The sequence below is a fragment of the Channa argus genome, chromosome 1, assembly GCF_033026475.1.
Source record: "Channa argus isolate prfri chromosome 1, Channa argus male v1.0, whole genome shotgun sequence".
Lineage (NCBI taxonomy): Eukaryota > Metazoa > Chordata > Actinopteri > Anabantiformes > Channidae > Channa > Channa argus.
The window spans coordinates 20850343-20961150 of NC_090197.1; the positions used below are offsets into that span (position 1 = coordinate 20850343).

General features: G+C 39.4%; 7 protein-coding genes and 1 long non-coding RNA gene across 21 annotated transcripts; 3 read left to right on the top strand and 5 right to left on the bottom strand.

Moving 5' to 3' along the window:
• Positions 1 to 709: 709 nt before the first annotated feature.
• fam49al (family with sequence similarity 49 member A, like) lies at positions 710 to 35977 on the bottom strand. Of its 6 annotated transcripts, XM_067506397.1 has the most exons (13): positions 35662 to 35977; positions 20075 to 20165; positions 15938 to 16017; positions 14797 to 14876; positions 11826 to 11947; positions 10504 to 10609; positions 6186 to 6322; positions 6010 to 6087; positions 5596 to 5712; positions 4655 to 4734; positions 4102 to 4228; positions 2773 to 2843; positions 710 to 2685 (listed from the first exon to the last, which is right to left on the bottom strand). In XM_067506397.1, the coding sequence occupies exons 4-13, from the start codon at positions 14867 to 14869 to the stop codon at positions 2622 to 2624; spliced, it is 975 nt and encodes a 324-aa protein (XP_067362498.1). In that variant the 5' UTR covers positions 14870 to 14876; positions 15938 to 16017; positions 20075 to 20165; positions 35662 to 35977; the 3' UTR covers positions 710 to 2621. The 6 variants fall into 6 exon arrangements, with proteins under 6 accessions (XP_067362498.1, XP_067362506.1, XP_067362523.1 ...); XM_067506405.1 differs by lacking the exon at positions 15938 to 16017; XM_067506422.1 differs by lacking the exon at positions 14797 to 14876 and having other exon boundaries at positions 35662 to 35975.
• On the top strand, positions 18373 to 35648 carry LOC137128432 (uncharacterized). 3 transcript variants are annotated; one of them, XR_010914568.1, is made up of 4 exons: positions 18373 to 18458; positions 28159 to 28317; positions 28414 to 28573; positions 28671 to 35648. It is a non-coding gene; the product is annotated as an uncharacterized lncRNA (long non-coding RNA). The 3 variants fall into 3 exon arrangements; XR_010914566.1 differs by having other exon boundaries at positions 28159 to 28573; XR_010914567.1 differs by lacking the exon at positions 18373 to 18458 and adding an exon at positions 26099 to 26985 and having other exon boundaries at positions 28159 to 28573.
• Positions 35978 to 48145: 12168 nt separating the features above from the next.
• Positions 48146 to 52345, bottom strand: txnl4a (thioredoxin-like 4A). Its single transcript, XM_067506482.1, has 4 exons — positions 52204 to 52345; positions 51742 to 51921; positions 49730 to 49833; positions 48146 to 49594 (listed from the first exon to the last, which is right to left on the bottom strand). The coding sequence occupies exons 2-4, from the start codon at positions 51892 to 51894 to the stop codon at positions 49423 to 49425; spliced, it is 429 nt and encodes a 142-aa protein (XP_067362583.1). The 5' UTR covers positions 51895 to 51921; positions 52204 to 52345; the 3' UTR covers positions 48146 to 49422.
• Positions 52346 to 52485: 140 nt separating this feature from the next.
• LOC137128442 (E3 ubiquitin-protein ligase ZNRF2-like) lies at positions 52486 to 59168 on the bottom strand. Of its 2 annotated transcripts, XM_067506460.1 has the most exons (4): positions 58383 to 59163; positions 56679 to 56774; positions 55175 to 55280; positions 52486 to 53994 (listed from the first exon to the last, which is right to left on the bottom strand). In XM_067506460.1, the coding sequence occupies exons 1-4, from the start codon at positions 58708 to 58710 to the stop codon at positions 53937 to 53939; spliced, it is 588 nt and encodes a 195-aa protein (XP_067362561.1). In that variant the 5' UTR covers positions 58711 to 59163; the 3' UTR covers positions 52486 to 53936. The 2 variants fall into 2 exon arrangements, with proteins under 2 accessions (XP_067362561.1, XP_067362571.1); XM_067506470.1 differs by lacking the exon at positions 56679 to 56774 and having other exon boundaries at positions 58383 to 59168.
• A 778-nt stretch (positions 59169 to 59946) lies between these two features.
• Positions 59947 to 66537, bottom strand: mturn (maturin, neural progenitor differentiation regulator homolog (Xenopus)). The gene is made up of 3 exons (XM_067506494.1): positions 66091 to 66537; positions 62480 to 62602; positions 59947 to 61443 (listed from the first exon to the last, which is right to left on the bottom strand). Exons 1-3 carry the CDS (start codon positions 66247 to 66249, stop codon positions 61336 to 61338), a joined length of 390 nt encoding a protein of 129 aa, XP_067362595.1. The 5' UTR covers positions 66250 to 66537; the 3' UTR covers positions 59947 to 61335.
• Positions 66538 to 69109: 2572 nt separating this feature from the next.
• LOC137128466 (SH3 domain-binding protein 5-like) lies at positions 69110 to 79521 on the top strand. Of its 2 annotated transcripts, XM_067506506.1 has the most exons (9): positions 69110 to 69481; positions 69732 to 69794; positions 72096 to 72224; positions 75954 to 76118; positions 76204 to 76334; positions 76630 to 76672; positions 77137 to 77353; positions 77489 to 77869; positions 78381 to 79521. In XM_067506506.1, exons 1-9 carry the CDS (start codon positions 69398 to 69400, stop codon positions 78551 to 78553), a joined length of 1386 nt encoding a protein of 461 aa, XP_067362607.1. In that variant the 5' UTR covers positions 69110 to 69397; the 3' UTR covers positions 78554 to 79521. The 2 variants fall into 2 exon arrangements, with proteins under 2 accessions (XP_067362607.1, XP_067362617.1); XM_067506516.1 differs by lacking the exons at positions 69110 to 69481; positions 69732 to 69794 and adding an exon at positions 70148 to 70318.
• Positions 79522 to 81781: 2260 nt separating this feature from the next.
• Positions 81782 to 88025, top strand: zgc:110239 (uncharacterized protein LOC550326 homolog). The gene is made up of 11 exons (XM_067506531.1): positions 81782 to 81950; positions 82654 to 82713; positions 82807 to 82899; positions 83346 to 83518; positions 84227 to 84488; positions 84576 to 84771; positions 84872 to 85065; positions 85149 to 85240; positions 86740 to 86901; positions 87262 to 87451; positions 87549 to 88025. Exons 1-11 carry the CDS (start codon positions 81905 to 81907, stop codon positions 87734 to 87736), a joined length of 1656 nt encoding a protein of 551 aa, XP_067362632.1. The 5' UTR covers positions 81782 to 81904; the 3' UTR covers positions 87737 to 88025.
• Positions 88026 to 88108: 83 nt separating this feature from the next.
• On the bottom strand, positions 88109 to 104807 carry LOC137128480 (solute carrier family 22 member 13-like). 5 transcript variants are annotated; one of them, XM_067506557.1, is made up of 15 exons: positions 101007 to 104807; positions 99235 to 99370; positions 97722 to 97934; positions 96532 to 97603; positions 96198 to 96366; positions 94079 to 95996; positions 92468 to 92571; positions 91850 to 92004; positions 91312 to 91480; positions 91066 to 91180; positions 90181 to 90287; positions 89859 to 90070; positions 89617 to 89725; positions 89307 to 89519; positions 88109 to 89088 (listed from the first exon to the last, which is right to left on the bottom strand). In XM_067506557.1, exons 6-15 carry the CDS (start codon positions 94415 to 94417, stop codon positions 88986 to 88988), a joined length of 1626 nt encoding a protein of 541 aa, XP_067362658.1. In that variant the 5' UTR covers positions 94418 to 95996; positions 96198 to 96366; positions 96532 to 97603; positions 97722 to 97934; positions 99235 to 99370; positions 101007 to 104807; the 3' UTR covers positions 88109 to 88985. The 5 variants fall into 5 exon arrangements, with proteins under 5 accessions (XP_067362658.1, XP_067362666.1, XP_067362675.1 ...); XM_067506565.1 differs by having other exon boundaries at positions 96198 to 97603; positions 99235 to 99309; XM_067506574.1 differs by lacking the exon at positions 96198 to 96366.
• Positions 104808 to 110808: the final 6001 nt, after the last annotated feature.

Here is a 110808-nt window from a genome sequence, read left to right on the forward strand (position 1 = left end):
TCTTGTGAGGTCTTTAATTAGATTTGGTTAACCTGCTAAACAATTAAAATCCCATTTAAAGCACCTTTTTCAAATTTAAAAATGGCATCGAGTTCTATTTACATTCTTTACACCAGTGGTTGCAAAATGTTTTGTGAGTGCAAAATGTTAACTTGCAAAATGTTTTGTCAGTTATTCTTATGAACAGTTTTCACTTCAATAAAGAGTTGATAGAGGCCAGATAAAGTATTTTGTTATATTATGCAGTTTCTAAAAAGTAAGAAAAGGGCAACTGAAGTCTGAAAAACAAGCCTAGTTTACATGAGTGAAATTTTTTTTTTTTTCTACTACCTTCTTTCTTAAGTCTGGAGACCTAAGTTAGTCCAAGACTATATACCCTCATTAGGCTCCCCCATTTATAATACAACATCCCTTTTGCCACATAAAATTTTAGCTTTGTCATTTTTTTCTTTATCCAAGAGGCCCAGCACAATTAGCTTTAATATACAAAAGCTTTTGATTTAGTAATTGTTAAGACTTTTGTTAAAGACAGTATTTTGTCTGTCCAAAGATGTTGCTTATTGATGAGTTATGCTAAAGATGTTTGAGTGATAATCTTTGAGGTTAAATGTTGCTCATTTGTTAAAATTACATTTGCTCATCTACTGCATTAACTTATGTTTTGCGAGGAGACTACGGAGCATCCAAACAGATACAGAACTCCAAAGGGTTGAATGTAATAAATGACAAGTTTATTGTTGCACAAAATGTACAAAATAACAAGCGAATGGACAGCCCCGACCCTCCCTTTAGCGTATCCCCCACCTCTTCCCTCTGGTTCATTTATCATAATGAAGCTGAAGTTCTGAAACCTATGACTATACGGCAAGTCCGATGGTCCAAGCCAAATGCATGGTAATTCTGAGACAACACATACCCAATTTCAGCATCACTGAACAATTAAAAATGAATAAAAACACCTTATTTACACATTTCTGTCAGAACTTTTACAACATGCCATCTATATATTTATACAGAATATGCTTGTGCACATACCCCTGTATAGAAAATATATTATAAGATCAAATTAAAATTCGACTAAGGGCTATGAACATCCAAAGAACAGCACTGCTTTTTAATCTCCTTTAAAATCTTTTTTTTATGTTCCTTTTCCACTTATTCAATGACTTTATCAACCATGTACTAAAAGAAAGAATTTTAGTTGTATGCAGATGTTGATGATTGTTGTGTTTTCATTTGAAGAACCAAGCTGACCGTGCCTCACATAATTAAACTGGCATGCTCGCATCTCCCCCTTAAAATGCATGGTGTACATTTAACCGCTTGTGTCTAATTTCACACCGTCACAGCTCATTCTAATCCTCATTTGTATCTCAAATCATGATCAGAGATGTTTTACATGACTACAAGACTCAATCTACCCACCTTGGGTCCAGTTTGATGATATATAAAGAGTGTAAACCAATCAGCTTTGGCACTGGGTGAAGAAGCAAGTGTGATGTGGTTTCCGTAAATCCCTTTCTTGAATCTTTCAAGTCATGTAAAACCTGATTCGTCCCTGTTTGTGCACTAATGTGAAACCAGGGAACAGATGAAGGCAGATCTTCTGTGAGAGTTTCAACATTGGTGAAAAGCAAGGAGGAAGAAACCCTTTATCGTCCAGCCAAATGATTTCTAACAAGCTAGCACTGTGATATCTAAACCACATTAGCACCATGAAGAGAAAGAGACCAAGTGATTGATGTTGTTCAAGTAAAGCCAGACAACTCACAAGATGTTTTGTGCTGGGACATGTACAGCTTTAAGAGTGCACACATGTTAAGGGGATGAAACTTTCTTGTGTCAGAGGGTAAAAAAAAAACCTCACATATCCCATGGATGGATAGATGAGTTAGGTTAATGGGCACTAAGGAAGAAACAAGGGTAAAAACTGAGGAATCCTAAAAAAATGATGTTGCCTCCTTTTCCTCAGCTGCACCAATAGGGGAAAGAAACAAAATAATTGGAAGCAAATCTCCGGAGTGTGTCCATCACATTGCTTCATAATTCACCCGCAGGTGGAGATCAGTGCAGCTGAAGGAGACAGAGTGGTTTCAATCAAGAGATTTAAACCCTTTTGAGAAAGCTAAGCATGTGTGGGGGGTGGGGCACCAGTTTGGGATCAGATTTCAGGGTAAAAGGAGATTTTTTTTTCAAGTTGTTTGCAAAAATACTTGTCAGACTACTGCTGGAACATGAAGTTTTTTTGTACATTTTCAGTTTGCCTCTGTTCTGACTTTACATTTTCCAGTATAACGTCCTCTTTAATCCCACCTACTTTTCATCTTCACCTTGTGTTTCACTTGTTTTAATATATATCTATATTTTATTTTCTGGCTTTTTTTCTCTTTTCTTACTTTACAAAATGAGAGACAGAATGATGGACAGCTGACAATATATATAATTATTTTTCCTCTGCTTATTACCATCAGGTTGCTCTTAACCTATAGATGATTTTCCTTGTTCCTTGTAATCAAACAGGTTTATCAGCCATGGGTGTTTGAATCCTCTTCTTTGTTTCCCCCCTCTTTCAAGTGCACTCCTCTTCTCCTTCCTCTCTCTCCACCAGCATCCTCTTTTTTTCATTGCAGGAGGGCCCTAATTTGTTTGGAGGTGCTGTCATCATTTAGATGCCGTGTTGTATACCTGGAAAAAAAAAGGTGACAGAGAAATGGTAAAAACATAATGCTTTTGTCATGTTCCCTCGTGACACACTCATGCATCGATACACACCTCAGTGCGTTCAGAAGTCCCTCCACACTGTTTGATGGTTGCTCTTTCAGCACCTTGATGCAGCCCTTCATCTAGTCAGCACAGAGACAACACAGGGTGTTAGAGAAAGGTCAGCCGCCTCAGATCCACCTCACCTCCTGCTGATGCAGCCAAACACTGACTCATATAAACACATTTATAGAAGAACTGACTTCATCAAGTGACTTCATCTATCAATGTTATGTTGAATATGTGCCATACGTAAGCCAATATGTGTCTTTCTAAGGTTAGACATGTGGATTCTAACCTTTTTGGCTTTTACTTATGAGTTTAATTAACAGGTTTTAGTCTGAATGTAGATATGTGTTTTTTTGACTTTCATTGTATTTGAGAAGGTTTTTTTTTAGGTTGAGGTAAAAGTATTTAGAGTGCCTTGTTACCATTATGAACTATTTTAACTAATACCACACACATCACTGCATTTTCTAGTTCCTCACTGAATACATACTAATAAATATTAATAAATAAATAATCACAGCTTCTGCTGATGTCAACCATGCCATGCGAAAAATAAATGCTACAAAATTGAATTTGAAAAAAGATGGAAAGATTTACAAAGTAATGCTTAAAGAGTTTAAATGTTCATAAATCCAGATTAAGAAAATACAATAGAAGATGATCCCCAGAAGTTCAGAGTAGGAACAAAAAGTTGAAAGGAATCATTGGAGGTGCTTAACTGCGTGTGTTGTTTCCATGACAGGATACCAAGGAGGGAACTGCTGCTCTCCAAAAACAACACTGTGCACCCAAAATTTGCCAAAGAGCAGCCAGACTTGACAAATGTATTGTGGGCTGATGAAACTAAGATTGAATCTTATTGAGAAGAACATGGCATATGTTGTATGCTATAAAAAAGGCACAGTATAATTAAGTAATCAGCAATCAGCTGATACTGTAGAGCCTCAATGTATCAAGGGCGATGTATTTTGGCGACTTCTACTAAAGCAGTTGCATACTGAAATATATACAGCAAGGAAATCTGAAACAGAATGACTTCCAAGAAAAGAAAATCTGGTTATTCAATTATAACGATGCTGTGGAATGAGATCAAAAGAGCTGTTCACAGCAGAGATCCTGAGAATATGACTGCAGCAGCTCTTTAATAAACTTTTTATAATGTTGGGTGCATCTGATCCACGGCTACAGGGAAACAAAATTAGGCTCAGCCAGTTGTTAAATCACTTTCTTTAACATAACCATAATTGTTTGCATATTTGCGTGTAGTCTGCCTCACAAAGAAAATGCTCAGCACGTGTGTGTGTTGAACACTGATTATCTGTGTGTACTCACATCAATTTTGGAGGTCTTGGCGAAAGCTCCGACCGGATGAACATGATCATAGAGGATGATGACACCCACCATCACCCTCATACAGAACAGCATGGTGTCTGTGTTGGTGAAGCGACACCGGTACTCCCTGGGATGAAGACAGTGAGGGAAAATTAAGTTTAGCAATAAAAAGCATTAAGAAAACTGTCAAATGGAAATCAGAACAAGATGGGACACAGGATCAGGGTGACCACCAAATGACTGCTGATGTTATTTGAAGCATTTGCCTAATTGCTAATGACATTTTTATTGCAATAAAGTTATGCAGCCAAAAAAGATTAAACATGTTATATTTAGCATGAAGGACGAGGATCATGTCTTTATTCAGTAAATTAGTGAATCAGTCTTTGAAACAGATATTAATGGAGAACTTCACAAGGCATCTTTTGTGTTCATTCTGGAGTTTGTTAATAAAAATGTAGGCTTCTGGCATTTGGAGAGTAGAACAAGAGAAAAAAAGAGATGAAAGTGAGAAAAGACTGTGGAGCAAACTGAAAGTGATGAGATTACTCACGGAGTCTCCAGCATGACACGACACACACAGGCCATGGTGCTCAGACAGTCTGTGGTGTCCTCTATGGGCAAAGTCTTATTCTGAAGAAAGAAAAGAAAAGAGAAGTTAGCTCACAAAAAAAGAACTTCAGTCTAAAACATTTAAATTCTCAAGTGACTGTGAGTGAACAATTTGTGTTGTTGGTGATAAACAATGTTTAGCTTTAGGCTGTGGTGGTGTACCATTTGAAATACTGTCTTTAAATACCGATCTGAGTTGCTTGCACTTTTCTATTTAATGCTACTTTACACGTTTGATTCAACAGTTCAGAAGAAGTGTTGAATACTCCAGGACACTTATTTGCCAACCCTATTTGTAATTTGTAGTATAAAACACGTATAAAATATAAAGCACAGTAAAAGATTCAGTTTATTAAGTTTATAACATAGCTCAAATTACTTCAACCCTTTCTGACTACAGCCCATTCTGACTACATTTTATTTATACATAAATAATAATAATTTACAAATATACAATTACTGTTTATAACACTAAAAGTGAATGTTGCAGTGACATGGTATGCATCTTTACAACTTTTCCTTGGTATGTAGCATTATGTATTGTAGTTTTTTTTGCTACTGTTAATCGAAATGAGTCTAGTCTGCTCTGCCACACTCTGCCTGGCATTTCAGGTATTCATATGTTAAAATAAATAAGAATGCTCCAAAATCTGCTAATCAAGCAGAAATAATCAAAATTGCTCTTTGAAAGAAGAACCTTGCTTAAAAACATTTAGAAGCCGGCATCTTGGTGCTGCTATCAGTGCTGTTCAGTGAGTCTGGATCAAAGGAGACTTCAAACAACATGTCTTCACATTAAGGTCATTTTGGAGCATATTTCTAGTGAAAAATATTCAAACAAAATTACAATTTAATTAAATGGTCTAAATGTGGGTAATGTACCTCTGAAACAAACTTAGTGGTGGCGTTACTCAGAGTCTTCAGCATGGGTGTTGCTTCAGCATAGAACAAAGACATGCGATTGGCCATCTCATTGTTGACCTCGTTCTCTGCCTCAAGCTACAAGCCAATACAAAAACAAAACTTTAAAAGAACATTGATTATCAGCCACACACAGTCCAATAATCATGTCATCCAGGTGGTAAAATGAGAGTGATAATGGAGCCAGACCTGGCTCTAATTTGTGTAACTCAAACAGCAAATGAAGTATTGATTGTACATCTCCTGATGTTGTTTGGAGGAAAGGCATGCTTCCACTTCAGTCATTAATAATTAAAGAGAGTAAGTGAAGTCATGCGGGTTGGGCTGAACATTTGATCATGTGCTCAACATAAACAGCCTGAGCAAGATCCTCACCTGCTGGTTGTTCAGCCTGTTCCTACTTATGGTCCTCCTGTAGTAACTGAAGTCATTCTGAATGGCTGGATTTGTCATCTGCACAGTGAGAGAAGTGGTGATTCATATGCTTTTAAGAAATATTGATATGTCAGTAAAAGTTCTTCTGTAAGGGCTGTAAACGTGATTCCTCTCACCTTTAGTTCATCAAAGCTCAGTGTAAAATGAAGAATCTCAGCGAACTGCTTGGCCAGGGCCTGCTCTCTCTCAAGGTGCTGCATGGGAGCATACGGAGGGCTCGTCAGCGCCTCCAGCAGGCTGCGCAAGGCGTTTTCTGTAGATGTAAACACATTCAGGGATGTCAAACTCAAATTCACAGTGAGCCAAAATTAAAAACTGGGAGGACGTCGTGAGCCGAACTCAATATTTATTGAAAAATTGTCTGCAACTGTGCATGTTTTCCCTTCTTTCCAGATTTGTAATGTTGAACCTTTTCATATGGAAACAAACTTTAGTTTTGCGTAAAAATTGAATCTGGAACAACCAAAGCTTAATATTATAAACACGAGAAAGTAAAATTGAAGTGAAACACACATCAGTGGTATTCATTTCTTATTTTGTCTCTCTCTATCTGTAGCCTTTCGAGTTCCTTTTTAATCTGTTTTCATAGGCCAACAACAAAACCACCAAAAAATAATAATAATTTTTTCAATGAAAATGCAATCTTTCAACTATTAACAGTCCATTCATTGGAGTAGGAAAAGTGCATAAAGACAACATTCATTCAAGCTCAGTTTGCTACACTGATTTAATCTGATGCACACTGGTTCAAGCCAGATACCTGCCATTTCTTCTTAGATGCAAGTGCATCGATTTCTGGGGTTAGGCTCTGAGCTGAGGAAATCCTCAGGATTGAGTGAAGGTGTTCATCAGTGAGACGACTCCTGAGTGGTGTTTTGTTCATCTTCGTCAAAGAAAACAGTTGCTCACATAGATATGTGCTGCCGAACATACCATTTGAGCAGCTTGGGCACGGAGTTGGGGCAGTGTGTCTGGGAGGAAACATGGCAACTGTGCAGCTCCATTTGGAGGTTGGTTGGTGCGCTTTCCACATCAATCACAAACAGATTACTGAGCAGTTCAAAACTGCATTTCTGGGCTTCAAAGTTGGCAAATCGCTGAATACGCTGATTTTTTTTAGCAAACTGTGCACTGGGCAACAAGGCGGGAGAGATCTGCTCCTTCATGGTTTGGCAGCACGGAAAATTACTCATGTTTCCTTGAAGCATCTGAGTCTAACACACGGGCACAACGTGGTTTTAAAAGCCCTCACCGCAGCGTACAAGTCAGATGACTTGGCCCAGCCCCTGAAGCTGCAGGTTGAGCACATCGAGATGGCTCAGGATTAAATTTGTCCAAGATGATTGGTAGCATGGATGCTGATGATTATCAACAGAAAAGGAGGGGGGCACTTGGCGTTCTCGACTAATGTGCCAATGCACGAACAAAGCATTCTGGGATTTGAATTATTAGCGGTGTATGCGCTATATACCGGCGGGCAGCTCTAATACACACTTGATATGATCTCGCGGGCTAAAGGTCATCTACTTAAGCTGGAATATGCATGTCATACTGTAACACTTAAACCATCAGGTGCTGTAGCAGACCGCTGTAATTCTCTTTGGATCTCTCTGGATCTGGTGTCGCTCGCATGTCACCAGGTTGAAAAACAAAATGTAGCAAGTGCAGCAGGTTTGAAACCTGGACAAACAGATCAAATCACTTCACCTAAAATTCTATAAGCTCTTCATTAGATTTCACTGTTGGGCTTATACTATAGGGTCCAGCACATTTAAACCACAGTGGGATCAGGCTTCAGGCAGAACAGCAGACCTTTGGATCCCACTGAGCACAGTGCTCTTACATGCATTCTACTTCTTTGTTCTAGCCTGGTGCCTACATTAATCACAATACAATTTGGCCACAAACAATTTGATTGGAGATTTGTGCATGTGATGAGTTAGTGGCAACCAATGTAGCCTCAAGCTGCTAACCTAATGTAGAGATGATGAGTGACAGAGCAGAGGTTTGGTAACTTCATATCTTTATGACTCTACAACTCAATTTTTTTTTTCATTTTCAAACTTATAGTCTTCAACTACCTATGGAGCCAAAACATGATTTATACAACTTTTTTTCACATAAGCATTAGATTCAAGCAAGGGATCAGAATATTTTTATTTATCAAATGTACACAGGAATTTGAGTTAGTGTTACAGCGGAGTGAGAAATAGATATAAGAGAGGGGGGGAATATAAAAGTGAAATGTAACACAAATTATTAGTAAAACATTATCTCGAGATATAAATTAGAAATGTATTCCATGCACTACATTGTAGTAGTAGTTTTCACATTTCCTTTGTGTCTCTTTCTCTACATTAATGTAACTATCTCACAAATAGTTCATCCCACAGCATCACAGAGCTGCCACCTTGGCTGGAGACATTAGTCTCATTATGCAGCAGTGGGATTTATGTTCTAAAGTTCACTCTATTTGCCCTCTCTGACCACAAACAGTAAATTTCACTCTACAAGACAAATGAATCTAAATGAACATATACAGTAAGTGGTACTCCACCGAGATTACACGGAGGCTGAGTAACCTTGCAGCTACTGTATCATGCATAGGCATATTGTGCACATCCCCTGTGTCACATACTTTATGCTATTGAACCTAAGCTGTTTCTCTGCTTTGCTGTCTCTACCAAATCAGACACCAGTGCCGGACCTCAGAGGCTGTATATATTAATAGTGCCTTAAAAGCAAAGTCTCCTGAGGCCCCGTCCCTTCCTCTGCATTAAAAATGCATAAGGATCTTCTATAAATACAGCACTGAAGTGTTTCATCTAAAGGGCCTGGGCAGAAATCCCACTCCTGCTGTTAGCACAGAGTACACAGTCCCTTTCCTGAGCACTGATTCCTCCGGGAGGACAATTGGGTTATAGAGAGACAATGCAGCTGTTTGTTTACTGTACATGAGACCTCTAAACTTCTTACTGTCCCCTTTGATCAAATGGATAACTCAAAGAAGGTGGTGTTATGGGGCAATCATAAACCATTAATATTTGATCCATTCCTCTCCATGAAGATGTTTAGAAGATATTTGTTGTACTCTGTCTCATAGAGAGATTAGTGCTGAAATAATATCATCAATTATTAGTTAGCCCTCATTGTATGGTAAGATTAGAACACAATGTCCATGAGATTGAAGTCTTATTGAAAGGCAGAGCAGAGGCAGCAGCCAAACTCCGTTTCTCTCTCTATACACACTCTGCCTCTCTCAGTAGTAGACGACCATGTACCACTGTTTCCGTAGCAACGGCTGCCTGGCTGCTAGGTCAGGATGCTGCAGAGATGGCTGAGAGGACATTACAGTATACGTGTGAATTTATGTATGCGTTAAGAAATGCTGCTGGACAGACTCTGCTTGTAAAATCATGGTCGTGAGAAATTCAGTGGTGCTATGAAACAAAAGTGTCAGGACTCTCTAAAATGTGCTCACTCTGCTGTGGTGAGAACAGCTTTCAACTGTACTCGTTTGGGGGTCATAAGTTCTGTCTGACAACACATAGTTCATGTCACATGTCTAATATACTGTGACTGTTGATTAGGTTTTAAAGACAGAGACAAAACAATTGCTAGTGTTGGTGTGATACTGTGAGGCAAGTGCTGAAAATGTCAGTATTTCTGGGACCTGATGGAACAACATGTGCTTAATACAAAACAGACCTGTTTTTACACTGTAAATTCTCATTAAGGAATTGTGTGGGGTCCGTTTTTTTATTAACTTTTTAATTAAATTTGCAAGTTAGTTTTTTCAACTTAAAAAGTCTGTAGTGTCAAAAGTTAGAACCAAGACTTGTTATCACTTAAAGTTTTTAACTTAAAAAGATGAGTTAAATCAATTTCTGAGATTTCACTTAAATTATTTAATTCAGTTGTTACAAAATACAACTAGCATATTGGTATAATTCCCAGCTGCAATGTTTGACAATAAAAGCTCTTTAAATATTGTTCTACTTTCTACTTTAAAGAAATTTTAGTAGTGAAAACATGCCGTGTCTTTAAGTCTTCAATTAGGTCATTGTTGCTTGTTTTCATACAATAACAACAGTGACAACAAAAACAACGTGAACCATGATGAAGTTAAAAAGGACTATACAGCTTTTTCTGAATGCAAGAAAAGCCCACAGCAGCCTGAATGTGAGTGATGCTCTTCATCTGTTGTATGCCCTCCACCTCATCTTCTACTGCTGCTACTTTTCTTGTAATCCCTCCTTACTTCTGGCTCTAAACCCACAAACATCATCATTTACTAAGGTTCAGTAATGCACAAGCTTATGATTAAGGTGCTTGCAGCTATGATTTCAGCTCTTATTGGACCATTGCATTTCTGCCAGAGAGTTTTACGTCAGCTGAAATGGCTTCAGGAGAGTTTTTAAAACCAGTGCTCACCCAGTCGGAGAGAGAACTCATAGAACCTCTTCAGCTTGGCCACCAGGGGGCAGACTGCATTCCACGCCTTCTCCTGCAGAGCAAGGTCGCCTGGGTTCTGAATGGCCTGCAGGTAAGGAACACAGGCAGAAGCACAGATGTTACTTTGCAAAAAATGATTTAAAAACCGTCTCATCTCTCCAATCCTCTCTTCCTTAAGGTGATACTCTACTTCACTTTGAAAAAAAATTTTTACTTTGAAGTTCGACACTAGATCCTTACTAGTGATTTCAGTTTAGCAAACAAATCCGGGATTCTATCAGCTGGATTTGAACATTTTTTTTTTTAATTCTATACACTAAAATTTTGTTTCATTGTATCTACTGAGTGACATGGTAATACATTAATAAACACAGTTGACCTATCCTGCAGGCACACACAACAATATTGGAACATCACGTCTTGATTTCTGAAGCTATTAAGTGTCATATACATTTTTCTTGTCAACAAATGCAAAGAAAAAACAACTCCCAAACCTTATCTGATGAACTAGCCCAAAGCACATTCTTATCAATTTATATTCATATTAAAGTAGTTCTGAAACACACTATTATTAGTTTAATTTATAAAAAGACTCAATAATTATTTTTTAAAACAGTTAAGTACTATTTAGGCCAATCTCACTCAAAAAAGACTAAATTGTGGATTTGTTGGGGACTATTTTCAGTTGTGGATTAATACTAATGTGCTAGTTTTTAGCGAGTTCTAGATTGAATCACATTAACCAACTACGGTTTAACACTGACTTTGGCATCATGTACTGCACTGATTTATATGGTAAAAGAAAAAAGCTAGATAAAATAAAGTAAAGCGGATGAGGCATGCAAAGTGTCTGTTATTAAATGCATCCAAGGCCTCAAGGTTTGGAAGCAAGGGGAGGAAAGGATTCAGCACTATTTGTTAACAAGTAGAGCAATGCCAACAGCTGAGCAGTCAGCAGCAACTGTTGATGCTGCAGAAGAAACCAGTTTGCAGTAAGTGGAAACTCAACACACTACACTGTAGCTGCTGTTCATCAAGTCCAGTGCACCAGATTTCTACAGGATGATATTTGTGCCCCTATCATGACATTGCCACCAAAAACAACATATTGGATGAAATGTTTGTTTGAAAAAAATACTTTCACACATTTCTGTCTCTGTATTTAGTGCGTTACTGCGTGTCAACATTTTAGCCTGGCAGGCCACGTGACTCATACACAAGTGTTATTTTTCTATACTGTGCTGTGGCTCGCCAGCTTTTTGACGTTCAGCACTTTCAACATCAACTGCTTTTGTGCTCACTTCTCGGATCTCCTGGCCCGCGCCATTATAGGACTGCAGCTCGGCTAGTATCCCATGAGCCTCCTCCAGCACAGCGCTGACCTGGTTCCATACGGCTGTCTCTGCCTCTGTGGGCTGGGCATCTGGGAGGGGAGGAAAGAAAGAAAGAAATGGGGAGGGAAAGAGACAGGGAAGTGAAAATGTTGTGTAAGGTATGGGTAAGGATGGAAAAATAAATAAATACAGGAAAGTGGCAGAGAACAGGGAAGGAAAGATGGATGATGAAAATAGGAAGGTAAAAAGAGAAAAGATTAGAGAAGAGAAAAGGGTTAGTAATGAAGGGAGACCTAAAAAGATGATACGCTAGAAGGCCAGATGTAGAAAGTACCCCATTTCATCATGTTGCTGGGCATTTACATGTATCAAACGTCAACATCTGAAACACCTGTAAGCCATGCTCTGTCAACCAGTGAGGTTTGATTACAGCTTGTATTCAGTTAAATAAGGACCAGAAGATGAAGTTAGCTTTACCTCGGGGAATCATTTGGATGAGATTCCCACAGCTGATAGTTTAAGATTTTGATGTCTTGCAGACTCAGTAAACGGGCCTGCAGTGCACCACTTGAACAATGAGTATGACTCCTGAACTTTAATCGTCTCTGCTGTCCATTCAGCACAGATTTATAAAGGCCTTGATCGACCCATCAGGTTCATCTAACAGTTATATCCATCTTTTTCTCGCTATTTCCCTCTCCACTTCTAAGAATAGGTAGAGACATTATTTTGCCTATGAGGTTTAATAGTGAGAGATGTAAAAAACCAACAAGCAGCAGGGAGGACAACCTCTGGGCATGCACACTCTTTCTCTTTCTCTGTTTCAGGCAAACACACGTACTTTAAACTAAGTGTTTTGCCACAGGGCAACTCCCAGTTACAGTTCTGCTTTGTTTGCCCATGTGGCATCCTGCACACATACAGGAGGAATTAGGTGTTTGAGGGAGACAATTTAGGATGTGTCCGCATGAGTCATCACTGTGCTTGGTTTGCTTGGAGCTTCTGTCTCGATGTGTGACTCAGGTATAAAGTGAGAGTGGGAGTGTACCCAGGCAGCTTGCTACATGTGGTAACACTGCTGATTATTTTTGCACCCTGGGGCACTGCCTCCCTGCAGAGAAATAATAATCATAGAATATTTGCTATCCTACATGCACACTGGCTGCCATAATACGCACAGCAAGTGTTGCTATTTTATTGCTATTACTTCTCAAAAATGTGCTTCTGCATTTCTGTAGTAAACAAGAATATATTGACTTTACTAGTGTAAGTAATAATTAATGAGCACTGCATATACTCCCAGCTATAAAGGTATAGTTTGCTATCCCGTCTCACGGATGAGTGAGGACACAGGGTTGTCTGACTCCTTCTACGGGTTTTACTTAATTTTTACAGCGCTTGAATGGTGGCGATGCTAAACTCTGGAGGACTCCAGGCACTCAGCTTTATTGATATGACTCAAGTATACATGTACTTTGCAGAATTTCAAACTATAAGGCAGATTTATTTAGCACATAAGTGTGAACTTATTTTTAATGTTGGACATGGTGGATGTTGTTACTTCTAAAAGGTAATCCCTTGCCTCATGATAGAGACAGAAACTATAAATTAAATTTAGCCACATTTTTGTTATTTGTAGTCAGATTTGCTCCTGGTCCTTCTGTAGGTGTTGGTTAAGCCTAATGATTAGCTGTCGGCTAAAATAAATAGTTTCATTAGAGCCAAATGTGGAGATTAAACCAAACTTTGCTGTGTGACAGAGGTGACCATGTCTCTAGCTTGGTGAAGGAGAGCTCACAGATGGCACAGGGCTGGGCAAGAAGTTGGAGGGGGGGTCTGACTCACTCCACTTGGTTCTGAAGTAAAGTGAATCACAGGCACAATAAATGAAGGGGAAATTCAACCTATTTGAAAGCTAATGTTGCTTGCCAGCAGTGAGCCCTCCCACTCCCACTGCAACACAGAGTCAACAGAGGAGGAGGAAGCCAGCTGTTAGAGGGGAAAGTGGCTGAGAAGGGGTAGAATATGTTGAGATACACAGCAAAGTATCTCCATCTTAACAGTTCATTTAGCCTCAGTCTCAAAATCTAAACTTCAATAAGCAAATGCAATTGCAACACCATTAAACACAGATGGTGAACATTTTAACCATTATATCTGCCAAACCTGTATCAAAGGATGATACAGTAGCACAATTATGCTACCATGATGCTAAATGCGCCCTGAAGTACAGCCTCAGGTCTGCTAGCATTGCTCTTGTTAATCATTCTAAAAAAATGATTTGTCACAAAAAAAACACAGAAGATTTTAATACTGAGTAGCAGTTAAATGACTTGTTAAGATGGACATTTTCAAGCATCCTCTGACTGGGTAAATAAGAAGAGGGATAGTAGAAGTTGTTTTATTCACCAACCTCTTTCACAGTCTTTGTCTCTCTTAGACACATTATTTACTACAATAAACACACGCAAGGGCGCACACACACTCAGAAATTGGTCAGACACGCATTAAGTCACACAATAGGGGATGGGAAGATGAGGAGGTGAAGGGATGATGCTGGACTTTATCAGCCATTGTCATCCCTGCGCAGCAGAAACCCAAGCAGGACTGGCATTCTCGGTTTTCTCCTCCGTTTTTTTAATTTTGGGGGCTGAGATCAAAGCAGCGTTGTCATTTTGCTACAGCGTGGTCCATCTATATGCATCTAATGAGATGTGGTGCTTGTCAATAAGACCATTTAGAAGGAGGCCCAGTGACATTCAAATGCCAGTCCCTGGGAAGAAATCCAAATATAAAGAAGAGGGTGCGAAGGAGAGAATAAATGGTAAATAGGGTAAAAAATTATGATTCGGCTAAGATCAATGGAATAAGGGAAAGAAAAGCAAAGGCAACATAGAGAAAGGGATAACTCAAAAAAATAAGAAGCGGATGATCTCACGTTCAAAGTCAAGGAAAACTATTGGGCCATGCTCAAGTTCGGCGCAAGCCAGCACTTTCAGGAGGTTTCCCATGAGCCCCCTGGAACAGAAAGAGGGGAGAAGTCTGTGGGTGATGAGGGGATGGGTGTCGGGGCTGTGCCCATGTTTGTGTGTGTAATGTGAGTGAGCTAGATGTGTATGTGTGTGTGTGTATGGGGGGGTGTCTGTGTGAGAGGTAAAAGTGTCGGAGTGGGGGACTGGATATAAGAGAGGTTGTTGCACTGGCATTTTGGAAATATGTCCTGGGTGAAGCATGGCAACATGGACACAGAGCATCTTTAATCCCACTCCTATTTAGACATTGCTTTAAATAAAAATCATCTTTTAGTTGATTGTAGTCCACAAGTTCAAATGTTAGAAATGTTGGAAATAGAGGACAAAAATTGTATATGGAGTATGTAGTTCTGATTTTTGGACTAAAATCCTTTTCAAAAAATGTATAAAAAATAAATGATTGTTTTAATGTAAACTGAGCAGAATCTCAGAATCAAGCAAGGAAAACAAAATTATCTGGGAGAAAATAAATCGAGGTAAACATAAAGGATAACAATCAACATTTTCAGGTGAGAAACAACATCTTCAGAAACTTTAACTGCAAGAAAAAAAGGATTAAACTCAAAAACAAGCCTGTAATAAAACTGCACAGGCAACAATTCATTTCAGTGCCCCCATTTGTGGTCAGGTGCAAACCCGGTGTTAAGACCTTTGTGCCACTGAAAACTGGAGCAGTGAATATGAAACAGATAGTGGTCATGACTTAAAAGCAGCAATACCATGATGAAACTCAACTTGGTTACATTTTGTAGGCGTTTGCCTTTAAGGCCATTTTGTTTAACTTTATTTATTAATAGAATAGATTTTGGCACCTTAAATCACTATGAGTGGGACTAGAGAGCATCTGATAATGACAAACCACACCCACAATGCTCCATCACACCATCAACAACTCAGCAGCTCACATCCAAATACACCTTCCCTGACCCCTACTTGCCAACATCCCACTCAACACCTCTGCTCCTCACACATACACACACACAAACACACGTGTGCACTCACATTTCAAGCACACTGACACGTGCAAACACCCCGACGCTCACTTACTTTCAAAGTCCAGGAAAAAATGTGGACAGTTCTCTAAATCCTTGCCAAGGACCTTAATGAGGTTCCCCATGGCTGGCGACCTAGACAGGAGGAAACAACAAAATGCATACAGTACGCAGAACCTGGCAACCCGCATGAAAATAGCCAACATGCACATGGAGAACACAGCAGGTTGTGACTGTTTTAGTTTTTTTACCCATCTGCACTTGTCTAATTATCCCTTCTTTCTCTGCTCCTTCATCCTTCTGCCTAAGCAATATGTCCAGAGCCAAGTCAGACATTCTAGTCAGAAATGACACTGATCACTGTTCGCGTCCTGTACGCAGCGTATGCTGTACTCAATTTAGGGGGTCTAAATCCAGTAGCAGATAATTTAGCTCACTCACTGGGAGTCACTAGTGGTTTAAATCCATTTACATTATTATAGTAACCTAATAAAAGACTGCTTTGTAGGGGCTACTCTTGTCTAATGGTCTTCATGTACAGCAGTCTATAGATACTTTATGACAAGCTCTTTAAACCAAAAGCCAGATGCCAGTGCTCTATGAAACCCATCATGCAAGGTTCATTAGATTATACCACAGGTCAGAAAAGCAGGACATACAGGTCTACATGCTCATATGTTCAAATACAGCAGCAGACAAGGTATAGGACAGAGGTCCCTGGCTACAACTTCCTTCACCCCAGTGATGGGCCAGTCAGTGAAAACCCATGCTGTGGACCCAAATGTTGTTCAAACTCAGGATGAGCCATAGCACAAAATTCCGGTTTCAGTCAAACCATGTAACATTACTACATGACCAGAATCACCAATAGCAATACTGCTGCTTTTTGAAAACACCTTCCACATTGAGGAGCACTGTAAAGACGTTAATGTATTATTAATATGCTTATTTTACATGTATTTTCATTATCACTGGATAATCAAAAATTCTCCTAATTCTAAATTAGGAGATTGTTAAACGCCGAGTGAACTCTTTAAAAAGGGTTCACGATCTATACTATCTATACTATTGGCGCTATGTATATAAATATACTCAGTAGTACAGTAGCATCCCTTTTGATACTACTACTGATTTGATTGTGCTTATAGTTCAAATCCACTAAACATGTTTTTTTTTAAATGTGGAGATCCCACAGTTTTCAAAATGTAAATATACAGTCATATTTCCATTCCATTATCCTGTCAAAGATCACAGGGATGTTGAAGCTGTGCCCAGCTGTCATTGTGCAAGAGGCACAGAACACATGTAGGACCAACCATCCACACTCACACTGGGCAAATTATTGTCACCAATTAACGCAACATACATGACTTGTAGTGTAGGAGGGTAGGAGGAAACCCCCACAAGCACGAGGGACATGTGCAAACTCCACACAGCAGGTGGCTTGACTCTGGACCTTCTACCAGCAAAAAACACTCCACCTCCATGTTGTCTGTATTTCACTCAGTGGTGTAGTAATTATACATCTTCAATAAAGTGCCACAAGATGCCGATAGACTATATATGTATATTTATACCATGTCAGACAATGTAGAAGCAATTATTTTAACCACCTTCACTACCTAAAGGGGAAATTTAAGGAAAATGGATGTTAAAGGTTCACAGAGGGAGTAGATTGAGAAGCCATAAAGCACGTGCAGTAAACAAAAAACTAAGTGGAATTGAAAATGTCTCTCAGCTGTGAATCATCTCCCGGCTTTATCCATCATAGAGGGACTTGGTTTGCAGAAAGTCCGTAGCTGCCAAGTTTCACTTCCTATACCATACCGTCTGTGTTTCTGTGGTTTTTTAGCACGCATCAGTTTTCCCCTGCTAGAGTGATTAATGGCCAGTATTCACATGTTTACTAGGAGCCGCCATCCTGTAAAAAAAAGGAAAGAAAAAAAGCCTGGTCTTTTCACTGTTACTCAGCAAGAATGGGCGTTGCAATGCAGCACACAGGTAGAGATTGTCAAGGAATAGAGTTTCAGTGTCCAGTCGCTGACACAGCTTGCTGACATTCTCTAAAGTAGCAATTTCAGCTTTAGATGACACTGTATCTCCTGTAGTATAAGTCTACAAAAACCCAACAAAGAAAGAGAGCTGTGTGCTGAGTCACTGCTGTAACCTATGAGCATCAGTCCAAACATGTTAAACACAGCCCATCTCCTCCTGACTTTTAAACCACCTGCTCCAAGATGCACACTGATCTGACGCTATGAATAAATGAATAACAGAATCATATATACAGCCTGACAAGGTGATTGCAAAGGCGAAGTCAACTGAGATCCATATCGGAGCCTACTATGAAGTTCTCTGACATGTGCGAATGTGTGTTAGAGGCAGCAGCACACCGGCCGCACTCACATTAATGCACGTACATTGAGTCTGGAGCAGCATGTGGTCCTTCCCGAGAGTAGAGCTCGGCTCATGGTTGCCAGGATACTGTTGGCCTGGTAATATTGTCTGCTCGTCTCAGCAGAAGAAGTAGAGAGAGAGAGAGAAAAAACCCTGCATCCAGCTTGCTCACACACTGGGTGAGTTACTTACAACACAGAGCTGATGCATCAGCTTTTTTACTTGAACAGCAATGAGTCTTTAACAACACATGTTTAACCACAGGGTGACATTTATAGAAGCTTATAAACCAGGAAATCAAGAATCAAACAGTTTCTCACACCTCTCACTTCTTACCCTCTTCTCTTCCACTTTAACCTCAGTTTCTCTTCCCTGTCCTCTTGTGAAATCGTTGCTGTGCATATATTCCAGGTTAGTCCGGCTCTGGGTTTTCTCTCTGGTTGCCACTCTTAGACTGATGTAGTTTCTGCTCTTGCTTGTTCTCCCTCTATCTATCTCTGTGTATCTCTGACCACTTCACACTTCTCATTTTCAGCCATCTATTTAAAGACCTGTGGTTTTCTCTATTCACAGTGTGTGCTCGACGCAGCTTTTTTTTTTAAAAGCACAGTTTATAAAAGTGGATATTCAGCTGGGCGAGGTATAAAGATCATCATATTATATGTTGATGTTATTTGGATTTATCTTTTCCCTCTGGCTATATTGTCATTGTTTGTGTGTGTGTCTGCAGCTTTTTAATTCATAAGCAAATATAAAAGTCCCCTTCTCTCGCTTAGTTATTGACGTCAGAATGGGTTCCTCAAAAACATCCCTCCAGCTTTCTTCTCTGCCTCACTTTTATATTTTAACCACTCAGCAGCCCCCTCTCATCTCCACTGCCCTTGTCTTGTCACAGCACATCTTTATCATGGTGTCATTCAATCTCACTGGTGACCCTTGGGTGCAAACAAGTCTCGTAAAGTGCCAGGATGGTGATCACGCTGTGTAATGACACATTCATTGGCTTTTAACCTTTTAGACTGGCATCCATATTTTAACTTATATTAAAACCATTGCATTTAATGGTCCGGTGTAATTATTCAGACATGGCACTGAAGGGGGTTTTGGTGGCCAGCAGTTTCAGTTTCTATTACATACAAACACACACAATGTTTGCAGCCAGCAGGCATGAAAGTGGAGCAAAGTGCTTCTCTTATGCAACTGCACAACACACAGCTCTCATCTGTAGTCCAGCAGGGGGAAACCAAACCGAGGGCCTCCTCGAGTCCTAATAAAGACACGGCTCTCCTCCCACATGGTGGCTGGAAAGCAAACCTTCCCTAGACTAAAAGCCAGGGCTCCCAGCCTCTGTTCAGCTCTCAGTGAAAGATTCCTCCTGTTACAGCCCAGGTGCTTCATCGGTGTGGATTTAGCGAGCAAAGAAACAGCACTGCTTTTACTTGCCAAGTCTAACCTCTATTAACTCACTGAGAATACCAACGGAACTCCCTTTCTCCATCTGTGCCTCTATTCCTCTGCTTTTAACCACAATGATCTCTCTTTCTGTCACACGCTGACTTGGTATTCATTGGCCTGTAAATTGGACCCATTCAGGAGCTGTACTGTACACAAAGCCTGCAGAAGCTGCACTCTCCCAGCTCACATCTTTTCTCGCTACCCATCACTGTTTCCTCACTCTCTACTCTCTCTGACTCGCCCATATGGCATTTCTCTGGCGTGCCCCTACTTTTCTGCTGTTTTCGAGCAGATTTAGTTTTTCTCCATATTTATACCACTCCTCATCTTACATTCCTACCTTCGCTTGTGTTTATCCCTCTGGAACACTTCACTGCATCAACCAGGGCTTGTCAGCTCCACACGGTGGTTACAGCATCAGCACCCACCACCTGACAAAGAGACAGACAGAGAGAATGAGAAATTAACATAAAAATTCAACATCACGTACCCTACAGTGCAGTGTTTGGAAAGCAGAAGATGTTTTCAGCTTGGTTTTGAGATGCACAGAGGCAGCAAGCACAAAGACAGTCATACTTGGACAGAAAAGGACCGTGAAAGGCAAAAGAGCAAAAACTAATATAGTTAATGTACCTATTGGTTGCACTAAAGTAAGAAAATAGGGTTTAAAGATCTGTTTTGTCACAGCTAATTCCTCACAAAGATTTTGGTTTGTTAGCTGCTTAAACGTTGACTAGCCACTAACTGTGTCAACGTAACGCTGGGAATGGAGTTTATAATGTTTTCACAAAGATTTGCTTCCTGCTTGGGCTGATAACTATGCTGTATAAGTGGTTAAAACAAAGGACCTTATTGTTGGCCAAAAAAACAAAACAACAAGCTGAAACAAGCTAAAAAGCTCAGCAGCACTGAGAGGAAATTGTGGAGATTGGTGAAAACTTTTTCATGTTATATATATATCCATTAGGGTTGCAGGGGGCTGAAGCCTTTCCCAGCTGTCATTGTCGAAAGGTGGGTTACACCCTGGACAGGTCTATGTCAAGGCCAACAAAGACAGACATACACAGACAGACAACCATTCACACTCAAATCTATGGAAAATTTAGAGTTACCAATTAATGCAACATGCATGTCTTTGGATTGTTGGAGGGAAGCAGAGCACCAGGTGGGAACCCACGCCAGAATGGAGAGAACATGCAAACTCCACACAGAAGGCCGTAGTTGGCCACGGAATCATACCGGGGACATTTTAGCATGGAAGCCATGGCACCATCCCCTCTTACAACATGCTGGGCTTGCTCTTCAACGACGATGGTCTTGATTACACAACAGTATAAGTACAGTACTTACAGCTTATAGTCAGGAACACTGTCCTACCCACATTTACATTTCAATGACTAACTGATCTCATTAAGCATTTCTTTTTCATGGAGCTTCTCTAATCATTCCTGTGCTGTCTTCTCCGCTGACTGGTGTAACTATTAGCACTACTGCTGCTGCCCTTGCATCATCGAATCTCATCAGGAGAAAGTGCAGACAGGAGAGAGGCGGGGGACTTTGAAGAATAGTTGCCAGGGAAACACAGCCTCTTATTCTCATGGCAACGTGCAGTCGAGCAGTGTTCTGTTCTATCAATCAGGTGAATTGGATGGATAGATGAACTATACTTTTCTTAACCTCTTGAGTATTTGGGACATGAAAACTGATTCCCTAATTGTAGCAGTTGAAACCATGTTGTCTACTCTTGGAATTATGCACCCTTCAACTAAATTGCCTAATGCAAATTGATCTTCGTCTCTAAGGAGGGGCAAAGGTCAACCATTCCACGGGACATAGTGAGTTCCAGAGAGAGCTCAACTTAGTAAATACATCTTAGAGGTGAGATTGCTCTTTCTGAACATTTTCTGACTGGTTTTTACGCTTTTAAACCTTCTGCTCCTCCTTTTGAACAAATAAAAATTCAGAAAAACTGAAAGACCATCACATCACACTTTCAGGTAGGCTACAGCCTGCTTCTACAATTTCTTCACAGCTGTTGCCACACCTGTTCCAATCCAAAAAAAAATCCAATTGAGAGGAGAGATTTGATTTTCCTGCTTTATTAGCTTCAGCTGACTACACATTTTGATGGATTACTATTTTTAGCTCTGCTAAGGGGCCTGGTGACTCAGTGGTAGAGCATTGGGATGGGACACATTGGTGCTGGTCCTGATCCCGAATCAAATGGGAGGGTTGAAGCAGGGAGGGCATCCTGAGTAAAAACTCATGCCAAATGTGTGAAACATTTTCTGCTGTGGTGACCCCTGAAGGGACAAGTCGAAATCCGTTAATCTTTGACTATTTTCAATTTTGCCAATTACTTGTGCTTCCATTTGTATCCCTGTATTTGCTCTGCATATCAAATGCGGTTTAGGATAAATCTACAAATGCTTTCATTTTGAAATACAGGATTCTTACTAATATTAAATGTTCTTTATTGTGTAGCAATGGTAAGGTGTTTGTCCATTTCCATAACATAGTAAATGAACCCTTTTCCTCATATTATATTTGTGATGATGGTGTAAGAGATCACCAATACATCAAACCAAAATCACCTAAAGCTGTTACTCTGGGGTGAAAAATAATGGCTCAAATCATTCACACTCATTTTCAAACATACGACTGCAGTAAACCCCTGTGCCTGCTTTGGGGGATTTAGAATTATTTGTTTCTCCAAAATTTGTCAAATGTTTTCTTTCTCAGGGCATTCCAAGTGCTTTAAAGTTAAAGCGAATCAATCTGATTCCAATTCTGGGAAGACTTTTGTCCTGGCACTGACACTTGATGAGTCCCATCATGAATCAGTGGCAAGCTAATCAAATGAGACTACCCTGCAGTCTCCAGAGAGCGAACGCTGTTAGAGAAGTCTGCAGGGGACAGTCTTTAAATGTAGCTGTTTGTTTAGAGTCGCTTTGTATTTCAGACAGAGATGGCCAGAGAGTCACAGGAAGGAAACAGATAAAAGCTAGAAATCACAAAGTCATTGTGTGCAGAAATCTGACTGTTTTGTTGAGAGTCTGAGGTACTCAGCTCGTGTTAGTTCTGCTCACTGAACAGGTCCTCCTTTAAAAGAAAATGCCACCGGTAATTCTTCCCATTCTCACTTCCTCTCTGTCTCTTTCATTCCTTCTCAACCTTTTGCCCACACTCTCAACACACCCCTCTCCCTACCTCCAGTTCTATCTGAGACCTTCTTTTGTGCAGCTGTGGATTCATACATTTTCTCACTGCAAACCCCTCTGACCCCTTCCTCTGTTTTTGTGTCTTTTATATCTTCTTTTTATCCTTTCATTCTTTGTTCTTAGCATATTGTCCCTAAAGACAGAGACAAGTGCGAAGGCTTACACGCGTGTTTTAAGAAGATGGAGAGGACAAGATGAGAGAAATGGAACTGTTCACATGCAGCAGCATGTTGTTAATAATTTACATATAATGTAAAATGAGACTTAACATGTTTGTAAGTACAAAATAGAAAGAAAATTGTTGATAATGGGAATCAGTTTTTAAGGGGGAGAGAACATTTTTAGGACAGGAGAGTAAAGAAAGAGTAGGCTAGGAGAGAAGAGGAGAGGGAACAAGATAGAAAAGTGAGAAGAAATAAGAGAAAAAAGAGAATAAGAGAAAAAAGGGGAAGTGTGTTAAAGGGAAACAGAGATAAGTGAGGAGAGAAATGACTAAGAAACAAAAAAAGAAAAAAAAAGAAAAGTAAAAGATTGGGTTATAGGGAAGGAGAAGAGAAAAAAAGATCTCAGAAAAAGACAGGAGGAAGGAGGAGGCTAGGACATAACGGGTATATAGAAAGGGAGAGGACAGATTAGATAGAACATAGGATAAAAGTAATAGGACAAAAGGAAAGGAAAAGAAGGGTGGAGAGGAGAGGAGGGTACACTGACAAAAGAGCCAGTTTGACGAGTAAAATGACAATGTCAGAACCAGCCAGACCATCGCTAAAGATTGACTGCCAATGGAATACTGCACCCTATTTGCCTCAGTAATACAATACAATAGCAAAGATACAATAATAAACAAATTTCTATCCTTTGCTGAGGTGAAGTACAGTAAATCAAAGGTATGTTCATAGAGTAAAGAGGGTTGGAAATGGTAGGAGGTTACGATTCTTCGACGTCACCCCTCCCCCCTTCTTTCTCTTACTCTCGCACATACACAAACACATACACACACACCGGCTGAGTCTGGGTCCAGAGCAGTGCACGAAGCCTCATGAAAAGGGCGATTGCAAATGAGCATTGTGATTCTGTGCTGCCTTGCTGACAAAAGAAGGAGGAACAGACAGAAAGAGAAATGACAGAGAGAGAGAGAGAGAGAGAGAGAGAGAGAGAGAGAGATGCTACGACATATTGAAGCTGTAGAATCCATTTCCATTGTTTTCAAGTTGAAAAAAGAAGTGGGGTGACAACCGAGGGATTTATTGGCTTATTTATTCAGAAGTGGATCAAAAAACAAGCTTTTTATTTATTGTGTAGATATTATGAATGTTTACAGTATATGAATTAGTGCATTTACATTTATTACATGCAGTTCCTTATTTGTCAACGTGTCTAACATGACAGATTCTTAATAATATATTTGATTTCAATAGTCTTGTTTAGTTCACTTCACCACCACATAGATTAATATATGCATTATAGTATTTAATGTAGCCATTTATATTCGAATATCACAGTTTGGCTCTGAGGTGTTTTGAACGGCATGGTTAGGAAAAGAATCTTTTACTACCTTTATTTAGGGAAAATTTGGTCTCTGTACTTCAATTGTCAGAATGTGGATGGACCTACAGTAAGCTCTTGTTTTTTCTATTTGTCATGTGGAATGCCAATTAGTGCTAGATGTATAGGATTTTCCATGTGTTGACAGGGGGCTTGTGTGTATTTCCAGATTTTGCACCTAGTCCTTTCCTGACCCTCTGGTATCTCTAAACAAAGAGAGAAGAAATATACTGTCCTTTTTTGTGTGTCAGGGCAGTTTGGAGTGTGTGTTTGTTTACAGTAGAGTTACTTTAGTTGTAATTAAATTAAATTGAGTTTAACTGATTTAAAAAGATTTAGTTTGTAGTGTGTCCTGCAGATGCCAGTACATATAGCACATTTGTGTTCATATTCACCTGAAAATGAATTCAATTAACCTAAGTTCCACTGAGCAGATTTGGGATTATATGGCTATATATAAAACGGAATAACTATGTTTGTGTGTCTGTGTGTGTGTCTGTGTGTGTGTGTGTGTGTTTGAGTGTGTGTGTAAAACAAGCAGTGAGTAACAAGGACTGCTATAAAACAGCACATAAAGGCAGTTTGAACCCAACTCCCTGGCGTCTTGCTGTCTTGTAATTCTCCTCTCTCCTTCAACTCTCCTTCAGTCTTTCAGGCTATTTACTGTCTGTCTGCCTGTCTGTCTTTCCATTTGTACCACAGATGGTCTTTATTGTTATTTGCCGGTGTGAAGATGCACATATGCCTCTATACACAATCATACATTGTGCCAGCAATTATAAAGCAGAATCCTTCATATTACTTGCCATATTACTCAGTGTCTTTCATTTAGTCCCCTTCTGTCTCTGTGTAGTTTATTTATGTTCCCATTGTGCTCGGACATGGTACAAGGAAATTGTGTCTAGTTTGAGTACAATTTTTAAGTTGAAATGAGGTCTCAAAAGCACCAGATCATCATGAGGACATGTATTTATGTTCACTGTGCCACACATGCACACACTTTCTTTCTACGTTCTGCTCTTTGTTTTTATTTCACTGACTCTCCTCTCGATCCAGACTCTGCCCGGTTTCACCAGTTTGACCCTCCCGTCAGTCACGCGACCTGACCAAGCCCCACCTCCAGCTCACCTGTGCTGTATTTTCCAATCAAGCTTGGTTGGTTGGCAGTGGTTTATACTCGCCAGCCTCCTCAATTCCTTGCTAAATTGTCTAGTGTGCCCTGTACCCTAGTACTCCAGCCCCGTTACCATTGATACCTTTTCTACGCATTTTCTCCTTACCTTGACTCTTTTGACTAGATCGTCTTACCATTTTAGCCTCCAAACCTTTTGCTTCCCTTGTCACTCCCTGTCCTTGCCTGTCGTTGAACACTATTGTGTATCACCCATTTCACCTGGACTCGTGCGTTTGAGTCTTAACCCAGACATGACTGAACAATCTGACCATCAAATGGACAAAGCGATATCAAAGCAGGAGATCACCTCTCTGACAAAAGTTATTCAGCATCCTGAGCGCAACGATCGCATCCTTGGGGCCATCAGCGAGCGTCTCCAGCGGCTCCACCTGCTCAACCCGATCGCCTCTGAGCCACGCCTTCCACCACCGGAGAGGTTCTCGGGCAGGGCCGAAGAATGTAGACCATTCCTCCTGCAGTGCTCCTTGGTTTTTGAACTTCAGCCTTCTTCTTTCCCCACCGAACGAGCCAAAGTAGCGTACATCCTATGCCTCCTCACCGGCCGAGCCAGGCAATGGGCGACGGCCGAATGGGACCGAGCCTCCAACATCTGCTCCTCCGCCAAGCTCTTTGCTGAGGAATTATGCAAGGTTTTTGATCACCCCGCCACTGCCCGGGAGGTGGCCCGCAAATTGCTGCAGCTGACACAAGGGGGCAGTAGTGTCGCAGACTACTCTATTCAGTTTAAAATCCTGGCAGCCAAAACCCAGTGGAATCCCGAAGCCCTTTATGAAGCCTATTACCATGGCCTGGCTGATTACATAAAAGATATACTGGCTACCAGAGAACTCCCTAAGAGCTTAGATGACTTAGTTTCTCTGACCATCAAGATTGACCAACGCCTCTGGCAAAGATGTCGTGAGCGGAAGGCAGCTAGCAGGGCTGCCCATCTCTGCGGTAAAACTCCTTGTCTGCCTGTACAACCTACACTGGCCCCATCCCAGCTTTCTATGGATGTGAGAGATGATGAGCCCATGCACCTGGAGCGAGAAAAACTGACAGCAGAGGAGAAGAAATGGCGTCGGCAAAACAATCTCTGCTTGTATTGTGGCCAAGGAGGTCACTTTGTTGCCACCTGCATGTTAAAATGCAAGGCTCACCAGTAGGAAAGGGAGTGCTGGTGAGCCAAGCTCTAAAGACTGAGATACCTCCCTCTGTCCCAGACATCGCGAACAAGGGATTAGCCGGTCAACTGAAAACCGCCCAACTCCTGTGAGGGTCATCTCCTTAGATGGCCACCTACTGGGAAAGGTAATACACCTCACACAGACCATTAAATCGTGCATGTCTAGCAACTATAAGCTTTAACATAATAGATTCCCCTCAGATGCCTCTCATTTTAGGCTACCCTTGGCTGTGTTGACACAAACCCTACATTAAATGGGTTACAGGAGAATTCATGAGCTGGAGCTCCTGTTGCTTGGCTTCTTGTCTATCAGCCAAATCTCCTGTCCACTCATTGTCTGTGCCTTACCCCTCACCTCATCTCCAACTTTATATAGGAATATTGTGACCTGAAGCAAGTCTTCAGCACTATAGCTATATCTTTATCATCTGTACGACTGCACTATAGATCTTCTTTCTGGCACGTCTCCACCTCATGGTCATGTGTATTCTTGATGCTGGCCATTGAAAGATACATCGGTGAGTCTCTGGCTGCAGGCACCATCCAGCCTTCTTAATCACCAGCAGGAGAAGGATTCTTCTTTGTTGAGGAAAAGGGCCAAGATGCTGCAATCCTGCATTGATTACCCCCTCCCTTCTAGTTTTTTTAAGCATTTGCATTGTTAAAAGGGGGCCAAAATTTAAACTAAACTAGACCTTTGCAATGTTTGTTGTCAAGTCATATCAGTTCTCATAAGCAGGTACAGCACTTCAAGGGTTTGCCAAGTTCAATTGTTTTTTAATCAGGGGATATGCTACCATTGCTCATCCTCGCATGTGCCTACACCTTTATACTTAAACAGTTTACCTATGGTCACAGGTGCTCCAATGAAGACCTTCATCTCAACTGGCATGCCTTCCTGGTATAACTCATATGGCCTTTGCCCATCATAGATTGTGGTGGCCACTGATGAGAAAAGACGTGGGAGAGTTTGGCAACCTGCCTTGACTGCCCAGAATATAATGTGTCATCAACTTCCTCCATCCCTGCTAAGCCCCTGCCTATCCCACACTATGCGTGGTCACACATCTCCCTAGACTTTGTTAATGAACTTTCATGTGCTGATGGTACAGTAATACCACGATGTTCACTGTTGTAGACAGATTCTCTAAGATGGCTTATTTCATATCTCTGCCCAAATTACCCTCAGCAAAAGAAAACTGAACTGATGCGCAAACATTCATTGGCCTCCCTGGAGACGTAGTAGTCTCAGACCGGAGCCATCAGTTTAACTCTTTGTTCTGGTCTGTGTTTTGCAGACTCCCGGGATTCCATCCACAGACCAATGGCCAATCTGAACACCTTTTAATCAGCAGCTAGAAACCACTCAACAATGGATCACTTCTTAAAACCATGCAGCATGGGCTAAACGCCTCCTAGAATATGCCCATAACTCTATCTCCCCTGCTCCTCTACTGGTACTGGCCTCTCTCCTTTTCAGTGCGCATATGGATTTCACCCCACCAAAGCTACCTACCTGCAATATGCTAAGTGCCACTGTTCTCCATCTCCAGTCTAGGCTGTTCCTTTCCAGTCTCCAAGGTGATCAACCCTGCTGCTGTATGGCTGTGTCTTCCTTGAACTATAAAGATCCACCCAACCTTTGTGTCCAGATTTAAACCTGTCCAAAGCAGACTTCTGGTGCCCTCCCTGAGACCCCCACCATCTGCCCAGGTTATTGCTGGGGGCCCATCTTACTCTGTTACTCTTTAATCAGTTATTTCTCTGCTGTTCTTTTTGTTTTCACTCAATTATCTCTCCTTTTTTCCAGACTCTGCCTGCTCTCGCCAGCTCGACCTTCCTGCCAGTCATGCTACCTGACCCGCCTCCAGCTCACGTGCACTGTTTTCCAATCTAGCTCCATAGAGATTTACACATGCCACCCTCATCCATTGCTACCTTGCCCCTTTTGATTAGATCATCTTCCAAGTTCAACCTCCGACCAGTGCCAGCCTTTTGAATCGCGTGCCTTGCATATCCCTGTCTGTTCTTGCTTGTTCTGTCATTAAACACAATTACGTATTCCACATCTCACTTGGAGTCCTGCCTTTGAGTCTTCACCCAGACACGACACTTAATCACACTAAGAGATATGTAATATGCCTGAGCACATTTGACCCACATAGTTGGGTTCTTTTGACTGGTATCATTGTTCCATTCTGAGCCCTGGCCCTCTTGAAGAGGTGCACATGGTACGCATCAGTCTGATCAAGTGGAACTCGCTGTATGTGCATGTGGAGCACACTGTACGTGTTCTGAGGCCCATAATATAAGCAAAATATAAATGCAGGCAAACAGAACAATGGGAAGATGCACACTCAGTACGAAGTTTTGAGTCTATACCACACACAGAAAACATTACTAAATATTTCAATAGGTTGATGTATTGATCAGAAGTCTAGAAAAGTAAATTAAAAGTAAAATGCTTACATTGGTATATCACAATGCATAGAACTGGTTGTTAATGTGAGTGAGAAAAAAAGATTGTATGAGCTTTCTGACATAAAAGCTATAGACTACAGTAAGTCTGATTTTAAATCAATTGGCAAACAATCATTTGTACTGTATGTTATACATACTGTGTACTACTACTGTCTGTAGTGTGGATATGCCTCAGCCATAGCACCATATAAACTTACAGAATGAACGAATGGGGTGACCTCTGACCCCAGCTTGACCTAGAATCTATATACATCTCTGTGTGTTGAAGTCCTCCACCCTCTACATAACGGGAAGAGCCAGCATGTCCTTGACAGAGGAGATGCTCCATCACACTGTGCTGCAGTGTGTCTCACATGACAAAGGATGCAGTTTTACACTATCCTCTATCCCACTGGGAGGAGCAGGATGGCAGCAGCAGTTCTCAAATATAGGAAATTGGCTGCAATGTAAGGTATGGGCCTCAGGACGACAGAGAGAACATTTTTTGATGGAACAGGATGAAATTAAGCTCTAAAGGAGACGATTTCGGACATTTTGGTAGATCCATGGTGTGAAAGTTGAGGATAAGTTGAGGTTTTGGCTGTTATTGTGGTTTATTTCTGCCTAGCTAATTATTTTTGATGTACATGCCTCTTCTTTCTTTATTGTTTGATATAATAATAATATATTATACCAAGGAGATTAATCCTCACCTACTAGAGTTCGACTAATTAGTGAGCATCCATGTGTGTTCATGTGAACAGCACATGAAAATGTATATTCTGATCAAACACTAGCATGGCTGCCAGCATCCTTGTGTGCCCACAGCGGATCTAGCATACACATACATGCTCACACGCTTAGCCCCATATAACATTTTATAATTAGTATGTTAATGAAATCATAATTGATCATTCATCTCTTTGGTTACTGTTGCTAAGTGTGTTGGCTCTTCATTCTTGGACTATATGTACAGTTCGCACTAACACGGGGGCAGTTTTACCACTCAACAACATCACACATAGGCGTTTCAATCCCAGCTGCCATTGACAATTTAGTCAGTTGTCATTAGCATATGTTATTATGGCTAGTTTAAGCTTGCTGGCTAATTATCTTAAACATTCATCCATCCATTATATGCAACCGCTTATCCTGGAGCCTATTCCAGATGTCATAGGGCGAGCGGCTGGGTACATCCTGAACAGGTCACAAATCCATCTCAGGACCACTACCAAAAAGACAATCATTCACACCTACAGGCAATTTATTCACCATGCATTCATGGCTTTGGAGTGTGAGAGTAAGCTGGAGTACCTGGAGGAAACCCACTCAAGTATGGGAAAAACATGCAAACTCCACACAGAAAGGCCACAGATGGCCAGGGATGCGAACCTGTGACCTTCTAGCAGTGAGGCAGCATTAGTATCCACTCCATCATCGTGCTGCCCTATCTTAAACGTCATCATTGAAAAAGTTTATTTAAAAGATGCAAAATTAGTACAAAGAGGTGTACAAGAACCACAAAAATATGAAAAACAACTCCAAAATGATAAACAACAATCTGAAACAATCCAAAGTAGGCACAAAAACAAACAGGAAACACCTAATAATACACACAAGACATCTATAAACACACTATAGACACAAAGTGACCATTATACATAAAATGTCCAAAAAAGGCATTAAAGAACCAGAAACAAAATCAGAACAAAATCGCAAAAAGACACAATTTGACCAGACAGACTTAAAATTACAAAAAAGACAAAGAAAAAAAAAATCCAGACACAAAATGACCCAAGAGAAAGGGTGCAGGAGACTTCTCCTGTCTGTGCCCAGGGGCCCATTTTCCCATAATCCATCCATGGTTGCTACAGTAATAAGTTTTGTCCCAACACTGTTTGGACTGTTAGCAAAGTGAAGGTAGAGATTTAAGTGCAGCTGCTCCCATGGCTGCTATACTTAATAGACTGAGGCATTCATTCATCTCTGATCAGCAGAATGTACCTGTCAACTCAAAATGTATTTACCTAGAGCCTCAGTTACCAAACACTTGGTTAGATTATTCAGCAGAACTTAGCAAGTAGATAATGAGCCTCTTCACTCATTACACTCTAATTGAAATATGCTTTCACTTTCTCTCTTCACACTCTGCTCTCTTTAGACTCCTGTCAGCCAAAACTGGCTCAGCTTCCCACTGAATGACAGATACAATTTTGATCTTAAACAGCCTATGACCATAGGCTAACATTTGAGCTATTTAATGATGTTAGTGTGAACCAATTGATCTCATTGACAGTCAGCAGGCCATGATTAGGTTTGAAATCCTCTAAGAGCAGATCTGAGGTTATCTGATTACATCCAGAAACTCACTCACTCCTCTTTTAGAGAAACAGAGACCTGGAGAGAGATATATCTGTTTAGATTTCAAGATCTGTTAATGATCTTATCTTAAATCAAGCATTTTAATAGAAAATCCTTCTTCCTCGGTTACTGACAGAAAATTCCTGAAACAGTATTCAAGAATTTGGAGAATAGAAAATATAAATCTATGTTGTAACTCAAAGTTTGATGAGAAGATTGACAGCACTATGTGGATGGTAAATACAAAAGTCCAGCCATTAGAAGAAAATTAGTTCACTTGCCTGTCTCCAAAGTTCAAAACAACGTGTAAAAATGACAAATTTGGGGTTTTATGTGCAGTTATGTGCCAAAGTATTTCTCTGTGGTGTGACATCCTTAAGTCTGCTTGCCTGGCAGCTTCACAGCAATAAAAACACTTTTACTTTTTTGATAAACTTGTGCAAAAAAAACAAGATATAACGCAGTAATCAGTGAGCTTTAAAGGCGCTGGTAGGTTGACTTCAGATAGACCCAATTTAGCTGTTTTATTTTATGGACAAACACAATCAAATCTGGCATAACCTCTGGTATCTTATATCTGGATCGCCTCTCATCTCCCTACACCGTCTATCACTCCACCCTGTGCCCCTCTAACAGGATCATCGGTGCTCTGAGGAATTAATCCCTCATTTCTGACAATACCAGATTAAAAATGACAAGATTACCAGATGGAGACGGATCACTTCTCAAAATTCCAAATTAAATCAGCCCTGGATGAAGTACTAGGTTTTTTTTTTGACCTCTTGACTACAACGTGAAAACAAAACCTTGAGAGCAAGCATGAGAGCTCAAGTGACAAACCTGATAGTGACAGATGTTGTTGCTGGACAGATGGGCCACTCAGTCAACAAGATTAGAAGTGTTTAGATAAAACGTGCAAAGTAAGGCATATTGTGATAACCAGTTGAGGCACATGGACAAACATATGGATGGTGCTGTATTTTAATCAAAGGATTGGCTCCAACATGGTGGTCCATCCACTTATTTCTGCTTTTGTGATGTAAATCTTTCTAATGAGCTTTTCTAAGCAAAAAATGAACAAACTAACATAGTGATGGACCATAAGAACAGGGCTTTTAAAGACAGTTTGGGGTTAAATAACAGTGTCAAACAGCAGTAGAAACTCTTCTAAATTCTATCAGAGAGCTATTTAAGCCTGGTTTCACAGAACAGGTGACATCAGATGTTTATATGTCTTTTGGGCTTTAAAATGCACTTTCAGTCTGTTCTATTATTGTCTCCACTGTCAAAACATGTTTTCAGGCTTAAACCATGACCTTAGAGTAGTCACACACATTTCCGTGCCGTTGTGTCTGTCACTCATCAGCCCGTCACTTAAGGTTATGGTGCGACCTAAGTAATGTCTAGTTCAGTGGAAGCTGGAGGACGCCATTAGACACCATTACATCTGATGGACTATGTTTACAGTGCTTCTTTAAAAGTGACAAATGATAAGAGAGGCATAACACAAATAATTCCTCTCTTCTACCTCTGCTTTCCTTTATTTCTTCCCTCCCAACCTTTCAGTCTCTTAAAGAGTAATACCTGTTGTATGGTTACACATTTGTGTAGTGTAAAAAAGCATGTCAACAGGAAAATAATCCATAGATGTAAACTAGTTGCTGTGTGTAACATGAACACATAGCTTAATTGTACATATTCTGCAGAGGAAAATATTGACATATATATTGTATATACATAACATTAAATTAAAAAAAATATAGAGTCTCCTCCATCCCATCATTCCAATCACTGTTCCTGTCTTATGCTTTGTCAAACCTGAGTATCCGTGGCAAAGCAGCCTAATAAGACACTTCACCCCCAATGGACACAGAAAATGGGACATGGGACACTAATCCTTTGCAAGACAGCAGAATAATTATGCAGCCCTGGAAGACACAGCCACATGTTGTCAACACCATTTTGCGGTGATCATTTTGACTGGATGAGGGAGAAGCAAGTGAAAGAATGTACCGAAGTGATGAAGACAGATTAAAAGGATTTGGAAGGAAAGAACTACTGAGAACAGAGGACATTTAATGAGTTAATGATGGAGAAGGAGATATGAATAGAGAGAATGGACGAGGAGAGATGTTGACAGAATAAGAGAGAGATAAAAGGGAGAAAGAGGAGAGTGTGAGACAAAGACGGAGAATGAGCAAGGAGAGAGGAGGAAATGCAGACGGGCATGTTTCTATGGGTGCCCAGGAAGGATCTGGGGTGAGGGAATCTTGCATCATCGTGGCAGGCCAATGACAAGGCTTGGTTAAAATGTTCAAAGGGAGTGTCCTAGCAACAGCGGAGTAAATGGTCTGCACTTATATAGCGCTTTTCTACCTATTGGCACTCAAATTGCTTTACACTGCTTCTCATACACACATTTGCACTCACAATAATACACACCGAGGAGTGAATTGCTCCTCCGCTGGCCAACACTCGCCAGGAGCAACTAAGTTGGGGTTCAGTCTCTTGCCCAAGGACACTTTGTAATTTGACTGGAGCAGCCAGGGATTGAACCAACATCTGTGGTGGACGACCACTCTACCTTCCTGCGCCACAGTCGCCCCTAATTACCATAGTAGCCACTATTCCATCTCAAACTGAAAAAAGGCCCCAATACACACACACACACACAATCTGTGTGCATTGATGCTTGTAAATATGTATGTTTGTGTTTGCTCATAGAGTATACTGTATTTGGATATATGTTTGTATGTCCATAAGGTTTAAAAGGTGTGGGATTTACTGTATATTGTAACATGACCGACTGATACTACAACATAATCACCTTTTACACAAAATTATTGTGTATGTGTGTCATAAAAGTCAGCATATCAGTAAATTACCAGTTAATCTACTGATTTGCACTATAAGCAGAGCCAGTAAATTACAGCACAGATTGACAGTGGCTAGATCTTTCAGTTACACATCTCTTCTGTTTGTCTCCCCCCCCTTCCCACACACACATACACACACACACACACACACACAAAGACCTGCAGAGTCACACGGTGGCGATGTAGGTAGCTTTACCATTTCTGGTCTCACACTGCTGTCCAACGATCTCACGCACTCCCCTTTATATACAGCAGATTTTTTTTCCACATTTCAAAGAAGTCATGAAAACCTTACCCTCATTCATTCATCCCTCCATTCAGGTTTTTGCCTCTCTCTCTTCTTCCCTCCTCCCTGTTTTCCACTCTAGTTGCATGCACCCACCCCTTCTGATCAGCATTGCAATTTGGAGCTATTGTTTTTAGCAGGCTGTTTGCAAAACCTGCTTGCATGAGCGCACACTCACACCTCAAACACCTACCTCACTGAATAAAAGTGACTATCTTTTGTAGGGATGCTAATAAATTAGTGTGTCATGTGGAAGCTGGAAATGTGAGGAAGCATACTTGACATGACATTTACACACTGTTCACACATCACTTCAGTGCATCAGTGTATGATGTAAGATGCATATGTAGTGATGATTCTAGGTCACATACTGTATGTCCTGCAATTAAACTACCATCTATCATTGAAAATGTACATACAGAGCCATCTGTGTGCCTCCTGATGGATTCCTGCTGAGGTGTGACTGTGACTGTGGCAGTGACTCTGCCTGACCACTGCAGTGAAACAGAATAAACCCCAGCTGACCAGCCCCACGGCGTTTGATGTGGTCAGGCCAAATGCTCCCTTGTTACCCCCAGGATCCTGACCCACATAGATCCAAGCAAGCACTAGCACAATCCCTCAGTTGAAAACCCCTCTTACAGCAGCCACAAGTCAACCACCAGCCTTCACATCATCCTCCATCCTAAGTCTCCTTCTCTGGCTCACTGACTCTCTTCTAGGTGCAGGGCGGGATTATCTGGTCCCTTCCTACTATCGAAGCTGAACGGATGGAGAGATGGTGAGAACAGAGAGAACAGAGCATTGGCTCAGCTTACCGGCTGGGCATGCAGGAGGGGAGGATGATGTCTCAGACACTGCTCTTCCTTCCTTCTCTTTAGACTGATGTGAAGCAGAGATGAATGCAGGGAACAAAAGAGGAGGAGAATAAGTAAAAAAAAAAGAAGCAAAATGCAGAAAAGGGGAGCTAGTTACTAGTGAAAAATGAGAAACGAAGAATGCAAAAAAATAGGAGGAAAAAGTCCCTGTGTTGCTTTTCCCTGTCTTCCTCGTTGAGGATCCTTTATCCTTGTGAGCCACAGGGCTGTGGATTCACCTAAACACTGAGCACACGCACTGCCTCATGCCACACAGCCCTCCCTCTTCCTCTCTCTCTCTCTCTCTCTCGCTCTTTCTGCACTAAAGACAGCAGCTGCTGGTCTATGAGAAATAGAACACTATGTCCCCCTCCCTCCCCTCCTCTCCTCCTACCTCTCTTGCTCACAAAGACCCCCACCACAGACACACACACGCACAGACACACACACAGGCATTCACCATGTCCAACACCACCTCCCCCTTTCACTAACATCTCTCACTAGCTTGCCGGCAATAAGAGGAGGGGGCATTGGTCTATTTGTGTGTGCTTGGGCCAGAGTTATATTATGTTTGACATTGTTTTAGCAGCACAGTGGCTTTCTTCTTTCCACACGGTGTGAAAGTGAATCATTGTGAGTAAGGATGTGCATCAGGGTATCTTTGCAAACTGTGTGGGTGACTGCCGAGCATCATTTGCCACTGTGCGGCACAGGGGAAGGAAATACACTGCATTCAACCACAAATAATGTAAGAGAGTGTGGGTGTTAATGTTTACTGTAAGACCAAAGTTTAAGCATAAATAGGCTGACATTTATGAAATGAATATGATTTATGTTTCTTCCAGCATACCAGGTCACATGACTGCATGTGTGTGTGCGTGTGTATGTGTTTTTTTTTACCCCTTCTCACTATGTTCTTGTCATTCTGCAGGAATTTCAAATAGGGAAAATTCCCATTAAGGATCCTTACCACTTACTTATGGGTCACAGGCTGGACAAAAGGGTGCAGAATGCCTTTTGTCTGGTGGTCTTAGTCTATGACTGGCAGCCCACCCACGGGACTGGAACAGGGTAAAGGATGTGAAATGACTAAATGTTGCCATGCCATTTTCTACTATAGTAGGGCCGATGTTATATGGGGCAGAAGTAGGTTAGCAAGACCTGATGCCCTTTTAATGATCAGGTTACACAAGTGTATTTGGAGACACAGAGAGGAGTCCAGTTAATTAACTTTTCCCACAGCAGCCATTATTAATATTTGAAAAGGCTGCTGCGTCAAATGAGCTCTACAGGGCACTTGACATCTGAATATAACCAGCTTGTAATCAAATTCTTTCACTAACTTAAAAGTTATATAGAATAAAATTCTACAGTCATACAATGACTCTAAAAAGACAAATTGTTTAAAGAAAAGTTTACTATTTGGGGGTTTGCACAGTCATAGGAGGTACACTGTGTGAACTCCGATGTCTGAAATTCAAAACTAAGGTGAGTTTGAGGGTTTTTGAAGGACCCACTTGAACGATCCAAGTGAGGAGACAGTGAGAGGAGGTATGATGGCACCAGGGATTTATTGCAGTGATGTGGTAAGGTACAGAAACAACAGAAAGTCACTCCTAAAATGGAGGGCAGACAGAGCACACTACAGAGAACCAACAGACTACACAAAAACAAACAGATATAATAAGGGGTTGGGGAACCTAGAGAATGCTAAATGCAGGAGTGAGGGGAGCAAGAAAAACTAAAACATGAAGAAGAAACTAAGGAGGCTATGTGAATAAGAAAAACTGAGGGGAACAGCATACACACATACAAGAGGACAGAGCAGGGGAAACATTTAGGAAACTGTTCAGGGGCAGGGTCGCCAAAGCGGATCATTTGCCCTAATGTTGATTTGGCACAGTTGGCACACCAGATGCCCTTCCTGACACAATCTTCCCCAATTTCTACCAGGCTTGGGACAGGCACCGCACGGCTGGGGATGGGGAAACCAAACAAGAAATAAACCAAAAGGCACACACAAGAACTACCAGAGTCAGATTACAGCGATAGAATAACGGTTGCACACATACAAAGGCCGAACCAGAAATGACAACACACAGTAAACCAAAAATGTGCAAGAGTAGAGATGAATCAGAAGCGGGAATAACAAAAAACCAAACGGTGTGCATATACAGATGCCAATAGGCAGGAATAATATAAACAGATATATACAGATAAAATAAACAGGCTTAAACAGAACAAACCAAAACTAGCATAAAACAGGGGCCAAATTTTAAGATAAACAGATAACCAAACCTTGAATAACCAAATGGCCCAACACTTAACAGAGACCAAGAGATGAGATATAAACAAAAAAAACAAACAAAAAAAAACTCAGACCAACAAATGAGATTCCACAAAGAGAAGTCAGGTAGAGCAGAAATGGCCAGAGTCCAAACTGAAAAAAGCAGTGTCCAGGAGCATAGGGAATGCAGAGAGACAATCTGACAGGGGACTGAGAGGAGACCTGGGTTTAAATAAGCAAGGGCAAAGGTGAAAACTGTCAGTGCTGATGATGAGTGGTGAAGTAGCTGAACTGACTAGACAGGAAGTGGAACAGATGCATTACAAAATAAAAGCTGGGAAACAGGACGCAGGGTGAGAGGGAAAGAAGAGTGAAGGGCAGAAATTGATGGGAATAGAGGAAGATACAGAGGAGGAGGGGCAGAGAATATAGGACCTGACAAAGGGTAGGGTGTGTGAGTGGGTAGATTGCTGCAAGGAAGGCCAAAAGGGGAAGGTGAGTAGAGTCTAGTGTCAGATCCATGACAGTGCTGTCACCAGCACTGCACAAGCAGAGTTTAAAATAAGCACATAGGAGCTCCACTGTGGTCTGATGTGGCCAGTTAGGAGGAAGAACAAGATGGTATAACTATATTTATATTTTCTATATTTGGTGGTAGCTAACAATATTACAACTGAGCTTGGCCTAGTGAGTGGTTATTAATTAGTCTGTACTGGGCTCTTTCCACTTTAAGATTCCCATTATTAATTGCACATATTTTTGAGCATAGGAAAAATAACTTGTCATTTCATTCAGTCCAGATCTAACGAAGCAGACACAAGAGCAGCACACACATGGTGTCTATGTTGTCCGCTAAGCTAAATGAAGAGCAGAGTTTTAAGTCTAACAATAAATATGGGTCTTCCTGTTTTTGTGGTTGTGTCTGAGAAGTGGATCTGCTGACTGCTACTTTCACATCACCAAACAACACTAAACTGATCAAACATGACATGTAGCTCAGTTTTTATTTAAACCTTCTTGTGATAGTGAATTCCTAGTATTAGATATGAACATGTAGTATACATTTGAAAAGCAAGCAGAATGGAAGAAAAACATGGCCAAAAATGTGCATTAATTAGAAAAAAAACACAGAGGCTCAAATTATTTTAATCTGTTTGTGCATATTCAGTATATGTAAGCATTAAATAACAAGCAAACAATGTCTTATATACAAGTGAAACTGCATAGCAAAATGCACCTGTAGCCCTATAGTGGAAGAGATGCAGAGGAACATGGGAGTGATACTGCACTGGGTGACACCCTCCTGTGGGCAACAAAGGGAGGAAAAAGATTACAACATGACAAGAAAAAGAAACAGTGGGAAAGCTTTTAATTTAACAGTTTTTTTAAGAAAGCAACTTTTTTTGTAGGGATTTTAATTTAACACATGCTGCGACAGGTGTTTCTCTCCTGAGGGATGTCAGATGAGGCTGAGGAATGGAAGAGAACCAACATCAGAGTTTCACATGAGTCACTGAGGCTCAGTGAGTGGGAGATGAATATGAAGCTGGTGTGAGACACATTATAATGATGCACATTCACTGTGATGTGAGGTTGTATTTAGTCACTGTATCTGGATCTCCAAATGTGGAGGAAGCCTCCTGCCTTAGCCAGGTATAAAAATGTTTTGATGAAGGGGAGCATAGTGTCTTAAAACACCCAAGTGCATCCCACAACACTAATAACTCATACAGGTGATTGAATATAATTAACTTATCTGGTGTCACTCCGAATTTACAGCAATTTGCTATATTCTTAGATTTTAGGTTTCAGTAACACATAGCATAACATCCTTTGGTTTTGGTTTGCAGCAATGTTAGGCCACTGACTCCTTGTCTTGACTTAAACATAGAGCAAAATTATTTATGAACATGGTTAAAAACTCAAAATCTGGACGACTTTCAAACAATTAAATTTGCAGTTTCAGGGCTGTAGCATCACCACCCCTAATGACTCAAACATGCACAGGACCAGATGTTGTATTTGAAATGAGACAAGGAGTGAGTTTTACCTGTTATTTGTGATTAAACATTATCTCTTATGTGAGGCCTTGAATTTAGCTCTTTGGAACAACCTAACTCTGGGCAACAGTTTAACTGTTCATATCTCACAACACAACACTGTAAATTTCAGTTCTGTATGCTGTTAAGGGCAAAGTCACAACAGGGTTTCTCTCTTGCTCTGTGTGTGTGTTTATGTCAGCTTAACAGGAGACACTGCAGATTTAAGCAGAGACACATGATCATCACCTGATCTTGGAGCGTTGCTGTGTGGCTCTGCAATGAAGAAGACCAAAAATGAATAAATAACGTGTATCCAAGGATACGGCGGGAGGATGGTGAGTAAGTCAATTTGCATAAGCTTCTGGTTCAAATTTGCCTCCAGAGAAACCTGTTAAATACAATTTCTTAGTACACAAACATCAACTAATGAAAGCTAGCAACCTCTTTTATGCTTTTTATCTGATAACCACAGTGCTTAAAATTCTCCTTTAACATTATATCAGCTGTGAAATATTTTCAGTTTGATTGTCCATACTGATCATAAGGTCAAAAAAAGGTCAAACTCCATTTTTCAAAACCCAACCTACAATATATTAAAGTGCCAGAGTGATATGGAGGTCCTTTTTAAACTGAAATATTAATACCTTAGCATTATTGCCAACCAGCAAAAGGTGGACCACCTTGGATTATTCATAGTGTCTATTACTTTTTAGGTCAATTGTCCCATCCTGCTTGCCACCACATCTACAACTGCATGCTTTTTGAGTTATGAAGCGAGGTAAAGTGCAGGTGAAACACTGAAAAAAGTGATAATCAGGGTGAGAACATTCAAACATTGTAAGTATTATAAAATCATTTTATATAGATGAAAACAAAACAAAACAAGAGACAGTAAACACATTCCGGAAAAATTGATCTTCACTGTAAATAATGAATACTTTGACAACTGTGTGTACTGATCTGCAATTAATACTTATCATTTTGACTAGTTACAGGGTTACACTTTGATATTACGTTTTTCATATCCAAATGCACAAAGTTAAAAACCAGCAGTCACATCCAGTCTAAGATGTGTATCTAACCACATTGCTACAATTCCCTAACACATCAGGATATTCAGCTCTTCTGTGCCATGTGTACCCCAGTCAAGGGGCACTTAATCAATCTTTCTATGTATAAATAAATGTGTGTATAAATGTGTGTTTACAAGTCTCCAGATCATGTGAAAAGGTTTTGTGGCTTCAGAAGAATCTGCAGAAAACCTAACACATTCCTTTGAGTGATGAGGCAGCATTGCTTAGAACAGAAATCCACAAATTTGAAAGAGACAAAAATGAGGGTGTGTGGAGGTAATGGCTCAAGGATATACTTGTCACTGCTAGCTCACACAATGCAAACAGTGTTTTAACTCTTGGTGGTTGAGCTGCATTGTGGTTTATGTAGGCACCAGGTACAAAGAAGAAGGAAATGCATGGAATAAGAAAGGCAATAGCTCTGGTTCTACTGCATGGATTTTTATCCCATTTATCAAAGGTCCAACAGTGTTGGAGAAGTTGAATGATTTAAAGAAAGATTAAAAATCATGTTGTGTGAACATCCTTAATAATCTTGAATCACTTATAATCTAGTATGATTAGGTTCAGCCAGCCATAGGGCATCCTATTCCTCTCAACAAAAGGCAAACAATCTGAAGCTTGGACTAGTCACGTTGCACTACAGAAGCATATACTGAAGCCCACACTGTTCCTCCATGACTCTCACCAGCTAAATGTTAGGCTACTATATCAATGAGTGTGTGGGCAGCTGATAGGCTGCCATCATGAAGACACTATTCACAGTGTCACAAGTGAGAAAATGAGAGCTTTGTAAATGTATATAATTAGTCTGAACTGATTTTGGCTTTTGACAGGGGGGTAAAATGTTGCAGGGAAGTGCTCTTAGTTGCATTTTCTCAACCTGGCATAGGAGCATCTCTAAACATTCACCTGACACTCCTCACCATCCTCACCCCGTCTTCTCCTCCCCTGTGCCTATTTCTGTCATCTTAGTTGGAGTTATTGACAGAAGTGTGGCAGCTTGACAGGCCCCCACCAAACCATCCCCCTTGCTACATCATCCATCTCATGCTTCTGTTGCAGTCACTGTGGTCTCCATGCCCCTGCAACACCCCCGCCAAGCTTGCACGGTTAGTACAGTCTGCCTGTGCTCTTTCCTTATAAGGGCAAAATACATTGACAGAGGCAGATAGAGGGGGCTGTACCAGCACAGGCAGGCAGGTAGGGGGACAGTGGCTTGAAAAGGAGGAAAGAGGGAGATGATGTAGAGAGAGAGGAGGAGAGGTTAGGAAATAGTGAACAGAAAAAAGAGGAATGGAGACAGAGAGAGGGAGAGGGCTCGTAGCTTACAATTTGTGTCAATATTTAGACTTGTAGAAATTATATTTTAAGAACTAGATTAAGGACTATGAGCTAGTTCTCCCTGATTTTAATTTCTTCTCAGGTACAAAGTTTAGACAACCGTCTGGTTTGGATGTTATCACACTAATCAGTCAACTTCAATTAATGCAATATGTTGTTATCATCACCATATATAGGAGCCAGGAGGTACCTGCTCCACATTCTAGCAGGCTCAGTAGATGCCACAGTGTCACTTGGTTTAGGCACAAGAAATAATGCACAACACTGATTAAAGTAACAACACTGACCAACAATATCAGAAAGGACACAGACTGGTGTCTCTTGTCTCAAAGTCCCTTGTTTTGTCATCCATACTTACACCTTGACATCGCATATACATTACATCACTAAATGCAACTCTGGCAGCTGTAATATATACTACAACCGATAGATTTTTCTAAATTCCAACTCTCAGAGTGACTATGTAGGCGACCTACTTATAATAACCTATAATTCACCATTCAAAGGCATGATAACACTCAAACTACGTGATCTGGCACTACTTAATGCTACCATTTTTCCAAAGCTGAAATAAAATAGATAGTACTGCAGTGTTGTACCCTAACCGTCACATAGTCATACTATTTTTAAAAAAGCACTGACTCCAGAGCTGCGTTCAACATTTTAACGTTTTCCTTTATATATTTTTGAACTGCAGAAAATTTCTTTCCAATGGAAGATATCTATGATCCACAAAGGGCATGTCAGCAAGTTATACAGTAGACAATGAAACAGGAAAATATATTTGCTTGTGCCAAGATGCAGTAACTGTATCAGCATAGTGTTGGAAGGATTAGACTGACTGTTATCAGCATCATCCTCATTTAACAGAAAACAAACTAATCATGACTTTAGCAGTGATTAGGTAGCAAAATTGCCATGTATTCACATAAATACATCGCAGCATGCTTGTGTGGAGTCACTTTACAATTCACAGTAAGAAAAGTGATCTGTAATACAAAAGCTTCCTACTGAAAAGTAAAATATTGACCCAAAACAATGAAGCATTTATCATAGATCATTTTAAAAAACACTGGGTCCTTCATTTCCCATAATGCAACTTTTTTAAATCTTTTTATTAGACACCCCAAGCCTGGTTAAAGCCTACATCTTTCAACTCCACATCACTGGTTCAGGCCTTCTATTAAAAATGCAAAGTTTAATATTGCCCCAAATGTTAGAGTAGGGAAAATGACCCTGTTGTTCAGGAGATAACCCTGATTTCACCAGCTCCTTATACACTGGTTCTTTATTGTCCCCAAACCTTGCAGAAATTAATCAAAGGATGGTGATAGCGATCTAAAAATGAAAGCCCCCCCAAAAAACCAAAGCGTTCACAAAGTCACTTAGTAATATAATGAATTATGTTATATTTTTTGAGGATCGTAATCAACTTGTTACCAATTGATGTTACCAGACTCGATTTCTTATGCAAATGAAGGGGAATAAATAAAACTGAGTTTGGACTTGGAATTCCTCTTCAAGCCTGTGTGTATTTGATGGTTCTGTTGCTTCAGCTGGAACATTTCTCAGCGTTACACCTCCCATGTAGCAGGAGGCCTGGTCGGCCTGTGAGGGCCGGGCAGGTGCTAATTGGGCTTGAAGCTTGTGAATGAAGCTGCCTGCCATGAATGGAGCGGAGTGCATTAAAGCAAGTGGCCCCGTGTGATCCATGTGTGTTTGATCAGCATGTAGATGGTAAATCAGCGTCAGCGTTGCCACAGACTGACAAAACACACCTCCTCTCTGTGTACTAGTATCAGTCTGTTAAACATGCCTCTCATTTTGTTGCAGATTGAAGGATGACACCCCTTTGGGAATGATGCAGGAAGAGAGATGCAAATCCACTTAGTCACAGGTCCTTGAGTGGAGTAAAAGGCAGACGCAAAGGGGAGAAAAGAAGGAAATTAAACTAACATAACACTCAGCTGCTAAGTGTGTCAGCATCTATGAAAGCAGGCAGGCAGGGAGATGCTTAGTGTAGGGTTTGTGTGTGTTACTTTCTGGTTATTATCAATATGAAACATCTGCTCTTGCTTTCTTAATCTCTGCCAACCTGTAGGCAATAGCTCATTTACTCTGAGTAATTCCCCCATGGGGCCAAAACTCAAACCTCCACTAAAGCCCACGCAACTGAGTAGATCTTAGAATAAAAATAAAATGGATTCGATGAAAAACTAGGATCGTGATTTAGAGGAAGTTTGGAAATAAGCCTTTGCTCCTCTCAGAATATATAACAGTGAACTATCTCCTCCTATCGCTGCATAATGTCTCTCAGGTCCCCTTGGAAGGAATTAGGGAATAAAAACTGTCAAGAAAGTTTTGATAGCACTCCCTAGTGTGTCAGTTCCTGTATGTAAAGAGGCTGTGATAAAACCCTATAGACAATCTGGAGCTAATAGCACAAGTAAGTTGAAGGAGTTGTTTGCACAGGGCCAGAGATTTAACCTGAGATTTGACAGGATTAATATGTGCATATATGAAGACCTTGTATTGACAATGACTTTCGATTATGTTTTATTAAACTATGAGGCAGTAATGGAGTGGTTCCCAACTAAGAAGTTGAGAGACCAAAATGGTTCACCACCAAACATGTAAGCAATCATGACATGATTAATGCAATATTAAATGTATACACAGCATGAAATATTGACATTTATTATGTCCTTTACTCTTTGTCATCACTACTGGACACCATGGGAGCCCCATTATTTAACACTTTGGGAACGATGGTGCCTGCTTGTCAGACCTCTCATCATGAAATGCCCTGCTACAGTTGTGGAAACATAACCGTTTGGTTGACTTCACACACAAACACAATATAGGGTTCAGGCAACAAACTTTAGTGTTAGGTTAGGTTACAAATAAAACACATACTGTCAAAACAATACATACATATTTCCTTACTCTAAAAAACTCTGTATATATAATTATATACAGAGTATTAATACACCATGTCATGCTGTACTCAAACCTCTGTTTCCTGTGGTAAAATCCTTTGTCTTCTTGTGCCATTTAACTACCCCAACCACCTCTCTATATAGACTAAATATACTACGTCATTGCTGCAGGCGCATTAAGTATTGATGCACCTGGGTTTCTTTTAACCTCAGCTGACAACCCCAATGCAAAAGGGTACCTTTAGCGTTAATACAACACCAAAGGACTTGACAAAGCAGCTGCTTATAAGCCTTGGGAATGAGAAAGGCTTGCAATATTTGCCTTAAGTTTCAGATTACAGCCTAAAAATTAGACAATCATTTATCACTAAAATACTTCTTTAATACTTCTGCAATACCGGGACAAAATTTTATGATAAGGCATAAGACATGAAATCAGAGAATAAGAAAATAAAAACTTTGTTCAATAAAAAGATTTACATACATGCAAAAAATTTATGAAAAATTAAAAGACATCAGACCCGAAACCTAAATACTCAACAACGGATTCTGGGGCTTACTTTCAGTGGTCATTGGCTCAAATTTAGATGTGAAACTCTGTAGGATGAGGCATAGCGACGACGGTTGCTGGGTAAAGACAACCAGTAAACACAGTGTTTGTGTATGTGTGTCTGTCTGTGTCTCTGTTTGCCAGTGCCAACAGGAGAAGCTACAGGGGTAGGGGGTTGAGTGTCCCAGAAATTTGCAATTGCCCCTCACCCTTCCCCCACACTGGGCAGCCACATGGACAGTGACAGACAAGAAAAAGGGGAGGGGGGAAAGCAGGAACACAGAGAGAGTGAAAGAAAGGATGGAGGGATGCCAGCATGTCTTTCCCCTGGTCCCCAGATGATCCTCGTGGTCTCCCTGCTGCACCATCTTTGTGCAGATCCACTTTAAGATGATCCTGGATTATTATAGATTAAGGGGGTGAGTGTGCATATTCCCTGTATAGTATAAAAGAGAACCAGCTCCTCCTTATTCTGTTTCTCATCACACAGACACAAACTGTACTGTACGTCCCACCATGTCTCAATATGTGTCTAGACTGGAGTTTCCCAGTGACCCTTAGTCATCCAGACCTCTCCCTTACCCCAGGGTTGAGCTTATTAACAGTAACAGGAAACAACAATGTATGAAAATGTGAATTATAATGGACCACTGAAAGCCCCCCTTTGGCCCCTGTGTTCCATGAGGCCAATAATTCTGTACATAGACCCTGCAGGGAAAAGCTAGAGAAAGTCAAAGAATGCCAGACTCTAGATTAATTTAAGTGGAAAGGGCATTTGCAGCCAGGAGGAGGGTGACTTTAGATCCTTGACATGGCCCCCACATTCAAAGATGAGGACATTTGTTAAATTTAAACATTAAAAATACTCCTGCCTGCCAGTGTACACACATTAGTGCAATGAGATCATTCCTTAGCACAGGTTTTCATAAGGTTACTTTTAAAAATGGAATTACACTCACCCTCAACAGGCAAACTTTTTTTGGTTCATATAATGATGATCTCTTCAAGATTATGTGTTTTTTACTTAAAGGCAGCCGATTTGCCTCCTTTCGATGACCAGCTATTGTTGAGCCATTCTTTTGCTTCCTTTCCAGCTAGGGCTCAGGGGCAGATACAACCAGAGAACTGGGTGCGGGTATTAAAGTTTAAGAGTCCTTGAAATACCAGATACACTGTAAAGTGAATTGTCTTAAATGGCCAAAGAACATACATCATGACTCAAAGATTGGAGGTCCAATTTCAATTGACTCCCAACTTGTCTCACTTAGAGTAGGTCAGGCTATTTGCTCAGGAGAAGATCTCTGTGTGTCTTTGGTCAAAACACACACACACACACACACACTGAGCAAAATAGAGGCAGAATTTGTTCCCTTTCACCTCATGTATCACTTAATAACTTGGACTTTGTCTCAAACTGCAGTGTGTAGTGTCTGATTAGAAGCAGCCTTAAGAGACAGAGCTGACAGCTAACGGATATTAATGAGACTCATCTACTGACATTTCTCTCACTCGCTCCAGCTCTTTAACCTAACAATTTTTTCACTCTCTGTTCTTTTCTTTCAGTATTTCTATCCATCTCCCATTGATGAATAGCAGCTGTCAGGGTTGTGGGTTGAGAAATGCAAACAGAACAATCAAGACCAAAGGCCTATATTAATTATTCCCCTTTGTTATCTTCCTACATGATTGTTTTACACATTTTTTGGAACATTCTTTATAAGAATGAGAGTACCGTGGCTTTAGGATATACATATTGTTTGATCCACAAGTTAAATTCTTAAAGATGGAGAATGTAACTCACACATCTGGTGTTGCTGTGTGATCCTGTGAGACAATAGTGAGCATCCACTCACAGCCACTTTACAACACCACCAAACGTATGTGCATTTCTCCCCTCTGAAAGGTGCTTAAATGCACTGCGCTCCAAAACAAGCTCACACAAGCACCGTTTCTTCCCACAAGACCTCACACTCATAAAACAGTTAACTCAGCCTTGTGAACATCTCCCCACAGTGTCTCTCATACAGCAATTACTGTGAAATTACTATTGTTATAGGCTATTTATAAAGCATGTCTCGTACATAACCCCTATAATATCTGAGTTTAAAATACCAATCTATATCCAATAACAAGACAGCAGGTACATATACAGATTGTTGTGAAATAGCTGCTCTATTTCATTTACTTTTACACTCCAAACGTACAGACCATTTATTGTAAGATTCTTGGTACTGCTATTGCAATTCCATATTTATATTTATTGGCCAATAAACACCAGTTTTGTCAATTTATCATTTGTCCAAATTTCTTTAACTTACTGCCTACTTTTAGTTTCATTTATATTCTGATAAATGTGTTTTCAGTTGTTCTGTGTATTTGTTTTGGCACTAGATTTTAGAAGCAACTGAAAACCAGAATCACATTTTTGCAAGACACTTGTCCAGCAGGCTGTTGATGACTGTTGCGCTGCTGATCCTGAAAATATATCTGCTGCCATCTGATGAAGATTTTAGAGTACTGCAGTCTCTCTGGCTTAAAAACCGGCATATTATCTTTTTTTTTTTTTTTTTTGGGTTAAGCTACTACATAACAAAATACAGATGTTTAACTAAGGGCTCTAAAGGGTACCACTTTCAAATTGTTGAGCTGGCATATTTTCCTAAACACGTGTGGAAAAAATATGAATTATTTAACACAGACTTAAATGTAATTTACTAAATTGGCTTATGGAAAGTATTTTCATGATACAAAGGCACTGTGTGTGTTTCATGTTCAACACAAATCATTTTGGATATTAAGGGATTCTACTACAGAGTCACAGTACGGTCAGGGGCCTTACGGATACGTTTTAAACAACTCAGTGTGAAGAGCCATGTAAACAGTACAGTGTATAGAGACAGAAAACAACTCTGCTCATCAGTTTGCAGTACAATTACTCTAGTGCTACAAGTACAGAGAAGTTACCATTTTCTATGTCTTGTTTTGCAATTATGGTAGATTATGGGTGATAGTTATGGTCATGGTATCAGAATGCCTAGTTCAACTTCCATGAAGACCACTATGTAGATTTCATTTTTAACAACAGGTAGCATTAGCCATTTTATATTTAATTATTACTATAAAATAAACATATTTGGAACAACCAACATAGTAAAAAATGTTATAAGTAAATGTTCAGCCATGTTTATTGCAACATTTAAATAGGAGGCGTTGCACAATGTGTCTGGTTTGTTCCACAGAAAACATATTTAGCCTAATGATTACGTAATTGATAACTATATTTAAAAAAAAACAAAAAAAGGAAAAAAAAAAAACACAGTGGCACAGTGTAACACAAGAACTATCAATAAGTATGCTGTCCTTTTTTACAATTGAAAACAGACATGTTGAAAACATCGTCTTTGTCTTCTGTAACATATAGTTTCTGTGTTGATTCACAAAATAGACGGGAAAAAAATATCCTCAAAAAAGCTGGTGGAAAAAAAAATTAGTATCTGTATTTTGTAGAATAATCCTTTGGAGACACCACCAGACCTCTTCCTTTTCTTGCTCCTCGGTACACGGTTTCAACAATGTCTATCATCTCTTGCTTGTCTTCTATTGTCCAGTTGATCTTGTTGTTATTACCAGTACCCAAATCAATCATGATGTGTTTGTTTCTGAGAAAAACCAACCACAATAGGTGTCATATAGAATCCATCTTATTTAATGATGAGGTGATAATTTAATAATGAACATTTTAATATTTAGATCAGTATACATGTAGTGTACAGTATAGATAATGTGTGTCTCACCTGAAAAAGAACATGACAGTGCAGGGGTCATACAACTCGTACATTTTGTTGAAGTCAGGCACTTCTGTAATATCCACCAGGTAAATGACTGCAAAATTCTTGACCTATCAGGACATAGACAGGTGCAATGTTATTACAACTGTAAATCTTCTAAACCGCAAGGTGCATTCTGTATAACCTAACAAATTAACATGTTCTGTTGTTTGAACAACAGTGGACTTGTTCTTGACTGGATTCTTAACATGATTGATAATCAACACATAAAAATTACATGTTGGACTTTAACCAGTGAAAAGATGATGATTATGATAACAAACCTCCTTTTCCTTTTATTGCCCACAGTTTCTCATCGCTTCAGTGAACTATTCTTAAATATTTAAGAAATGATTGAAATACCTCAAGAGCCCTAATAGTCTTGGGCAGCATGGAAATAGTTTTAAAAATTGCTGACTGAGGGTAAAATACTACTACATAACACATTCGATGGGGATGTTAGTTGTAAATCAGCTTTAAAGTGCCAAGAGCAGTGAATAGTGATGGAAATAGGCTTAATAGTACAATATTTGCACTGCAGAAAAAACTGTGCTTGTGGCTCAGGAGGTAGAGCAGCTGTCCACCAATCTCAGGATTGTTGGTTTGATTCCTGGCTCCTTATGTCACATGTCGAAATGTCCTTGAGCAAGACACTAAACCCATTAGTACTACATGGTGGCTTTAAAATATATTTTTTTTTATAAAAACATTATGACCTAATAAAAGGTAATGTATCATTATGTATGTATGATGTATCACCGTAAAATCGGCTTCACTTTTAACAAACAGCAATTTTTAACCCTTAATTTTTGTTAATTATGTACAGGTTTTGCCATGATTACCATAACCAGTGCTGCCTAAAGTACAATGTTCTATGGAGTCTTTTTAATTCTGTAATGCTCAAATTGGCCATGCTGATCCTCCTGCATGACACTATTAACACGCCAAGTGGTAATGTTGTGGCTGATTGGTGTGTTTGTAGATAGGAGTAGAATAAACTAGCAGTGGGGAGTTAATTGAATATATAAACAATACAGTCAGTCTGACAGAAGTATATTTATAGTTACTTCAAACTGCAATCAGCATATTTTACATCTCTGCTGACATGCATCATAATTATCAGTAAGGCAGCAGATAACATTTATTTACACTATATTGTCAAAAGTATTTGCTCACCTGCCTTTAGACCCATATGAACTTTAGTGACATCCCATTCTTAATCCATAAGCTTTAATATGACGTCGGCCCACCCTTTGCAGCTATAACAGCTTCAACTCTTCTGGGAAGGCTTTCCACGATATTTAGGAGTGTGTTTATGAAATACATAATACACAGTGCTCGCAGTCGTCGCTCTAATTCATCCCAAAGATGTTCTATCAGGTTGAGGTCAGGACTCTGTGCAGGTGTGTCAAGTTCTTCCACACCAACTCACTCATCCATGTCTTTATGGAACTTGCTTTATGGACCTGAATTCATTTATTTGGATAGGTGAGCGAATAATTTTGGCAATATACTGTATTTTATGGATTATTCTCCCATTTACTTCTTTGATTACTCATTTCAGTTTCACAATAAAAATGGATTATTTACTTTTTTTTTTATCAAAAAGAGCATAAACATCCCATACTTAGGTGTAAGACAAAGCCACTACTAAAACCATTATTATATAAAATTGTAGTAGTATATAACTGTAATATTTTTCAGTCGACCTAATTTCAGCTAAGCATCCAGCTACTGGATGAAATATAATAATAATAGTCTAATAGCAGTAAACGTGTTTCAGTGTACAATATAGAACATAGATTTTGTTGAAACGCACGGTTTAAGACTATTAAAACATCGTTTATTGTGCTGCTCAAGAATGTTGTGATTCACTGATTCTGAAGGCATCCCGGTAGACCAGCAGACGTTGCTATTGAGCACGTTTAGATAAGGGGGTAGCTATTGCTTATAGCACAAGGATCAGAAACTTGTCCAACCTTTTCAGCGATGCTGTACAGAACTTCGTCCATTTTCATGCATGTTGGGTCCCAGTCGTGGCCGAAGCGGATCACGAGTACACGGTCCTCTTCAGATAAAATGGCTTGGTCAACCTGCCAGCCATTATGGAGATGTGGTAGCATATATGACATCTTGATCTTAAGGTGTCGGTTACTAAGCTGAAAAACAAAACATTTCACTTTAGCTTTACATATACAAAAAGACTATCTAGTAACTAAGCAGCTAAACCGACTCTCGGGACTGACTCTCACTGACAGACGCTTTAGGAAAGTAAACTTACTGTTAGCCTGCTAATACTAGCTAACAGTTGCTTGAACTAGCGTTAGCTAGTTAGCCGAAGAAAAGTCTCGGAGGGGACAGAATAAAAACCATGCCGTAACGTTATACATATCGTGTAATTGCATGTAACTAAAACGGAATAAACAGATCAAAGTACTTACCTTAAAGAACAAATAAAGACGTATAATGGTGAAATAAATAATCTGTATAGTAAGCTTTTTAATTCAAACATTCAACCGAGACTTGCGCCGTACAGTTAATGGTTTTCGTAAATGTTACGTTACGTTACGTTACATACGTATGTCGTCATCACACGGGGACACACGGCGTGTTAACGTCTCATGTAGATAAAGATATTTGTGTTTGTTAATTTGTTGTCAATACAAATTACGTTAATGCTACGCCGTTTAATCTGATAGATGCTAAAAAAAACCCAGATGAACAAGAAGTGAGCCAAGATTTAATTTGCATGAAAGTGTTTTTGTTTTTGATTTATGAATGGTGTCTTCCTGCATTTATATTACCTATGCAATTGCCTTGACAAAGGGGTCACACAACAAATATCGGCCCTTTAGTGGTCTCAACCGATTAAAAACATGCAATAATATGAGGAGGAATAGTAGCTAATATTAACTGACCAAAACATTATAACCACCTCTTCTTATAAAGCACTTGACTTCATAACCTACTTTGACCTCAATAATAAACATATAGTAGAATTATCACCTTTCTGACAGTTTCAACCTAAAAACAGACATGATAACCTTGTAAAAGTAGGATTTATGGCAGTGGCGATATAAAGAATTGTATTAAATTGCACAGGTGGTCATCATGTTATTCCTGATCAGGGTATGTTTAAGTATATTTATTTAAAATGTTCTGATTTAATTCTCTTCTTTATCTTATTTTTGTCTGTCCATATCACACAAAACAATTCATGTTGTTGATGTTGTTAATGTAGACTTGAGAATAACATTTTTAATTAGCATATATTGTAGCCTATAGAGAAGCATATAACCTAGAACTCTTCCATTGTATTGGATGCATCAAAAATATTAATTGTTGTGCAATTAACAAACATTTATTGCTGTGCAATTTATTACAGTACAAAAGTACAACAAAGGTACAAAGGTTATAGAACCTTTCCAGTCTATGACATAGCAGCATATTATGGCACTCCTTAGAGAGTGTGAATTACTATTAGATATGTTTTAGCCTATTTTTAATTTGACCACTGATTACACAATCACATTACTGTGGTTCTGAATGGCAAAGTGATTAACAAAGTCTGACTATTTCACATTAGACTATTTTCTCTATGATGCATGATTGTTTAACAAACAACATTGAAAGCCAATTTTACTGACAACCATCAACACTGTAATCATATCTCTAAGCTCAGGCATATTTTATTCTATATGGCTGTTTTCTCTTTTCTTTTTTTCACATTGCACAACCACAGCCTTCAGCCTTCTGAGCAAGTTTCTCAACAGGCATTAACCTAAATCTCTGCTGAGATGTTACTCTTCCATCATATTGGTTATATGTATAAGTCCCTAGAAAACAACACCCTCTTAAGCAAAATTGTTCATTCAGATCCCAGGTTGCAAGAGTCTAATTTAGGCCTGTAGGTGGCATTAGAAACATTCATTTGTTTTTTGGAGACAAAAGTCCCACAGTGGTTTTTTTGAACATCCCGTGACATCTCGAAAAACATATCCAAAGTCCATTGGTGTTCCATAGGGAATATGAAAAGTCCTGCACACAGTAATGTCACACAATAATCCCTGAGGAGCACCGATGTTCAGCTGGAACAGACAGTGTTGGGATGAGGTCAGGGGACACAGTCAACCACAGTCATGTAAAGTTGATCAGAACTTTCTTGTTGCTGTTCCTAGTCGGCAGGATGCTCCGGACACGAGCGGTTCACCTGAAACCACTCATCTATACACCTGAAAAAAGTAATAATGTAAAATTATTTTCAAATTCGTCTCTTGAATCAGTTCCACACATCACAATGAAATGTTTTACACTTTTTGTTATGCATTTCAAAATGTATTTAAGTAGGTATGAACAAAATTTAAATATAGTACTTAGAGCCTTCCTAAATTCTAGATGAAAAAAAGACAAACTACAAAAACATGCCTACATTTTTGCAGTAGTTAGGTTGGATAAACTGTATATCAATGTGTACATGTGGAATTGTGGTTGCACTTGATAATTTAGAAGATATAAGTTGTTTCAGGCATAATCTATTTAAAGAATTTGTTTGACAATTCAGGAAATGGTTGTTGACTTTCTTGCTGAAGGCTAAATAAGAAAATCTATAACACAACTAACATTGTTAGCTTAGCATAAAGGCTTCAAATTGGAAAATATCTAGATTGCATCTGCCTAATTCAGCCCTCTAAAGCTCATTAATTATGATGTTGTGTATCATTTAGCTGGTTTTCTTTGCTTTGGACAGAATCAATCTAGGCTTTACCCCATTTCCCATTTTGTCAAGCCAAGCCAACTGGCTGCTGATTTTAGCCGCATATTTACTGTAGTCTCATGAGAGTGGTATCATTCTTCTCATCTCTCAGCAAGAAATCAAAGAAGAGCATTTACCAAAATGTCAAACCACTTAAATAAATAACTTCAGTTATCACAATAACAACCATGTTTCACCATTTTAAACGCTGCTTTAATCACTGCTTCCTTATCAGTATCCTAGTATAGTTTTCTGCCTAAAATGGTTGTTACCTGTTTTGGTATAGCTGTATAAGTACTGCAGGATCTGCAATGTTTTGCATTAATATCTTGTTAGTGTTGATACTGTACTCGACAGAGGCTAGTGCCATGCAAACAATTTTAAATTTAAATGTCACTGCTTAATACATTGCAACATAGTTCATTGATGTGTAAAACAAATTCAATCACTAAGCGCTTAACAACAAATTTTATATTACCCAAATGACAAATTGTTCTTCAAAACATCACTTAGAGCTTGTATGTGTTTCAAAATGTGTTACAGGTTACTCTAAAAAACAACAGTTTACACTGGTTGTATTTTTTTTGCATTTGTCCATCTACAACTGTATATATAAGTTAAATACTGTTTGGTAATGAGTGTTAGTGTGTATTATTTACCCTTTGTGGTAGATACAGAGGCAGGGAAGTCTGGCAATCGTGTCTCCTTGCTCCAGCTCTTCTAAACAGATGGTACATTCCCCAGAGTCTCTGGACAGGATGTCCTCTGAGAAAGACAATATGGACAGAGAAAAACTGAGCAAAGTGCTGCATCACACACCAAAGCGTGCATCATATGTTCAGTTCAGGTGGTTATACCTGTTTAACCTATGCTACTAGGATACCTGTTGTCATTTGTGTTCAGATGAGTGGTATTGTTCTATAAGCGTCCACAGAGAGGAAATATACAGTCCCTAGTGGTAAAAAGGTTGTTGTTTTATGGTACTATTTAACCTTTTTTTAACCATACTTCTGTATGATAATTTGATGACATATTATAAAAATGGGGAGAGAAAATGTCTCTGATCACATTGTCCTGAGGTGCGGTGAGGATGAAGCTTTCTTTTCATTGTCACATATTTATCTGCATGTTCAGCTGCAACAGGTACAAGTGTCAATCCCTGAGGCGAAGGAGTAGTTAAGACTAGTGTTTGATGTACACATATGAAAATAGAGCCCATAGGAGAGGAAAAATAGACTTATTCAAATGTTCTGACAATATTTGCATGGGTTAGATAAAGGACCGCATACAGCTAACTATATAGTGTGTGAGCTGCGTATGTGTATTTATTAGTAACATGCATCTCATTGTAGCTGTGCGTATGTACTGTATGTGCAAATGTCAGCTTCAGCAATTAAGATGAGGACTAAGCTGTTGTTTGCATACATGTAACACTGTCAACCCCAGGAAATCTCCACATGCACAAAGTGTGTGTGGTGGCTTCAGTGTGTACACAGGAAAGACGTGTTTGCAAGAGACAGGTATTCACACATTCTGCACACATTTGGTTGGATGCATATATGTGCAGCTGCATTTACTTTGATCTTTACTTGGATCTTGCATAGTAGTGGTGAGAAAAGCAGGTCTTTTGCACAATGTCTCCTTCTGCTTTGGGTAAGTTTTCCTGATAACTCAAATGTTAAAATTTGAAAACAAAAGGGTAAATGATTTGCCCACAGCCCTCCCTTCTCTAACTGCAAGTTTCAGGCCTGTTTCACATTTGACCACTGGGTCTGTTGAGAAGTCTGTGCTGTTGCACTAGTGACACCAGTGATGTTGACACAGCTTCTTGAAGTATTCACCTCAACATCACTAAAGCATTGAAAGAAGATAAACAACTGAAGGTCAGCAAATATAGGGTTTTCAGGAGGTGGTGACTTACACTTTAAAGTACATTTGAATGCACGAATTTTACATATAATAGAGAGTTGTGCTACTATTTGTTTTAGTTTGCCTTTGTCATTGTTCAGTTTCAGGTGTTGGTTTGTGTGGCTATTTTAAGCAAAGCTCAACAACTGAGGAATAGAGGATGTAAAAGGTTGCTGTGGCCAAAACCACTAGCGTCTCCTTAAACTAGCAGTACCTTCCAAGCCCTCTGGCACTTTCACCCCCACACTTGCTTACTGTTGTAGGTGAGACGTGTTTTGCTGAAACACATAAGCAGGTGTTTCTCTATTTCATCCGACGCCATAAACTTTGAGCAAACAGGACAGTGGAAACCTGGAAGGAAAACACAAAGACAGCAATATGAGGGCCCAGATGTGCCAGCAGCTCGCTCACAACCTTTTATTGATATGTACACAAGAGAGGGTGTGGGGACTCAGCTTGAGTTTGATCAGTTACGAGGCATCATGATCTAAAAACCCAACAGTGTCTATCTGCTGTCAACAATTGGTTACAATCTATTTTCCTATCAGAACCATTCTTTTTTGGGTGTCACTGCTGATCCCAAACTAACCACAAACATTCTGCTTTCGTATTTATTGCACAGTGTGTGCAAATCAATTATGTGTCCCCTGAAAACAGCCTCTCAGTCCTGCACATCTCACAAAGATTATTAGGAACAGAGGCAGCTTGACCCGAGATAACAGCCAACCTCCTGTTTAACGTTATAACACCTCAGTCAAGAAATGGACAACAAACACATCACACATCGTATATGCAGGTAGTAATTATTTCTATGTCTGCTGTGAGCCTCATGTTTGTGTTTGGAAATTGATTAAAATTAGATAAGCCTGTGGACATGTCAGGACCGCAGATTCACCATCACATGGACACAATGAGCAAAGGTTATTGAGGGTATTGATGAGTGTAGTAATCATTACCCTTCCTTGTTGATGAAGTTCCCTAAAGCATGTAGTTAGAAGGACAAGGGAGTAGAATTCCAACTTGTTTTTACTGACCATACAGTTCTAAAATGCTCTAACTCTAAAATGTTAATTTTTTTGTTTGGTAGCAATTGTTTTGCAGCAGCATGGATTTTAGAGGCTGGTAATGGTCCTGTTATGTTAGTCTGAGTACTGTATTGTTGTGATCTTGTCCTGAGATTTCTCAGCTGTTGAAAAACATCTACACTTGCGGATTCAGGAAATTTGTGTGGATGTATATATATGTATGTTTGTGTGTGTGTGTGTTTGTGTGTGTGTCTCTGTGTGTGTGTGTGTGTGTGTGTGTGTGTGTGTGTGTTAGGCAATGTGTTACTAGCAGGAAGCCCCTATCTGGTGACCTACATAAATGAACTCAAAAGAAACCAGCCTAGATTTGCCAGAAGACAAGCAGCAGAAGAGAGGTCTTTAAAAGAAATGCCAGTTTGGTACATTACAGCCACCTGTGGCTACAATAAAAGTGGAGAAGTGCTAAACAAAGGGCTCAGTCATCAGACAGGTATTACTGTATGCTAGGTATCACATGTCAAATGGAAAAACACTAAGCAACTCCAAGCAAGTGGTATACTGATTATGATATCTGGCAGGAGTGCCAAGCAACAAACATGAAGTAACTTGTTGACTACAAACACAGTTTATACTCACCCTATACCTGAAATATTACAGTTAGGCCAAATGAGATTTTAAAATGGAAGAATAATAAAAGCCATATGATTTGTGAACAATGAACACACTAGCATATATGAGGTGAGTATGTCTCATAATCACTATTCTGACAGACATTGTGTACTTCAGGAAGACCAAAGGAGCCTCAAGATAATAAATCTTAAAGGTTTAAAAGGCATTGAATATTAACCTATAACTCCTTTGAACTGAAATGTATTTTCCAAGTGTTTTAAAGGTTTAGTCTGTAATTGTAGCAACCCGTAGTTTGCAATCTTACCTCCCAGCAGGTGAGGAGAAAGGTTAGCCGGTAAGGATCCTATAATCAGTCTGTGGCCCTCAGGGGGCAACTGATCCTCTCCGTCCCCATCCGTGCCATCCAGACTTTGATTGAGCACGTGTGATCCTGACCTGCCGCTGGCCGGTATACTGAGCCCGGAGCTGGTTGGCCCTCCACCTGTGTAACGGATCCTGGGGCCATCTGGTCCATTTGTATACCTAAACCCAGCAATCCTCTCCCCTCCGCTAGAGTTTCCAGATGGGAGATCGGAGCTAGAATAAGCCCGAGTTCTGCCATCAAATACTGGAATGCTCTGTTTAGCCCCCATGCTGTCTTAGGTTCAGGTATTTAGAACGCTTTAAAGTTTTTACCCACGGCACATGGTAACAGTGAATCCTACAGATGTGACACCAACAAAGGAGAGAAAGCCTAATTCATAAATAACAACAGGGACGAGGTGATCGAGCATCTCAAAGTTTCATAGTGCGCCCTGCACGTAAAGTGCGCACTCACTGACGAATACCTAAATTTCCAAATGGTCGTTTTTTTGTTTGTTTGTTTTTGTTTGTTTGTTTGTTTTTTTGCAGAGTCCTTCCTTTTTTTAACAATGGAAAAAGTACAGATACAATCTCTTCAGTTAAACGTCCTCAGTTCCTCCACTTCAAATGAAGACATAAGCGCAAGTGTTGATCCAAAGTTCTCCCGGTTCAAGTTTGTTTTTGTGCTCAGCTGCGGTCGTCTGGAAAGAAAAATAAAAGCAAGGATAGGAGTCCACCCACTGTGAATCAGCTTCGTCAAACTACCCAAAGTTCATCAGAGTCAACATAAATTCACCTTCAAAGTAAAAGTAATACACTGTGCAAAACAGTGGACTCAAAAGTCTCGGATTTATTCAAGAAAATGTGTAGTTCTAACTAATGAGCATACGTTTTTTTTTTTCTAAATGTGCATTTGAATGTAAAACGCTTTCGGTACCTTTTAATATTTGAATGCAAAATGAAAGTCTATGCCAATGACGGAAAGCCTATAACAGCCTATGACGTCTTTTGTTTATTAAGAAAATGCAAGTACCTAAGTAGAGGTATTAATCATTCACATACACAAAAATTGGCAACTGTTTGTATCATACATCATTATATGTTTTGCAAAGAAAGTACGTACAATTGTTAAATTAATGCAGTATAGTAGCCCGTATTTACCTCTAAAACACTAGCATTGCTATTAAACTGATATAAGCCATAAAATAGCTCCTGAAATCTCAACTTAAACACAGTATAACAGCACAAAGCCTGCATTTCATCCACTACTGCGTTTGTTTTTAGGCAAAGAAATGCTTTCAGTACAGCTCTGTGCTTTTATTTTGAAGGCGTGACCACGGCTTTCTGTCTGTAACTCCTCCCCCGGAGTGGGTTCGTCAGGTGGCGCGTGACGTCAATCCCAGTAACACCAGCAGCAGGTCACCAGTGCAGTGTGTGATATGAAAAGCCCTCCATGTTGGGAGCTTTGTGTTCATTAACTTCAGCATTCAACATTAAGGAGGCAAAAACAATACACCTGTGGAACATTCTGTTCACACGGTTTATTGAACAATTTCACACACATCGGAGGACAAACAGAAGATACACTGCATGAGAACATTCAATTAGGCAATAAAAAGACAAACCAGTTACAATAAGCCAAAGTAAAAATAAACCTCTTAAACAGTCTCGCATGTCGATCAAGTGGTTTAAGATCGTGGGGGGGGACTAAAGCATTGCAGTGCAATGGATGTGACAACAACACACTTTGGATCAGAAATATAACAGGTTAGAAAGAGGGTGACTGACCATAAATATTTAATCTCTCACCTGTCATATCACTCAGGGGGCTGGGTGTGCACTTATTAAATGTATGGTGAAGAGAAATCTTGAAAGAAGATAATTCAAAACAAGAAGCGCAAATGAGGTTTTGGCTAAAGTATTTCATCAGATTGGGAAGCGAGGGCGAACTGTGAACCACTAACAACCAGGAAGACTACAGGACAGAAGAGCTAAGGGTGAGACACCCAAACCAGGAAGGGCTTATGCTGCAGTATGGGGCCTTTGTTGTGATGGTCATATGATAGTAGCATTGGCTAAAAACATCCTCATAATGTGACTTTTAACTCTTTGAGGTGTACTAATTTGAAAAACACACTGACACACACCTCCGAATGTGATCCATGCTGCCAAGCCGCACACTTTGACCTCAAGGTGAGCAGCAAATGCTTATGAGCATGACCTAGATGACTGTTTTAATGGTGTGTTTAAAACAAGATAGTTTGAGAGCTTCCCCAACCAAATCTACGTTACAACTATACACCCCTAATACTCAGTTCGCTCCTTCTTTCCCTCCATTAAGTGTGAATTTGTTGCTACAGCACTAGGTTCCTTCTTTCTCTCCAGCTGCCTCGCGTAGCCACAAACCGTCAGTTTTAACCCATTCATTGTTAATCTAGCTGTTGTGTACTCTCTGTGACTACAGACAGGCAGAGAAAGTAGGTTATCTGTCACATTCATCTCCAAAGCCACAGGGGAAGTGTGTATTGCAATAACATCTGACTGTATTTTTGCATAACAAAGCCAGCTGAGGCAGATGTAATATTGCTGTGCTGTGCAACTTTAACTAACCAGATGGTAAATGATTATGATACTTGCATTGTAGATGGTTGCTGCTCACATAGCCCCAATGTGTGTGTGTTTGTGTGTATGTGTGTGCATGTATGTGTTACTAGGGGGTCAACAAAGTGCAACAGTGTGCTTCAGGAAGCAAAGCCACTGAGACATTCAAGAACACGGTGGTGCATTTTTAGCAAGTTGACTGTATGTATGATTATATGTATGTATGTGCGTGTGTTTGTGTGTAAATGTGTGATGTTAAGTGTTTGGGCTGATAAGTAGAGGCCTGCCAGCTGCAGGCCTCTTTTCAGCGCTCATCACTGCTGGCTGACCCCCATCTGCTGGTGGTCGGGCCCCGGTTCACCCTCCATGTCAGCGTGGTAATGGTCAAAACTGTCATCTTCTATGTCTGGAAGACCCAGCAGCTAAAAGAAAGACACGACAAAGGCTGTGTTAGAGAGATTAGAGATTAAAGTGCACTGCATGTAAGTGTGTATAGTGTGTGTAGCCCCCAATGAAATTAAGCTGCTTAGTGATACAATGTTTATCATCAAACAGATCCACTGCTAGATAGAACATGACCACATTAATTATTAAGGGCATCACATTTATTAAGTGGAAGTTGAATCATGTTGACTGGACTTATTTCTTCCTTTTTTTTCCAGTTGGCATTGACCCAACTTCCACATAAGTATCAACAGTCACTTTACTTTAGGAAATATGTCAATATTCTTTCTGAAAATTAGATGAAAATATTGAATGGGCTGCCACTGTGCTGTCTAGAAATTATGAAGAGTATGAACAGACACCAGGTTGTTAGCTTAGCCTAGTATCAAATTTAAGTTAGGGTCTGTGCAGCATTAACAAAATCTGCAAGCTCTGCTAACCAACTGGTGGCAGTAGCAAGTTTTGACCATCGCCTAAGTAGAAAATGAATAAACCCAGCTCATATAATACTTACATCTAAATCAGAGTGTTAGGTAAACGCATTAACTTGCACAGGTGGTCATAATATTGTGCCTGATGGGGGTATATGATATGAGGTGAACATTTGCTGAACTTTTAACTTAAGTAAGAAATAAGAAAAACCTGAATTACATAAGGAGTTGCATATATATTAAAATGTAAATAGGATTTTTTAGCATAAAAAATAGGGGTTTTGATTGAATGGTGACAATCTACACCATGCAGGACAAACAAAAACTGCATTTGCTCCTATGTCAAAAACAAACAAAGAGCTTGTCTGGAAAGGCCTTTATGTTCTTTGTTCATGTTCCGTATTATTTGCTGATAAGCAAAGCAACATTAAAATATCAGATTTCTCAGTGGTGTTCAACGTAATATTTCATCCGTAACAACGAGAACAGAAAGTATCATGCTCAACATGCTGCAGGTATTGTGCTGTTGATGATGCAGTGTGTTAAAAAGTAAACTGTGTTAGTCCTTCCTTTGTTTCCTTACAGGCCTGAAGGACGTGAAGACCTTCTCCAGCACCTCCAACAGAGTCTTCTTCCCACAGGAGGAGATGTAGTCCTGGGCCAACTGTAGAAAGGGGAGGCAGTCCTCACTCTCGCTCCACACATGCTGCACACACAGAGATACACACAGACAAAAATGAACACCAGTCATACGACACATTATTTCCACACCATGGTAAAAGGAACACTACATTAACTCTTGTTAGGCTAAAGGAAATTTTATGCAGGTTTAACACCACACCAGATGATTTAATACTGCTACACCTTCTCCATCAGTGCACCCTCATGTGAGTTTGAAGTGAGATAGAACTTGCAGAAATTAATGAGTAAATAAGTAAAGTTGGATCTGGGGAAATGCAGCGCAGACACAATGAGGACAAAGCAATTAAACCAGATAAAAGGGACTCCTTCTCGAGGACACACAGCAGACAGTTCCTGAGATGAACACACACACACATGCCAGTATAGTACATGTTACTCTGCTACTTGCCAAGGTAGCTCTTTCTTGCCAGAGCTGTGTTTGTCAGATCAAAAACCTGAGTTCAAATTCTACTGGTGAGATCTTACAAGGACCATTACAGAGCTCATGGCCAATAAAACAATGATGGTAAGTTGTAAATCACTGATTCATATGCAAGAAAGCAACTTCCTCATTAGGAAGGGGTGTCCGCTACCTCAAAGCTCTTACAGGAATGGTTAGATAAACATCATTCGTGGGATAGGGTGCTGGAGCCATTCCACTTCACTTTGTTTTAGTGGTGTTTAATTGGAGTCTAAAGGCCATACAGATTAGTTATGTACTGGGTAGTGCCGTGCAACTATTGATTTTATTTATATGTTAGACTGAGGAAAACCCCAAAACAGACCTAAAACCATGGAAATGTAAGCTATTTTTTAAATATTTGGAATATAAAGGCTCTAATAAGGTATAAAAGATGGCTATCATATTAATTTTAAGTAATTTTTACTTCTTAAAATACCAGTACACTCAACAAATAATAAAATATCATAATATGTTCTACTTCAAACAGTTGTTTAACTGGAAATTTCAAAAATCAAAATGTATTTAAAGATAAATAAAAGGGGGGAAAAAAATCCAAAATTTCACAATACAATTGTTTATAAGATTTTTAGAAGTCATGAAGGGTGATGTGAAACACAATGAGCATCTCCAGTGCCTTGGATAAATCCCATATTTCACCAACATGCACACATACACACAGACACACACCAAATTGTTTTGTTTTCCAGATTCTAAATACTTTATCACGTGTCCTGGATTACTGAAAACTACTAATACATACCATGAGAGAAACTACAAAGCTGAACACAATGATGTGCAGCTGTTTTGTTTCTATAAAGCAGATGATGTTATAGCGCTCTCTAGTGGACAGGCTTATGTACTGGGGTGTCCAAAGTTTTGGCAAAAACAAGATAGGCCAACAACGAGTGTGTGTGTGTGTGTGTGTGTGTTTGTGAGACAGAGACAACATGTGAGACATCCTGCTGATAACATTGATCGAGCGAAAGTAACCAGATCTCAAGAGACCTACAGAGAGATAGAGAGTTATTCTAGCAGATGAGAATTGTGTGTAGGTGTGCACGTGCATGTTAGGGCTGCTGCAGTTGATGTAGATTCGATTCAAAAGAGACAGAGTTGTGAGGGAGATAAGTGAGAAAAAAGAAAGATATCAAATGAAGAAAATGAAGTTGGTGAAGAGATAAAAACCATATCTCCCCCACTTTAGCAGCTGCTCTGATCTGTTGTCTGTAGGACAGTACTGTTTTCACTGTGTGTTGCAGAGGTCTGCAAAGATAACACAAGCATGGTCGCTGTGACATAATGTCTTATTGACTGAACAGATGCTCTGGCTCATGGGTCATCTCCATCTGGTCCCCGCCCTGTTACCCCTCAGTCTCTGATCAGGAGGAGGGAGCAGGGCGGGTCTGGCCTCAGAAGCTTTAGGCCTCATATTGCACTATGCTGGTATATGATGAACCAGACCACTCCAAAAATGTCATCATGGATAAAGTTAATCACTCAGAACAATTTTGCACTGATTTGCCACGATCCTTCCCTCAAAGGGGACACATGGACCCAAGCAAGCTAAATGCGCCTCGTGGCACAACAACAACACAGCATTCCCATAAAGGGGGTCAAGCATTATGTGATGTTTTCTTGGTGTACACCAAACCTGTACTTGAAGAATGCCTCATCTGATCATATCACTTTTTTTTGTACTACTAAATTCTAAAGATGTGCATCCATTTTTGTAATGAGGGGCTTATTCACCACAACCCTACTATAAGATTCCTATCTTTGTAGGTGTCAAGAGGCTGTTGTTACTGACGCAGTCAGCACGTCCTGCATTGACACTCTCAGTCACCAGGGAAGAAATTGATCTTCAGTTTTTCCTCAAGTATGGCGCTAATGCATGAGCATTGTGGTCAGTCAACGACAATTTATGACCCTATTTACTGACGCCTCTACCAAATACATATTTCATTTAATATTGATAATAAAATACTAGCCCACTCAGTATTTTTATAGAGTGCAAGACTGGATGTTAATTGTTCAATTGTATCATGCAGGTCACCTGTTTGAAAGCGTCTGAATTTTTTGTTTCTTGACTCATGTTTTCCTTTAATGTCTCACCTATGTCTAGCTAATGAACTGTGTCAAGAGAATCTGCAGTGGTAGAGAGCTGGAGCTAGTATTGTTACTGAGCTCATGTCCTCATGTAGAAGCTTGAAGACATTTAATAACCTAAACATGTTCAGCAGCTACACAAAAGATTCTATATGTTTTTTTAAGGGTAATTCTGACACCAAAGCTAAGGGCTTTTATGTGTGTGTCTAGTTTAGGCAAGAAAAATTAGATAACACTAGAACTGACTATTCATGCATTAAAAACTCAGATAAACTCTGGACCATCATGAGTAAAATGAACGTATAATAGGATAGTTACATAAATAATATAATATTAATGAGTAAACAATTAGAAAAACGATTCATAATAATAAATAAATAAATAAATAGACTACGCAGACTTCACTTGTTTGTAGGTAGGCCTGAAAGACAGTGTCATTGGGATAAATTTGGATCCATTGTTTCCTTCCTTCAAAATAAAAGTATAAATCGGATCGCCAGTCAGCATTTGACATTTTGGCAATAAGAACTTCACTCTATAAAAAAATACAATAACAATTGTATGTATGGAAAAATGCGCCTCCAATTGAAAAAGACAGACAATTTTCAATTTCATTTGTTTCAGCTTTGATATAACATACGACGGTTCTTTTATTGTAAAACTTACAGGCCTTGTGTTTTTGGCTCTGCCTGGTGTGATGGTGTTGTGGTTCAGAGGGTTATCGCAGGAAAAACATCATCGACAGAGAGAAGGGGGGTGTGCACCTACACTGAAATTACATCATCTCTTCGCCCAAAAGCCCCCCTCCCTTCCTCTCCCATGTCCATCAGCTGGAATACCGGGACCAACCGAGACAACCCCACCTCCAACCCACCCTCGACACACCTACGAGAACACACACACACACACACACAGATCCAGAGGCCCTGTAAGGGGTCACTTACGAAGCTGTCGGTTCCACCGGGACACAGCACGTAGAAGGAGACTCCTGGCTCTGCGTAAAAGTCAAGCCGCCGCTCGTCGTCCTCCTCAGCAAAGATAAGGTCGAACGGATTACCGGAGCACCACTTCTCCGCCGCCTCCACCAGATGCTTGAACTCCATCCTCTGCTAACCGGTCTGCGGTGTCCCTGGCTCCGTAGCTTGATCTCAATCTCTATGTCCGTCACGGCGATGATGCTCAAGACACAAGTAACAGCTGATCGGACGGCAGCATCAGCAGCCTCCACTACCGCATCTCCTCTAGTACACCGTCTGCACGGCCCGGGAACAGAGTTATCACTGTTGGTGCATAGAACCTACCGGGTTTGGTGCTCATCCGTTCTCAAAGCCCATTCCTCTCTTCCTCCCCACGTTATGAAATCAGCCCGTCGGTCGCATACATGCATACGCAGGAGGACGCTGTAAAAAACGCGATGACGAACAATGAAGCTGGGCAGCCGTCCATATCTGAAGCGCTCTATAGGCCTATACCCCACTTTGTCGTTGTAGGCTAAAATCCTGTAACATCATGGGAGAGACATGACAATACACATGAGTAGTATATTTAGAAAAATAGTGTAAGGTCACCATTAACTAATAAATGAGCCATTAAGCCTATAGTCATCAGAAGACCCGCTCACCCACTCACCGTCACAGTGCTGATAAATGCCAGGAGATGTGTCTGAAAGCTCTAATAATGACTGATGTAGACAATTGCGTTTCAAACTTTTTCAATATTGATCACGTCAACTCATATATCCTCGTCGTCATCATGGAAAGTCTTGAACCTTGAATATCTTTTATAGTATTTCAATTAAGGCCTAATATAAATAATTACATTAATTTACAATTATTGATAATAGCCCACCATTATTTCATAAAATACTGTAGTTTAGTGTTTCTCTCTTTGTCCATATTAATATGCACACTATCAGAGGTGGCTCCAGAATCTAAAAAGTGGCGGCACAAAGTGTGATTTGCCTTATACTTGAGGCTGGAAAGATCAGGAAGGAAAACAAAAAACACATCAAAACAGACAAATGGCTTGTGGTCGATTCCAGGTTACTTGATAAAGTGAAAATCGCAACTTCCTCTGGTGTGTATAAACAAGATTAAACCAGATTAAACGAGATTAGATTTCAGATTAATAACTGCCAATATAGGACATTCAGTTGTTTACCCATACTACAAACTGATCCTTTTATCAAAAACAATGTGGAAGGAAAACTACAATTCACATGATAGTAAATATTTAAGCTTTTTAGTTATAAGTCCACCTGAAATGTACTTTCACCATGACAATATTTCTGTTGATGAATATTTCCCTTTTTTCATTTTCTACTGTACAACTGACAGTCAGCGCATAATTGAATATTTTGCTTAATTTCCTAACATTTTTACTCAGGAGGTACTTTTTTGTACATTTGTACAAAACATACTTCCTCACCTGCATGTTTCTGTTTACAATAGGTAGAGTTATGTTTGCTCATATTCAATATATATGGTGGATACTGAACAGCACATCTAGATGAGGGTATAAGTTAACTTCTGCTGCACTTGTTACTAGTTTTGGCTAAGCACTGGGTTTACAGTTGTCTCACTGATATTATAAGAAGTGAGACATTCTGTTACTACAATAAAAGGCTTTTACTCATTTATTAATACTGAGCTAAACCAAATAACCAAAGCAGAGGCAGTATTACCCCCAAAAATGTTTTGTGGTAAATACACATTTTAATGTCAAAATAGACCAAAAACTAAGCTACTGATATGTCAGAATGAATCATGTCAACTGGACTTCTAACTAAGACAAAAGAGGTCCAGATGACATCATTAAATCTTTGGATAAGCTACTGAAATTTTCATTTTTGTCCTCTCGGCTTATCCGGTGAGTTCGGGGTCGCCACAGCAGATCATTGTCAGGATTTGGCACAGTTTTTACACCAGATGCCCTCCCCAATTTCTAACGAGCTTGGACCAGCACTGCACAGCCGGGGAGGGGAATGGCTTTTGGGGGTTCAGTGTCTTCTTTAATTTAATAATCAAATGTGTTTACTGTTGCATTTAAGAGCAAAACTGAACAAGAAATTGTAGTAAAGAGTAAAAAGTTTTTATTTCTCTGAGATAATGACAGATTTACTAGCAGACAAACTTCATTGAGCTTGTGTCTACAGTTTTTATAATATAATATTAATCTTTTGACAAAAACAACTTGTTTGCTAATAACAGCAGAGGACAAAAACAAGTCAGTTAATGGTGGTGGGTTACAATATACATTGCGGTCACTTTAATCAGGGGTTTTCCGTTTTTATATCATGAGCTGAGTGGGGATTTTTAGACCTGAGTCCAAGCTTGCACATATGTGGTAGTGAGTAGATTTCCACTGTGACTGCATTACAGGCTAAAACAAATGAATCATTAGTGAATACACTCGCTGGAAACCAGAGTTTTCTTTTTGTTTCCTGTAACCATGGGGCAAATAACCTGTAATGACACCCAGCTGATGCTCCCAGGAGTCCTCACCACTAGAGGGCGAGGTAAACCGGCTCTCAATTACAGAACTGCGTCAAACCGGAAGTAAGTAATTTTAACAAGACTAGGACCGGTCAAAATAAAAGCTTAATTTATTCAACAATTCATCAGATTCGTAAGTAGGGGTTTATATATTTTACATTTTACAAGCCAATATTTATTTTTTTATCATAACCCAAGAGGGCAAAAACCCTAGACCCCGAGTTTACCCTGATCTATTGCTATCAGTCAAAAACCCCAAAACGTTAAGTTTTTTTTCGCAGAAAAATTATGAAATTGAAACTGGTAGAATTTTTGTTACAACGCAGTCACAACTAAAGCAGCAACAACAAACAAACGGTAACGATTATGGATCAGCGATTCATCAACCGATGGTAATTTTGGTCAGCCCTGTTTTCAAAGAGCGCCCAGTATTATTTTGAAAGTCCAAACCGGACATACTTTTATTGAGCATCAACACTTTCTTTTGACACAGTTCGTCTGCTGTCGAACCCCGAGGTATTGGTCCTCCACAGTTGGTACTGGACCTCCGTGTGGCGAGTCGGACGCGGACTTCTACAGTTCTTTAAACCCACTGAAACCCCCAAAAGACTGAACTATGCATTGTGCTGAGTGTAAAGGTTAGACAGGGCTGATCACTGCTGGACACCCCTGCTGTCCGTCCAGAACCCCAGGGTCGTGCTTTGTAAAGACCCTCACATTTCCATCTTTCCAAACGGTAAATCCACAAATCCAAAAAATGGATCCTTCACGAAATGTGGATAATTGTGAGGAAGACTCCCAATGCGCTGAGGAGGAGGAAGAAGTGGATCCTAGAATTCAGGTGAGATTTGATTTTGGTTCCAGATGTGACCAGCGGTGAAAGTGACATTCAAATGAAAGGTGAAGCCTAATGTAATAACAGGAGAGACCGTATCTGAAATAATGTACAGACGTTTCCATTTATTAAATGTGCTGATATCCGTGTTGATTGAATGTGTCAACCGGCTTTTGGAGGCTGCATGCTCAATCATTTTTTGTTCAACTCTCTTTTTCTCTCTGCTGTTCATGCATCCAACATTGTGTGTGAAAAGGGGGAGCTGGAGAAGTTAAACCAGTCTACAGATGACATCAACCGCAGGGAGAGTGAGCTGGAGGTAAGAGGAAACACCAACCAGCAACACTGTTATCATTGTTATCATTGCCTCTGCTTGCTGGGGGAAACACTTTGAGCCCTCGGCTGCGCTGCAAAAACCTACATTGCAGGGAGCCATTACAAGTCTTACTTTAAGATTCCTGTTTAACTGTAAACAGTGCTGATCATTCATCTTGTTTCCATTGTGCCTTAGTGTGTTTTCCTAGCAACAAGGTCATTGCTTTGAAATGGAATTTTCCTAATTGCAGGAACTGCTTCTAGGTGGAAATGTGGAAAAACTGAAGCTGCAACTCTCACTTCTGCTAAACCACAGTGTGCTGCATGAACCCTTAGTGCTACACGAGGCACAACTGTGAACGTTAAATCTAATATTTGAATAGCACATAGGGAGCAATTTAAACCTCTAAAGTGCTCTCTTTGTTTCCTGGCAATTCTCCTTGCTTTACTTTTAGAAAAAAATCAAATACTTTAAAAAGGAAAGAGGGGCTAAAGACTACAAGGAACAGCAGAAAGATGTATGGAGGTGTAAGTTTTTCACTCTTGACTTAAATATGCGAAATGAGGGACACTGTTCATCAGACGTAAATACATTCCAGAGGCAAGCCGCTGTTTTTATTTTCCTCAAAGCAGGCCTCTGCTGGTTCTCATTAGGCTTTCAGTCATACTCAAACTCTACAAGCTGAAGCTGGAATAAATTGAGGCAGAGAGAGATGTTGGAACCATCGTTATCTATTGTTTATTTCTAGCTAAATATAAAAACATCATTATCCAGAGTCCTTAAATTTTCATGTATTTCTCTGCTTTGACAATATATATTTAGGGAACAGATGTGTTTGTAGAGTTACTGATTTACACAAAGACACAGACAAAAGCAAACAGAAAGCAAAGGCATTCAAGATTGTGAAAATGCAGCTGGCAGTTTTCCTGCAGCATCTGGAGATGATTAAGGACCATGTACAGTAGATACAGAGGATTCAGGAGAATCTGATGTTAAAATCAATGCTCATATTCGAGGTTCTTTATGCTGCCAAAAAATACTAAACCTCTTATGTGCCCTGGCAGAGATACAACATTGTGTATGAGTTTGTGTGTGTGTGAGCATGTGTGCATGTATATGTGTTTGTGTGTGTGGAGAAAGACAGATAAAGACAACAAGTCTAAGAGTTTGTGTGCAATTATTAACTTTATTAATAGCAATATATGAGTAGAAACTGCTTGAAAAGGAAGTCAGGAAACATGATATCAGAGGAAGTGTGTTTCCTGTTGTACCTTCTTCCTTTTCCCTCTTTAACCACTGGTTTATTCCTCTGTCACTTTTACAAACAGGATGCAGCTAATGCTGCCTTTCAAGCTCATATAGAAATCATACATACAATCAACATATATAGACACACTGTACACACACACAAAGACACACAAATACAGCCCATACAAACAGATGTTCTGCCTCTTTAACACTGCCGTATAATCAAGAAGTTCACCCTGCCCCATGAACACACACACAGATGTTGTTTGTTATGTGAGATAATTGCTTTCAAACATCCAAGATTTCATCTTTAAAGACTTTATATAATATTTTCTCAACAACACTGAGGGAAAACCGACTAAAGCAGCAAGCAAAAGAGAGGTACAGCTGTATATTTTAAAGTTTGAGCAGATATTTGGTTAATAGCTTAGTAATGATTTTGATAAACTTGAAGAGCTGCTTTAGGCCAAAAACGACACAAGGGCAGCCATGCCGCAGGCAGACTTGCAGCTGGTGCCTAAGCGCGAAACACAAGACAAGTGTTATCTAAATGATTTGGTCTGGATAGTTTTCACTGTGCCCCAAAGGGGCCTTAAGCCAACAATTGAGAAAGACTATAGTAGCAGCTAGTGGTGCTCAGATTTAAATGTTAACCCCAACCCCCCACCCTCCCACCCCGATGTTGCAATGCAAATACAGGTATGATTATCATATTTACCATTTTAGTTTTTCATGTTAGCATGCTGACATTAGTTATTAGCACTACACACAGCCAAGGCTGATCAAAATCTCAATTTCAAGAATTTTGTCCTAAACCAACAGAACAAACTTTGATAGTCGCCTTAGTTGACATTATCATTATTGTTATTATTATTATTTTGTGAGGGAAACAGGGAAGTCTTGTATTACAGTTATCCATCACATAGTTGTTGAGATATTTAAGTCTGGACCAAAGTGATGGTTGCATTGCCTATTATAGAGCCATGCTGCTGGCATCACTGAAATCAGATTTACTGCTTACTTTCAAAACTCACATCTTTGTGTATATGTGTGTAGGACTGTCGTCAGCGCTTTCGTGCAGTGCTGGTGGAGGCGACGATGAAGCTAGACGAGCAGGTAAAGAGGATTGGACGGGCCGTGGATGACTCCAAACCATACTGGGAGGCCCGCAAAATAGCCAGACAGGTATGTACACACACACCATCACTGAAGAGAGCTGCAGTGAATCTCTGAGGTCGGCAGACAGAGTGTGAGGGCAGGCTTACTGAGGATTAGCCACGAGAAGTTAAAGAGCTCAGCTTATATCTACTTAAAAGGAGCTCAGTCACGTGAAGTCTATTTTTAAACACACATCTTTGTTTCCTAAGCTAGTATCACACACACACACACACACACCAGTTCATTGTGGAGCAGAGGTATTGTCTGAACTACACGAAAATCTAGACTTACCATATTTTTTACAACTGACTGGCTTCATTTAGAGGTCTTAGTGGTTTCATGCTTCCTGCAGTGTTGCAGGTACTGTACATGCAAAGTAGGGTGACCCAAGTCTTAGTGCACTAGACTGTGCTGCGGTCGGTCATGTCCTTTACTGACTAGTATCTCCAGCCTTTTGAGGTTTTATCTGATTGGATAGCACCAGATATTTACCCTCCTGCACCCTGGCTGAGCCAAGAAGGAGAGAGCTTAAGTCATTCATCAGACGGCTGACATTTGTGTGTCAGAGCTGAGCGACCAAACTGAAATAGATAGTGTATTTGTGTGAGTGTGAGCTTGGTTTCTTATTTCTTTTGCAATATGACAAACAATTCTGACAACCTGGCTGTGGTGTCTGCTTCTGAAAGTATCACATTAGTGTCAGGGATTACTTGGACGTTTTGTTCACGTCAAAGGATAAAAAAAAAAAAACTTTGCTTTTAGTAAGTGTATGTGTGTGTCTGTGTCTTTAAACAGAGCAAGGCCACAATGATGGCCTTGGGACATATTGTCCAGTCATGATTTATAGATGAATGTTTAATATTTTATTCATGACCTATTTTGAAGGTATTCGAGCGCCTACCCTTACTTGAGACAAGACACACACTTTCACATTATTGCACCTACCCCCACGCATAACCCAGCCTCATACTCCCATCCCCAGCATGTTTTCCCCCCATACATTCCAAGAGATTAGCAGGGTGGTGTATAGGAATTTGCCTGCCCTGTCCTATCTTTTGTCCTTTTTACCCAGCATTCCTTCTGCACCACTGCCTATCTGTCTGCCTGTCTGTCTTCCTGTCTCCTGTACCCCCTCTCTCATCTCTCTCTACCTCTTCACCCTCCATCTCTCTCACCTCCCAAAACTGTAAAGGGGCTGTATTACTAGACACAGAGATGTCCGACAGGTTAACAGTCACAGTGTCTGACACATGACACATTACAAAACGAATAAATACACACACACACACACACACAGTCATGCATACACTCATCAAAACATTCTTTAACAGGATGATATGAACAGTCATGGTGTATAAACAAGGTGACAGGGCATTGTGGTATTCAGGATCAAACCACTGTATTGTTTGCTCCTGCGACAGTCAGATACCATGGTGCCATGACATCAGCTTAATTAGCTGATGACATGGCTCATCATTCACGCCGTCTCATGTGCAGCGTAATTTTTGTTTCATGACAATTGTGTCCCTACTTTTTTGATGTGTGTTACTCAGCATCTAATTCTGCATGATGGTTCTGTGAAGCACGAAGCATTTTTGTGTGACTTTTAACTCCAACTCGACCAGATTGATGGATGTATTCAGTTCTTTTTCTGTTTCTCCTTCCTGGTTTTGTCTTATTAAATATCCATCATTCTCCTTCTGTTTTCCCTGAACCCTCTCTCTTCCTGGAGCATGGGAAATGGGTCACGACAAGGGAGAAAAAGGAGGGATTCATCTTTGCCAGATTTTCAAGCTAACAGATAAAACACAAAGAGTGATCTTTATCTTCCCCGTTCTCTAGTACTACACCGAAGAAGGTGTAACCACTGCAACACTCTAACCACTGCAGCACTCACATATCACAGGATAACTACACTCAATATGCCAGTGTTTATGGCAGTTTTGGGATTTTCCAAAGTTTGTTTGAGACAAAGCATAAACATGCTGACAGTGTCAGAAGGATGTGTTCTGGTGGGGGGAGTAATGTACCAGAAAGGCCATGAGAAAAAGGCCTAAGAGCTGAGAGTCTGCTATTTTAAAAGCTTTTTAATATGAAGTGACAAGCACAAAGTTATCACAAATAATCACACATTTCTCAGAGCACATTAGCATCTTTAAGTGCATACTTTTGGTTTTATGCTTTATACCTTTAGCGTCTTAGTTAAGTGTTTAGTTGTGTGTGTGTGTGTGTGTCTGTATATATATATATATATATGTATATATATATATATATATGTATATATATATATGTGTGTGTGTGTGTGTGTGTGTGTGCATGCGTGCGTGTGCCTGTGCTCGCGTGCACACGTCTGTTTCCTGAATTTGTAAATAGGCCACTGTTTGCTAAGATGATAGCCACATTAGTTAAGGTGATGCCATGTGGCAGCTTATTCCAATCCCCAGTTTAAAAATAAAGTGTCTGTAAAATAAAGTTCTTCTGTATTTATTATTCTGTATAATATTGGGACACAGAAAACACACTTGGATTGCAAAGAGGTTATTATTGAAAAAGTTAATTGTCCATTGTTGTAACATGAATGAAGGACTTTATTTCAGTTTAAAATGCCAATTTAGCTGTATAACATACAATAATCTATTCCGAATGCTCAGGCATAGAAACACAGACTAAACACGCACGTTTGTTTTTATTGTAGAAGTACAGTATTCACTCAGAAAACACTGTTAAAAAAGGTCAGTGGCGTACCAGGCAGACTGACCTATTATTTACAGCCAGTGGTTTAAGGAAAGCATAGAGGGAAGGGTGTACCATCAAACTGAATAAACAATTCCCTAACCCCATAAAGGTGTTCAATGAATAGAGTTGAAAAAAATAAACGGAAATGCCTTGAGTTGCATAACACTCTCTGATGCAAGTCAATTTTCTTTTGCCTTTTCTTTTCTTTTTTCAATACCTCAAAATGAAACCTCTGAATCCCCTGGGATAGTCTGAAGCATTCCTGGTGTGTGTTCATCTGAGATCAAGCAATGCTTATGTTAAATGCTGTTGATATAAGCCTTAGTTTTATCTTCCTCACAGATGAAGGTCTCCATTTAATTTACAAATATGAATTATACAAGAAATATGATTGGATTTACTGTAACTACTTAATCTTAGTATTCACCCAATAAACTGACCTTTAAGTCACGCCTGTCAGAGTGGAGAGAGTGGGTCTAAATATGTCAAGCACGATAGAAATAATCCTCCCATTGACTGTGGCAGTGGGCAGGATTATCCTTCTGACAATGTGTCAGATTTTCTTACTGACAAAGCTTTTGTTTGTCTACTGTATCAAGGCTCAGTTGTGTGTTTGTGTGTGTGTGTGTGTGTGTGTGCGTGTGATACAAAATCCCTTGTTTCACTATGGCTGTCACAGGAAATAAGTCATGGAAGAGGAAATGTAGGTCATAAATTTAACAGACAGGCGCATGACCAGTGCTGCGCTTCCATACGATGTGAGAGGTGTGTGTCAAAGCTGATTACTAAAAAGGGTGTTTTTAGCTGATTGGAAGCTGTCACACTATAAATTCAGCTTTTTGTCTATGTTTTCACACTTGTCACTTTTCATGACGTCAGAATTAGGTGAAATCTCAGTCTATTATAAAATCCTGAACTCAACAGCATTACAATTTATCACCTGAAAACTGAAATATTATATATTTAACAACCATGCTCATTTTTGCATTCGATATAACTACCCTTCTGTTAAAACCAAAGGCCCAGGTTGAGGCCCAAAAGGCCACTCAGGAGTTCCAGCGGGCAGTGGAGATCTTGCGGGCAGCCAAGGAGACCATTGCCCTGGCTGAGGAGAGGCTACTGGAGGTGGACAGCCGTCAGTTTGACTCCGCCTGGCAGGAAATGCTCAACCATGCCACTCAGAGGGTATGAACATGCTATCCTATAACACCCTAACAAGTAATTAGTGCTTGAGGCTTGAGATTCAGCCTGCTAACTGACGCTGTTTCAGGTGATGGAGGCAGAGCAGGCGAGAACGCACAGCGAAACCGAACACAGGAAAACAGCAGCTAACTACAACTCCTGTATCAGCCACATGAAGCAGTTAGAGAAGAAACTCAAGCGCTCCATCAACAAATCTAGGTGCATACTTTAGTTTTCTTTTGGTACTGACATGAAATAAACTCCCCCTCTCTTTATATGTGAGTGTGTTTTTGTGTGAGAAAAAGAGATGGATAGAGGGGTTTCGTTTATGTCGCGTGATGAACTCCAGATGTTTGGTGTGTTGGCTTTGCAGTGTTGGGGTGTGCTCCCTTTGTATGAGCCAAGGAATGTAACTGCTCAGATGGAGTGTTTTTCATCCAGAGGTTTCTCCATTTTCCCCTCCTCCCTCTCTCTCACAGCTTTTTCCCTCTTTTTATGTTTTTCTCTCCGACAGGCCATATTTTGAACTGAAAGCCAAGTATTACCTACAGCTTGAGGTATGTACAATAATAGGCTTTTAAATTATTTCTTCAGCATAGTCACATAACTGCTACATCTGCCATTTGGTAAATACTGTTTAAAAGCCCAGTGGTTCGTACCTTTTTAGCCAGGCTGATGCTGGTCTGTTGGTTTGTGGGTCCAATTTTGCATATTTATCACTCATTCATGTCTCTATTGACATAAGGAGTAAAAACATTTCTCTTAACATTTCATAGAGTGATCATTAGGTCAAAGTTTCTCTTTGTTAGGTTATTGTTGCAACATTGCAATATGCATGCAATGTTGGCATGCTAAAATACTAAACCAAGATGGTTAACATTGTAAATGTTATACCTACTAAATATACGCATTAGCATGTCATTGTGATTCTATTAACATGCTGACACTTTCCTACGGAGCAATCCTATGAACAACAAGTACGTCCAGCACATAGTAAAAGGGAGTATTTGTTTTTTTTTAGCAACTTAAACGTCATGTGGATGAGCGCCAGGCAAAACTTGTGGTTGCTAAGGCAGAGTACCGCACAGCCCTTCGCAACCTAGAAAGTATATCTGAGGAGATTCATGCCCAGCGACGCTCCCTCGCCATGGGAACCAGGGAGCAGGGTGTGGGTGCAGAGGGAGATGGGGGCAATGATGACATCGCCAACTTTAAGATGGAGTCAGATGGTCTGTCAAGTGAGTGCAACTCTAGGATGAATAATTCTCCAGTTGACCCATCCGCATCAGAGTTTGTGTGTTTTTAGTCAGTGCATCTGTGTGTGTCTGCATGTTTAAAACACATATTTGTTTGTGTGTGTCTGTGTGTTCCAGTGGTGTCAGTGTCAATTGACGAAGAGAACAATCACAGTAGCAGCTCAGAGGAGGAGCCCGACATTCACTCCCCCCCCTCACCCCAAGCAATGCCCTCCTCACCTTCCTCTTCCTCCTCCCATCCTTCCACCTCTGCCTGCACACCCCTCGACATGCCCTCCCACTACCCCTCCTCCTCACTCTACAGCCCCTGCTCCTACCACTGCTCTTCTCCTTCATCCTCACTCCTTTACTCCTCCTGTCCCAGTGGCATGGAGTTAGTAAGCCCCTGTACCTCTCATGACCCAGACTCAGTGTGCGGTTCTGGCCATGCCTCACCTCTCCTGGGCCCTCGCAGCCAGTGCAGTGGAGCTTCCTCTCCAGACTGCGACCAAGAGAGAGGTGTGTGCTCATCACATCAATGTGTGTTAAGTTGTGATGTACTTCTTCACCCTACATGTTGAAAATGATTTGTATCTCCGTTGTGGATTATCAAATACATAGATCTTTATTTCTGAGAGTGAGAGTAAGTAAGTTATATCATCAATACATGAGTTAGGACGTAGTTAACCTAGCATAACAACACATGAAAGCCGAGAAACGACTTACCTGGCTATGAATACCTTCAGAAATATTTCTAGCAGTACCTCTAAAGCATATTTCCTTTTTTGAACTGTGCATAAGCAGAAAGTGAGTTATTGCATTTTCTAAATGTTACTAATTTAGTGAAAAATAACAGATATAGTGAAACTAGTAAATGTTCACGTAAATACTACACCTCAAATTTGTTCCTATGTTCACTTCTTAGAGAGGTTCCATTCCACCAAACAAATTAGTCAACACCTTTTCACTTAACTTGCTCATTTATTAACTTTGTATGATTTGTGTTTTTGGGTATGCATGTGTGTTCCAGGTGACAGAGCAGAAGGAGCAGAGGCCGCGCTAGAAGCAGGTCTGAACAAACTAACCTTTACTGCTGCAATAGAACAAGACGTAGACTCTGGGGATGAACGAGACCCCAGTTACATTAACCCAGAAATCTCCTCTGCCAGCTCAGCCACTACGATTCTGCTACATAGTGTGTAACCAGCAGTCACCATGTCCAGCTTCGGCCCTCAAAACTAACTTCTAGAAGATGTGGAACAGAGAAAAGTGAAGTGCTTATACTAAGCAGTTTGAGATAAGGCTGCACACTCCCATCTCTAACCAATCTGATATGATGTCACAGTATTCATCAGATGGTGTCACGTTAAAGGTGCTATATGTAGTGTATTTGACCATCAGTACCGCTTTGTCAGATAGTGTAATTTGTGAAATCATGTGGATGTATTGTAAACAACTACATTTGCCATAAAACCTTTCTTATCATGTTACAAATTAGATTTGTCCTTAAAAAAAGAGCACCTGTTTTTTGTCACAAAGGAAAATCTTCTTGTGATTTATGGCATTATGGCCATATTTAAGAGGTGCCCAGTCCTCTCTGCAACAATGTAGCTTGTCTAAAGCTTTCAGTAATGTATGAAAAGTAATGCCATTAAGCTTTATTGATGTTGAAATGCTAAACTCACTACTAAGCAACCCTTTGTATTGATGTGAACTGTAAGCCTCTTTTTTGGCTCTTAATCTTCAAATGAGAATCAAAAAAGCTGTCTGATATTGTATTGAGTGTTGTTCTACCTTGACTTTTGAACCCCTTAAATGTTAATTTGACACGTAACAGTTGTCAAGGAAGAAACTGGAGGAAGCCGTACTCTGAGCACTAAACCTAAGAGACTTTAAGATGGAACTGAACCTTTTGAGACACAAATGGTCTTCCATTGCTATTTGTGAGTGAATGAGTAAGTGACTATTATTATTGAGTGCAAAGTATTTGTGGCTGAGTGAATGTGTGTTTTTAAGTGTATCTTTTATGTTTTTAACAAATGTTTAAATACTATCCTGTATTACAGATATTCTATATTTATACTCCTGTATTCTTGTATATGAACAGTGTTTTGTGCCTACTGTTATAATTATTTAACACAAAATAAGCAATAAACATGTGTTTCATGTAATATCAGTGACTGACAATGTCTCAATTAGCAATTTAGTTTATTGATATGTTCATTGCAACCTGTTTTGCTATTAGTAGATTTGACCTTTTAAGCAGGAGAATGTGGTTTCTTACTTCTAGCCATCAAGCATCAATAGTTTCTGGGTATATCAGTTTATTGGTCCACCACTTTGTCCCAGAGTGACAATTTTGGGATTACTAATGTAGCTATTATTTCAGAGATATTTAATATCCAATAGTGTGGTTTATGACCAAATACCTGAAAAATGGTTTGTTTAAATATTTTCTCTATGGCATATGTTAGCATGCAAACACACTAGGTGCCTATGGTAAACCTCAGAGGTTGAAATACACAAATGCAATACTCACATACAAGAACCTCAAATTTGTACTTAAGTATATACAGTACTTGAGTACATTTATATAATTACTTACCACATTTGATAACCATCAGCTGCTAAACATTAGTATGTAAGCATAGTCACAATGCCCATGTTGGCATTCATATTTTCACATTTTCTCTTTAAAACTCCAGTTAATATACTGTACACAACATATTCCTCATACAGGCAAGACATTTCATTATTATTTTCTGAAATCTAAGTATATTTGAATTTAAAAACTATGTTTGGTTGGAGTAGTTCAATGATTTGCACTTCACAGATGCAGAGGGCAGAGCACTTTTCAGCTGCAGCTGCAGACAGAATAGGTCTCAGCACTTTTCTTTAATAACTGTTTTATCTAATAATTTTGCTAATATCTTGTTCAGTACTTTTTCAAATGGGAATGATTCAAAGCATTGCCAAATAGATGCTCAATATTAGAATTCGGTTTGGCCAAAGAGATACAACATGAAAAAAACACACATAAACACACGCACATACAAACACATATACACAAATTGGCTTTTTATGTTGTTCTAGCTGTTCTCCCATGACTTTCAGCTAATGCATAAGACTCGCACCTAACAGAGATCAGGGCAGCAAAGTCTTCTCTACTTAATACTGTAACTCTGTATGCCAGTCCCTTTGTCTTCTGCCTGTCTCCACAGGTTTCTAAAAGCATGCTGCTTCTGACCTAAGGCTGCATCATTTCATATCAATATCTGTCCCAGAACATGGATGTGCTAGAACAGGCTTTACAGAGAACATTCATAATAATGGACAATATGTTCACATACTGACATCTAGTGCCAAGTTTTGGTTTTGTCTGCAGTTCACTACAGGCTACTGTATCTTTAACAAATAGGTAATTATTTGTGCTTTAAGTTTAGCATTAATACTAAGATAAACATTCTTTATAGAAAAAGCACAGAAATGATGAGGCATTGGGATATTTATAGGACTGTTTGTTTATTTATTTTACAAATAATTTCGTAGTTACAGTAATTACAGTTTAACACACTTGAAACTTTTCCAAGAGGGACTGGGCCTGCAAAACTGCTTATTTCAATACATATTTTTTCAAGTTCATCTTAAAATAGTGTCCACACCTTAAAGCGATCTGAGTTCAACTCATTAAAGAGGGCCAGTATGAACCTTACCTATAAAGGGTACTTATGGACATGTGAATATTGTTTCAAAATAGCATAAAAAAAATGTGCGTGACCAAAGCACTAGGTAAGGTGCAATATGCAGTGGACAGGTGCTAACAATCTCTAAATATTTATTTAGATCAATTTAGCTAAATATCTGCTGCAGATATGCTGAGTATAGGCAATTGTGTTTGATTTTATTAACGCAGTGCCCTCATGGTGTCACACCTAACTTGCAGGCTCTTCTCCAGAATTCAAAAACATCAGTTCACAGCAGGAACTTCAAGATATTCTTAAATGATGTTAAATGTGGCCTTTCCCTATCCTTTATTTTGTGTCTCAAATAATCTCGAACAAACGTGCCAAAAACGCCACAGCGTGGCTATATGAAAAGAAGAGGAAAAAAATGTCTAGTGATGCACAAACTTCCTCTTCAGAGATAGTGTCCCCATCAGTCTAAAGAACATTCTGTCAAACGTTTTGTAGTGACTATTTTGTATGTTCTATCATATGTACTGTAAGTTGTTAATAATCTAGACCACGTTAAATGTCTTAAAGTTCAGGTGTGTTTGGTCAATCACAAGCTGAAGATACTGGTCTTGTTAGACCGGGTCATAGTCATATGACACAAATCACATGATATTGGTGCCGATATATCCCGCCTCTCGTATCCCATTGGACTGCGCGCGACCAAGCAGCTATGTGATTGGTCGACAGCTGATATCGTTACCTCTGTATTTATAATCTGCTGTCTATACAGTTTGTGGGTAGTTGGTTCTATGTTTGCTTTTCTTTTGTGCAGTGTTTGAACTTTTATTTACTTCTGTATGTTTGAGCTCAGGGAGAAATAATGCGGTGTTGGTATATTGCAGCTGTTCTTGTGTGTGCCGTTACAGGTAAGAACGTAAACAGCGTTTAATTTGCCACAACCTGCTACGAAAGCAGCTAACGTTAGCTTCTCTGTAAGGGCCACGTTGTTGTTGATGTTGTTGTTGTTTAAGGATAATATTTCATACGAAGGAATTTGGTATATATCAAAGGTGAAGGGGATAATCATCTTAAGGAAGTGTCTATTTGTTCACGTCTTATGGCTTTAATCACGCAATTACCTTGCTGATCAGGATAACAAAATGCACCTTGAGTTAAACTATCTCGTGTTAAACTCTGCATGTGATATAAACAATGCTGCATTTATTAAACTTCTGCTTTTTTACAGTAGCCTTTTTTTTTAAGGAAGTAATGTGGGAGTCATTTACAGCAGGCAACATTAGACTTTAGTGAGTTAGTTAGCTGTTTAACTCATCCAATAAATTAAATTATCAGTGAAATTACTTGCACAAGGTCTTGTATTTTCTGCCCAGTGTATGAAGGAAATGCCCAGGGAAGGGATACGGACTCCGCTAAAATTACCACATTTTATCACAGATATTTGCATTGACTTTCTTCCTTAGTGGTTAAAGACAGTCAAAATGCCAAAAAGTAGCCATAAATATTCCCAGGAATCTAGTTACTTTTAAGAATTAGATGACGTTCATCTGTTTTTTTTTTTTTTTTTTTTTTTTTAGTTTCAACAGTTCCCATGTTTGTTTGTTTTTTCAGCTACAGAGGGAAAAAGGGTAAATAACTTTCCACATTTTGGGAAAAGATATCATGTTAAAGGTAAGCAGTACAACATCAAGTCACGTTACATTTTGGGCCCCTTTTTTAATCAGTAGTTTGCCTCATTACACACATGTTTCACATTCATTGCAGGAGTTATATCTCTACCCTATGCTGAGATTCAAGAGCCATTTGAGGCCTGGTTAAACCTATCAGCAAACTCCAGCCGAATAGACTACTACCATGGTAAGAAACCTTTTGACCAATTTTCCTTTTTTTAAAAAAACACTAACTCTCCACATCCTTATTGGTTGGGTTAGTGATCTGAAACTGAGAGCCAGTTGTGTCAGACCAAAGTTAACAGAGCAGGACTTTTATCACTCAGCTCATAAACAAAGAAGTGAAAACAGATTGAACAAGCACTTTTGGGAACTTTATTATGATGACTTGTCTTACATACTCATGTGACTAACAATAACAGGAAAAGATGCAACGTAGTTCAAGGTATAGCCTCTAAACCTTTTTAACTTTCTGTGTAGCATTTTTGGTAAATGGCACCACTCTCTAAGCCCTGTAGCAATGTGCCATTGCAGTGTAGAAGTCTGCAGCCTATGGAGTTGTGCCCCTGGCTTAGAGGAGCCTGTAGTAATTGTGTGCCTTGGTCAAGTAATTGGCACTTTGCTCACCATTAGGTCAAGTGTCAACGTACCAGTTGGGAGGAGACTATCAGTGGGGAGTTGCCTATAAAGTCACTCCAGAGACCACAGAGGTAGAGGAAAATGTGATGAAGTGCTTCCAGGTCAATGGGACAAATAATGAAACGGTGACACCACAGGCAGCCATTCCAGATCTGAAAGGTTTCCAGGTATGTATGTTCAAAAAAATAAAACATTTGCTGTTTAGTATTTTAACAGCGCAACATTAAGAGGTTAATTTGGCGAATAAAATGTCACCAGAAAGAAGATTGTCAGGGTATATGGCACTACTGTTTTTGTTCGGCTTGACCAATGTTCATGCTCTGATCACCTGTCAAGAGACTTCACAGCCTGTAAAGAGTCTCACTCATAAAGGCTGGCTTGATGATCAGGATTTAAGTCTTTGTCTTTTTTTTATAGTTGGTGAAGTTAAAGGGAAATCCTAGACTACATAGTATTTAAACTGTTAGCATTATCATTTATCTTAGTTTTTGTTTGTGTTTTTTTTTTTTGTTTTTGTTTTTTTTTAAGGGGGCCTGTTGGCTCAATGGGTAAAGCATCAACCGTAGAGCCACACTGGTTGCCCAGAGCTCAGACATACACGGAAGAGTTGCAGCGGGAAGGGCATCTGGTGTAAAAACACATGCCAAATCAATGTGCAGAACACATTCTGCTGTTGTGACCCCTGAAAGGGTCAAGGCGAAAGCCCTTTATCTACTTTATTTATCGTTTTCAACAGAGCACAGGTCTTAATGAAAATGTATAGCCATCATCTCAATCACCATGCCATGGCTTCACTATTAATTGTTTTTATTGATGTTTAAAATACATAATTTTTTTCTGTATGTAAAAAGTCCAAATGTTATTTTCCTCCTTAGTTTCTAAGAATGGAGTACTATGCAGGTTCCTTGTGTGAAGTTTGGCAGAATGTCACCATAGTGGGTTACAAGAAGAACACATACACACTGTGGTTGACCTCTTCAAAGAAAAATGAGGATGGTGAAGTCCAGCCTCCCACACCCATCCATTATGAGATGATGGGATATAACACACTGCTGGGCTCACACTATGACAGATACTTAGTGGACTACACAGAGTTCAGCACTCAGGTGGACCCAAACGTCTTCTCACTGCCTGAAGGTTTGTGCCAAGATGTCACAAATGCATCAGGGTTTTTTAAAAATGAAGTGGGAAACATTCTTCAATTATTTCATTTTTCTCCCGTAGGGATGGTGTGTGGGGGATTTCCTGGTCCAGGAGTGGAGCACCACATGTTGGCTAATCCAATGAAAGATCTGATTCACACATCAGCTTCGGGCCACTCTCAGAGCATGTTCACCCACTTCAAAGAGAAGTTCCAGCGTCAGTACAGCGATGAAAAAGAACATGAGGAGAGGGAGCATGCTTTTGTGCATAATCTCAGGTAAGCGCAACATTTAACATTAAACAGCTGTGTCACTGCAACATTGCAAATGACCATAATCCACAGCAGTTTCACATAACCAGGTGTCTGTTTTGTGTAGGTACGTCCACTCCAAGAACCGAGCTGGGCTGCCCTTCTCTCTGGCTCTGAACTCTTTGTCAGATCGCACCTTGTCAGAGTTGTCTAGTATGAGGGGAAGAAAACGAGGAAAAACACCAAACAGAGGGCTCCCCTTCCCCTCAAAAATGTACAAAGGAGTAAATGTACCAGATTCGCTAGACTGGAGACTTTACGGTAGTATGATACTGTCTGAAATATTTACTGACATTGTTTGTATGACAGAACGGCTAGTGTTTACTTCAGCTTTGCTCTGGCAGGTGCTGTGACCCCGGTGAAAGACCAGGCCATCTGTGGCTCCTGCTGGAGCTTTGCAACCACTGGAGCAGTAGAGGGTGCTCTCTTCCTGAAGGTGAGAAAAGATTAGATGCAGCTTTCACCAGCCATTGTCCACAGGGGCATTTCCTCATGCTCTTTGAAACCACAGATGTGCCCCATAGTGTGCACTTGTTTTTGGTGTTTATCTTTTAGTTATAATATTGTACAGTAAGATGTAGCTTTGATAATCTTTGTAGGAAAGGGGGTCATTTAGGCAGAAAATTCTGGCTAAATGGAAACTGTCCTAGTGTGCCAAAAGTTAACTACAAATGTATAAATGATAAACATGGGGCAGGTGGAAGGTGATTTTGGTTTCAAGTATTGGACAATGGCCAAAAACGAATAATAAAATCACACAAAATGGAAATATCTCATTTCAATGTCAAAAGTAAGACAGTGGCCAGTATAAAATGTGTATGGAGGTATAATTTTAGACATCTGTGCAGAATTGAGTTGAGGATTTTTAGAAGTGTCAGATTATCCTGTCATTTCTAGGTATTCATTTTTATAGATTCCTTTGATGTCTGTTGCTCCCATTATACTTAAAGCATCTTTGACCAATGAGAAGTCCTCACCCTCAGGCTAGGGATAAGTTACGGTTTCATGCAACAGACTTTAGTGTGTGCGTGCACGTGTGCACATAAAACTGTCAGCTTTGGCCTGCCTCCATCCTGTGGAAGGCAAAGCTCAAAGACATTCCTTCTCCCGGGTTGCCAACCAACTCCTATCCAAACATTGGACTGCTTTATTATTGGTTTAATGGGCCCCCACTGACATGACCAAATTCTTTGACTCTCTCACACATGCACTCTAAGAGTGAGATAAGGCAGAAGTAGTTGTTAAGGAGGAGATTGTTGTTGCTAAAACAAAATGTGATATGGTTTATTGGTTGATATTTTAACACCCTCTTTAGAAGTAATCTAAAAAGAAAAAAAGATCAGAACACATTTTTCATTTCTGCAATGTATTGCAAAATTTTAATAAGCAAATCACTCAATCCTGTTCAAAGTAGAAAGATTTAAAATATTTGGCACATATTGCCCCATCACTTGTTAAACTAATGAGCCTATGGTGGTAGAGATGAGTGTGTGAACTTTGGCAATTTGATTTGGCAAGGAAAGTGTTCTGTTGTGAAGCATTTCGTCCTGAAGTGTTTGCCATCAGGAAGTGACCTGCATGGTGCAGCATCCCCATCCCCATAGACAAGCTCATAAACAGGGCAACTCTCCAGAGGCCAATTTTAAATGTTCTCCTTTGGGACTGCACAGTTTTTGCCTAGCAACCTGATGATAATGGATGGTGAAGAAATGTTTAATATTAATGTGGTCCTGTTCCCACTGCAAACCTTGTGCACATGTCTATGCTGATTTTAGCCTCATTCTTAGATTCCACAACATTGCGTGTCATGTTTTATATGTTTCTTGTAATGTTTATTGTTGTAAGGTTTTGTTTTGCTACAGGATGTCACAGCTGGTAAAACTATAAATTTTATATTTCAAAGAATTGATCAGGTTCTTTGCTCTTGTCTTTTAGACTGGTTCCCTTCAGGTTCTATCTCAGCAGGTGCTGGTGGACTGCTCTTGGGGTTTTGGCAATAACGGCTGTGATGGTGGGGAGGAGTGGAGAGCCTATGAGTGGATCATGAAACATGGAGGCATCGCCACAATGGAATCTTATGGAGCCTATATGGGAATGGTGAGATGATTCTGTGATGTTTGTACTGACACAACTAAAAAACAATCAGTCTATTTTGTACCTAACTATCATTTACTTAAAAGCCTTATCCTCTGACTCTAACTTCCTCCTCTGACTGTAACTTTATTTGTAAATCTGGACTTGAAAAACTTTGGCCCTGTTCTACAATGCTTCTGCTCTTTACAGTAGACGTGTGTGTGCATACAGTAGGATGAACAGTTCTATAAAAACAGAACAATATTTAACTGCTAATATACTGCATAGGAAACACAATGTGTGACAAGTATAGCTTGATTAGAACTAATCACATTGCTCCCTTTATTTCTTCTTTTAATGGCTTTTGTTTTTATTTCTGAGCAGAATGGATTTTGTCACGTGAACTCATCCCAGCTCACTGCAAATATCCAGAGCTACACCAATGTCACATCAGGAGATGCAGAGGCCCTAAAACTGGCTCTTTTTAAACATGGGCCTGTGGCAGTCAGCATTGATGCATCACATAGATCCTTTGTTTTTTACAGCCATGGTGTCTACTATGAACCAGCCTGTGGTAAGTTTAACTCTCACTTGTGCACTTTTATTTTTATTATTTTTGTTTATCTTTCTTTCTTTAAATTTTACTTTCTGTGTTTTGCACCCCCCTTAAGGTAATACCATAGATGATTTGGACCATGCTGTGCTTGCAGTGGGTTATGGTACCCTGGACGGGGAGCCATACTGGTTAATAAAGAATTCATGGTCCACCTACTGGGGCAATGATGGCTACATCCTCATGTCTATGAAGAATAATAATTGTGGTGTCACCACTGATGCTACATATGTTACACTTTTATAGATGTGTTTGTGTGCTACGTAAAGCAGGACGTCCCTAATTTTAGTTTCTGATCAATCCATTCTGTTTGCCAATGAACTTAAATGCTGCAGAACTGTCACAAAATCAGCCTTTGCTTTATTTTAATTTGTTTTGTTGGTTAAACATGGTTTTGGCAAGTCAATTGCTGGTGGCATGTGCACAATGCCTTAATTTGTATTGTAAAAAGCACTTGTATATTTTGTTTCTCCCTTCTACTTGATGTGTACAGATGAACCTTGCTGGAATAATTGAATTAAATAGTTTGCTGGTTTCAGGTCTGGTAATCTAATATACCCATACATGCATTTAAAAAATACATAGGTTCACTTTTTTATTTTTATTTTTATTTTTTGGAGGACCATTGGTTATTGTATTTAGACAGTTGAAATAAGCAATTTTGCTTAATATTCCATTTTGTAAAAGAACAAAAGGGGTGACAATGTGTGTATCCTTAATCTATATACATGACAACAGCTCTTTACATTTGTTAAATGTAACATTCTACATTTTCATTACAAATTAACTACACTAGTCGAACTAAAGTCTACATAAGGTAAATACATTTAACTAGTGCATGAAATCACTAGTTGGATTTCTCTGAACATGAAATGTAAAACAAGGTAGTTTCTTGTTTAATGCAGCATCAACATACAACAGATATACCACAAACTATAAAGACTTGGCGCACAAAAATGCCTTTATCAAATGCATAAAAAAAAAAAAATCTTTCAGTCCAGAAACATTTGTCTTAAAAATAGTGGCTCAACAAGACAGCACTTAATCCATTACAGAAGAAGTATTTATTTGCTAAAGACTTGTCCAGTATAATCTTCACATCAGCACAGGTTTCAAAAACCTTTATATGTTAAAAATATATATTTAACTGTGCCATCCTTGTGTTCTTGGACAGTCTCTCCACATAACTAAATGTATCAAACAAATCCCCCAAATTGGAGTAAATGTGCCTGAGTAATGTGCAGGTTTGCAAAAGTAACTATTCCTGACTCCCACAGGTGTTTACCTGCATCTGGTAAAGATGTGTGATTGATATGCCTTGGCAGCAGAACTCAATTCCATTTTGAGTGCATGCACCTGCATCCTAGGTTGGTGGTTAAAACATGCTTGGATTTATCAGACCCTGGCATGTTATTGCATAGACGGTGTTTGAAGTACTTTTATCTTTAGTTAACAAAGTGGAGGCTGCATAATGAGTGGATCCTTGTCAATGCAGTTATGTCTGGCTTGCTAGATGTTGGAGCTCCTGCTCCTCTGTGCTTCTGGATAATTTGCTAATATCATCACACATTTCACTTCGCTTCTTGTTGGGAGGTGACCTGCAGGAGACAAAACACAGTAAGCTGTTGCAGACTTTGGGATTTCACATGAAGACTAACACTACAGTGACATTTTATGTTCTGTTTGTGGTCATGGAGGCTAAGCATCAAGGGCACACTTGAGCTCAAGGTTATATGCAAAAACAAAACAAAACCAAAAAAAGACAATTAAATTCACCAAAGATTCTGTCCTATCACTGTAAAAACAGAAGTAACACCTTGTGTCCCAGTTCTCTGCGTCCTCCACTGTGTCAGGAAGAGGCCTGTCAGCAGTTTCAGGAAGTGCCAGAGCAAGGATGGCACCCAACAGTGGAGAGGTACCAAAAATGATCAGGGGAGTAGCAGGGCTGTGGTTATGAAGCATGTTAATAATGGGTGCTAATACACCACCCATCCTTGCAAACATACTGGATATACCTATTCCAGTTTGCCTATGGTAACAAAAGGGAAATATTTTACTTACTTAGAAATTTAAATAAATCACTTCATTGTGTGTGAGAGAAATGTAATTGAACATGGGTGTCTTACCGTAGTACAGTGGGGAATATCTCAGCAGTGTACACATAAATTACAGCAAAAGAAGCAGTAATACCAAATTTCCCTGCCATTGCAAGACCAGTCAGTACATTAGGATGATCTGCACATTGAAGAAAAGTGAGGTTAATAGAAAAGCCAAATAGGAGAGAAATTCTACCAGGTATAGACATCACAGGCATGTACTCTTGTTATATCACTATATGAAAACAGATACAGTACAGTGTCCATCTTACCTGCAGGCACAACAAGCATGAGAAGACAGGCAAGCCCTCCGATCACCAGAAATCCACTCTGGGAGAGTCGGCGGCTATAGGGTAGGATTACCAGCACTAGAGAACGAGCTGGGATCTCAATCAACCCAAACACAAACTGGCTCAGGTAAAGGTTTGTCCCTAACCTGGACACACCCAGTGAGAGGCCATAATACACCAGAACATTCACAAACCTGTTGGGTAAAAAAGATTTAATGAAACAGACAAAAGGGAAAGGAGATCATCAAAGAACTGAGATTATTTCTGTTACAATACCCCTAAAAACATAATATTTATGATTTACCAGAGGTAGAATAAGATAACAGCCCTCTTCCTCATCTGAGGTGTTCGTATGAGATCCACTGCTGATGGGCATCGCTTCTCCCCACCCAAAATGGCACACTTCTCAATCTGTTACACAGACACACACATACTCCTAAATATTTAAAGGATAAGCCTGGCTATACTTATTTCACCAAATCTTATGAAAACTCCCAGACCAACAAAGAGCTGCACTGCTGAGTGACACATTCCTTCATTTTGATAAAATGTTTTAGTTTCCATAAATCCTACATATTCTGTCTTGGCTGTATTAATTCTCACAGGAACACCAAATCTGCACTATTTACTATTAATGAAACATTTTGTACAAACACATTGCACAGTGGTTTTGGGAAACTGGATGGCCAGTTTCTACATATTTATGTTAGAAATAGTTAGAAATAATTAGAAAAATTTAATTATTAAATTATTTTATATATTTTTCCGCAAATGTAATAAGAATCCTACTTTTCCATCTGCAGAGTAAATAATGGAAAACAGGGAAAGAGCAAACCAGGGTCTTTCCAAAAGTAAGACGATGTAAAATGTTAACTTGTTAAATTTGGACAGGGCCAGGTTAGTCGTTTCCAGTACTTTTAAAAGGTCAGCTAACCAGCTATGGGCTGTGGGTTCATACAAGGCATGTGTAGAGTCAGTCTTCTCATCAACAGTAACTCTGTGCATCTGCAGCATGTAACAATGGGCTAAGTAATGTAGACAGAGAAGAGCAGTGGAAAACCACATTGCTGGTTTGGTCTTCTTATAGGATTTGTTGACACTAATAGAAGAAATATATAAAGAGAGAACACCATTCCCACCCTTTTACTAAAGCATTTGTCTTCAAAAGATCAGCAGCAGACAAAAACACCTGTACAGCTGAAGGTAAGACCCGGCCATTAACAAGTGCTGCCTTGCGGAGGAGCGCAATGGCTTCCTCTCTTCTATCTTTGGCCAACAACCATCTAGCAGACTGAGGGAGCACCCTGACAGGAGACAGGTGAAAAGCACAACAGACAAAGAGGGAGAGAAAAAATAGGTTATTCATGTATTCATGTACAAGAAATGTATGGATACACAATGATGCTAACATTGAGATGGCAGTTTAATGTCACACCATATATAGAAGATAAGCAGGAAGCCTGGAGCTGATATAACCAGTTGCAACTTTCTCCAGTCTCGTATCAGATATGCTACACCTGCTAACAACATGTAGCCCAGGCCAAAGGCATAGTCAGTGATGATACCCGCTAGCATTCGTCTCTTGGTGCATGTCCACTCAGTGCCTATGGAGAAAAAATGGTTCAGGGTTTTGGAGGAGAGGAGAGGACAGGAGAGAGGAGAGGAGGGATCATGGGCAAAGGGTTAAACTAAGGTGGTGGTTTGGACGTTTAAGGTTAGGGAAAACTGGCAAGGGTTTGTGTTCTGGGGTTGGGCAAAAGTTGCACAAAACAGCACAAAGCATTAGGTAACATGTTTTTCTCATCCAACTGCAAAATCTATAGCAATTAATTATGGCTGTCAACTTTCATTCAACAGGCCAACAATCCTTAGAGCCTCTTTTTTAAATTCTTATCTTAAAGACTAAACTTGTTGGTGAATCTGTCATTTGAAATGTAAGATAACCTCACAAGTTCAGTATGCTTTGTCAGTACCAAGTACAAAGGCATTTATGATGACTCCCGATATAGTGGTGCCAACTATAAAGCGAAGAATCACATAGATGGGGAAGTTGGGTGCAAAGGCCACAGCGACTCCAAACACAGTCTGAAGAGCGATGGACAGCAGCAGGACGAAACGTCGGCCGTACCTTGCACAGAGAGAGAAGTGGTGGACATGACTATGCTCTTAAACCACATGCATAGATGAGTGCATATGTGAACCACTGTGGCTGTGACTGAAGTGAAAAAAGTGGCAGTCAGTGCTAAGACGCCCTCAGGAATTTCTCCAGTATGCTAGAATTTCAGTGCACTGTGCACATTTCACGACCTTTCACCCACCAAGTTATATACAATTTTCATCATGAGATGTTTAAGACACAAACATCAATTCTAAGAAGAGTTAAATCTGGAACACTCAATCCCTTGTGTGTAACTTTAGCTCTTGAACACAGCATGATGTATCGACTGTCCTACTTTCTTACACAAGGCCAGCGTACACCAAGGACTCCAGCTGTGTGTGCCCCTGCAGCCATGCTTTGATGTTATGCATCTGACTCTGTGTTGTGACTGTATGAAGTGAAAGGTTACAGGGCTCCAGCAGAGACAGCCTACCTGTCAGCCATGGCCCCAAACACCACAGATCCCACTAACAGACCAAACATGTAGACAGATGAACCAAGGCTGTTCAGTCCAGCTTTGTCGCACACCAGGTCCCACTGGAAGAAATAAAAACAGTAGCGAGGGGTTGTTAGTGGAGCTTAGAAACTAGTCTGGTTTTTCACATCTACACACTTATATCTACTGGCACTTATATGTTCTATGCAAAGGCAGCTAAACTTAGAGACCTGCTGTCTTCCTCTGAGTTAGATTAGAAGGAATACATTTCTATGCATGTACTTTTAGTTTAGATATGGTCAGCAGCTAGGGGTAAAAATCATATTTTTATATTTTCTTTGTTTAATCCAAACAGAAACTGAAATGGAAAGAAGTTCATGTGCTGGACTATTTCTTGACCTGGAGTAGCAATGTCCCCAAATTCTTGCATTCACATTTATCATCTAAAATGTCTAAGAAATATTCATTTTCCCTTTTATACAGATTAAACAAAGTAGAGATAACCTGTTATTTGGTAAAATAATTAGGTATTGGTAGGTGGATTACCTGCTAACATGTTTGTTGGACAGATACAATGTGCATGGAATCAGTTTTCTCATTGTCACATAGAAAGCAAATAGATCCATTTGCCAAAATATAAAACAAACAAAACTATAATCTAGTGTCTTGGCAATAAGTCCAAAAAGCTGGAAATCGTGTTCCCTCATACTGAAGCCTATTGGTTTTTCAATGTGTTTTTGGTAAATGTCTGAAATAAGGTTTGTAGTTAACACTGAACACAGAACATCATCTTCTTGCAACCAAAGAGTTCTTGTCTCACTAATGCATCTTTACAAGCTTGTTCAGTTTTACAACCACTAGCTACAGTATATCAGGTCACTAATAAGAAAGGCTTTTGTAGAAAAATATTAATTACACGTTTACATTATTACATGTTTAGTGGCGGTGGCGTTTAAGTCATGCAGCCGTGGTGTAGTTCATTTATAGCCTAACAACAGCTTTTACTTATGGCTTTTATACATTTAAGCTTCAAAAGATCATAAAAGTGATGTTCATCTGTGCAGATTATGTTTCTAAATAAAATATCATAAACTTTAGTTTATAACAGAGCTAACTTCTATATTAATCCAATTGAGACTGGTAAAATCCCATTGACATTTTGTCAAGGGAACGGGGAGATGCTAACTTCCATTGTTGGCCTACAGAAAACGTAATTTCCTGTACAGACAGGTAAAGGAGGGGGTTGATGGGGGACAGGTAGTTCATTTTTGTCCCATGGTTAGTCCCAGCAGGTTAGTCCAGCCATGTATGGTGCTTTCATGCCTTATCATTTACTATTATAAAGAGCCTGTATCTCTATACTTTGTGTGATGTTGTTTAGTATTAAAACTATGATACTTTTTGATATTTTTTTTCTCTTATATTTTTTAAATGAGTAGTTTAGCATAAGTTAATCATCATCATCAAGACATGCAAACAGGTGTTTATCATTTCAGTTTAAACACATTTATCTTTATTGTAAAGTTGTATGCACATGATTTATCACTTGTGTCGTTGTTGGTTTAGGGAAAAAACATAACCATTCTTTTCTAGAGTGCATGATTCTACCTCTGTGACTGTGGTGCTCTGGAAAGTCTCCTTGCTGTACGTCCATCCGTGGATACACGGGACGCGTTCAGTTCGGTTGCTCTGCTGCAGAACATCAGAAGAGAAGCAGGACGAATCCGAGAGGCTGAAGTTCAGGCTGAGTGTCCCGGAGACGAAAGACTGATTCCCCTCCACTGAGCTGGAGCTGTCTCCGCAGTGATGTGGCGGAGTGGCTCCAGTGAAGATGCTCACCATCATGTGAAAGGCGAGGAGGATCTGAGGTAAACAAATCCATGTGTACAACATTTTCTGATATTTGCCAAAGCCTCCAATTGCAACGAGGATCTGGTCGAAATTCATTCTGGGAAATATGTCCAAATTTGGAGACTGACTTTATTCGAGTAGATGAGCCACCGTGCGGAAAGTAAACACGCAATAAATCAGATGCGGCGCGAAGATTTTAAACAACGTAAATCAATATCCATGTGCAACCGTGATCACGTCCAGCTGCAGTCTACAAGCATGACCCACATAAGTCCCGATGCATTCACCACTGTAACCGCATGTCCCGTCAGGAGTCGCAGGCTGCTGGAGCTGATCACACTGTAAAAAAAAAACTGTTGTTTTTACGGAAAAAAACTGGCAGCTGTGGTTGCCAGAATAATTCTGTAAAAAAAACAGGATCACTGTTAACATCTTTACAGGAAAAAAATGTATATTTTACAGTTTAAAACTGTTGAAATTCTACAAAAAATTTACATTTTAAATCTGTAAATATAACGGCTCCTATCTGCTGTGTTAACATGACAATGCTGTAAAAACTACAGATTATTTCAGTAATATTTACATAGAGTTGTCGCTTATTTTGCATTAAATCCCATTTTATTTTATTGAAAAATACCAAACACGCAACACAATTTAACTGTAAAATCCTCTTTATAAGGCTCTTTTAACGGAATTTTTCTGCAAATTTTAATCAAATGTTGTGTGGATTGTAGTGTCTTTTCCAGTATTAATGACAAGAGTTTTACAGAAAAAGCAACATCTAAATACTGTAATTTTTTACAAAATGTATTGAGCAGTTTAAAGGCATAAAATCCCGTTCTGAATAATTTTCAGTATCAATCTCAAAAACTAAAGACCACTAGGATCATTGCTCTGTCCAAAATAGTTTCTCTACATACATTACATGCAAGTTCGATCATTTTATTTAAAATGGATTGTCCTGTTATATTTGACTTGCAGAGGAAATCTTAATATAACCTATGCAATACAGATCAAGCATGGAGGTATTGTACAAAAAGAAAAAAGAAATAAAAAAACTTGCCATTCCAAGAATTTATTCATCTCAAAACAGTTAATCATTTTCATTCAAGTTAATTCTCAGCATATGTATTTGTGATATGTACTTTACAAATCTAAAAAACAAAGAATGTGATACATTTACAATCCTGCTTTTTGAACTGAAATACCAAAGTTGGGAAAAAAGTGGGGGAGGCTTTACTCAAAAAATGTCATAGGGACAAATACATTTTTAACTTTTGTTATTCCAAGTTATTCTAACTATTATTTTTCCTCCCTTAAGGATTGCATTTCCTTAACTAAAACATCTTTAAACAAGTCTTCAAAATGAAGAAGAGACATAAAAAAAAAATTTAATACAACAATATTAAAACTCAGTAACAATGGAGTTAAAAATTTCTGTTTCTTGAGCTTGAAGAACTAAGCAGATAATGAGGTGAAACTAACCTCTAAACTCCATGTAGGGCATCATTATGTGCCATAAATTCTACTGAGTTCAGTCCATATTCAAACATCACGCCACTCATGGTCTGAAAGTTCTTGAATCAAGGTAAGCACTCTGGGGTTCACATGAAGACGAGATGTGCTGGTCTTCTCCACTTTAGTACCCTTCTCTGGGTTGATGGAAAAAAAACACCTTGGAAAAGAGAAGAAAAAGAAAAAATGTATTACTATTGATGGGAACCACACGCACCATAATTTTTTTTATTCTAGCTAATATTTTAGAGACACAAAACAGTGAAAGGTAAAATGACAAGTCCCCCAACAACAGGTCGGAGTAGCTACTTTAAGTTCAGTAATGTGAGTATGTTGGATAAAGCCCATCTAAAAGACACACCTCTGCAAAAACTCCAGGGTTGATGCCAGCTGTGATGGGTAATGGATGTTAAAGCAATAATAGCTCCCAAACATCATGCAAATGGCAGAAACCATGCAGGTTATATTGTCATGCACAATGTTTCGATCAACACTCAGCATAAAACGTCTTGAGGAAAAGCAGGATTGTCCTAAAAAGCAAAAGCAAGCAAATAAAAACACACAATTAAATAAAAATTACGATGGGACAATGTTCCTGAAATGTTTCATGAAACAATTTGGACTTAAACATTTTCAAAAAAAATTAAAAGTAAAGCATAGAGAAATGTAAGAAAAACAATGTTTACTTAACACACACAACAATGGTGGGAGTCAATTGAACTTGATCCATCTGTACTTCCCCAGCCAGGCATACGCCATCCACATAGCAGAACATGACATCTTCCTTCTCATCAAAGTAGGACAGCAGGAGCAGCATTATCTCTTTAATGTCTTCAGAGCAACCACTCATCTGTCCTCTCAGCACTTTAAACTTTGTTACATCCTGTAGAAACCTTTTGCTTTTGTTCACACAAACCGTATTCATGTAGTTCAGGAGTCGTTTCCCCTTCAAATCAACATTCCGTATGAACGTTTCTTTAAGTCCAATACCAGTGAGTTCCTTGAAGTGGACTGCCATGCCAAGTTCCTTGAACCAAAATGGCCACTCTTCCTGAAGGTGTTTTATATTTGTCCCCTGGTTGACCTGTTTACGCTGTGTGTAAAAAGTCAGTTTCATCAGACATTTGACCTCTTCCGCATTTGCATCTGCTTGCTGATCCATCTTCTTCAGTTTTTCTTTCTTTTCCTGCTGACTCTCTAGAGTCTCTCCACGGGGCAGGAATTTTAAATCCCAATTAATGCATCCATAAGTGTCTTGAATTGCGGCTCTTTGCTCCGGAGGGACTTCGTCTGTGTCAGAATCATCAGTGCGATGCCTTCGTTTTCTTATTTTTGGGGTCGTAGGCCGCCTCACATTCTCTATCCTATTTTGCATTTGCTTGACTAGAGAGTGATACCCTGGGCCAATCACATCTCCCTCTATAACATCTTGCAGAGAATTTGGATATTTAGCCACAATCTTTTTGGCAATTTCAGTAGTATTCCTTTTACTTATGCAAGAACTTACTTGCATCATCTCGCGAACCAAAATCCGGACCATCTCCCTTCTCATTTTAGGGCTTGGTCTTTTCCCTCTCTCCAATGATTGCATCAGTTCTTCTGGGAACTTATCCCATGGTATTATAAAAGTATCCATCCAGTCTACACCTGGACTTTGGCTGCTGTTGGAAGAGGCTGAGGAAGAACTTCTGGGTGAAGGAGACTGCAAGGATGTTACAGGTACTGGCGAGGCATGGACAGATGAGCTAATAGTTTCCGGTGTCTGGCCTGCAAAGCACACAGAAAAAGGTTTCAGTGACACATGTTAATATTTTTATATTTCTCAATCTTTTACAAAGACTATTTTGGCCATTGAATGCCTTCTGTACTGCAATACTTTGCTTACATTTCAGCTTCCAAGCAGCAAGGAATTTGCGAGCTTGAATTGGCCTCAATGCCGACAGCAAATCGGCTTCCTCAATAAATGAAAAATCATCATACGTCTCGACCCCAAGGGACTGTAAGGTTTCTTCAAGAATATCTTTCACTGCATCCGGGAGGTCAGGCATGACCTCAGTGATGGCGGTGGGTAGAAATGTTTGCTCCAAGTCAGTCATTTCTGGAATCAAAGAAGTATGACAGATTTTCAAGATTACAAATGAAAGAAGACAAAATAAATTAAGACATTTCTACAGATGAGAGAAGCCTCTTCTTTTCACTTTTAATCTCTGTACATCTAGAGGAAGAAAAAAATAACTGCTGTCACTTTATATATGTGCAATACTACGGTTTCTCCACTACAATGGCAAAGATCACATTTATTTTGATAACACACTGTGTTTCAGTGGAATGACTTGGTGGCTGTTCAGAACGTATGATGGTAATGGATAAAAATCTACCAAGTCATTAATGTTAAGACATTGCGTCCTTGTACTCTGTTTTGTCACCGAGTACAAATGGTATTCAGAATGATAGTCAGCTTTGTGTATATCCATTAGCAAGTAGACAGCTTCATCGTTTTTAATTAAAATAATAAGCAGCTCACCAAATTCCATGGATTCCTCATTTTTTGACACAAGGAAATCCCCCTTTTTATACAATGTGCCTTTATACTGTATTTCTGTGGAAACGCTAGTATTGTGTCCTGAAAAGTCAAACTCTCTTACTGCTTTTTTAATTGCATCACTGTAAAGGTTGGGGTAAAAGGTACAACTGTCTTTGACTTGCAGAAGCTGGCTGCATCCTGATCCAGCTAAAAGATATGCCTGAAACATCTGATGTCTTTCAGATAAAGTTGAGCAAAGGTTTTTAAAGTTTTTGAGATGTCTGGCACACCTCTTGAAGTAGCTGTGTTTACTTTCAAAACGCATCGTCCACAATCGAATCAAGGGACCAAATTTCAAAATTAGGGCCGGATAGTGGCGCAAGAAATGGTGTTTTGGTTTTAGTGGACTCTCAGGAAATAAATACTTCCTTGATTCCAAATATTCCTGGACTATAATTTCAAGATAAGCTACCTGTGCCACTGAAATCTTTTGTGCACAAATCATATCAACAATATCTTTAAGTTGGAGAGTTAACTGCCACACATCATCTTCTGGATTTTGCACTTTGTCACCAATTAATACAGGCAGCAACCTTAACAAATTCCAATTTTGAACGGCCTGACCTGAAAGCTTGGATGCTTCAGAGTTGACAGCACATGGCTTTGTGAGAGCATCAGATCCTTTGTACTTAAACTGCTTCATGCGCCGGTTCAAAAGCGAATATGTAAGCCATTTCTTTTTCTTAATAAAGTACTTCAGGTATAGTGCAACATCATAGGATAGGACACCTTCAAAAATGTCATGACCTAAACAAGGTGGGAGGCCAGGCTGGCAAACATGGAATGATTTCAGAACATTGAAAACTGAGTTTACCTTTATGCCTTTGCTGTTCTGGACGTCATTGATTTGTAGATCACCAACAGCAGAATTATAATTCTCAGGAGTACGCTGTGGGCCACATACATTTGGATCATCACTTTGAAATTCACTTCGTGTGATTTCACAGTATCTGCAAAAGTACTGAGAATTACTAAAGTTTTCAGTAAATCCACCGATGCTATGAGAACCCAAATTGTCACCAGCAATACAATACAGAGCCCCTTTGATTGTTTCATCACCTATAGTTATCCCATTGTCCTCCAACTCTTTTAAATCTACCAACATGTCAGAGAAAATCTTAGCACTTCCAAATTGTTTTAGGTCATTCTCTCCACAAAGTAGTACAAGAGACATGTAATCAGTATTTGACCGCATATGAGTAGGTAAATTTGCCACAGAAAGATAGACTGCAACAACCTTGTGCTTCTTCTTAGCAGAGCCGAGGGGATTCACAATTTCAAAGGCATCCTGGTATAGAATTAGTTTTAGGCATCCTGGATTTTCTGTGAAGAACTTGTTGGTCTTAAAGTTTTGGCCATCACTAATGTCACAAAAATCCTCTGAGTCTGTTTCACAAAACTGTTGGGACAAATTCTTCCAGAATTCTGATTCTAATAAGCTTTTTAACGTTTCTCTCACTGGTATGTAGTAAGCAAACTTTTGCGTCATATTTTCATCTGTTCCTAACATGACTTTTTTAGGCCCAATGTATTTGAACATCTTTTTGAATGTCTGAGCTCTTGTATATGTTGTTCTCAGCGGCCCCTGATGACAGACAGAGAAGAGATCTGAATCCTTTACACAATCAATAATTTTAGCAACAGCATCATCTGTTAGACCCATGTCATTTTTTAAAAGTAAATGTAGCTTAGTTAAAGTGTAATCCTGTCCCATCTCATGCAGATTTTGCATCTCTTCAACAATCGTCTGTATTGTTGAGGCTGGAAGAAGGTGCTGCCCTTGCAGTTTTAGATAAAACAAACATATATTCCTAAGAAAGGTCGCACTGAAATTCTCTGGCAAATCAGTGCTTTCATTTGTTGTTACATCATTTAAGCTCTGGGAAACATCTTCACATGTAGTGACAACAGAAATAGCTTCCTTGTAGATGTCACTTATGCTTTCTATAGAACATGCTTTATGCTTCCTGGACATATGTGCAGTGAATGAAGATTTCACGGTGAACGTATTTTTACAACCTGCTACTGGACACGACACAACTCGTCCCTCCACTATATGCTCCTTTAAGTGGGATATCAGTTCTTTCACTGTTTGAAATTGGTGCGCACACAGCGAAAATGCACATTTGAAATCTGTAACAACTGCTTTAGCAGTACCAGAGGGAGCAGGCACATTGTGAACTCGATAGAAATGAGCTTTAAAAGCTGCGTAAGAACAAAATGTCCGCTTGCAGTCTGTGCCGACACATGTGAAAAAACAATGGGGTTCGGTCCTATGAACTCTACAATGCAGCACATAACCCCTCAAAGTCTGTAGTGTTTTGTTGCAAAAACGGCAGATAATTTTACTCATTTTTAATCAAACTACCACTAACAACCGTCCGTTTTCACCCTAGAACATTTTCACCCTCAAATAATGCTGCCAAAAAAAACAGTCCAAGTTCATGCGTCCACTAATTAGACAGACCCAGTCAGTGAGCCTTATTCTAAACTACAAAATAAACCCTCGCTCAAAACCATAAGCTAGCATTTTGCTGAAATAAGGTCATTTATTTCAAGCTTAAAGAAAATAAATGTTTAGCTTACCAGACAATGCTATAGCTCGTGATTCTCCACGTCCTCCCGTACAGACAAATCCATGCAGCGACAGACTGAGCGCGCACTTCGCCCATAGATCGCTGCTCCCGCGATAATCAAATAGTCCAATGAGAGAACGGAAAAACACGCTGCTGCTCTGTGATTTGACGAGACTAGCTCAACTTGAGACGAGAACGTTTATTTTTGCGGGAATGTCACAAAATTGAAAACGATTACTGTTACATTTAAAATAGCCATAATCATTTAACTTAAGAAAATTTTAATTTTATCATGAAAAATGTAAAACAAATTAACAGCTACTGTATAGAACATAAGTATAACATTGTCACCTTAAACATTTTATGATCAGTTTGTTGTTAAGTCATGAAAATTATCTCAGTGTTTCAGAACATCCATTAAATTGAAATATCTCATTATAATGGCATAAGCTGCTTTTCTTATTATAAAAAAATAATTTTATGTTTTTTGGATATACAGTTTTTCTTGTTATTGGTACTAATTTATTCTGTTGTTATGAGCCAAAAATTAACAGCATATGTCACTTAATCATAAGCATAACACACTTTACTGTATATCAACATTTTTACTTTAGGTTGCAGTGTCAGCATAGATTTCCCATTTTTGTCACATAGTCTTTTTCTTCACTGAGACATTTCACATTAACTAATTGTAAATGTTACTGGGTTCAGATTAATGTAAGGGGAGGCATATCTTTGGGTAGCACAGCGGTGAAATCTTTAGCACTGTTGCCTCACAGCTAGAAGGCCTTTGGTCTAAAGCCACAGCCAGCTGTATCCTCCAGGTATCTCAGTTTCCTCCCAGAGTTCAAAGGTATGCACATTAGATTAATTGGTGATTCTAAATTGCCCGTAGGATTTAATGTGAGTGTGAATGGTTGTATGTCTATCTGTGTAGGCCTTGAGACAGACTGGAGACCTGTTCAGGGTGTACCCTGCCTCTTGTCCAATGATAGCTAAGATAGGCATAACTAAAGGACACTTCATGAGTCCCACCATTTCATGTCACGACAGAGACTTTATATACACACAAAACTGTGTTATGGTTAGAAAAAACAACCTTAGGGTAAGGTTATGCTAAGAAACAATACTGGCTAAGTCTAGGCAGTAAAACTTCAGGGTATGGTTTAGTTAAATGGCCGTTTGAGGGGAATCGAAACACTGACCCTGTGGTCGTGGACGGCTGCCTTACAAACTGAGCTATAGCTGCTACAGATTGCATACAACCGAAACACTACATACAGTGACAAGTCAAACACATACTTTCTAACTATAATAACATGTTTTATGTTGGTTGGTTTAAATCTTATCTATCTGATAGATTTCAATTTGTCCATGTTAATGATGAATCCTCCATGTACACAAAGGTTAGCTATGGAGTTCCACAAGGCTCTGTGTTAGGACCAATACTTTTTACTTTATATATCTCTTTTAGGCAACATTGTTAGAAAACACTCCATAAATTTCCACTGCTATGCTGATGATGCCCAGCTATATTTATCTATGGAACCAGATGAAAATAATCAGTTAATACAGCTTCATGCCTATAAGACATAAAGGCCTGGATGTCCCACAATTGTTTACTTCTAAACTCAGACAAAACTGAAGTCATAGTATTTGGGCCTAAAACCTCAGAAATATGCTGTTCAACCATATTGTTACTCTAGATGGCATAAGTCTGGCCTCCAGTACTACTGCAAGGAACCTTGGATTTATTTTTGATCAGGATCTGTCCTTTAACTCACATATTAAACAAATCTCTAGAAAAGCCTTCTTCCACCTACTGAACATTGCCAAAATTAGGAGCATCCTGTCTCAAAGTGATGCCGAAAAACTGGTCAATGCATTTGTTACTTCTGGGTTGGACTACTGTAAGGCCCTACTTTCAGGATGCCCCAGTAACTCCCTAAAGAGCCTGCAATTAATCCAAAATGCTGCAGCAAGAGTGCTGACTGGAACTAGCAAGACATCATATTTCACCTTCACTAGCTTCTCTCCATTGGCTTCCCATTAAATTTAGAATAAAATTTAAAACCCTGCTTCTTACATATAAAGCTCTGAATGGACCTCATAGCACCATGGGGGTGGCTGTAGCTCAGTTGGTAAGGCAATTGACCATTGACCACAGGGTCAGTGGTTTAATCCCCGCTCCAAGTCGAAGTGTCCTTGGGCAAGACACTGAACCCCAAGTGGTGGGTCAGGTGAGCACCTTGCATGGCAGCCACCGCCATTGGTGTGTGTGTGTGTGTGTGTGTGTGTGTGTGTGTGTGTGTGTGTGTGTGTGTGAATGGGAAGCTATATTGTAAAGCGCTTTGGATAAAAGCACTATATAAGTGACTATTTACCATTTACCATATCGTCCCAGTAGACCACTTTGATCTCAGAATGCAGGCCTACTTGTTGTTCCCAGAATTTCCAAAGGTAGAATGGGAGACAGAGCCTTTAGCTATCAAGCTCCTCTCCTGTGGAACCAGCTCCCAGCTCCCAGTTCTGATTTGGGGCTCAAAACCTTCCTCTTTGATAAAGCTTATAGTTAGTCATTGTTATGCTGCTATAGGCTTAGACTGCTGGGGGACCCACCCCCCAATGCACTTAGCTTCTTTCCTCCTCTTGTCCCTCTCTCCTCTCCTCTTACTCTACAATTGTCACTACTGTATGACATTAACTTTGTGTGTTTTCTCCCATAGTTGTCTTTGTCCTTCTCTGTCCCCCTATCTCTGTGCCTCTTTGCAGGTGTCCCCGGGCTTTGAAGTTGTGTGTTTTCCAGCGTGCAGCTACTGGCTAACCAGTAGACTGACTACCAACCTGCCTAATGTTTTGTTGTTGCTTTTTGTTGCTCTATTCTTCTCTCTTCACTTTCCACTCACCCCAACCAGTCAAGGCAGATGGCCGCTCACCCTGAGCCTGGTTCTGCTGGAGGTTTCTTTCGTTAAAGGGAGTTTTTCCTCTCCACTGTTGCCAAGGGCTTGCTCAAGGGGGAGTTGTTGGGTTCTCTCTGTACATCTTTATAGTCTTGACTTTATCCTGTAAAGTGCCTTGAGATGACTTTGTTGTGAATTGGCGCTATATAAATACAGTTGAACTGAATTATGTTGTCTACCGGTCATCATTAAAACGCACAACATCAAACACTGGAGTCGGATTATGGTCTACTGTGGGACTGTTCTTTGTCCTGGTAGATTTAGAGAAGGAAATCACAGTACGTAGAGGAAATCCACACATGCACACAGAAAGGCCATGGTTTGCCTGGGATGCGAACCTGCAACCTTCTAGCTGTGAGGCGGCAGAACCAACCACTCCACCACCGTGCTGCCCATTGTAACCAACGAGACACTTAAATGTTTCAAAATGTATTAGTTCCAATTACTTATGCAATCCAATCTATTTACATAATTCTACTGTAATTTTTCACATTCTTAACTGTAAAGTATAGCACATGATTTTGTATAATGTAATGCAGTTTCTTTCTGTAAAAAAAAGGACAAAAATCTTTATATTAACACCATCTTGTTGTATTTTTAACTGTATTGTATTGATTTTTATATTACAGTTTTTATGTGTTTAGGGTACAGTATTCTGTCAAATATACAATAATATATGACTATTTTAACATATATTTACCTTAGAATTAACAGCTGTGTTTGGTTCACCACTTTACACAATTTTACTGTAAATTAAACAAGGCATTAGTGTTTTTCGATTTACATTTTTTTGATGTCATGATTTTACAGCAATTTACTGTTAATTTCACAGACATTTCTTACAGTGCAGCTTCCATTGGGTGAACGGCAGGGCCCACCCTGGACTGGTCATCAAAACTATCTCAGGGCCAACACAGAGAGACATAAACACACAGACAACCACTCACACACACATTCACACGGGCAATTTAGAGTCACCATCACTAAAAAGCTGACCTTTGATGTTCAGAGGTGAATAAATAAGAAATGATACGGTAACATTTTCAAATGTTACGGATTCTGTAAGAAAATCCCTGTTATATCTAAGTGTTTTCTTCCTGAGACTTTTTAATATTGAGAAGGTAGAAACATGGTAAATGAGCATAAATAGCAAATATGCAGAGTGCAATTAAGTACTATAATTAATTTACAATACTTATATTTAAGCAATATTTCATTTTGAAGTAAAAAGTCAAAATGAACATTATCAGTATTCATTCATGGCACATGTGAAATGCTATTTAGTTTATTCTCAGCTTGAAAATGACTGAACAATGCTCTCTACTGGTTTAATACTGCTTTTAAGGTAGACTGAAGAATTCGAATATGAAGCTTTGAATAGCTGTGAATTACCATCTGCAATATTATTCTCATATTGTTCTGGATTTTCAATTAAACAAAAGGTTTTATCAAGACTTGGAAGTTTATCAAATAGCCATATGTTTACCTTTTTTGTTGTTTGCAGGTTCAAAAACTTTGGAAATGAATTCTCTTATTTAGGTTTATATGTATTTGTCAGTATACAAAACTGTATAGTGCTATTTTTATTCCTTTAACTTTTTAGGTGACAGGATTAATTTCTTGGTTATTCTCTTATCTGCCGTCCAATTTCTATTTTAATTAGACTAATTTGTCCGTCCCATGCTACACCCGAAAGACAAAAGCGTGCTGCAGTAAATCTTGCTCAAGTGCAATTAGTAACACACCTCCTTAGAATCTCAAGTGAAAATAAAATGTAGAAAACATAATAAACCAAAATCCTTATTAGGAATGCATAAAATTCGGGACATTCAAGACACAAAGAAAATCTCATTTTTAAAACATGATTGTATATTGTTTAGGGCCATTTTTCTATTAATGACCCACATGTTTAAACTTTCACAGCTTCACACCTTAATCCGAGCGCTCATTCCATACAGCACTGGTTGACTTGTTTTGGTCGTTATTATTTCTACACCTTTAAACAACAACTGTGCCCAGAAAAAGTTGAGACATGTTCTAGCTGGGCCATTATCCATGCAGTCTTATGTGCTTTCTCTCAGTGGAACATACATGAGTATGTCAGAAAATGTCTTTTGAAGGAAAGGAAAAATGCAGTTTCACTGTTTCATGTGCTGCACATTTTAACAAAATGATTAGGTTTAAAATTGCTAAAGTTCATTGTTCAAAGTCCCCTAAGCAGTTGTTTTTGCACTGGGTGACACTGCTGCAAAATGCAAAAACACCCAATCCATGGACACCACCTGTGGCCCATCCCTCAGACACACACACACACACACACAAACACAAACACACAGAGACACACACACACACAAATACAGACACCCGCAAATACACCCACAAACAAGGAGGAGAGGGAGACAACAAAACAATAACAAACAATAACAATAGATATAATGACCCTGGTCATAACAGCACTTTTGAAAAGCATCTGTTCAGTTTTCATGAATGACCAACCACCTGCCAAGAGAGAGTCTTGATGGAGTACAGGATGGCATTTTAACCCAAGTTTTCCTCCCACTCTTGTAAAACACGTGGCAAAAAAAATTCTGCTTGAGCAAAACACCATTAATTAGACAATGCCAAGAAACATCGGTCAGGACTCATCATTTACCCGACTATTTGAAGGCATTTTCACGATTACTCAGACTATTGCTGCCCAAGCTTAGTGAAAGTCCTAAAGCCTTATACAGGCTGACAGATGACACTTGCCTCAGTCAACCTCTTGTGCTGGTAGATGAAATGGAAGAAAAGTAAAAAAGACAAAAATGAAAACAGTGAAAGTATCACAACCCACCTAAATCGCACACAGAAAAGAAAGTGGATTTTTTATGTTGAAAATATCATTAAGGTAATAATTCTACTATTATTGAGGTCATACCTGGTGGTAGAGTCGTACTGGAGTGCATTATATTTAGAGGTGGTTCTTATGTTTTGGGCCCCTCATTAATTTTAAACAGCAAGGCCAATGCAGACAATCTTCTGTACATTTTGGGTTTGGCCATGAAAGAACAACCAAGAGATCAATTACTGTAAGAGATTATCTTGTCTTGTCAGTAACAAGTGACAGATGGCTTTGTACTTTGTTTGATAAATGCTTTATAAATAAAGCTATCATTATTATTTATGTATGGCACTCAATTCATTGGAAACATTTAACTTTTAGAAATTAATATTTGAAGTGTGAAAATACAAATGCATTTGATATAAAAGAAGATGAAATTATCTCTGGTAAATCAAGTACATTTCTGATAGAGAAGTTCCTGGGCCAGGGCCTTTTGGAAAAGTGAACTAGTGGAAATAAGACACCCAAAGAAAAGATGGCAAATTTCCAACAAATTAATAAACTTGACCCAGAAAAAAAACCCTGCTTTGTCTGGCTGAGTATTTTTAATGACTGAGAAAATGTTTGTCTGCCAATTGAAAGAGAAGACATGTTAGAGTTTACCCCAGACCTGAAGGATTTCTATGAGTGTGAAGACACATGGGCCTTTTTTATCGCTCCTCAAATAAATGGTGAATGTGGATGCTAAAAAAGTAATGCCATTGAAGCTTTGAGAAGGCTTTTTATACCAATCAAAACCCTATCCACATCAGTTACATCCCGGTGTCACCACTCGGCTTTTTGAGAATGCTATGGAAATGGTATAACGTTTGACCTTTGCAATCCAACCTGCATGGAAAACTCACTTTCACCCTCTTAATTTATCAAACTTCTAATAATTATCTTAATTCCTACTTCTGCTGCTGCTACTAACATAACAGGAATCATTGTTTTTATACTTATTATAATTGTTTTAAACAAAGGAAGTAATAAATAATGAATAACATATATGGAGCTTTATAGTTTTTACAGTTTTACAGCACATGGGTTTTTGTGTGATTGTGGTTATGAAAGTAAGTGTTGTTCATAGAGGTGTTGTAAGCTAAGGTCAGGAGGATGTTGAAAAAAAATTCAAATAAGCAATATTGTGCTATCACTAATTATTTCCATCCGTTGATCTCATTTGATTTACAAGTAGCACATTACACGTAGGAGGCTTTTGTTAAAATTTGCAGTTGAAGACATCTTTGTTCAGACTGACAGTTAAAGGAAAAAAAAAACACGCCTGAAGCTAAACTGTCATATTCTTTGAATTAAAATGTTAGGCATAACTTCAGTATGATTTGTTGATATGTTTCTGTATCTTCTGCTGATTCATTATCTGTAAAAGTTGCTACTTTTGATAAAATACTATTGACCTAGTTTGTATCGCTGTTGAACTGCACTGCATTATGCCAAATGTAATCATTTTTTTCTTTTATTCTTATATTTAAGTGAATTGGGCCAAAATAATAAACACTCCCCTTAGTAGTCAAAATATAGAAGGCAACATTAACATTCTCTAGTGCTTCTCCACTTCCTGCCATCAACAAAAAGAGCAACATTCTCTCCAAACAAGGATCCACAGGTCCAGTAAATCACAATTACATAGCTTCTCAAAGGTTTATCATTTCCAACATAATGTGAATTACAAACAAATAACTCTTTAACCTCATGCAGGAAAAACTATCCTTGTCAAAGCCATTGTTCAAAATAAGCTGTTAAAAAGTGGGGAGAGGAGCTTGTGCTGTTGTGATCCTGAAGAATCTGTTACTTAAAGCGCAGGACTACAGCATCAATACACAATTCTGCAAAAGATGCTCTAGTGCAAGACTCCCTTGATATAAGCATGGAATGCACATGCTGCCATTGACCATGCTGAGATACAGCCCACACAACACAAACATCTACTGTACGGGCCACATCAGTACGTTTTCAGAAAGACTCTCTGCTGCCATCTGCTGCTGGAAGATTAAAATAGAAAGTGGTTAAGATAACTGATGGACGAATTCTAATATTTAGGTATAATTCTGTGCAGAGTTTGCATGTTCTCTCTGTTTTACAGTGTCAGATTCCTCCACATGTTCATATACCTAACAATTGATGTGCAACAAGGGACAGGCTGTTTTTTTCATTATTAAAATTGATCAAAGATCAGTGTACAGTCTGCTTAGAAGAGACCTAATGCTACTCTTCTGATATCATTCACATTGATATAAACAGTATATTAGGTTGCTCAGAGCTCTGGAACACAAGAGAGATTTGGGTTTTATTTACTGAATCTGCTACTATTCATACATACTGTATGCATAAATTTGGCTGACTTTGAAGAATAATTTAGCAATTGAGAACACTTTCAGGTCCAGGGTGGTGGTGGGGAGACAGGGCTGGATCTCTGTTTAGTTCATCTCTGGAGAGAAAAAACTCCTCTATCCTCATTCCAGCTGGTGGTGTAGGAGAGAAAAACAGCAGTTCCACTGGAATCAGATTTTGGTTTAGCCAGTATTAACTTATATTCTACTTATAATGATATTCCAAAATTTGTAGCTTCTAGCTTCATTTAAATGTAATCTTTGTTCCCCAAAATATACAATAAAACATACGTATTTTGGTGTTCTTTCAGGAAAAGTAACTCTCATAGTGACATTTCTTTCAGTATTTGGCTAGAAGCAGAGAGAGTGCCATCTGAAATTTCCATTAGACCCCATTATAAATGAGGTCCAGAAATTTTCCTCAAATCACAAACGAGGGCTTTTTTAAATCACTTCGCCTTCATTTTATTGAGTATCTTCAAATAAAGTTTATCACTTTGTTCGGTGAAACCTTCTGCTGTGAGGCAAAAGCTGAACAGTTTCTAAACTGTCTTCAGCAAATGTGAAAGCTGTCATTGTCATGTTTAGCATTTAAATGGGCAAAAGAGCTTGTGGTGACGTCTACCTACAGTGAACACACACACACACACACACACACACACACACAAATACAGCCACACACAGAGAGACAGGAAACACACTTTCAAAATAAAAGCATCTAAATACTGTAAAACATGAGCAAATCTTCGAGCCTGACGTGCTCCTGACGTCACTACTTGATCCACAGAGGGCTGCGTCCCGGCTTGGGTGTCTGGAGGCAGCAGGAAGAAAAATTGAGATACAGTGTCGTAATAATAAACAACGTTGCTTTAAAATTAAAAGCATCGGTCAGGACTCATCATTTACCCGACTATTTGAAGGCATTTTCTCGATTAGTCAGACTACTGCTGTCCAGGCTTAGTGAAAGTCTTAAAGCCTTATACAGGCTGACAGATGACACTTGCCTCAGTCAACCTCTTGTGCTGGTAGATGAAATGGAAAAAAAGTAAAATAGACAAAAATGAAAACAGTGAAAGTATCACAACCCACCTAAATCGCACGCAGAAAAGAAAGTGGATTTTTTATGTTGAAAATATCATTAAGGTAATAATTCTACTATTATTGAGGTCATACCTGGTGGTAGAGTCGTACTGGAGTGCATTATATTTAGAGGTGGTTCTTATGTTTTGGGCCCCTCATTAATTTTAAACAACAAGGCCAATGCAGACAATCTTCTGTACATTTTGGGTTTGGCCATGAAAGAACAACCAAGAGATCAATTACAATAAGACATTATCTTGTCTTGTCAGTAACAAGTGACAGATGGGTTTGTACTTAGTTTGATAAATACTTGATAAATAAAGCTATCATTATTATTTATGTATTGCACTCAATTCATTGGAAACATTTAAATTTTAGAAATTAATATTTGAAGTGTGAAAATACAAATGCATTTGATATAAAAGAAGATGAAATTATCTCTGGTAAATCAAGTACATTTCTGTTAGAGAAGTTCCTGGGCCAGGGCCACACACAGAGAGACAGGAAAAACACTTTCAAAATAAAAGCATCTTAATACTGTAAAACATGAGCAAATCT

Excerpts from the sequence above, each read along its gene's own strand:
- txnl4a (XM_067506482.1), bottom strand. The coding sequence starts at position 51,894 with ATGTCATATATGCTACCACATCTCCATAATGGCTGGCAGGTTGACCAA. Across the intron at positions 49,834-51,741 it reads TGTACAGCATCGCTGAAAAG|GTCAAGAATTTTGCAGTCAT; the intron begins GTTGGACAAGTT and ends ATGTCCTGATAG. Across the intron at positions 49,595-49,729 it reads ACTGTCATGTTCTTTTTCAG|AAACAAACACATCATGATTG; the intron begins GTGAGACACACA and ends GGTTTTTCTCAG.
- fam49al (XM_067506387.1), bottom strand. The coding sequence starts at position 18,681 with ATGCACAGCAACGATTTCACAAGAGGACAGGGAAGAGAAACTGAGGTT. Across the intron at positions 4,735-5,595 it reads CCACTAAGTTTGTTTCAGAG|AATAAGACTTTGCCCATAGA; the intron begins GTACATTACCCA and ends TTCTTTCTTCAG. Across the intron at positions 2,844-4,101 it reads CCAAGACCTCCAAAATTGAT|ATGAAGGGCTGCATCAAGGT; the intron begins GTGAGTACACAC and ends TGTGCTGACTAG.
- zgc:110239 (XM_067506531.1), top strand. The coding sequence starts at position 81,905 with ATGCGGTGTTGGTATATTGCAGCTGTTCTTGTGTGTGCCGTTACAG. Across the intron at positions 82,714-82,806 it reads GAAAAGATATCATGTTAAAG|GAGTTATATCTCTACCCTAT; the intron begins GTAAGCAGTACA and ends CATTCATTGCAG. Across the intron at positions 82,900-83,345 it reads CCGAATAGACTACTACCATG|GTCAAGTGTCAACGTACCAG; the intron begins GTAAGAAACCTT and ends GCTCACCATTAG.
- LOC137128480 (XM_067506565.1), bottom strand. The coding sequence starts at position 94,417 with ATGAATTTCGACCAGATCCTCGTTGCAATTGGAGGCTTTGGCAAATAT. Across the intron at positions 90,288-91,065 it reads TCTTACCTTCAGCTGTACAG|ATTGAGAAGTGTGCCATTTT; the intron begins GTGTTTTTGTCT and ends TCTGTGTAACAG. Across the intron at positions 90,071-90,180 it reads GTTATCTTATTCTACCTCTG|GTTTGTGAATGTTCTGGTGT; the intron begins GTAAATCATAAA and ends TTTACCCAACAG.
- LOC137128442 (XM_067506460.1), bottom strand. The coding sequence starts at position 58,710 with ATGGGGGCTAAACAGAGCATTCCAGTATTTGATGGCAGAACTCGGGCT. Across the intron at positions 56,775-58,382 it reads TTCTCCTCACCTGCTGGGAG|GTTTCCACTGTCCTGTTTGC; the intron begins GTAAGATTGCAA and ends TTTTCCTTCCAG. Across the intron at positions 53,995-55,174 it reads CTCTGTATCTACCACAAAGG|GTGTATAGATGAGTGGTTTC; the intron begins GTAAATAATACA and ends TACTTTTTTCAG.
- LOC137128466 (XM_067506506.1), top strand. The coding sequence starts at position 69,398 with ATGGATCCTTCACGAAATGTGGATAATTGTGAGGAAGACTCCCAATGC. Across the intron at positions 76,673-77,136 it reads AGTATTACCTACAGCTTGAG|CAACTTAAACGTCATGTGGA; the intron begins GTATGTACAATA and ends GTTTTTTTTTAG. Across the intron at positions 77,354-77,488 it reads GGAGTCAGATGGTCTGTCAA|TGGTGTCAGTGTCAATTGAC; the intron begins GTGAGTGCAACT and ends TGTGTGTTCCAG.
- mturn (XM_067506494.1), bottom strand. The coding sequence starts at position 66,249 with ATGGAGTTCAAGCATCTGGTGGAGGCGGCGGAGAAGTGGTGCTCCGGT. Across the intron at positions 62,603-66,090 it reads CCGGTGGAACCGACAGCTTC|CATGTGTGGAGCGAGAGTGA; the intron begins GTAAGTGACCCC and ends CTGTGTGTGCAG. Across the intron at positions 61,444-62,479 it reads TCTTCACGTCCTTCAGGCCT|CTGCTGGGTCTTCCAGACAT; the intron begins GTAAGGAAACAA and ends TCTTTCTTTTAG.